We start from the raw sequence: 144,179 nt of genomic DNA on the forward strand, positions 1-144,179 counted from the left end.
GGTCTGACCTCGAAAATCTGGCCAAGGTTCCCAATGTTAGGAAGGTGCGCACTGGGGGACGCCGTTTCTCGGTAAATGCGGCAAAGCTGTGGAATGCCCTCCCTGGCTGGATTCGAACGGAACCCTGTCATCTCAAATTTCAAAAGTCTCTTAAAACATTTCTTTTTCCCAATGACCCCTAAGTAACAGTACCCTCTTCAGTTTGCTCTTTGTTCTTTTCTGTTAGCGCTGGGACGCTTTCGGGCAGCCATGCGCTTTACAAATTAAATTTCATTTCATTTCATTTCTATATAATACACGACAGGTATTGCTTATTCTATTGAGACCACATGAGAGTAGCCATTTGTTGCCTGTTTTGTTTATAACATTGTATTTGTGTTGTTTCAGGTCCTTTTCCCTGCTGCCCCCTTCCCTTTCCTTTCCCTCGCTTGATGATTTGAACACCCTGTGTTTACACTTCAGGGTGTTGGTGACATCAGGAGGCGGACCTCTATTAGCAACAACTGGATCCTGCGGAGCATACCTGACACAAATGGTCTGAAGTTCAGTCTTTGAATGTGTGAAATCATTTGCTGATTGAGTGGGTACACCAAATGCTTAACACTGTCCTCTGATACTGCCTTACTGCTCGTCTACACTACCACAAATAGAGAATAAGGTTCTATCTAACTTTCCCTCTGCCTACCTTTAAGGTTCCACTGGACTCTGTGCACACTATACCTCACTTTGGTATAGTATATATAGAGTCAGCATCCTACATTGGTGGATCAGCGGTGGCATATATAACTTTGCCTTTGTTGGAATACTTGGTTACCACCTGATCACACAACAGAACTCTTAAATTGTCTTTAGAATTCAGATTTTTTCAAATTGGCATCTTTTGCAAACTTACTAAAAGTCTTGTTAGGGCCTTGGTTAAACCCCTTTAGAATTTTAGAAAAATAAAATGTCACTAGGGTTAGAGGGGTTAGAAGTTTTTTAACAATGTCTCAAAATAAGAACCCAGCTGTTAGTGGAAATAGCCACAGTGACATAAAGGGCAGGGTTGAGGAGCTTGACCTCACCCCTTACCTTCACTTGTCTTTCAAGGAGGTCGGGTCCCTATGTAAACTTAAAAACATAACCATGGGTCCCCAGCCCACCAACCAAAGCTCCAGGAGCTGTTGGCTGGGTATGCGAAGGACCACTCATCTGAATATGGTGAAGACCAATTGTCGCAGGGTTTCTGTTCTCACACAGAACTGTGCACAGAGTAGTGGAACCTCGGCGAATTAGGGTGACCCAAAACTCACCTTAGTACCCACATTACCCCTTACCGAGCTAGCTACAGTGTCTCATTGGTCTTATCAACCTCCCAATGTTTAGACAAACCAGAACATGAACTTACAGTACCTCAGGATACGTGGAACTCATGTACACTCTTTCGTTATATTATCATTACAAACCAGAACATGGAGTAAAGAAGACACATGTGCATTTGAAATGTTTATTTACTAATGCCGTCTTCTCAGGCGCAGTATCTTAGATAATACAAGTATACTTATTATCAGTAGCAAAATTACCAGCATAGTTACTAAGACATAAAAAGCGAATGGTGACAGCATGTTAACATACTGCAATGAATAAGACTTAACAACACTTATATCTCACCCTCCCTAACACATATATTATATTATTAGCTAAGAAGGTCTCTTTGGGTTGGTTTAGGGCGGGCCCATACCTTAGTGTCCTAGCATGAAGGAATCACATCAGCATACACCAGCTCTCTCTGCATGTGCACCGCATCAAGTGTGTTCTATGTGTCTCATGCAAAGCAATATCAATCCCGCCTGAAACCAGAGTTGGCAAAGGCTGCACTTGTGTTATGACTATGAAGGCGTGGAGATCAGACCTCATAACAATTCCATATCGTGTTGTTCCTGAAACTTCAGCACTCTTCGTGCAGACATAGTTTATTAAACAAAGCTGATATCAGAGCAATAACATATTATTCTCACATAATCCACGGCAAACTACTAGGTTGAAAGCTAAGCCAACAATTAAGTGTCGTGTGCAGAAGTTGCAAGAATGGAAAATGGCGTTTAAACCTCAAATGTACCTATGCTAACTTAACACGATATAAGCATATACAGGAGCTACATGACACCCCCCATGATCCGAGAACGGACTAAATATGATAACAGAAGTGCCATCTCATGAGAGCAGAACCCAACAGTAAACGAGCATGAATCGAAACTAAATATCAAAAGGTAATGCTAAAAAATAGTCCAAAAATATAACGTGGCTCAAGCCAATAGGCAAGGAAAATAAAAATTTTTGACAAATAAGTCAATGAAATCAATGAAATGCTATTAATCAGCACGTCAATCCGAGGCAGTGTCTATGACAAAACTGTATATGAAAAGTAAGTAGCAACAGCCTCCATTAGGAGGTCACTGTCCTCATCCGAAAACAGTTCAGCCATCCAATTTAAAAGATGAAAAGAACATACGTGTTCTCCCAGCACCGGATCCTCTATATCCATCAGAGGACAGCTCGGTGGGTTTTCAAGAAAACTTCGTTCCAAGAAATTCTGTGCTGCCGACAATACATCCCAGGGACCAATTAGTCCATGCGCCACTGCTACGGCCATAATCCTCTCGTCAGAACAAACCAACTCGTGAGCAATGATAGGACTCATCAGCTGATTAAAATCGACGTCAGGAGAAACCGGTCCGCAGAGACACAAATCAATGGCCCAATGGAAATCACAGGTCAGGCAGTGAAATACAGGCTGGACACAGGTGAAATAGGAGAATCGAAAAGATAATCCATATGCCGTGCTCAATGTCGCCAACGGCAGTGTGCCATAATATTCAAGCATGCGGTTGCGAAACTGCGTCAGTAGCTGTTGCGCGGGGTCTTGCACAGGAAGGGCATCCATATTTAAAAAGACAGAAAACCACTAGAGCGCCAGCCGCTAATGCAAGTAAAAACGGGAACCCTCCAAACAAGGATGAAAAAATAGAATGGAAGAAAGCAGGGATGACTCCAAAAATCTTTTCAAAGGAAGTCACGAGACCACTGCTAACAACTTTAAAAAAATGCGCTAGGCCTTTTGTGGAGGATGCGTTAAAGATAGTACGAACCATCGCTCCGAAATGCAAAGGCAAATCAGTATTCAAAAGAGCCTGAACCTCTGTACGGGTGTTTGCAATGTGAAGCACGAAAGTTTCACGGGCCGAGCTCAAGGCCACCTCTTTCTGGGACAAAAGAGCCCTTATTCTTGCCATGCCGCTGAATTCTGCTCCCAAGGTTGGTATCTGTGGCCAGATGGAAGACTCCCTATGTTCATGTGTGGGAGGATAAAGCACATTTCTGCAGCAAATAACCCGCTCACTTACTGTTACTATGAAAGCTATACCTTTAATTAACCCACAACAGTCTTCATTATTTAGCATTAAATAACTACCATTCTCTAATAATTTAAACGTGGGGATGATAGCAGGAACAGGCGTGCCATATTTGGTCGGTCCTTGTTGCATGAACCGTGTAACTGTATGTGTCTACACATTAATGAATGATCTGGCGTCTCAGTACACTCCTCCCCATTCAGATAAACTTCTTGGTCATCCTTAAAACATCTGTATGTGTATGGAAGCGACCAAACTTCATGAAGGAAACCGCTACCTAAAGGTTCATAACGACCTATGGGTACATATTTCATACAATTCGAAAACTTATATAAAGCAAAAGGCAGCGTTATTAAACCGTGGATAAGCCACGTTGCAGCAGTGGCTTCTGCCACGGAAAAAGGTAAAGATTCTAACCTTTCAATATGTAACATAGAAAAGGAAGCATCACGCATTGAAAGCAGGCGTTGTTTGTCAGTCAAATTAAACGGTGCAAATAAAGATGAAACGTTCATGTACCCCCAGGGAACTTTACCCATCTTTAGAGTTTGAAGGGTCCATGCAAACTGCATTATTGATCGTAATTGATTCTGACCATGGTATAACACTGACACTTCATCATGCACAATATCGACAACTGATGACACAATATTATCCAATGTGTAAATTCTGGAGGAAAGCACGTTAATGCTATTGTCAACAACTGCAAGCACTTTCTCAAGATTCGCCTGATCAATAGCCCTAAGGCGCGTAGCAGCCTCAATTTGTGATAGTTTCCAAATTTCATTATAAACCCCATATAACCACCTTTTCGACCTGCCACTAGCCGGGCCTTTAATGAAATCATTCAAGTCCACGTCTGCATTTAGTTTAGATAGGTGATTCTTAACCGCAGGTAAAGTTGAATGTTTCAGCCAATTTTGACACAACTTGCCTACAGAATAAGAGGTGACAGTATGACCCAATTCAAACCGGGGATCAGATCTAACAGTTTTAAAACCGTCAGTTAAATTTAAAAATCTATTCTGGCAAGAATCAGCACTACGGTGCCAAAGCAGCCAACCTTTAGGATTCATACTGGAAATGTTAAAAGAGGAATTAAGAAGTAGAGCCTGTAATTCTCTAATGGACAACTGAGTAAAATTACTCCAACCATCATATTCCTCCAACTCCGGGAATGAAGGAGTGTTCAATCTTTTAGAAGTAGCCAATCCAAAGCATGTGGTCTGGGAAATTGTTTCATTTAAAAACAACATATGATTCGGGATGAGGCATGCACGGTGCAAAGCCTCAGTGCCTCGTACCTGCCAGGCCCTTGAACCCCAAACTGATTTAAGGTCTATTGTTTCCTTCCATAGCTCATAGCCCCCAGTAACTAATTGATCAAGGAAGGCCTTCGAATACAACAATTTAGTATCAGTAAGTCTAACCTTGGACATTGGCTTTTTATGAAATTTAAAATAAAAGGACTCTGGATTGGACTGGTTAAAGTCAGTGAAATAAGTATACTTTTTCAGAAATGTATCAGAACTCCCTTGTTCAGGTACTGGGCAATGTTCCCACTGAGTAAAATTAACAGTATCCCTTCGGGATGATGTTTTGTGTAAGAAGTGATTGCCATAATGTTGGTAGCAGAATAATTCCCCATAATTAGGAGATTCTAAATATAAATCCTCAGCATCAAACGCAGCATAGTACTGCAAATCAGAAAATAAACTTTCTACAGCATTAACATCCCAGTCATCAGAGCGAATGTTCTGTTTCACTACATCCCCCATATTCACTCTAAGTACATTAGGAACATTAACGACTTCCGTCGGGCCATGAATTTGAAACCGAACTGCATCCCACACTATTCCATCAAGGACAGGCCATGCTGTGATGTTAACCAAAGTCAAGTCTCTTTTAAATCTGTGTGTAGAATGTGACGAGGAAAGCGGGGCTAAAGTTCCATTTAGATGAGTAATGCATGTTCTTTCCTCGACATAGTGTCCATTGATGATTCGAAAAAAATAAAACACAAAACCAATTGACATAAAAAGATAAACTGAAAAAAGGACCAGCCAAATGTAAGTCCAAGGGGGAATCAAAAAATGTTTTTTAAACAGGCTAGCATAAACTGCAAATCGATAGGGTTTCTTCGAGGCAATGGATGCAGAGTCAAATGAAAACCTGGATTCCGTGGCTAAACGTGCTTGCAGGTCAGGCATGGACAAATCAGTGGGGTAGGCATAGTCTATCTCATCAATGTTAGTTCCGGGTAAATTATTTAATAAAGGACAGGAAAGAGCAGGTAATTCGATGGCCACCTCAGATTCAATATTAGAAGCAGCGGGCATAACTGAATTTCTCACAATGGAAGGACAGGAAACAGCCGGTGTCATGCTAAGAAGAATCGCCCACTCTGTGTATCTTGACATTGTCAATTGAAATAAACCTGTTTTCCTTACGACCAGGAAGTGGTGGTAAAATGACTGTTCTTGTGCCCTTCACTCCAAGAACTGGAACCGGAGCTCGATAGGAAGGACCAAATTCTTTCTTGTTATCGATCTTCTCTCAAACCAGCTCGCCAACTTGGGGTAGCCAGCCAACTACCGGGATCTGCAACGCATCATCCGACGTGGAGGGCAAATGTTCCTTTGCAAGACTGTCTCTGGTCTTTTGTAGATTCTGTAAAACATTGCAATGTTCATCTGCGTCAAAGGAAGTGGCGCGAACCACACAGTCTAGACCGTCAAGGTCAGGGACGTACATCTTGATGCCAAAGAGCATTTCGTATGGGGTCCGCCCACCCAGAGACCTTCTAGGGAGATTATTAAGAGCACGCTGCACGCCATAGAGGTGAGCCAGCCAGCTTCTGCCAGTGCCTATAACTCGGGCTGTCAAAGATTGCTTTAAATCACGGTTCATTCGCTCAACTACACTGTTACCCTCAGGTCTGTAGGGAGACGAAAACTTGACTTTGACCCCCATCGAAGTCATGGCATCCTTATACGCCTTAGAGGCGAAAGCTGGACCCTGATCCGAATGGAAGGTACCACAGGCAAAAATCCCTATAAAGATACGCAAATCTCTAATGACAGTCCGTGAATCAGCGCTGCGATGTGGCCAAACCCACACAAAGCGTGTGCATGAGTCAACTGCTACTGAGATGTACTTATACGTAGTATCAGATGAAAAAGGACCGCAGTGATCTAAATAAACACAACCTAACGGTTTATTAGAAATATACAACTGAGTCTGTGGCGGACGCGTAGCAGTCGAAGGTTTAATCTGTTGACATATGTCACAAAGAAGGACATAATCACGCATCTGTTTGTACAGTCCCCGCCACCAGAAACGTTGCTGTAATTGAGTTACAGTGGCCGAGACGCCAGCATGCGCAGACGCCACACCTTCATGTGCCGCTGTAATCAAGTCTGCTCTGCGATCCGAGTTGGGAATCAGCCGTTCCCCAACATCAGGAATGGTCACAAAAGGAACCTTTTCGGGACTTAAGTGGTATTTGTACTTCGAAGGGAATCCCGCAGGATGCTTACTTCCCTTCTCAGAGGCAGCAACTGCTGCCAAGATGTCGCTATCAATTTTTGTTTTTGACCTAGTAACCGCTGCAACTAAGTATGTAGATACTGCTGATTTCGCTGCCTCATCAGCAAGCGAGTTGCCAACAGCGTTAACTCCTACGCGCTGATGACCGAGAGTATGAATTACATAAACGAGTGGCAACATAGCCTTAAGCTCTGCCACCCGAACCCAGATAATTTTATGTTTTATTGTGCTACCCTTGGAATCATGAAAATCATTTTGAATCCAAAAGAACAAGTTCTCATTGTAAGACTGGACACAGTAGTAAGAATCACTTACAATCAGAGTAGTCACACTAGGATCTGCGTACTCCAGCGCTAGTAAAAGAGCACGAAGCTCAGCCAATTGTGCAGTGCAATCGCCCAGGGGCAACGTGTGTACCTCCCTGGAAATGAACTCATCGTTCAACATAGCACCAACCACAATAGCGCATGCGGAAACGTAGGCATGTTTAGAGCCATGCGCAAACTGCGCCGAACCATCAGTGTAAATTATGCAATGGAAATCCTCCAAAGGTCGCATAGCCAGAGGAGCCGGATGAACGAATTCATACTGCAAGTACTCTTGCGACCGTAAGGAGGCGTCAAAAATAAACGTGACATCCGTGGATGTCAATGACGCAGCCCACTGAATCCACCGAGGGTGCAAAGCTTTTGAATTTGGTACACTGGCTTTCGTGACTGCCTCCAAATGAGGACAGGGTGTTACCACTAACATGCGTTTCCCCTGCGACAGTGCTCGTTCCTTAAGAATCGCCATCTGTACAGCAGTTAAAACTTTCTCCACAGTGGGAAACCGCAATTCAGCCGAAGTGTACAAGTGTGACTTGTAAGCAATAGGTACTGTGTCTCCTTCATTAAAAGTGAGGTACGTGAAACCCACCGTCCCAGGAATTATTCTTATTACCAGGTTGGTGTGGTTATCACGAGTCAGTAAATATTTAGAAGTGAGCAGATCAGCCTGCAAGGATTGCAAAATGGCTGAATGCTCAGGCAGCCAGCATGATTTTGAGAAAGTTGGTTGTATCAAAGCATACAAAGGCTTGATACGCTGGGCATATTCCGGAATGTAAGTTCTGTCGAAATTCAAGAAGCCCAGCAAAGACTGTAATTTTTTCAGTGTTGTAGGAGCGCGCAACTGTGCGCATTTCTCCAAGAAGTGAGGAGCCAAACCTCTTCCTTCATTGTTCAGCTCATAGCCGAGGAACAACACTGTGTGTTCTGCAATGTGCGATTTTGCAAAATTAAATTTGTAACCCATATCTGCAAAGACACAAATGATGGAATTCACTCGACACAGATGCATCCATATTTCGTCGTCTGTGAGATAAATGTCATCCACATAAGAACATGCATCCGGATCGATACTCTCCAATAGAGTGACTATTCTGGAGGTGAACACCCCAGGACTATTTTTGTAGCCCATCGGGAGGCGCCGGAAGCGTTTTTGCACTCCAGCGGACGTAAAACTTGTCCATTGGGAGCTAAAGCTATCCAGCCTGTGGGCATAAAAACCGTTGGAAATGTCAAGCGTTGTCTTGAAACGCTTACGCACTAGACTATCCACTAGGGCAGAGCCGTGAGTATTCTGTACAGCACAGTTACGGCAATGCGAGTTCAAATGCCGGTAATCCAATACCAAACGATATGATCCGTCAGGCTTGGTCACAGTAAAAAGGGGATTATTCATCGGTGACACACACGTTTCAATAACTCCCTGATACTCCAATTGCTCAAGGATTTCTGCGACGGCTGCTTTAGCTTCACGCCGTATGGGGTACTGAGGCTGAGGCTGCGGCTCAGACCGCAAAGGAATTTCGTGGCAAGGAGACAGTTTATCCCACCCACATTGGTTGCGGTACAGAGCCGGCGCAAGAGCCCGAGCCCACTCTTCTGCAAAATGCTGCGCATGCTCAGTTGAGACAGTGTTCGCGAAACTGGGAAGGATTACCTCCTCCCCTCGCGGCGCCGCGAGCACAAAAGGTGGGGGCCAGTCAGCCTCCGAAAGCAAAATGTCATACGTAGAAGAAAGGTTCTCCCAAAATACCCCTCTGACAGTACGCTGTATGTCACCTTCAATTAACAGGACAATTTCAAAAAGTCTTTCAGGGGGAGCTAGTCTCGTATCGGCTGTTTCTATTACAACAAACACTTCAGTCGCTGTCACCCTCAGTAGTGGACGGAGCGCCTCTCTGACTATGGTAATCTCCGCCGCGCTGTCCAGCAAGGTCAGAGCCCACGTCAGATTCCGAAGCCGCGTTCTCACTATCTGTGGCATATCTATGCGCTGTTAAGGCTGCGACTTTCTTTTTCGCAAACTGCGGTCGCTTAGGCGTAGAATCCTCCTGCTTCACTGCGACGTCCGTCTGGCGGGACTGACCACGTCCTTGTTGGCCACCAAGTCCACGTCCACCCCCTCCTCCTCCACCGGTCTTCTGGGCCGATGTTTCCTGAAAGGAACGAGGAGAGCGTTGATCAGAACCCTGAAATCGATCAGGTGATTTAATCATCGCGCGATCGCGCAAATCATAAACTTTTTTCGGTCGGCGCAGGAGCTTGTATTGCAGGAAAAGAATCCTGAGTCTGCTTATTTTGCTTCCCCTGTGTCTGTTTCTTAGGCCAATTCTGTTTCTTGGACTTGGGCTGGGCATCTGTCACTGCAGATTGTCCCTGAGGTTGTTTTTTCTCCTTCACCGAAAAATATTTCAGACCTCTACTTGTGCGGCCAATTGTCTTATAAGCGGCCACAACAATCTTTGCTAACTGACGGGGTTTGTCGGCATCGGGCAGCCAAAGCATTCGACACCTGAAAGTTCACTGCATCTCCTTTAACATTGGAGAGTATGAGATCACTTACAATCTCAAAAGAACCACACAGGCGCATACCCAATTCAACCGCTGCCTCAGGACCGTGATCATTCTGAACACGCTTAATGATGTCAGGCAGGGCATTCATTGACGGGGTGCCGAAGCACCTCGTATAAACTGCCGCAAACGTTTTTCCCCAGCTTTCACAGTCAACAAGTTCAGGAGTTAAATCCTTCGGTAAAGTGATCGTCAACATTCTATGTTTATCAGCAGGAGTAGAATTCGGAAAAACCGCCTCCAGTTGATCAAACTTCTCTGCTAGCCAGAACGGGAAGTCATCGTTGTCAACTGGACGTGCACCAAAAACCGAATTTACCATCACTGGATTGAGACGCATACCGCCTCGATCCATGGGAACGGCCGCACCCCCCTGGGGTCCACCAGGTAGATGGCGACCGATGTATTGCACTAAAGCACGAATCACGGAAATGGAAACAACATGTAGCCTACGAACTTCTGCAAGGGTACAAGCGCCGTGATTTGGGTGCGGGGTAAAACCACCCAACGCAGGCCAGTTTGCACCTGGAATCGAGAGTGGACCTAACCTCGCAGCGGACAAAGAGTGGGGGAGGGCGCCATCAAACCAAACTCTATGCTGCCAATGATCAATAGGTATTTCCAGTGCCCTGTACGGTGTATACTCAGCCGGGACAGCGGAGGCGGTGTAGGAGTGGAACAAACCAGTAGTTGCGTCCACAGCCGGAAACGTAACCCAAGAGTAAAACAACTCGAAAAGGAACGCCGGATCTGCACCCACCACTAAAATCACAGCCATTCCATCTACCGGGACTTGGTAAGTCTGGAGATGTGTGCGTACCGCAACGCGACTATGCTGCGCAATGGCCACAGCCGCCATGTCAACACTGGAAACAAGAAAATACAAATAATACTTTGTAGCACAACTGGGTAGTAATTCAAAGAAACCGTTTAAGAAAGAATCAAGCTTGAAAAGGACCTATTTCAAAAAATAGGTAGGTTTCACCGACACCCCGTTTTCCGGAAACGGAGGTGAAGGGGTTGAGGTTTGAACAATAAACTACTCGAGTGTCGTGATATAAGACCACCGAAACCGTTGGGCGCCATGTCGCAGGGTTTCTGTTCTCACACAGAACTGTGCACAGAGTAGTGGAACCTCAGCGAATTAGGGTGACCCAAAACTCACCTTAGTACCCACATTACCCCTTACCGAGCTAGCTACAGTGTCTCATTGGTCTTATCAACCTCCCAATGTTTAGACAAACCAGAACATGAACTTACAGTACCTCAGGATACGTGGAACTCATGTACACTCTTTCGTTATATTATCATTACAAACCAGAACATGGAGTAAAGAAGACACATGTGCATTTGAAATGTTTATTTACTAATGCCGTCTTCTCAGGCGCAGTATCTTAGATAATACAAGTATACTTATTATCAGTAGCAAAATTACCAGCATAGTTACTAAGACATAAAAAGCGAATGGTGACAGCATGTTAACATACTGCAATGAATAAGAGTTAACAACACTTATATCTCACCCTCCCTAACACATATATTATATTATTAGCTAAGAAGGTCTCTTTGGGTTGGTTTAGGGCGGGCCCATACCTTAGTGTCCTAGCATGAAGGAATCACATCAGCATACACCAGCTCTCTCTGCATGTGCACCGCATCAAGTGTGTTCTATGTGTCTCATGCAAAGCAATATCAATCCCGCCTGAAACCAGAGTTGGCAAAGGCTGCACTTGTGTTATGACTATGAAGGCGTGGAGATCAGACCTCATAACAATTCCATATTGTGTTGTTCCTGAAACTTCAGCACTCTTCGTGCAGACATAGTTTATTAAACAAAGCTGATATCAGAGCAATAACATATTATTCTCACATAATCCACGGCAAACTACTAGGTTGAAAGCTAAGCCAACAATTAAGTGTCGTGTGCAGAAGTTGCAAGAATGGAAAATGGCGTTTAAACCTCAAATGTACCTATGCTAACTTAACACGATATAAGGATATACAGGAGCTACATGACACAATCAGATGAGGAACTAGAGGAAGGGAATGACCTGGTAGATCAACCCCCTCCACTTCCTAGGGAGAAAAGGGTTCAAGTATCCTTGACTCCAAGAATCAACCTCTCAGTAACTCTCAGTACCTAGATCTCACACAGGTGGATCAGATACCAATGAGGACATTGAGGACAGCCTCAATGAGGAGTACAGTCTTTTAGTAAGGCTGACCAAAATACTGGATCTAGAGACCAGGTTGCTGGCTCTAGAAAGAGAGAGAGCAGAGATGGGCCTAGCACCCATCAATGGTGACAGCAATTTACTAAATCAAGATAAAGAGCAATCTTATGAATGGGAGTGCCCCTAAATATGAAAGAGAAAAGTGAAGAAGTCACACTGGGGGGGCACTTCTTTGGGAACTGTTCTCTGGCAACTGCAGAGACAGACTCCTGACCCTTTCTGGGGTAGATGCTTGGACTTATGACCTCATAAAGAGAATTCTGATTGAGGGATTTGGACTCACAACTGAGGAATATAAAATTAGATTCAGGGGGGCCCACAAACCTGTTTTGTCTTTGTAGACTAATCAGTTAAACACTAGATGGCTGGTTAAGTGGACACAATGTGCATGATTTCAATGGACTTTACAAGCTGCTCATGAAAGAACATATTTTTAAGTAATTGCACTAATGAAAGGTTACATCAGCTTTTAGTAGACCTAGGTCTAATTTCTCCCCTAGAATTGGGAGAGAAGGCAGACTACTGGGTCAAGACAAGGGGACAAAAAACCACTGGGGGTGACCAAAAGAAAGTGGTTACAAAACCTCCCCAGGGGAAAGGTGGTGAGAATCCCTAAGACAAAAAGCCTGAGTCTTCAAAAGGACCCCAAAAACCTGCACAAGGGGATGAGTCCCAAAACTCTTCCCAATCCAATAATAGGTACAGGAGAAAGAACTTTGATCCTTTAAAGGCCTGGTGTAACAACTGTAGAACGTTGATATGCTTAACTGGAGATGCTGCTTGCCCAAACAAGAAGGCCCCTAGTCCTACTACATCTAATCCTGGAGTAGCAAGTCTCCAGATGGGATCAGCAGTGTGCCAAGAGCAAATTGGGTTGCACACTGAAGCAGTTCTAGTTTCAGAGGGGAAGTTGAGTTTTCCACTGTAGCTATGTGGCCACCCAACTTAAAAAAATACTTACAATACCCTTGGTGTAATGGAACTAGGATAGAAGCTCTGAGGGGTACAGGCGCCAGTGTCACTATGGTGAGAGACACACTGGTTTGCCCTGAGCAAAACCTGATTGTGAAAACTCACCCAGTCACCAATACTGACAGTGTTACCACTAACCATGCAATGGCTATGGTGACATTAGATTGGGGGTTACTGGCCTGAAACAGGTAGTGATCTCTCCAAAGCTACCGGCTGCATGTCTACTTGGCAATGACCTGGAAACCTCAGCATGGGCTGAGGTTGAACTGAAAACCCTTGCAGCAATGTCAGATATCCCTGAATTGGTGTGTGTATAACCAAGAGCACAGAGCAAGAGACAGGGTGAAAAAGAAGTGTTGGAGCCTGAAAGTATGACCCAACCTTCCAGGAGCAAATGTAAGAAGACTGGGGAACCAACTTCTGTACAGCAAAAAGATCAGGACCCCTCTCCTCAGGGAGAGGACTTGGACACCCCAGAGGAAACTCAGCCCATGGAGCTTGACCCTTACCAGGTTGAGCTCTTAGGCCCAGGGGGACTCTCTAGGGAAGAGCTGTGCCTTGGACAGCAGGACTGTCCAACTCTGGAAAGCCTGAGGCAGCAAGCTGCTGCACAGGAAAAGGGAGATGTTAGTGGTACCCACAGAGCTTATTGGGAAGAGCGACTACTGCACACTGAGGCCAGAGACTCCAAACCTGGAGCCACTAGGAGAGTGGCAGTACCTCAGAAGTACATGGAGTTTCGTCTAACTTTAGCTCATGACATTCCCCCAGCTGGATATATGGGCCAAACCAAGACTTGGGAAAGGCTAGTTAGCCACTTTTACTGGCCCCAGATGCACCAAAAGGAAAAGGAGTTTATCAGCTCCTGTGTCACCTGTCAGGCCAGTGGCAAGACAGGTGGCCCCTCAAAGGTCCCCCTGATACCACTACCAGTGGTGGGCGTTCACTTTGAAAGGGTAGGTGTGGACATAGTGGGTCCTCTTGGACCTCCCACAGCACCATGGACTAGTGGTAGTGGATCATGCCACTAGGTACTCAGAAGCAATCCCCCTTAGGACTACTACAGCTCCTGCAGTAGCCAAGGCCCTCATTGGTGTCTTCACCAGAGTAGTGTTTCCTAAGGAGGGGGTTTCAGACAGAGGTTCCAACTTCATGTCTGCTTAACTAAAACACATATTGAAAGAGTGTGGCGTGCAGTACACGTTTACTACACCCTATCACCCACAAACCAATGGCCTTGTTGAGAGATTAAACAAGACATTGAAAGGCATGATTCTGGGGCTCACTGAAAAACTCAAAAGGAGATGGGATGTCCTCTTACAATGCCTGCTTTTCACTTACAGAGAAGTGAAGTGCCATAGAAGGGAGTAGGGATTTCCCCCTTTGAACTTCTGTTTGGCCATCCTGTGAGGGGACCACTATGTCTTGTAAAAGAGTGTTGGGAGAAGCCTCTCCAAGAATCCAAACAAGTTATTGTGGACTATGTGCTTGGCATAAAGTCCAGAATGGTTGAGTACATGGAAAAGGCATCCAAAAATCTTGAGGCCAGCCACGAGCTTCAGAAGCACTGGTATGACCAAAAGTCTGCACTGGTTGAATTTGATCCTGGACAAAAGGTATGGGTTTTGGAGCCAATGGCACCAAGGGCTCTCCAGGACAGATGGAGTGGCCCTTACCCTAGCCTAGAAAAAAAGAGTGAGGTCACCTACTTGGTTGACCTGGGCACAAGCAGGACACCCAAAAGGGTGATCCATGTGAACCGCCTGAAGCTCTACCATGACAGGGCTGACATCACCATGCTGATGGTGACTGATGAGGATCAGGAGAAAGAGAGTGAACCTCTCCCTGACCTCCTCGCATACAGCCCAAAAGATAGGTCAGTGGATAGAGTTGTCTTTTCAGACACCCTCGCTGCCCAAAAGCAGACTGATTGCAAGCAGGTCTCACAGCAGTATGCTAAGCTCGCCTCAGCCACTGTGTCAACTGTGTCCCTGTCCAGCCACCGCACCTTTCTTTGCAGCATAGTGTGTCCCTGTTTAGCCACTGTATCCTGTCAGTAGTAGTGGTTAGCCTCTCCGGCCGTGTTTCGTATTGTGCAGCCACTGTGCTTTTAACTTTGATTTCCATATTGTTGCCCATTAAAGACAGTCAGCGTTTTTTCTGTTACCAGTGCTCCCGATTTATGTTATTTAATTTTTGCATGATTTAATTCTGTAGCGGGTTGTGGGTTTATAGGGGAATAGGGTGGGAAGTAATTTAATTGTATTACATTAAATATTAATTTTTAGAAATTATTAATTATTTTTAATTTAATTTTGCGTTTTAGTTCTGTAGCCGGTTGTGGGTTTATAGGGGAATAGAGTGGGAAGTAATTTACTTGTAATTAATTAAATATGTCAATTTATTTATTGATATTAATTTTGAATTCATTGTTAATTAATTTTTAATTGGTAATTAATTTTTAATTGGTAATTAATTGATATTAGTTGATTAATTGATACTTATGTTAATTTTATTAATTTCTTTGTCGATTTCCCTGGGGTTTTCCCCACTTTGCTGCCGTGTGATCTCCCACCATCCAGTGCTCCTCCCTCACCTAGGATCTACTTAATGGTGGCTGCAGTGCGGCCGCACCGCTGACACACCAAAGGCAAGCCTGTCTGTGCCTGTCTGTGCCTGTCCATGCCTGGACCTCACCCAGCACCAGAAACTCTGGATATCCCACCACCCGCCGGTACTCTACCACTGAGCTGAGGGCCCTGCCCTGGAAGGGTCAAAAACAACTGCTGCTGCGCCTCTCCATGTTCCGTCTCTGTTCACTTGCCTAAGCTGCTGCTTCACCTGCAACACCAAAGACCCCCCTGGCCCGCACCACCGACCCCTCCTCCAGAGATCAGCTCAAATACCTGCTGCTCAATGTCAGACCCTCAGCAAACATGCCACGGAAACCTGCACCTGATGCTCATCACATAGATCTGCCTCACAAGTGTCAGCTCCTGACATCTTGAGGCAACCCCTCAAGTCTACAAGATGATTCACAGAAACCGCCCCAACAAGCATGGAAGAGGTATTGCCATCATCCACAAGGACAACTTCCAATGCAACAACTCCGAAAACGACACATCACCCACCATGGAACACCTCGATTTCAAAAGCCGAATTGATGCCAAATCTACCATCAGTGCAGCCCCTCACCTACAGACCCATTCCCCGGCTTCTGCAATACCATCTCCTACTTCATCTCCCCCTGGCCATCAACTCCAAACTCTATATGTTCCTAGGATACCTCAATTTCCACCTCGACGACCCCAATGACTCCAACTCTGCCAACCTCTTGGACAACATAAGCAACAACTCCAGCAACTGGTCACCAGCCCCATGCAGCCCCAAGCAAAATGCAGGACACACTCTAGAACCCACCATCACAGCCAGTGACAGAATCAATTTCTCGCACAAGATGGTGTTAACTTGGACCGACCACAGCATTGTACACTTAACCATCACAAATCACCGGAACACTCCTTTGCCCCCCTGGTCATCCACATTGCAGATGGTTGAAAAATCACCGAGACACAATGGACCACAGCCCAACTACTTTAACAGCCTTGAGCAACACGTCCACAACTTCTCTGACTGGATCCTCAACTGTGCCAACAAGGTCGCTCCTTTAAGGAAATCTAACACCAGCAAGCACGCCAGCTGCTTTACACCCAAACTCTGACAATTAAAGAGTGAATGCAAGAGACTAGAGAGATGATCACACACCAGCAAAAGCCCAACAGACCGCACCACCTTCAAATTGGCTCTCAGCAAATGACACCATCATCTCAGGGAGTAGTAAAAGGATGCCCTGATCAACCACATCGAGATGAATGCCAACCGCACAAAGGAACTGTTCAGAGAGTTCTGCCCCTCGGCAACTTAGAACATGATACAACCCTCTCAGGCCCTGTGTGACACCTTAGAAGACTACTTTCATGACAAAATATCGGACATCTACTGCAATTTCGACCCTCAAGCCAGCAACCTCAACCACCAGACCACAACCTGCTTGACGCCTCCCAATCTGGTTTTCGCACCAACTACAGTACCGATTATATCAGATCCCTCCTCCGCTGAGGAGAGAAGGCAGGCCAGATCCTCCTCTACCTCTCAGTAGTGTTCAACACTCTAAAAATGACTATTCCCACTCTAGTGAGTTTATCAGTAGGGAAAGTAAAGATTTAATATATTAATAAAAATAAATTAAATATCAATACCAATAAAAAATTATGTAAACGTAATTAAAAATGTAATATCATGCAATAATTAATCAATAAAAAATGCAAATAAATATTAGTTATTAAAATTAATTACCTAGTAATACAAATTAATTACCAATTAACAATTAATTAACAATACATTAAAAATCAATACCAATAAATAAATAAAAATGATTTACTTAATTACAATTAAATTACTTCCCACCCTATTCCAGTATAAGACCACAACCCGCTACGACAAAGAAATTAATAAAATTAACATAATTATCAATTGATCAATTAATATCAATTAATTACCAATTAAAAATTAATTACCAATTAAAAATTAATTAACAATGAATTCAAAATTAATATCAATAAATACATTAACATATTTAATTAATTACAAGTACATTACTTCCCACTCTATTCCCCTATAAACCCACAACCGGCTACAGAACTAAAACGCAAAATTAAATTAAAAATAATTAATAATTTCTAAAAATTAATATTTAATGTAATATAATTAAATTACTTCCCACCCTATTCCCCTATAAACCCACAACCCGCTACTGAATTAAATCATGCAAAAATTAAATAACATAAAATTCATTACTTAAAATAAATTACAAAAAAATATACACTTTTCACAAATGTACTAACATACAAAACACTTTATAAAATTCAATATTATAAAAAATTCTATACATTTTCATACCTATATTATATACTTTGATATTTTGACTTTCTATATTTTAAAAAATCGATATTATATTACTTACCTTCAATTCAATATTTTTCACCACTATATTCTGTCCATTCGATATTTTTTCGATTCAATATTTTGACTTTGATATTATGGCTATTCTATATTTTGAATTCGATCTTTTGTCTTGTTACCGGCTGAGCGTGTGCAACTACACCAGACTGATCATCATAATGTAATAAATAAATTATATATTAGTAAAGTTGGTTGTTTTAGAATTGTTCATATAGTTTGTTAATGTAGTTGTTGTCATTTTGTAAGGTTGTCAAATTATTTTTCTGTAATAAAAAAAGTTTAACAGGTACATGCATCAATGTTGCCGTTTGAGATTCCTTAATTGCGAAAATTAAGGAATCACAATTAAGGAATCGCAAACGGCAATGCATCAAAAAATCGCAATTGTTTTAGCGATTCCTTATTTTTCTTAATTGCGATTCACAATTTGCGAATCGCAATTAAGGAATCCCTTCCCATTGATTCCTATGGGCCAAAAGGCCCATAGGAATCAATGGGAAGACAATCTCAATTTGCAATTCGCAATTAGCTCATCGCAAATTGAGATTGCGATTTCAAGGGTGCAGGGGTGTCCAAGGGACACCCTGTTGCACCCCTGAAATCAATCTATGCACATATGTTGTGGCATGTGTGTGCACAACATGACAGTTTGAAAAATGCACAAAATTGCATTTTTCAGATTTTTCGCAAATTACCATGAGGTCCAACCTCATGGTAATTTTTTCCTCCTAATTGCGAATTCGCAATTTTGTTAGGTGTCATGCATTGCATTTAAGGAATCGCAATTTGCGATTCCTTAAATGCAATCGCATTTTCAGAAATCGCAAAAAATAGCGATTTCTTGTAGTTTTTGATTGATGCATCCCAAATAGTGATTTAGGAATCGCAAACGGCCGATTTTTGCGAATCGCACCGTTTGCGATTCCTAAATCACTTGATGCATGTCGCTGTAAGTTCCCACTGATTTGTTTCCTTAATAGTTGTTATTAGATTTCGATTTAATAACAGTATTGTAATGTTGACTAAAACTTGCAGTTCCATCTCCAGGGAGTGCAGAAGTGCTCTTCTGTAAAGTCTATATCTATATGGTACCAGGCACATCTTTTACGCTACAGAGACTTTTTAATGGAGAAGCCAGACATTTTGAATACCCATCTATGGTGACTTGCCATGCAATAGTGAGGTCTCAGCAGAGAGATCAGCGCATGTTTATTTTGTAGTATACAGCCCCCTCATATGAGTGAGAGATTTTGGCTCAGAGGCCAATGCATCCTCATACTCTACTGTGTACTGCTATCTGCTGGCAGAGATGTGCTAGTGAAGAGGGCAGTTCTTTGGCACATGTTACTATATATGCCTGTTGCTCTGCAGAGCAGTTCAGCAGAGAGTTTGTCCCTGAGCACACCCTACTATGTATGCCTGTCTCCATGAGGAAAGGTCTGTGAGAGAGATGAGTGTGTCACCACATTCCACACCAATCAACCAAGACACCGTTCTCAGCAGAGAGTATACTCCATTTGTATACGCTGCTATGCACATTCATCACCAAAAAAGCAGGAGGAAAGAACGCAGTCTCTATCCACAGTCTCCTACATATATGTGCTACTCTGGGGGGAGGTCTGGACTAACAAAGCAGTCCCTTTCCATACCCTAGATGTACATATGTCACCCTTGGGAAAGGTGTGAGCAGACAATTAATCCCTCCGCACACCCTACAATGCACATCCATCATCCAAGAGAGAGGTCTCAGCAAAGGGGCCAGTTCTTCCACTCACCCTACTACACATACCCATCATCAAAGACAGGGGTGTCAGCAGAATCCAGTTCATCCTATATGCATAACTGCCACTGTGGGGAGAGGTCTGAGCACAGATGTCAGTGTAGAGGCCAGTCACACTACACTCTATTGTAAACCTCAGTCATTCAAGAGATGGGTCTCAACAGAGACTCCAGTCCCACCATAAACAATACTATGCTCACCCATCATCCAAGACAGATATCTCAGATGAGCGGCCAGTCTCTCCACACACTCTTCTAAACACACCCATCATCCCACATAGAGGTCTCACTTGAGAGAGTAGTCTCTCTCCTCACCCAAATATGCACGCCCCTCATTACAGAGAGAAGTCTTAACAGAGAACCAGTCCCTTCACACATCCTCGTATGCACAGTTGTTGATTGAACTGGGAAACACGCTAACTCTACATGTCCTGCTATGGCCAGACACTGCCCCAGATGCATGCCATAAAATAGTTGCTTATAGAGTTTGGATAACTGAATGGAGCCAAAGTACACAAGTTTTACAATGGATTAAGATTTGGACAAGGATTTTAAGGTTAAGCGGCACACTACATAGGAGAAGATGCCTGTTGCTTCCATGATTTCGCCAGTCCTATCACGCCCTGAAGAAGCCCGAATTGTGGGCGAAACACGTTGGCTGTGCAGAAATGTTCATATCTGTAGACAGGAAAATGAATAAAAGAAATACGAGATAAAAAGAACAAAGACCTCTCAAATCGTCTTTATGCTATCAATTACAGCAATGACTGTGTTAATTGTTTGATGTCTTTTGAAAGTTGCTTCTCTGTTTTTGTATATTTATTGATTAATGAAAGGCTAAGGATGGCAGCTAGCCTTTAGAGGTGGGGAATTCTCGAAGATTTAGTGGCCAAACTGGTTGTCTAAAATAGGAAACACACGTAGTGATGCAGCATAAGTGTCCCTTCCTGCCATTGCCTGTTCAGTTATGCACATTTGACATGCAACAGAGAGGTCTCAAAGAAAAGGCAATTCCCTCCCCACATGCATCTATACAGACCTGTCGTCCAAGAGAGAGGTCTCAGAGGAGAAGGCAACCCCTTCACATAACCTACTATAGTCATTGATCATCTGAGAGAGAAGTCTCAAAACAGAAGCCAGTCCTTCCACACCCTAATATTCACAATGGTCACCCTGAGGAGTTGGAGCCAGCAGAGAGGCCAGTCTCTCCTTACACCCTACTCTGCACATTGGTCTATTTGGGGATATATTTTAGAGGAGAGGCCAGTCACTCTCCACACCCTGCTATACACAGTTGTTGCAAGGGGAGTGGTGTCTGTGAAAAGCCCAGTCTCTCCTCACACCCTACTATGCACACCTGTCATACAGTGAAAAGTTGTCAGTAGAGAGGTAGAGAGGCTATTTTCTCCCCACACCCTACTAGTGGGCAATATAAGGTGTATGAACTGTAATGAAGGAAAGTGTAAAATACACTGTCAAAAATCAAAAAAATTACGATCTCACTAGACTCTCACAGGATTGTAAATAAAAAAAGTAAAGAAAAGGTAGGGGGTTAGAGAAACTCTTTCTCAAGAAAGAAGTTTCGGTACAAAGGCTTGTATTTGTACAGTCTATTACACACATTCTATGATACAGTGCTATTATTCATGAAATATAGGTTAACTGTTCGGGCTCTGGAGCATCTCACAAGAGTCAGACAAATACAGGGGTGGAGAGAGGCGTTTGGGTGATTGCTTGCGTGAGTCAGTACGCAAACAAAAAAGGGTTATAACATGAAAGATTCACAAAATGTTGCAATAGGGTGGCTCCTTTAAGAGCCTTTGTGTTTATAGTGTGTAATGTTCAGTTACACATAGAACTGGATGCAGTCATTGATGTTATTAAGGAATACCCAGTTCCCTTCTGTAGTAAAGTGCACTCCATCTCTCTGATAGACACCTGGCATATCAAACCGGATGTTGTTATGATATATAGCGCATTTGCCATTGTCATGAAGAAAAGCAGAAATTGTTTTATTAACATGCTTCCAGGACTTGTCAATCTTAGGACAAACGTTTTTGGACCACTGCCATTTTTGCTTTTGACATATATTAGAATATACAAAGGCAATGTGAGGAAGAAGAGACATCTGTTGTGAAAAGGTCTCCTTCATTTGGATTTCAAGTGCAACCCCTGCGATTATGCATAAGTCATTGCCAACACAGTGCACAATCATCAGATGTGGGTGCTCACAATCCAAAATGCTGTCAACCATTGGTAACTATTGATACCACTTCATACTTCTATGGACAATCCAAGTGATGTCCAAGTTTGGAAATACAAGATTCTTGTCAATACCACAATTGATGGCATATTCTATAGCTCAGTGGATAAATCTGTGTCCCAAAATCCAGAGGCCAACTATGGTGCAGAATAGAAATGTCAGTCACAAGAGGAGTGCTCAGCAGAATGAGAATGCTTCAAAAGGGATATGGACTTACAGGAGGAGAGAGAAAAAGGGATGAAGGCAACAATTTAAATATAACTGGTAGATATTTGGCAGTTAGAAAAGTAGGTTAGGTTGTGACCAAGCGCTCTTTGTGTGGTACATAGTTGTTACTCTTTAACACGCTTCTGTAGGGTCAGGAGAGCCGCTGATTATGATGGGCTTTAGTGGCTCTCGCGAGAGTCTCACAAGAGATTTTGTGAAACAGTACAAAACAACAAAGATCATGAAACTATAGGGTAGCCCTGAAAAGAGCATTTTTGGTAACAGTTTTTACCAACTACACATTTGTTCTGTTTTTTTAAATACTTTTTTGTATTTTAAAGCTTTTTTAATAAGGTTGGACAAAAACATACAACTTGAAGTGTGAAACAAACACCAACAACATACCCTTACAAAAAAGGAGAAAAAGTAGGAATTATTTTATTTTTTTTAAACGGCATAAGGGGCCACTTGTGATCTTGGAAAAGGTTCTCCTGGGTAGACCTGCTTGTCTGTGATGTAAAAATGATATGCTTGCCCAAGCAACAAAATAGTGCTTCATTCAGGTAAGCAGGGTTATTGCCTGCTACTTCACTTACAACCTGTGTAGGCACAGTCCCGTAGAAAATTATGCTGAAGCCCCTGAAGAGTTGTCTAACTCTGCAGCATAAGACAACTCTGCCTGAGAAAGCCTTTGCAGATACATAGATCTGAGGTGCCTTCACATGCTTGTGATACTCATACTATACCGTTTATTTCTGCTTCCCTGGATGAACAACTTCTTGCAAAGTTTACACATGACGTACTGTGCAGAAAGTTTCTTGATGGCTTAGCTGGTGCAGCGTCCCCCGACTACATCTTTGTGTTGGTAGGGAATCAGGAAAAGAGAACAAGCCAGATATGTCTACCCTCACCAAAATCAAATCGGGAAATGAAGCAAAAAGGATGAAATCTTCTTTTTCTAAATAAATACACACATATGAGCCAATCACAATCATTTCTCAGACCTCTCGGGAGACTCCTCCGAGTGTCTCGCAAGATTGTAAAAATATGATTGCTTTCTAGATATCACAGAAAAATTCAAAATCTATTTTTCCAACCTAATCAGCATCTCTAATGTCTTCATTTGTTCAGAATTACAAGAAACCACTTTTATTAACCTAATCCTAAATGCACAATCTGGCAGGAAGTTTGTGAGAGCCGAACAGCCCACTCGCACTCCAAGCAGATGACTGTGTGTTTGACTCCTGCAAGCATCTCACAAACTATATATTTTTGCTTTATATATTCAATGAAACAAATCATAACAAATTTAACGGTATAATCAACTTCTCCAACCTGCTACTTTGCTCACAATTACAGGAACAAAAAATTCTTAATTTAGTTCCAAATATATGATCTCAAGAGAGGGTCGCAAGAGTTTACCAGGAAGTACAACTCCCTGGAAGCCCACGCAGGGAATTGTGTGTTAGACTCCCGTGAGCGTCTTGCAAGAGTCACCAACCTAAAAAAATAAAATTAATAGTACAATGATATTTTAGTTACTCTTTTATTACAAATTAGCATTAAGTAATAACAGAACACATGAAAAAGAACTCCAAACAGTCACACACTTACAAAATAGCTTTATAAAATGAAATACAATACAATATACGAAAAAAATGATTATTCTCTTTCTGAATTAGTTACACATGTAATATATAAGCATATACAAAATATGAGAGTCAGAAAAATTGAGCAGATAGACAATCTCAACACAAAAGTTTGTATTACTATGTTTTTCTAAAACATATTTTTGGGGGAAACATTTTGCATTTTCTGTTAAGTTACAATATAAAAGCAACTCCCTTTCACATTAATGTTCACACATAGGATGTACTATCAGTTATTCTGCCATACACATACATTAGTTTACTTATTTTTAAAACAACTAGAAATTCACTGAAAAAAACAATGGTAAAAGTAACGTTATAGTGAGGTGTGATAAAAAAGATTTTTATTTTTTATTTTTTTAAATGTAGACATTCACTGAAAAAAGCAAGGGTTAATGTAATGTTACAGATAGCTGAATTGCTCTGTGACAATATTAAAGTTTTGATCTAAAAAAACTGAAATTCAGCAGTTATAGTTAGCAGCGCTAACGATAACTTGCACCCTGCCTTATACTGCTTTTGACCTCACATATGACATCACTCATGGTATGTTCTATAACATCACTTATGGCATCATTGATGACATCTCAAATTACACCATTGATGACATCACTGATGACATCATCCATTGAGTGTGCAAGTTTCTTTTACAGTTTACATGGTGGCTGGTAACTACTGTTCTTGTTTTCTATGTAATTTTGTACAGCTTGGGGCCTGCTCATGGATGTAACTGTTTACCAAACACATGTGCTCCTAATGCAGTATAGCTGTGTACAGGTATTGAAGATGTTATAAATGTTTACATTCAAGAGTAACTTTGTTTGCAACTGACAGTTGTCTTGCATGTCTTGTATTTCTTATTCTCCACACAACTGTTTTGTTTTTGTGCTTTTTGTGCAGAAAAAGTTTCCAATAGGTAGTAGATACTAACGTTTGTAAGGAGCCTTGAGTTATTAGACAGGATATTTTCACTTGATAATTTATACTTAACAAAGAAGACTGTGTGCACTAGTGTTATACATGGGGTTTCTGGTTGGCTAAGGTGTACAAACTGGCCAGGTAAATCCCACCACTCCGGTCAGGGTAAGCTAAATACACAAATCAGACAACCAGTGCTCACCCTCTGGTAGCTCGGCACAGAGTGGGCAGGCTTATCTAAAGATGCAATGTGTACAGTATTTGTGCAACACCCCCACACACAATACCACAATGAAAAAAACACAAAAATACTCCACACAAGTTTTTAAAAATAGCTATTTTATGAGCAATTTGCCAAAACGATATAAATACGATATATGCTTTTCAAGACATGCACATTTAAGTCACAAAACAAAGATGCAATGCTCAGGGTTCTCCCTGTATTTCACGGTTCATGTGCAGTCATACTGGACCATAGAGAAACAATCAAATGCAGAAGGGGGACCCTCCACGGAGGTTGGCAGTGGCACCCGGTATCAAAATGCATGTAAACCCCCAGAGTCCGAAGGCACTGGAAGGATGTCAGATGGCCACGCAGGCTATGCTGCGGTGCCTGGTAAGCAGCCCGCGAGGAAGTGTCGGTTTGACAAAGTGCAGGAGCTTGGAACATTGTTGGAGAATGTAAGCCCGGTGCGCGTAGGTCAATCCAGGAATTGGGCTGCGGGAGTTGTCAGCAGGCCTCATGAGTGCGGCCAGCGTAGTCAGCTGATCAGGACACCTCTGCGGTGGCTGACGCATGAAATACTGTGCAGCTCTGGTGAGCCTCCCATGTCAGGACACTCCCCTCATCATCAGGGTAATGAGTCACGATGAGCAGCTGCTATGAGTGCAGCGGCGATCGGTAAGAGCTAGTTGTTGAAGCACTGATACCTTAGCAAAGGTCGAATTGAAAACAAAGTCAAACTGCTCGACTGTTGTAGAACCTCTCCTGTAGTCAGGGGAGTTTAAAGTCTTTTCTGGCCCTGAGACTTTTGGGAACAGTGGGAAAGTCAAAAAGCCCTTAGAGAACATGGGTAGAGAGCACAGCACAGAGATAGCAGGGATAGCAGGGAGCAGGTCAGTACACAAGGGAGGTTGCAGAGAAGCAGTCCCTCCTGCAGCACAGCACTCAGCAAGCAGCAGGCCGTTGTAGCAAAGCAGTTAGCAAGTGGCAGTCACCCTTTGCAGCACCGGAGTCCTCCTGGCAATATGCAGATGTAGAGCCAGCAGTGTCTGGTTTCTAGTCCCACGCAATGAATGCCTTGGTGGGATCCAGTGCCCTGGTACTTATACCCAAAAGTGCCTTTAATGTATGTGGTGACTTCAAAAGAACTTTCTGAAGTGCACAAGGATCCCTTCCAGCGCAGTCCTGTCTGCCAGGCTAACCCCGGGGGGAAAATGTGTGATTTATGTGAGGACAGCCACAGACTATTTAGATGTAAGTGTGAGTCACCTCTCCCTGTCCAGGAAGGCTATCAGAATGCAGATGAGTGCTCAGAATGCAGATGAGCCTCACCTTCCTGTGTTTGTGGCTGTCTGGAGGGAATGCATTAAGTGTATTGGAGGTAGGCTGTCAGGCACAAAGAGGAATAAGTACAGAGAAAGGTCCACGTTCTAAAAGTGTCATTTCTAAAACAGTAATGTTAAATCCAACTTTATCAGTGAGGACGATTTATTATAACCATTCCAAACATATCACATTTGAAACAAGCTACTCCTCTCTGATTACGAACTGCAGCATAAAAGTATCTATAAGAATTCCCAGTGCTGGCCTATGAGAGGCGTAGGACTTGCAATAGGGAAAAATTAAATAGGCGGTTTTTCACTACCAGGACATTCAAAACATAAAGGTACATGTCTTACCATTTACTTACATAGCACCCTAACATTAGGGTTACTTAAGGCCTACCTTAGTGGTGACATATATGTAATAAAACAGGCATCCAAGGCACTTAAAAAGAACTCTTGGGGAGCTGCTTGGTGTAGTCTGTTGTCCCTGAGACTTCAGCAGGAGGCAAGCTCTATCTCAAGCCCTTGGAGATCCTTTACAAGTTGATGTGAAAGTAGCACAAAGTCTTTCTCCTTTCTTTGGCAGTCAGGCAACCACTGCAGGCCAATCCCCCAAATAACACTCAGCTTAGGGATACTCTCCTCCTCAGTTCCTCTGGTTCCTCTCCTCAGCAAAGGTTCTTCTTGTTTCCCAAAGTGATCTAAAGTTCTGGGGGTTGGGTCCCCTCTTTTATGCTTGTGTTCCCTTTGTTCTCTGAAGGCAGAGAGGCCTTTGCCTAGTTCAAACCAGTTTGGGTCAGTCCTGGAGCACTTTGTTGACAAGACTCCCTTTTTCCTTTCACAGTGCTGGCCAGGGACATCGGGCACACCACAGGAGGTGGAGCCAGCATTGTGGAGGGAAGGCACAGCCCTATTCAGGTCCCAGGTGCAACTCCTCCCACCCATCTTCATGCAGATCTCTCTATTCAGCCCAGTGCTGACTCACCCTGTCTCCTGGAATCCCCCAGCCCCTGTCACTCAAACTCCAGACAAGGGATACAGAACCTAGCAGAGGCAGGCTTGGATAGTTAGGCAAGAAAATACCTACTTTCTAAAAGTGGTATTTTCAAACACAGAATGTTAAAATCAAATTCACTAAAAGATGTATTTTATCATTCTGAGTTCAGGTATACTAAACTTGAATTTCTACCTAGTTCCCTGAGTCAGTTAGGATTATAAGATGTTATAATCAAACGGCCCATTCTGGCCTTTGGGGAACAGGTAGCCTTGCAATAGTGAAAAACAAAAATGGCTGTAATTCACCATTAGGACATACCACACAAATCAGAGCTTGTCCTACCTTTTACATACAATGCACCCTGCCCTTGGGCCTACCACGGGGGTGACTAATATGCAGCAAGGGGAATGTTTAGGGACTGGCAAGTGGGTGCATTTGCCCAGCCAACATGGCAGTACCAGACTGCACACAGGCTCTGCAATGGCAGATCTGAGACACACTTTTACAGGCTGCTTCTGTGGATGCACAACCAGTGCTGCAAGCCCACCAGCAGCATTCGGTTTACAAACCCTGGGCACATTCTATGCACTGTACTAGGGTCTGACAAGTAAACCAAACCAACCAATCATGGAATCACTAATCCATAGATCAATTTACCATAGGGAGCACTTGCACTGTGGTACTGAATAGCAGTGGCACAGTGCCTAAAGCATCTATAACCAGCAAAAACACATGAGGCAACAGGAAAAAATGGAAGGGAGACCCACGTCAACAGTGCCAGGTCTAACAAGAGTTTTAGTGTTTGAAAGAATGAACTCTCTCCATAGAGTTAACACTGTTTACAGTACCCACTTTTCTGGTGATATCAACTTTATTTCTTAATATAGGTTTAGTGAGTTCACAGGTATTAGATAGATTAAAGATGTATGTAGTAGGCTACTGTTTGAACTGGCATTCAGTATTTTAGTTTTCTCTCAACAATTGTACAGAGACTAAAGATTGTAGTGGATGAGGGTTTGCCATATATGTGTAGATGATTATTAATGTGATTTATGCTGACTGTGAAGTATATGGTATATGCTTAGTATTGCATATAATGCTTGTTTATAACACCTAAGTGAGTTATATCTATCGTGGCCGTAGTAATGGCTGATATTCTCTTGAGCTATTTTGTAGTTACTGTCAGGCCTCAAATGCCATGGTAACTTATAGAGCAATATGCAAGAAAACAAAGGTTGGGTGGTGTCATCAGTATTACGAGGTCCTTGTTGTAAGATGATACATATAGATGACAGGATACTTAGTGGTGATTACAAATAGATTTAATCCAAGACACAGCCGAGTACAATCCTCGCCAGCTGACCAGACCACCAACTGACACTAGTGGAATACTCCAGGTAGATGTCAGAACATACATAAGCATTGTGGTAGACAGAGAACAAGAAAATACAAAGAAAGGACTAAGACAAAAGACAACCATATTACATGAAGAATCAATGTACAACACATCTCCCTCCTTTATAGAAAAGAAAAGAAATAAAGGAAAACAAAGATTACAAAACAAGAGACTGCAACGACAACTCCAAAGACAAAAGAGTATTCAGAGACACAAGATGAAGAGTGAAGAGTGAGGTGAATCAAACACTCAAACAACTAAACAACACCTACCCTGTGTTGTACAATAACAAGATACACAACACCAAATAAGTACCGCACCGGGTATCTGAAATACCATTACACTCCATCCTCCTCCCTTAGAGGAACAGGGTAGAAACCCTATTACCCAAAGGTAGGTATGAACACAAACCCTTGGGAGAAACACAACATACCCCAAGAAAGTTAAAAAACAAAAGTTTTTAATATTTACGGACACACTGACACTGTAAACATGACTCCTCAAAATAAGGAAGAACACAAAGTACTAAGCCAGGTAAATAACACAATTTTCCTAAAACAGAGTACACCTCAGGATAGACAACCTGGGAACTGACATGGGCAATGACTAATAAGAACAGCACTAACACTACCACCCATTACAACCCATTTCAGAAAAAAAACTAAACCAGACAACCTGAGAACTAATATAAGTATAGATTACTCACTAACCCCACACCCTCCAAAGTAGGCTACACAAAACGACAGCACAGGATGGTTAACTTGGAGATTAACTAACTTCCAGCACTATTTCTCCAAAGAAGGGTACAACACATAGTTGAAACCCTGAAACCAAACCTACAACATGCCCTACAAAGGGTATACCATGGGTACCAAAAGGCATAGCTGCCAAGGTTTCAGATTGCTACGTGTGACATTTTCAAAAATACAGTGTAATTATGAGTGACATTTCAGCGACTATGAGTGACACTTGCTCACAACCAAATAAAGCAATGAAGAGGAGGGAAACATTTAAATATCCATTTGAGCAACGAGAAAGTCTAAGTTAACTGCTTCAAAGCATAAGAAATAGTTGTTAAACAACTCATTTATCAGACTGTAGCAAAAATTGTGGAAAATAGATCAAGCAGTCTGGAAGAAGTTCCTAATTTATTTAATCAGATGAGTGACTCACAGACTCACTCCATTGACGTTGATCACATGAGCTGTAAGCAGGGCTGCATTCGAAAGCCGAGAGTGGGAGGCACTCATTTAGGCCACAGCTAGGCTGATAGCAAAGTCTCACTGACCTGACTTTTAGAACACTTTCTTTTGAGGAAGGCGACGAGCCAGCTCTGTGGTAAAGATGATGCTCAGTCCTGGTGGCACACACGCTGTGATGCATTTTTGGATTAGGATTTGCACATTAAGTTATTCCAAAAAAAGGTACTGCCACAGGCCTTTACTTTCACCCACCTCTGCAGTTTAGACCACAGTTGGCAAGTTTTTTCCATGTCATGTTTTACTTTTTCAGCCAGAATACCGTTAAAACCTTTTACATTTTACATTGCACTTTACATTTTTGTGCTTTTAGTTTAGTTCACTTGTAACACTGTAACACAACGATTGGCTCAAATCTATGTCTGAACATAAACTGCTGTTTTTTATGGGCTACTAGATATACGTTTGGGAGTTGAAAATCACACTCACCACAATCTTAGCAGGATGCGATAAAAACCGTCCAAGAAATGAGCTACCTATAATAGGAACACAGCGAGGGGCATACACCGGACCCGAGGTCCCATGACAAATGTACAGAACATTCTCGCAACCTTTCACGCGTCCCCCAAAGACACTGTAACATGCACATGCCCTGCCAAGTTTTAAAAAAAAAACACTTTAAATAAAAAGGCAGACTCATAGCATTTCTTAATGTTTGCATCAATGTACTTGTCATTTTGTAAATCACCATTATCACTTATTTTTGCTTGTTTGCGGTTTAGTCAAATATTCAGAATCATGTATTTTCGCTGGGTCGCATAAGCACACACGAGCTCCCATGACTGGCACTTACTTTGATTCTTTGCAGGCAGCGACTGCGAGGCAAGCAGACTGCAGTCACCGTGGTTCAGGTTCCGTTTACCGCCCAGCTCCTTGGGGTTCTGCTGTCCTGAAAGCGTCAGTGTCGGGCTGTCCTGGCAGCCGCTGCAGATGCCGGTCACTACTGACTAAATGACGGGAGGCTGAGCTCCGGTGATGAATATTTTTTATTCACCGTGGGACAGCACACAATGGCGGCCTGGGCAGGTGCAAGCACCAGGCAGTGCTGCGAGTGGCAAGATTGCTGCGGCACCCGCACAGCTGCCTCGGGCCTTGCCAGCGCAGATTTACAGTCAGACCTGTCCCGGTGCTCCGGCCTGCAAACGACAACGAACAACCGCGGCCGCCACAGTGTTCTGAGTGACTCCTCTGCCTCCAGTCCAGCCCCGCCCGGGCTGTGGTGGTCCGGCTGGGTCCCTCACGTCACTGCAGACCGTAGGATGCATTACCGCGTTGGCAGTAGAGGTAATAAACAGCATGGGCCCATATCCGAATTCAGCTATTGCGCGCTCGCGCCTCGGAAGGCAGGCTGGTGAAAGTGAAAGTATGCCGCACAGCACTTCCAGCCGGGCAGTGATTAAAACAGTGGATACTTTGTTAGCGAGCGAGCAGCTCAGAGCCCAGCTCCCAAGAAGTCTGCTGAGCAGTAGGGGTGCCTGCCTGTGCGGCTGACGCTAGTGCCAATTATCAATATTATAACTATATAGCCACCGCTCTGACCACAGCGCTTTAAAGGCACATCGCATATATGCGTGACTTCGCATTTCAGTGCGGTGATGCGGACCACCTCACTGAAATGCGTTAGTGTCACACGTAATGCGTGATGCTTGGCAGGACTGAAAAGGCCCCACACCCTCCTCAAAGAAGAGTACCCTCGTCGCCAAAATGTTGTAAGATGATACATATAGATGACAGGATACTTAGTGGTGATTACAAATAGATTTAATCCAAGACACAGCCGAGTACAATCCTCGCCAGCTGACCAGACCACCAACTGACACTAGTGGAATACTCCAGGTAGATGTCAGAACATACATAAGCATTGTGGTAGACAGAGAACAAGAAAACACAAAGAAAGGACTAAGACAAAAGACAACCATATTACATGAAGAATCAATGTACAACAGTCCTCTTACATGTGATAATAAATCTAAAAGGAGAGCAAGTGAAATAAAGCAATTGCCTAGGATCACATGATTTGGTAAAGTGGGGGCAGCTGGGAGTCATCACAGGTTTTCTGGTTGCACATAGCGCATTTCATCCAGTAGATGTATATGCTTGGCTCCACCTGGCTGCCAGCCCCCCTTCTCCCTGGAGCTCCACCTTGTTGCCTGTGCCGATGCTTGTTTGTTTACCCGATGACTCAGGAAAGAGAAAGCGAGGACGGACTGCGCGCGGCGTTCTTCCTTCCCATTGGCGGAGCGCGCTGTGTCCGGAAGTCCAGGGTGTGCCGGGTCTCCTCTTCGCGCACCCCGCTTTACCTGCAGCCATGTCTGGGGGCACCCCCGAGGGCCCCCCGCCGGCCGGGGGAGACCTGGCGCTGACCGAGCTCCCGCGGACCCCCGCCGCCCCGAGCCGGGCCGCCCGCGGCCTCACGGCCAGGCTGAAGGCGGCGCTGGGCTGCTGGCGGGGCGGCCGGGGGCCCGCGGCCCCTGTGCGGGACCAGGAGGCGCTGCTGAGGCCGGAGGAGCTGCCGGGCCTGCACCGGCCGCCGGTGGAAGGTGGGAGCCGCTGCTGGCCGTGAGCCGCTGTCTGTGGCGTCTCTGGCTCGGGGCATTCTGGGGGGTGCTTTCGTTTAGAGGCAGTCATCATGGGCTTAGAGATGACAGACTGGACAGAGCCGCTGCTGAAGGAAGGACTGTGGCCGACGGGGTGTCCAGCCGGCAGCAGTAGAGGGGTGTCCCACCTGACAGCTGTAGGGGGTGTGTTCCACCTGACACTGTAGGGGTGTGCCCCACCTTGCAGTTGTAGTTTGGTGCCCCACCTGTCACCTGTATTAGGGTGTCGCACCTGTATTAGGGTGTCCCGCCTGTCACCTGTATTAGGGCGTCGCACCTGTATTAGGGCGTCGCGCCTGTATTAGGGTGTCCCGCCTGTCACCTGTATTAGGGTGCCCCACCTGTATTAGGGTGTCCCGCCTGTCACCTGTATTAGGGTGTCGCACCTGTCACCTGTATTGGGGTGTCCCACCTGTCACCTGTATTGGGGTGTCCCACCTGGTAGCTGTATTGGGGGAACCCATCTGGCAACTGTATAGGGTGACCCACCTGGCACCTGTATTAGGGTGTCCCACCTAGTAGCTGTACATGCGTGGCCTCACCTAACAGCTATAGGAGATCTCATCTGGCTGTTGTAGGGTGTTTTCCACCTGGCAGCTGTAAAGGGGGGAGGGTGTACCACCTGTCATCTATAGATTACCGCCCTGCTGTCAGTTGTAGGGGAATGTGCTCATCTCGTTGCTGTAGGGGACTTTCCTCACCCGGCTGCTGTATGGGGCTGTCCTCATCTGGCTGCTGTAGGGAGGGGGTCCTCATCGGCCTGCTATAGGGGGCTGTCCTTATCTGGCTGCTGTTGGTGACTGTATTAATCTGGCTGCTCTAGGGGGCTGTCCTCATTTGGCTGCTGTAGGTGACTGTTCTCTTCTGGCTGCCATAGGGGGCTGTCCTCATCTTGCTGCTGTATGGGAGGTGTCCTCATCTTGCTGCTGTATGGGAGGTGTCCTCATTGTGCTGCTGTATGGGAGGTGTCCTCATCTGGCTGCTGTAGGGGGTGTTCCACCTGGCACCCGTAGGGGGCTGCCCCATCTGGCTGCTGTAGGGGTGCCCCACCTGTGTGCTGTCCCACCTGTCTGCTGAAGGAGAGTGTCCCATCTGGCTGCTGTTAGAGTTTACCCCACCTGGCAGCTGTAGGACGTGTCCTCATCTGGCTGCTGTAGGGGGTGACCCACCTGGCAGTTGTCGAAGAGTGCCCCACCTGGCACCATGAAGGGGGTGCCCCCATCTGACTGCTGTAGGGGGTGTCAAACTTGTGTGCTGTCCCACCTGTCTGCTATAGGGAAGTGTCCCATCTGGCTGATGTCTGAATTTGTCCCCACCTGGCAGCTCTAGGCGGCTGTCCTCTTCTGTCTGCTGTATGGGGTTGTCCCCACCTATCTCCGGAAGGGGGGAGGGTGTCCTACATGGCAGCTGTAGGGAGTGACCCCACCTAGCACCTGTTTAGGGTTATTCCTACCTGATACCTGTGTTGGGGTGTCTCCAATTGGCACCTGTATTGGCGTCTTTATACCTGGCTGCTTTGCTTTACTCTTCCCTGCAGCTATGTCACATAAGAACTAACTGATGTTGCTAAAGCGGTGTGATCTTTATTATTCTGAAGATAGCTGTGTTGTGAATGTTTGTTTGTTAATCCAGACTGTGCCGCTAATGCCTGTAAATTCGGTGTAGCGTGTGAAGTCCTGATGTCTGTGGCCTGGTCCCGTAAATGTAGTGAAACCTGAGGGATTCCTTTGTTCTCAAAGGCATATATGATATATTTTAACTCCAGGACCAGCTTGTGTTCTCAGATAACCTGAAGGTGTGGCCTGTGGCCTGAGCCTGTAAGGTCTCTGCAACTTGAGGGGTACCTCTCATGTTTCTGCCCTTTACGTTCTGTGTAACCAGAGGACTAGTTTTGCTGTTTGAGGCCTGTTAGTGGCTTTGTGACCAAGAGATATCACATGCATGTGCTATTCCTCCCATTTAATTTACAATATTTATGTTACTGGTGTAATTCAGAGAAGTCCGTGTGATATGATGCTGATCATTAGAAATGTAACTGCAGGGACCTTAAATATTTCTAGATGGGTAAGTTCTTGAGACTTGGCTCCTCATGGGTGCTACTCCACCCTGGTTTCCTCTAGCACGGTCAGCATTTTATAATGTGTGTCCTGTTATGGCCAGATAAGCAAGCGATGGTCCGCTCAGAAGCTTCATCTACTCATGTCTCTGCAGCGACCATCAGATATATTCCTTCATCTAATGTTATCTTTGATTTTACAAGCTATAAACATTGCCATCAATGCGTTTTGAGCAAACTGTGTTTATATGTTTTTAATGTATGAAATTAAATTAAGTTTTTTGGGTTTTCGCAGTTAGTGATTAGTATTGTTATTAATATTATCTGTGTTTTGCAACAGAAGGATACTTATGTGCCAATAGATAGCTGTGACAATTCTGGAGTGTTAGAAGGTGATGTCACTCGTAGACCTACATGAAGTGTGTATTTAGTTCGTCCTCAGCAGCGGTTGGCAAATAGTAGGGGAGGACGGGGGGCAAATGTGTGATCAGTTATGAAAAGATGGTGAATTTCTCACTTCATGAAGTTGGACAACTTGCTAGAACTTTGCATATGGGCGAATATCCTTCACAAAGTAGTGAGACCTGATGGAATCTCAAAATCTTTTGCATACCTCCAACAGTTCTCTCTTTTGGGAATAGATCCTTATGGGTATGCATGTTATTTTAATATGGTTGATTGGATCACATGACCGACTAATTCATGAAACATTCTTCTCAGAGTTTTACTCCTTCACCATTTGATTTCTTTACTGTGGCTGACTTGTCCCAACGAATGTGTGTCCTTTTTGCACAGTGGGCACTTCCCATGTCAAATTAATGCTCTTTACTACATTTTAGGTCTTTGGTTCAATATTCACTTCTGGAGGTGGGCAGCACTCGTGGTCCTCATATTGATAATGATTGCAGTGACCGTGATAAACCTTATCCACCTGACCAGTAAGTATTTGTGTGTGCACAATAGAAGCATTTGTCAAGTAAGAATGTGTTTGCAGCATTGTAAAACCGAAGGCAAACTGAATGTTTTTCACTAATGGTTGTGTGCTGTCAAACAGCCCCAATTTCTGCTGCAGAAACCCATGTTTACCATGTATGTTTGGTACAGCAGGTGGGTACTGCCCGAGTATGCTGTTGAACGTTTGTAAAATATCAAACTCCACCAGATAACATTAACCTGCAACAGTTAGTTATAGGTGTTCATACTGTATGGCCCTAATAAAATTGAGGGACCCAGGCACCAAAGGGGTGGGGTACCAACAGACAGATTGTCAAAGTGAAATGTCCCCTTTGGGTGAACTTTACATTTAGCCACGTCACATGTATCAACACCATTCAAAGACACAACTAACCCAGGAGTAACAAAAAATGTATGTAGCAATATTTATATAACAAGCATTGGAAATGCAATAGGTCTCGCATTAGGACATTTTGAGCTATTGGTATTGTAAATGGCAATTTTTCTATTTCTGTGTTGGTTTTGAAAATAGCTAAATTAATAGCTTTGTCATTTACAATGCCAATAGTTATAACTTTCGCAAATGTGACACCTATAGCATTTGTAATACAATATGTGTTGTATTTACGTGACTTAGATGTATTGATATTACAAATACCAATGGCTTGTAATTTTTTACAAATTATTAATACTTAAATAAAAGGTATTGTAATGTATAATTGCAATAGCTTAAACTTTTGTAAATAACTTTTGTGAAGATTGTGTTAAGTGTATTTTATTGTGCCGAAAATCCAAGAACAGAAGTGAAATATTAACATCTTTTTGTGACATTTGTAATGAAGTTTGAGACATTGAGAGAACATATTTGAACCAGTTGTTGTTGAATGGTTGCACATATTGATGCTGTGGTGCCCCTGAGTGGTGGTGCTGAGTGAGTGCGATAGAGTGAGTGCGATAGATAGAGTGAGTGCGATAGATAGAGTGAGTGCGATAGATAGAGTGAGTGCGATAGAGTGAGTGCGATGGATAGATAGAGTGAGTGCGATGGATAGATAGAGTGAGGGCGATAGATAGATAGAGTGAGGGCGATAGATAGATAGATAGATAGATAGATGGATAGATAGATAGATAGATAGAAAGTGTCTATAAATAAACCCATCAAAAACATAAACACCTAATAAACAAAAATGCCTGATTATTGAAAAGGAATAGACCAAGGTATTAGATTTGTGCAAATACAATAAACAGAAGCAAGACAGTGAAGGGGCAGGAGAGAGTGAGACGGAAATAGAGGAAGAGTAGAGAGACCAAGACAGTAAAGGGGCAGGAGAGAGTGGGACAGAAATAGAGGAAGAGCGGAGAGGCCAAGACAGTGAAGGGGCAGGAGAGAGTGAGACGGAAACAGAGGAAGAGTGGAGAGGCCAAGACAGGGAAGGGGCAGGAGAGAGTGAGACAGAAATAGAGGAAGAGTGGAGAGGCCAAGAGAGGGAAGGGGCAGGAGAGAGTGAGACGGAAATAGAGGAAGAGTAGAGAGACCAAGACAGTAAAGGGGCAGGAGAGAGTGGGACAGAAATAGAGGAAGAGCGGAGAGGCCAAGACAGTGAAGGGGCAGGAGAGAGTGAGACGGAAACAGAGGAAGAGTGGAGAGGCCAAGACAGGGAAGGGGCAGGAGAGAGTGAGACAGAAATAGAGGAAGAGTGGAGAGGTCAAGACAGTGAAAGGGCAGGAGAGAGTGAGACGGAAATAGAGGAAGAGTGGAGAGGCCAAGACAGTGAAGGGGCAGGAGAGAGTGAGACGGAAACAGAGGAAGAGTGGAGAGGCCAAGACAGGGAAGGGGCAGGAGAGAGTGAGACAGAAATAGAGGAAGAGTGGAGAGGCCAAGACAGTGAAGGGGCAGGAGAGAGTGAGACGGAAATAGAGGAAGAGTGGAGAGGCCAAGACAGTGAAGGGGCAGGAGAGAGTGAGACGGAAACAGAGGAAGAGTGGAGAGGCCAAGACAGGGAAGGGGCAGGAGAGAGTGAGACAGAAATAGAGGAAGAGTGGAGAGGCCAAGACAGGGAAGGGGCAGGAGAGAGTGAGACAGAAATAGAGGAAGAGTGGAGAGGTCAAGACAGTGAAGGGGCAGGAGAGAGTGAGACGGAAATAGAGGAAGAGTGGAGAGGCCAAGACAGTGAAGGGGCAGGAGAGAGTGAGACAGAAATAGAGGAAGAGTGGAGAGGTCAAGACAGTGAAGGGGCAGGAGAGAGTGAGAAGGAAAAAGAGGAAGAGTGGAGAGGCCAAGACAGTGAAGGGGCAGGAGAGAGTGAGACGGAAATAGAGGAAGAGTGGAGAGGCCAAGACAGTGAAGGGGCAGGAGAGAGTGAGATGGAAACAGAGGAAGAGTGGAGAGGCCAAGAGAGGGAAGGGGCATGAGAGAGTGAGACAGAAATAGAGGAAGAGTGGAGAGGCCAAGAGAGGGAAGGGGCAGGAGAGAGTGAGACAGAAATAGAAGAAGAGTGGAAAGGCCAAGACAGTGAAGGGGCAGGAGAGAGTGAGACAGAAATAGAGGAAGAGTGGAGAGGTCAAGACAGTGAAGGGGCAGGAGAGAGTGAGACGGAAATAGAGGAAGAGTGGAGAGGCCAAGACAGTGAAGGGGCAGGAGAGAGTGAGATGGAAACAGAGGAAGAGTGGAGAGGCCAAGAGAGGGAAGGGGCATGAGAGAGTGAGACAGAAATAGAGGAAGAGTGGAGAGGCCAAGAGAGGGAAGGGGCAGGAGAGAGTGAGACAGAAATAGAAGAAGAGTGGAGAGGCCAAGACAGTGAAGGGGCAGGAGATAATGAGACAGAAATAGAGGAAGAGTGGAGAGGTCAAGACAGTGAAGGGGCAGGAGAGAGTGAGACGGAAATAGAGGAAGAGTGGAGAGGCCAAGAGAGGGAAGGGGCAGGAGAGAGTGAGATGGAAACAGAGGAAGAGTGGAGAGGCCAAGAGAGGGAAGGGGCAGGAGAGAGTGAGACAGAAATAGAAGAAGAGTGGAGAGGCCAAGACAGTGAAGGGGCATGAGAGAGTGAGACAGAAATAGAGGAAGAGTGGAGAGGCCAAGAGAGGGAAGGGGCAGGAGATAATGAGACAGAAATAGAGGAAGAGTGGAGAGGCCAAGAGAGGGAAGGGGCAGGAGAGAGTGAGACAAAAATAGAAGAAGAGTGGAAAGGCCAAGACAGTGAAGGGGCAGGAGATAATGAGACAGAAATAGAGGAAGAGTGGACAGGCCAAGACAGTGAAGGGGCATGAGAGAGTGAGATGGAAACAGAGGAAGAGTGGAGAGGCCAAGAGAGGGAAGGGGCATGAGAGAGTGAGACAGAAATAGAGGAAGAGTGGAGAGGCCAAGAGAGGGAAGGGGCAGGAGAGAGTGAGACAGAAATAGAAGAAGAGTGGAGAGGCCAAGACAGTGAAGGGGCAGGAGAGAGTGAGACGGAAATAGAAGAAGAGTGGAGAGGCCAAGACAGTGAAGGGGCAGGAGATAATGAGACAGAAATAGAGGAAGAGTGGAGAGGCCAAGAGAGGGAAGGGGCAGGAGAGAGTGAGACAGAAATAGAAGAAGAGTGGAGAGGCCAAGAGAGGGAAGGAGCAGGAGAGAGTGAGACGGAAATAGAGGAAGAGTGGAGAGGCCAAGACAGTGAAGGGGCAGGAGAGAGTGAGATGGAAACAGAGGAAGAGTGGAGAGGCCAAGAGAGGGAAGGGGCAGGAGAGAGTGAGACAGAAATAGAAGAAGAGTGGAGAGGCCAAGACAGTGAAGGGGCAGGAGATAATGAGACAGAAATAGAGGAAGAGTGGAAAGGCCAAGACAGTGAAGGGGCAGGAGAGAGTGAGACAGAAATAGAGGAAGAGTGGAGAGGCCAAGAGAGGGAAGGAGCAGGAGAGAGTGAGACAGAAATAGAGGAAGAGTGGAGAGGCCAAGAGAGGGAAGGGGCAGGAGATAATGAGACAGAAATAGAGGAAGAGTGGAAAGGCCAAGACAGTGAAGGGGCAGGAGAGAGTGAGACAGAAATAGAGGAAGAGTGGAGAGGCCAAGAGAGGGAAGGAGCAGGAGAGAGTGAGACAGAAATAGAGGAAGAGTGGAGAGGCCAAGACAGTGAAGGGGCAGGAGAGTGTGAGACGATGCAGAAGGGTGCTCGTCTTTGGCAGTTGCGGTCTGCCAGCCAGTGCAGGTGGAAACTCATAGGTGAATACTACGGGAAGACAACTGCAACAACACTCCTTTGGGGCCTGCAGCAATACCACACAGCACTATTATATTCTGAAGGTTAGCTACCTCATGCAGCTCACAACAGGAACTGCACTGGGAGACAAGGGACCCCCAACCAATTGTGTTGACACCCGCGTCTCTGCTTGAGGACAGTTGACTATATCTGGCGTTTCACACACCAGGAACATGCTAGGCTTCTCCTCGTGGACTGAAAGACCGGTCACTCTCCTTTGCTCTCTGAGCTGGCCGGTAGTCTTGTAGGTACTAGGCAGACCCTTAGCTTTTGTAGTAAGCTGCAGACATCAGTTGATGTCCTCGTTCCTCTGGGAGACTGCCTCTCATGGAGACACTGGCCCTGATCACAGAGTCTATCAGGTACTCTGTGGACCACAGCCTTCCTTGTTCAAGAAGAGCTTGAAACTGGAACAAAGCTCAGTGGTTAGGGCCTCACCTTACACTTATTTTCTAGATGGAGTTTGTGGATATTTTCCTGGATTCACTGTCTAAAGCTGTGACCCAGGTTGGTTTGGTTCTCAAATTTCATTTTATGCTGTTTGTCAGACACAGGCTCCCACAGCAGGATGTAATAATGCTGGGTGCAAGCAGGAATATGCAACCAAGAGCAGACTGAAGTGTGAGATCTCTGCACATGGCTGTATCAGCCTTCCTGAAGCAGCAAACAGGGACAGACTAAGGGCAGGCCCTGCCCATAAATGTCCTCCCCTCAACAGACGAACCTTTTGTTTTACCCCTCGCTCTATCATCTCCCAAGTGGCAGTGCTGAAGAAGGATGAATCAGAAACCTTTTGCGAGACAGGTCTGCATGGAATTTCAAATGTATCCCTGTCTCCATTCCCCCACTCCACTTGAATCCATGAGCCATTATCTCGTGGCTTTGGCCGCCGGTGCTTCCAGTGATGAAGAAACACCCTAATAACGATTTAGCTGAAAATTAAACCATCCTTTCTGTCCGCGGCCTTAAGAACCTTCACTGCCCTTGTCCAACGGTGCAAGAAAACCCTGGAGCACAGCTGGCATTTCATCAGTGTACATCGAGGGACGTTCTCTATGATGGGTCTTGTTACGTTGAGAAAAATGGAGAAACTAAATGAATATACATTAGAATATATGCTAGCCTACATATTAAAAGATGCATTAGATAAATATACATTTAAAAAACATCTGAAGATTAACGAGTGTGAAAGACTTTCAGAACTCTTCCCAAACTTATGTTCAACCTGAACCTTAAATATGTTAAGAAATACAGACAGGAGGGGCAGCACTGACGTTATTGAAGGGTAATGAATCCATCTGTGGCTTTATAGCTCAGTTTATAAACTCCTGTCTTTACAATCTTTAATTTTAAGAAAGATTTCAATGTGAGATGGGATTACCAGAGCCAGGCCTTAAGGTGTGTTGTCGATCGGATCAGCCTGATCCAACGGCATCGAGTGTAATCTTCTTCCAGCGCACAGATGGTTGAAGCTTCCCTGACAGTGCAAATGAATGGACGTCACAGAGCAGAACAAAGGAGGCGCAGCCAGTGCAATCATTGCAGATGGGAACAATACCACGACTAAGTGGGCAATTTGTGGGGAAAAATACAATAAGATTCCCAAAGTGTGTGTTATGTTGTGTAATAATGTCATGTTGCTTTAACTATGTTCATTCTACATTCTGCTCAGAGCGTTCCTATGTGCTGTATTCTAAGATAGTCAGTTACTCCTGACTGCTAACCTGTCTGGCTGTGTACCTGCTCTGCTGTATACATTAAATCCACTTTCCACCTATTTCATGTGTGATTCATCAATCTAACAATTGGCGACGATCGGGATGATTTTCTTAACCTATGAACCGCTTTCAAGATAATTCCGACCTCCCTAATGGTCGAGACGACAAGTGGAGCAGAGACGACGTTACCATATTTCAACAACGCATGGAGGACAATAATTGATTTTGCGCACAACAAAACCTGGTGAGCGACGCCTTAATTTTTACTAAAACTGAAATTTCTATCCTCATTTTGGATACCTTGGATGCGCTGCTACACCACGCTCGAGCGCTTACAGTTGTTCTTCATTACACGCTTCTAACGCGCGTGTCCTCAAACTTGGAGGTTCTCGCTCCTACTCGCGTTGCATCTCTGTAACGTCATACGTTCACTGAGAACGTGACGCATCACACAGTGCGTGGCGGCCATTTTGGATTGGACAGGCCTACTCGTCAAACGAAGGAAAAAACGGAAAACGTTTTCTTTGTTTATTTACCTATTTCGACACCCACAAGTCGGATTTTCATCGCGGTCACAGGTAATCGCTGCTTTATGCCTTGAACAAAACCTCTTGCCTAATTTGTGACATTTTCAAGAATTTCTGCAATTCTTCACTTTATGGTGGTGAAGACTGGACAGTGTGTAGAAGGATCCTGTATTCACTGAACAATTCCACCAAACTGTACACCTTACGGATAACTTTCCTTTGCAATCTTCTCTCATATCATTTAACTCATTTTTGCCTTTCTTCACACCAACATGAGTCAACAAACATTTTCTCTAAGTAATCCTCAAGAATTCTGGTGTAAAGGTTCTGAACCAACGTTAAAATGGCTAGAATGGAAAGACTATTTTCTCAATTATATTGACACAGTAGATTCTGATGGAAAAATGTCTGCTGATCAAAAGAAACGTATTCTTTTACACTCATTGGGTCCAAAAGGCCTTAAATGCTATAACCAAATGAACAAGCCTATTGTAGGGGGAGGTGATAGTAATGTCTTCACAGTGGCTCTATCCAATTTAGACAAATATTTCTCTCCGAAAGTTTGTATGGGTATTACGCGTTACAAATTTTACCAAAGGAAACAATCTAAAAATGAGTCTGTGGATGACTATGTTGGTGAGTTGAGAAAAATGGGTGATGATTGCGCCTTTGACGGTTTACTTGAAGATTTAATTCGTGACCAGGTGGTAATGCACGCTAATAATCCTGCAATTCAGGAACGTCTTTGGATGAATGGGGATGCCTGTTTAGAAGATATACTAGCCTTAGTTCGTAAAGCTGAGTCATCCAGTAGATGTGCGAGTGCTCTAAAATCTGAAAATGTCAGCAAAGATGTTGTGGCTAAAGTAGATGCTAGTTCAAAAAGAAACGGTAATTTTAAACAAAAAAGCGAAACATGGGCAAAGCCTAAGTACAGTAATGAATCTCCCAAATGTTATAGGTGTGGGAGTTTTGAACATTTGGCATTTGCGAAGTCTTGTCCTGCAAAAAAGAGTAAATGCGGTGCGTGTGGACTGTATGGTCACTACACCAAAGCATGTAGAAGGAAAACAAAGACTGTCAAATGTATTCAAGAAGACATAGTTTCTGATGAGAACACTTCTAGTGATGATGATCAAGCATCTGACTGCGCTGTAGTTTTAAAAAAAAAATTACTCCTCAACATTAGGGATGGTTGTTTACTTGTCGATAACAAACCTGAATGTTGGATACATATAGGGGGTGTGCGCATCAAGGTCTATGCTGACTCTGGTTCGCCTTATACGATCATAAACGAAGATATATGGCGTAACACTTTCATTGACAGAGTTGGTCCAAAACTATCTCCTTCGGATATTGACCCTGAAGGTTATGATGGTGGCAAGATTGATATAGTTGGTTTTCGTTGGCTGAAATTTGAGTTCAAGAACCGTAGATCTTATGGCAAGTTATATGTATCAAAAAAAGGTCCATCTGTTTTAGGGTGGAAGGACCAAGGGGATTTACACATTATTCTTGACCCCAACTCTGTGGAAAAAGTTTTGGTTATGGATGAGGGCACCAAAACCGGTGAGGAACTGTTAAAAAGATTCCCTGCAGTTTTTTCAAAGACAATTGGCAAGTTGAAAGACTTCGAACACAAAATAATTTTGAAGGACTCTGCCACACCTAAGATCCATAAAGTTAGAAGTGTGCCAATTGCTCTAAGAAAAGACGTGGCTACAGAACTTGAGAAATTGGTTTCATCCAACATAATTGAACCGATTGAAGCGTCTGCTTGGGTTTCCCCTTTGGTGGTCGTGAAACGATCCAACGGTAAACTAAGACTATGTGTGGATCTTCGCCACTTAAACGATAATATAGTGGTAGACCAATTTCCCCTGCCAAAGATCAATGAAATGTTAGCTTTGCTTGACGGGGCTAAATGGTTCACTACAGTCGACTTATCGTCTGCGTACCATCAGATCCCTTTGTTTAAAGACAGCAGGAAATACACTGCTTTCATAACCCCACAAGGTTGTTACCAATTTAAAAGAATGCCTTTTGGTTTGGCTTCGGCCGCAGCTGTTTTTCAGCGTTTAATGCACAGGTTGTTTTCCACTGTTAAAAACACAAAGTTTTTTCAGGATGACATCCTCATCTTTGGAAAGGAAAAGGCAGATCATGACAATACCTTAAATGAAGTTTTGAGCATTCTCAATGACAAAGGGTTAACTGTTGAATACACCAAATGCACCTTTGCCAGTGATCATGTAACTTACTTAGGGCATATCATTGACTGTAATGGTATTAAACCTAAACCCAATTTAGTTGATGCTATCAAGTGTGCTCCTTCCCCCAAGGGAAAAGATGATGTCAGATCCTTTATTGGCTTAGCTGAATTTTGTTCGAAATACATTCCCAACTTTGCGACCAGAACATATAATATAAGACAGCTGTTAAAGAACAAGACAAAGTTTGCTTGGTCAGTAGAATGTGAACAGGATTTTGATGACATCAAAAGCTGCATTGCCAATATTGCTTCCTTAAAGAGTTTTAATCCTGATGCTCATTCTATTATCACCACCGATGCCAGCATTAAAGGTTTGGGTTCCGTTTTGTCCCAAGTTGGTATGAATGGTAAGGAGCAAATTGTAGCTTATGCTTCCAGGTCACTTTCGCCCACAGAAGAAAAATACTCAACCATTGAAAAAGAAACTTTGGCATGTGTATGGGCTGTTAATCACTTTAGAGCTTTTGTATGGGGTACTAAGTTTACTTTGCGCTGTGATCACAAGCCACTACTCAGAGTCCTGACCACTGAAGGTACTGTTAACACTTCAGCGAGAGTTGCCAGACTTGCTATTAAACTGCAAGATTTTTGTTACAAAGTGGAATTCGTCCCTGGTAAAGAGAATTGTATAGCCGATTTTCTTTCCAGAATGCCTAAGCAACTAGATGAATGTGAGGATGAATTGTGGAACTCCTTTCAAGTAGCCTATGTACAAGACATGGATGGTGCAGGCATTTCGAAGCATAAGTGGGTTGATGAATATGCGAAAGATGAAGAACTATCTTTAGTAAAATCCCATCTAGCTGGATCCTGGCCTAGGAAAGTTGACTGTAAGCATCCTTTAAAGTCATTTTGGGATGTTAGATTAAATTTAAGTGTTCAAGATGGCAGCATCTGGTTTGGAGAAAGAGTCATACCTCCCAAGATTTTGCGGCCCTCCATCATGGCTTTATGCCATGAGGGGCATTTTGGCATAGTCCGTTCTAAACGAACAGTTAAAACCTCTTTTTGGTGGCCAGGCATGGATGCTGAAATCGATCAATTTGTAAGGAACTGTAAGTTATGTCAAACTGCTGACAAATCTCTAGTTGTCTGTAAGCCTCCTATGGGCAACATGACTGCACCTAGTTCTCCTTGGGAACATTTAGCCATTGATATCATGGGTCCTGTTGGCAGTGAGCAAAAATACATTTTGGTCTTGATGGACTTATTTTCCAGGTGGCCTTGTGTAAAGGTTGTGAGCAAAGCTGATACTACTTCAGTTTTAAAGTTTTTAGATACTTCTTTCACGTTGGAGGGTATCCCTTCAGTTTTACTCAGTGATAATGGTGTCCAATTTACCTCTAATAAAGCTAAAGAGTACTTTGATACACTAGGTATCAAGCACAAGACTACTGCTCTCTATAATCCAAACAGTAATGGCATGGTTGAGCGGTTTAACCGCGTCATCAAAAGTACAATTCAAATGTCTGGTAAGAGTAAGGACTGGGAAACTCAAGTTTTAAAAATGGTTTGGTCCTACAGAACCTCTATTTGCGAGGCTACTGGTTTTCCTCCTTTTGTACTTATGCGTGGCAGGAATCCGCGCACTAAGTTTACTCCTGGATGGTTGTTTAAATCCAGTGTGGTCAATTGGTCTGAAGATATCGTTAAGGAAAGAAGCCAAGCTTCTCATCTTAAAAGCAAAATGTTGTATGACTCAAAGCACAAGGTGAAAGATGTTAGCTTGGTAGTTGGTCAATGGGTAAGAGTCAAGAAACCTGGTAAGCCTTCCAAGGAGGAAAGTAGCTTTTATGAACCTTTGCAAATTGTTGAAGTCTTAAATAATGCAGTTCGCCTTTCTGATGGACGTGTTTGGAACCTCAAAAGAATAGCTAAATGTCCTCCTCCTCAGGTTATCCCTCCTTGTCTAACTTACTCTCAAGAGTCTTCTGACTTGTTTGACCTAGAGGACTTGTTTTGTCCTAAAGCTTCCAATGCTTTCCAGACGTCAAACACTTCCAGCTGTCCTGCCTCAGACAATTCTAGCCAGGTTTCACCTGAATTAGGTGCTTCTACTTCTTCAAATTCTGCATGTGAAGTTGAGGTTCATGCTTTCAGAAACCCTAGGCGTGAGAAAAAGCCTCCCGTGTGGTTAGCAGATTACATTTCTGAGAATTTTCCCTTGTAATGTTTTTTTTTTTTCTTCTCTCTTTCTTTCTGTTTGATGGGGGGTGGTGTTGGGCACAAGTTATACTTTATATTCTTTATTGTTCAAAGAGGGATGTGTTATGTTGTGTAATAATGTCATGTTGCTTTAACTATGTTCATTCTACATTCTGCTCAGAGCGTTCCTATGTGCTGTATTCTAAGATAGTCAGTTACTCCTGACTGCTAACCTGTCTGGCTGTGTACCTGCTCTGCTGTATACATTAAATCCACTTTCCACCTATTTCATGTGTGATTCATCAATCTAACAGTGTGACAGACCGTTGACAAAAGCGGGCGAAATTTTCCATAGAGTCTATTCATTAGAGAGCTGTTGCGGTCAGAAGAACAAAATTGTGAAACACGCCTACATTTGTTTGTTACCATCAGTGACGGGGGATTCAAGTCTAATTTAGGATGGGTGCACAGCCTTTTGTTGAAAATTAATATAGGTTGGGTTCACCTTGGGTGGCGTTAATACCCCTAAAAACGCCAATAACAAGAACATAGAATGTGATACCAGTGGGTCACTGGGACCATCCCCTTGGGAACACCTTGTTTTCCTCTTGTCGACAGAGGATTCCACAAATATTTAACGTATCAGGTTTCTTTTTATTTGTTAATGTTCATCGAATATTTATTCAAAGCATATTCGTTGGTCGATGGTTTCACACATTATTGAGCATGAGTAACATATTTCTCCATAAGGCATCATTATAATTCAGAGTATCCAATGCATTTCGGGCTATAGAATAAGCCCTTCATCAGGGAATAATGCTGTAACAAGAAATCATAATTTGTCACCTCCTTCCATGTACCCTTACATTGTGCATTCATAGAACAATCCAACATATTCCAGAATAACTTAAAAGATGTGCAAAATACATTCACATTGATAGTCATGAGGTAAAATCAAAATACAAATGGGAATGAGAAAAGGTGACTTACATGTCTATTTGGTGTTTCTGGTAAGTGTTCAACCAATGTGAATGAGCTAAGAAGAAAAAGAAAAGCGCGGGTTGTTTTTACCATGTTTGACGCGGTGTGGGAGATGCAGCATGGCGGTATGGGTTTTAATCACTAAACTGACCTGATGTTCGACGGAACGAATTTCAACGTGGGCGAGGGTGCCGGCTCTCCGAAAAGTCAGCGCTCTCGACAAGCTCAAGGTTTCTCGTTGCAACAGTGTTGCTGTTCAGTTAGTTTGTTAAAACGCTATCCTGGTCACGTGATTACTAACGTCTGAAGAAAGACTATCGGGAATCGGTAAACGGGGGTAGTGGCATGAACTATGTGGTTTGTCAATAACAGAAACGGGTGGGGGCCTAAGATAAAGGTTATTTAAAATTCAGAATGTGAATAAGAGCGAGTGAGGAGTTAAATGTAAAACGAGTAAATTCAAAGATGGGGAACAGTCGGGGGGCGTGGCCAAGCAGCATGGCCGACAGGACGTGAGCTCCACCAGCTCCGTCCCGAAGACCGTTAATATCCTGTCATTTCCCCTGCCCGGACCCTCTCGTCCCGGGGAAAGCGTGTCGGAGAGGCGATAAGAGTCCCGCCGAGCCCCTGTAACTGGAGGAACGGACCCGTGGTCGGTGTTCCGCCGCATCCTGCGGCCTGGCTGCTACTGTGGGCGGCGCCGGCGTGCCCTTTCACGCGGCACCGCGGCTTTGGCCTTCTCGCTGGACCGGACGGCGGTGGAAGGGAGCAGCGACCCCAGCCTGTGTGCGTAGCTGCTGCCCGCCGGCTGTCTGCTGTGGGATCCCCGGCCCGGGACCGGACAACTGCGGTGCCGGAGGACTGAGGCTCTACTGTGAGGCGGTGAGGAGGGGAGCGGGACGGGGGTGCCGGCCATCTTCCGTGGCCTCGCGGGGCTGGAGTGCGGAGGGGGCCCCCCATCTTTAACTGCTAGCGCTGCACGTCGGACGACGGAGCGCCTTCATTTGGGAGTGGGGGCTGAGGAACCACTCTGCACTGGCCCCCCTCTTCTGGCGCAGAGGTGCGTGTGGGGGCCCTGGTCTGCTGTAACCCTGCCGGGGTCCGACCATACTAAATTGGCACTCCTGTACCCCCTCCCGCTGGCCGGTATCCTGTGCCCTGAGGCAGATCGGGATCCCTGTCATCTGTGAGACGCCGGGGGAGCTCCCGGAGAGCTGTTGCTGGACCCGGCTGTCCGCCATTTTGGAGTTGGTCTTGGGCGGCATCCTTGGATTGGGGGCGGCCGATAGTGGAGTCCGTCTGTGCCTGCTCTGCCCTGCTCTCTGGTGGGGGTGGCCCCGTGCTGCTGCGCTCTGGTAGCACCTGACTTGTGACCTGCGTTGCCTCCTGTGATCTTGGTCTTGTGGACCCGGGCACTGCTTGCCTGTTTCCCTTCGGCGCTGTGGTGACGCCTACTCTACCCTGCTTGGGCGGCTTCGGGGAAGGCCCCATTGAGGACGTCGCTTTCTGGTGCAGCAGATATGACGGGCCGGACTGGTCGTGGCCCTAAGGCCACCCAACCCAACACGATCACTCAGTACACTACCCCTCGTCTGCCGCCGCAGAGAATTACGCGCCAAACGGGCGCTGGAGATGGCGATGGGGTTGGGGAGTCGCCGGAGCCGTCCAGAGCGGAGCTTCTTAAAGCTATACAGGGTTCACACACTGCCCTAGAACGCCAGATCGAGACGGTGTCCGTGGATGTGAACCTTTTAAGGACTGACCTTCGCAAGGTGGCGGATAAAGTCTCGGACGCGGAGGGCAACATCACTCAACTGCAGGGGGAGGTGGCGTCCCTACAGAAGTCACTCTCTCAGCTTGCCTCTACTACCCGAGCATTGGAGAGACGCGCCGAGGATGCAGAAGGTAGGGCGCGTCGGAGTAACATACGTGTCCTGGGGGTCCCGGAGCGACTGGAGGCAGGGAACCCTGAACGATTCCTGGAGACCTGGATTCGGGAGCATCTCTGTCCGACTGGATTGTCCAGTGTCTTCATTGTGGAGCGGGCCCACAGGGCCCTGGTGCCCCCTCCGCGTCCTGGAGAGGCCCCTAGAGCCCTCATCGCAAAAATCCTCAACTACAAAGACCGAGACTGTATCCTTAAGGCGGCGAGAGAGTCGGGGCCCCACACGATTGAGAACAGCCGAATCTCCGTTTATCCCGACTATACCCAGCAGGTGCAGGAGCAAAGGAAATCCTACTTGGGGGTCAAACAGAAGTTGCGCGACATGCAGCTGCAATATATGCTTTTATACCCCGCTAAACTCAAGGTGCTCTCCCAGGGCCGGGCGCACTTCTTTGAGACGCCAGCAGAGGTATGGGAGTGGCTCGAGATCAGAGGAGATGATCTGCCCCCGGGTGAGAGAGGGGGATCGCGAGATGTGTGGGGGACCAGGCCGCAGAGAGGACGGCGTGGCAGGAGGAATCGCCGTTCTGGATCCCGTGGTCCTCCTGAGACTCGGCCCACGGTGGGTCCGGACGGGGCCATCCAGATGGAGGCCTCGCCTGAAGGGGCTGAGACAAGTTTCCACGGTGCGGCTGCACCTGATGACATTTTGGTACCGGATACCCTACAGGAGACGTCGGTGGACGTAGACTCTGTGGCCCCGGTGGTCCCGGAAACTGCCTTGCAGACCCTGGACTTGGGATGATCCTTGGCCTGCCTGCATTGCCTCTGCTGTGCGACTGCTGTTATTGTATGGTTCCTTATGGCCCGGCAGCTCTTGGACCTCTGCTCGTTCGGAGTGGATGTTGCGAGTGTTTGTTCACTGATCAGGTACCCTGTACTTGGCGAATGGGTTGCATGTGCACCTAGTGATGGGGGTGGTGAGTGTGAGCTGCTCCTCCCGCGTTGCTGACTTGGGGGGGGGAGAGGTGTCCGGGTTGTATACCGGATTCGTTGGGTCTTTCGGGGAGCTGGGAGGGGGGGTAGGTTGGGTTGTTCTGTTGTGTGTGTGTGTGAGTAGAGAGTGTTGAATGGGGTGGCTGTGCACGTCCTGGCACTGGCGGGGGAAGGGCGGGGTGGCGTTACTGGTTGTTGCTATCCTATTGCTCGTGGGTGGTGGGGTTTCGGGGGTTCCAGTCGAATTTTCGTGTGTTGGGGTTGTTGGGGGGCGGGGTCTGGGGTGTGCTAATGATGGCACTGGCATTTGGCGCATGTTGCTTCTGCTTGGCGGGGCGCTTGCTTTGAGCGATGCATTTTTGAACTTCTTTGTAGCATGGGCCTACTGGCGACAGCCTAGGCTGTGTGTATACTGCTGCCCGGCTGGGCGTGAATGGTGGTCATGGGGTTTAAATTCTTGACGTGGAATGTGCGTGGCCTGGGTACGTGCACTAAGAGACACAGGGTCCTCACCTTCCTAAAACGCCATGGGATTTCAGTTGCTTGTTTACAGGAGACCCACTTGGATGATGATGGTGCGCAGCGACTGGCCAAAAAATGGAGAGGCCAGCTATTCCACTCCTCCTACTCTACGTACGCTAGGGGAGTCCTAATCTGGGTGGCCCCTGGGGTTCCATGCGCTGTCCAATATATTGATGCGGATGTGGAAGGCAGGTACATATTGGCGAAACTCAGATTGGACGATCAGGTCCTTCTGGTCTTTAATACGTACGCGCCGAACGTTGATGACCCGGCATTTTTCTCCCAGATGCAGGACCTAGTGGCTCCTAGCCTGGACGCGCCCCTTCTTTGGTGCGGGGACTTTAACTGTGTGCTACATCATGAACTGGACCGTGATCCACCTCGGGCGGGAACTAAGCCCCGTATGACGGCGTGTCTGCGGGACGTGATGCATAATATAGGGGCGATCGATGTTTGGCGCGCGTGTCACCCCACGCAGAAACTTTACACTTGTTATTCCCCAACCCATGGCACTCATAGTAGGCTGGATAGAGTGTTGGCGGCCAATCTCCCTTCCTCTCTCACGTTGACGGTCACGCACCAGGCCCGATACCTGTCGGATCATGCTCCGGTCACGTGCGTGGCGCAATGGCCTGACCGGATGGAACGTCCCCGCTTGTGGAGACTGCCTCCTGATCTGCTCCAAGATCAGGTGGCCCGGGATCATGTGGCAGCGACCCTCTCCGATTACCTGGAACTTAACTGGGCGGGGAGTGACTTGTCTTGCTCCACTAAGTGGGAGGCACTGAAGGCGGTCGTCCGTGGTGCGTGCATGGGCCTGACGTACGGGGTCAGGAAACAACTACTATCGGACTTACAGACTGCGGAGGCTGAGCTCTTGCGCGTCCAGGCCCGCCCTGACCCGGACGTCTCGGGTCAACGTGTGGAGGGCCTGGCCCTTGAGTCGATCCATGATATTCTCACGAGGCTCGATCGCTTTACGCTGGGCCAATATAGACAGAGACTGCATCGAGAGGGGGATAAATCTGGCCGCTTGTTGGCCTGGATACTTCGCCGGGAGTTCACAGCTGAGCGTATAGTAGCCCTGCGGGCGCCCAATGGTGATATGGTCCACTCGGAGGCTGCTGTACTCACAGTTCTGCGGGACCACCTGCGGGCTGTGTATGAGCCCGACCCAACTATATCTGAGGAGGTCTGCCACCCCTACCTCGAGGACATTGGATTGCCGACCCTCCCAGAAGCGGCGGCAAAGGACCTTGATGTCAAACTGACGCTCGGTGAAATCTCTGCGGCGATTGCCGCCCTCCCACGAGCCAAAACCCCTGGCGGGGATGGATTCCCTGCAGAGTTTTATCATACATTCGGGCCCATCCTGGCCCCCCTCCTTTTGCAGGTTTACAATGAAGCCTTACGCACGGGTGACCTCCCGCCCACCTTGAATCAGGGTGAAGTTTGTATGATACTGAAGCCGGGGGGTGACAGCACAGACCCCGCTTCGTATCGTCCTATCACTTTGATTAACTCGGACGCGAAAATACTGACCAAGCTGTTGGCTAATCGCCTTGCCCCACATGTGGCTCAGCTCGTCCATCCAGACCAATGTGGCTTTGTCCCTGGTCGTAATACGGCAATGAACCTACGCCGCCTGAACCACGTATTGCACGAAGTCCGGGGGCGAGACACTCCCCATGTGCTGGTCTCCGTTGACCTGGCTAAGGCCTTTGATACAGTGCATTGGGGTTACCTCATGCATGTCCTTCTCAAGATGGGATTTGGACCCGGCTTTCGAGAATGGATACGGATCTTATATAGAACTCCCCGGGCCAAGGTGCGTCTGGGTTCGGCCCGCTCTGATGAGTGGACGTTGGGGAGGGGTACCCGACAGGGCTGCCCATTGTCCCCCCTTCTATTTGCCCTCGCAATTGAGCCCCTGGCCATATCAGCCCGTAAGGAGTTACATGAATGGGGTATTGTGGTGGGAGATACTACTAATGTCATCTCCCTTTACGCCGATGATGCGCTTTTCTACCTGACCTCTCCGGTGGAGGCCCTCCCCACTCTGTTGCGCCTCCTGGACCGCTTTGGTGCGGCCTCGGGCCTGCGCATAAATGTTACTAAGTCCCTGGTGTTCCCACTGACTCCTGATGATCTCGTCCCGATGACGGATTCTCACTGTGCGGGCCTTCGGTGTGAACGTTTGGCGTTCCGGTACCTGGGTATACAGGTGGCCGCTTCTGATGAGGCTCTCTTGACCCATAACATGGACAGGATTCTTGTGGCCCTCCGCAAGTCCGTTGTATTCTGGAACACGCTCCCTCTCTCCCTTATGGGCCGTCTAGCAGTTGCTAAGATGGTGATGCTCCCTAGAGTTCTGTATGTGCTGCAGAATACCCTCTGCCCGTTGCCCCCCCGGGTGTTTCGCACACTAAATTCGCTCCTTACATCTCTTCTCTGGGCGGGTGGTCGCAGCAGAGTTGCGTTGCGCACGGTGACGCAGTGTTGGGATGCGGGAGGCCTTGAGGCCCCGAGATTTGACTTATACTACTATGCTGCACAACTTCTCCCAGCGGCCAGATGGTTTGCTGACACTGAGAACTGGGAGTTGGCCTTGTTGGCGGGAGTGGCTTCGGACAGGGTGCTACAGCAAGCTCTCATGCAGGGCCGGGGCGCCGACGGTGCGCTGCCCTATGTCGTCAGGCATACGGCCCGCATTTGGCAGCGCTTCGTTGAACGCGTTTTGCGCCGTGCGCCATTCCATAGGGATCTCTCCCTTTGGATCCTGGCCCCAATACTCAAGATGGAGGCGAATATGTCTTTCCGAGAGTGGCGCGTGGGCGGTTGCGAGACACTTGCGGATCTCTATCCGGACGACTCGTTTGTGTCATTTGAGAGAGCAGCGGACTCATTTGGACTGCGTGAGGGCCAATACCTGCATTATGGATGTCTCCGGGATGTAGCCAGGACGACGTGGCCCCAATTCCCAGAGGCGCCCGAGCTCACTAATACCCTGGACATCATCTTGTCCTGTGGCAGAGGTAGGAGACTGATTTCCCTTCTTTACTCAGCGATGCGCAGGGACTCGACTCCCCCATTGATGCCTGCTTGGAGGGCTTGGGAGGCGGACCTGGGGATTGAGTTGGATCCGGCCCAGAGGAAGCGGATAGGGATGTTGACTCGTAAGGTCTCTTGTAATGCGCGTTTCAAATTGATACATTTTAACTTTCTCCATCGCACCTATATGACACCTGCCTCCCTCCACCGTATCTCCTCGGACAGGAGCCATACTTGCCCGAGGTGTAATGCTGAACGGGCGGGTTTCCTTCACCTGGCCTGGGAATGCCCCTTAGTACATGACTTTTGGGTCGAGGTGGTGGCGCACATTACCCGGATTACGCACCTTGCGATCCATCTGGAACCGATTCACTGTTTGCTGGCGCTAGTGCCAAAACCCAGGAAGAGGGGTCTGTCCTACAAATTACTGCAACTCCTGTTGGTTCTGGCGAGAAGGCGGGTGGCCATTACTTGGATGGGACAGAGGGCGCCTGAAATCTCCAGTTGGTTACGGGACGCTAGGGAATGGGCCTTAGCGGAGGAGTCACATATGCAGAGCTCACGAAGGGATGGGAAGCTCCAGGATGACTTACTCGCTTGGAGGGCCATGTGTATCGAGGGGATGGAGGAGGTGGACTCTGACGCTACCAGCGCGGAGCTGTTTTCCTCCGCTTCCTCGGAGTCTGATGTTGCTGGGGAGGGTTCTGGGGTGTAGTGTCTTGAGGTGATGTAGCAGTACCCTGAGTCATGCCGATATTCCTTGTTGCGTACACTTGTTTGTCATTGTGATTACCATCGACCACGTTCTATTGTGAGGTTCGCTCTGAAATGGGCCCTTGCCTATATCTCCTTATGTGATTGCATCAATGCCACAAATGCCGTTCATGGGGTTCTTGTTCTTGTTCTGTTTTTGTTTGGACTGGTAGAGCATCATCTACGAAAATTGGCGAAGAAATTGATATTGCCCAGGGGATTCTGGGAGCACAAGAGCAAATCCCTTTTATTGTTTCGCAGGTTTCACGAGTTGCCGCCCTGCCTCCGGGATGTGGGCCGTATCTGGCTGTGTACCTCCTTTTGGATCTGACCTTCCTGGTCCGTATGTGTTAACTGCCTTGTTGCTTGTATGATTTGTGCCTCTTTATTTTACTCGCCGCCAAGAAATAAAGTTTAAAAAAAAAAAAAAAAAATGTAAAACGAGTAAATAAGAGAGTAACAATGATCAACAGTATGTGGACTCGAACCGATGTTGGTGAAAAGATGGTCTCGTTGAGACATGCTTGAAAGTGTTGAGCTGTTGGAGAATGCTGGTATAATGAACGCTATCCTGGGTATGGTAAAGGCTAAACAGGTAGAACCAAACTACAAAACACAAGGGCAAATTTACAATTGAAACTAAGATTCATAAATAACATGAAAATTCACTTCTCTCATTGAGACCATGTGGCTTATGCGTGCACAATTTGAAAATCCAATAGTTCTCTCTTTGAAGTATGTACTTGGTATTGTCTCTTCCTTCTGTTCTGTTGATAGTTTCAAGAATCAAGAACTTGAGTTGGGCAATGCTGTGTTTGGCTTCCATGAAGTGCATTGCAACAGTGGATTTTGCATTTGTAAGACCAGACTCACAGAACACAAATCTAATGTACGGTTGAAAAATGCAAAATCCACTGTTGCAATGCACTTCATGGAAGCCAAACACAGCATTGCCCAACTCAAGTTCTTGATTCTTGAAACTATCAACAGAACAGAAGGAAGAGACAATACCAAGTACATACTTCAAAGAGAGAACTATTGGATTTTCAAATTGTGCACGCATAAGCCACATGGTCTCAATGAGAGAAGTGAATTTTCATGTTATTTATGAATCTTAGTTTCAATTGTAAATTTGCCCTTGTGTTTTTTAGTTTGGTTCTCCTGTTTAGCCTTTACCATACCCAGGATAGCGTTCATTATACCAGCATTCTCCAACAGCTCAACACTTTCAAGCATGTCTCAACGAGACCATCTTTTCACCAACATCGGTTCGAGTCCACATACTGTTGATCATTGTTACTCTCTTACTTACTCGTTTTACATTTAACTCCTCACTCGCTCTTATTCACATTCTGAATTTTAAATAACCTTTATCTTAGGCCCCCACCCGTTTCTGTTATTGACAAACCACATAGTTCATGCCACTACCCCCGTTTACCGATTCCCGATAGTCTTTCTTCAGACGTTAGTAATCACGTGACCAGGATAGCGTTTTAACAAACTAACTGAACAGCAACACTGTTGCAACGAGAAACCTCGAGCTTGTCGAGAGCGCTGACTTTTCGGAGAGCCGGCACCCTCGCCCACGTTGAAATTCGTTCCGTCGAACATCAGGTCAGTTTAGTGATTAAAACCCATACCGCCATGCTGCATCTCCCACACCGCGTCAAACATGGTAAAAACAACCCGCGCTTTTCTTTTTCTTCTTAGCTCATTCACATTGGTTGAACACTTACCAGAAACACCAAATAGACATGTAAGTCACCTTTTCTCATTCCCATTTGTATTTTGATTTTACCTCATGACTATCAATGTGAATGTATTTTGCACATCTTTTAAGTTATTCTGGAATATGTTGGATTGTTCTATGAATGCACAATGTAAGGGTACATGGAAGGAGGTGACAAATTATGATTTCTTGTTACAGCATTATTCCCTGATGAAGGGCTTATTCTATAGCCCGAAATGCATTGGATACTCTGAATTATAATGATGCCTTATGGAGAAATATGTTACTCATGCTCAATAATGTGTGAAACCATCGACCAACGAATATGCTTTGAATAAATATTCGATGAACATTAACAAATAAAAAGAAACCTGATACGTTAAATATTTGTGGAATCCTCTGTCGACAAGAGGAAAACAAGGTGTTCCCAAGGGGATGGTCCCAGTGACCCACTGGTATCACATTCTATGTTCGGGGGATTCAAGTCTCTCAGTGAAGCCTGCCAATGCCATTTGCTAAAGTGCTTGGGTGCTCAAGCTGACCGTTCCTGTGATGGCGGTGTCGTGCTATTTATTTATCTTGTGCTTTGAGAAGGTATGGCTAATAGAGGGCGTAAAAAAATTCTAAGAGCCTGCCGATCTCCTTTTGTGATTATGGGCAGTTGGGCATTAGTCATTATTTTATTATTTACCAAACCTTTTCCTTCCCAACATGGTCTTACTCTGGTTTTTTCAATGGTCCTAAAACTGCAAGCTTTGATATGATTTTTGAAACTAGCCGAGAAATGCATACTAAGAGAGCACTTTAAGGCGTACAGTGCTTGATAGTTCAATAAAAGGCTTAAAACGTGCTTTGGATGATTTTCGGATTAGACTAACAGTGTCAAGCCGCAAATTTTTGAAAAATGTTCTTAGAGTTACAGAAAGATGACTCAAGGTCTTTGTGCTTTTCATGCTCCAGTGAAGTGGGTTAGTAGTCAACAGACCATTCTGTGCGTCGCAATCTCGTCGGAGATGTTTTGATGATGTTTTGATTTGTGCTGTTGCTTTGAGTACGAACCAGTCCTTTTCCGGATGTCTTAAACAATCCAGCTCCTAGCGCCTGGTACTCGAATGTGTGTTAGAGGGAAACATTTCCAAAATACAACAAGCTCTTTTAAAAAATGCCCACCCCCTTTAGCAAAAACGAAACCGTGAGCAAAAACGAAACCTGCTGTGGGGCGGGACTTCTGTCTTCGGAAGCCCGCGCCCACGGAGTGCCTGGACAGAAAAGCAGTGCTGGTGACGCGGGGCTCCCATGCCCGAGGGAGAGCCCCGCGGAGGCTGCAGAGTCCGGCGATGCGGTGAGTGGGGTTGTTGGGGGGGGGTCGTCTGTATGTGTGCGTGTGTGGGCTGCGGGGGGGATTGTCTGTGTGTGGGCTCTCGTGTGGGTGTGGGCTGGGGAGGTGTGGTGTGGTGAGTGTCTGTATGTGTGCGCTCGTGTGTGTGTTGTGTGTGCCTGCCTGCGTGTGCATGTGTTGTGAATAGCCTGCCGGAATCGGAGCGCGCGACCTGATCCGATTTCCGGCAGGCTGCGTGCGCGTGCCAGTCTCTTGTCCTTTTACTCCTTGAAAGCTGACACGATCGCAATAGGCTCGCTTTGCGACCAGGGGCTTCGCCACCTGCAGCAGGGGCTTCGCCCCTGCAGTCGCTGCGAGACCTAAAAAGGGTACAGTTTATTTCAATTAAAAAACAGTATACGTTACACAGATACAATAATATAAGTGAAAATTAAAATATACAGTGGGAAAAAAACTATAAGGAAAAATAGTTCCTATTAGAATGAATCAAGGACACTAGTCTAAAGTACAATCAAACTCCAGAGACATATGTGAGTATTATACATGGAGTCGCTGTTTTACAGACTGTAAAGGTGTCCTGATTCATGATTAGCATCGACGCGTTTCGGTTTGGCGTATATTTGGAGAGCCAACACCTTCTTCAGGATTAAAAATCTAGGGCCCGATGTAGGTAAATCCCATTTACCGATTTTGAAATACCGAATTATACCGATTCGGTATTTTAAAATCGGTAAATGGGATGTAGGTCCCAACATCTGGATTCTTTACCGAATCCTTAACAATTCTTTAATTACCGATTCGGTAAATACCGAATCGGTAATGCCCATTCATTCCTATGGGCTTTGAAGCCCATAGGAATGATTAGGCATTACCGATTCGGTATTTACCGAATCGGTATTTAAAGAATTCACAAGGGTGCAGGGGGTGTCACTTTGACACCCTCTAGCACCCCCAAAACGGGCATGTGTGCAATGTGGCACACAGACATGCCCTAAGGGCACGTCTGTCTGTCACATGGCACATGTGTACATGCACAGATGTGCATGTACACAGGAATCGTTTTTTTACCATGGATTTGTATTCCATGGTAAAATACCGATTCTGTAAGCCATGTGCTGATAGAACATAGGCTACCTACATTGCATTTTCGGTAATTTTACCGAATCGTTATCATTACCGAATCGGTAAATATTACCGAATCGGTAAATTTACCGATTCGGTAATGATAACGAATCGGTAAAATTACCGAAAATGTGCCCCTACATCTCGATAGCCCTTTACCGATCGGAAACGGCCGAAAATCGGTATTTTCGGCCGATTCCGATCGGTAAAGGGCTACCTACATCGGGCCCTTAAATCCCACGGGTCAGGAACCTCGGGAAGTGATACTTCCCGAGGTTCCTGACCCGTGACCCGTGTTGTCGCTTAGAAGCTTACAGCAGACTACGGGCGGTCTTGCTGCATATCAGCATTGAGGTTTTTTAAAAAAAAACAATACATCTTTGACGGGCGAATCTATTAAGGCAATTCTCGCCTGAAGTCACGTCTTTGACGTGGATTAAGACAGCAAGAAGATAACCATAAATTGGTACCAAAGAGGGGATACTGAAGCTTTAAGACCCCTGTTTGTCCTAACATGAGATTTATGTATTATTAGTGGGATTTAGATTTTTAATCCTGAAGAAGGTGTTGGCTCTCCAAATATACGCCAAACCGAAACGCGTCGATGCTAATCATGAGTCAGGACACCTTAAGTCTGTAAAACAGCGACTCCAAGTATAATACTCACATATGTCTCTGGAGTTTGATTGTGCTTTAGACTAGTGTCCTTGATTCATTCTAATAGGAACTATTTTTCCTTATAGTTTTTTCCCACTGTATATTTTAATTGTCATTTATATTATTGTATCTGTGTAACGTATACTGTTTTTTAATTGAAATAAACTGTACCCTTTTTATATAAATATTGCTACATACATTTTTTGTTACTCCTGGGTTAGTTGTGTCTTTGAATGGTGTTGATACATGTGACGTGGCTAAATGTAAAGTTCACCCAAAGGGGACATTTCACTTTGACAATCTGTATGGCCACCTGGTAGAAACAGGTTCTGCGATATGTAGAGAGTAAGAGATTCCTGTGCAGAGTCGTACAATGAATCATATCTGTATGTGTTTTAGTGTGATCTCCTCTAAAGCCAGTAGTCGAGGCTTATTTATTAGAAATATATATTTTATCAATGATTGTAATATTTTTCTGATAATCACATATCCTGGTTATATAAATATAACGTGGTGATTTGAAATGCCCACGATAAAGATGTTTACTGTAGTCTGTTAAAAATAGATCCGGGTAAAGATATGTGGAGCACTAATAATGATAAAAGCTCATTTTTGTATTAACTGTTTTCGAACATATTGCTTTATTAAAAACGTGCTTTTTCTACGCAATGTAAATTGGAGATGCTTCTAATACCCTCTTAGACTATAGTAGGTACGGAGGTGGTCCGTTTTGAGTCACTATTCTGAATGAACTAATGCGTCATTTTGACCATATATTGATCTTGATCTGTTTCGGTTCTCATCTATTATTAGGCAAAACTTCCTCACAGCAAATAGATAAACGAAACAGAAATGGCTTCATTCTTAAATGAAGGGTAGATCTGCACCCAGGAAATAACAACCTTGCATAGAAGTAGATTTACTACTTTCATTAATTCACAATTCTCTTCACGGTAATGCTTGAAAAAATGCCAAAACATGAAGTTATGGCTTTCCATGTGTAATAAAGGAAAAGTCTATCAATTTGAATTTTCACATGCAGAAATGTGCATGCATGTTCTTTCATGCAAAAAGTAGAGCGTATGCACTTTGAAACTTTTTTGTTTTGCATTTCAACATGATGGAAATGTTTTAACTTTCCCAAACACTTGTCTCCCACACCTCGCAAATTTTGGATGGGTGTTCGTTTCCCTGTCTAGAAATGGATTTACTTCTACACATTCTAGGGTCGAAAGGGGTTGGAAAACGCTTTGTGGTTGTCCACATGTGTGACAGTCCACATGTGTGGCAGCGCGGAGATGCCCCTGGGTGATTCATGCGCTTGACAAAAACCCAATAACAATAACAGTAACAACAGTTAGGAGGTATGGACACATTTCCAGCCAACCATGCCCTGGAATAGCTACTTCTCGCCAACTGGAGAAATTTTATGTACACAAATGCGTCTGTTCGAGTTAACCGAATTACAAGTGTGAAGCCAACGTTCTTGAGCTGAAAAGGTGGTTTTCCACTTGTAAATTAATCTTATCAAAACACACAAATTTCCATATGCAGTAGCGCAGGTGCTTTAATGTGCTTGGAGTGTTTTGTTACTGCAGAGTCAACTATGAGAAGTAGAATGCCTGGCGGTAGGAAGTGAAGTGTGAGTAGTTGGCCAAAGTAGATGAAGAGGACAGCTGTTGTTTTATTCTTAAATCATCCTGATTGTAATCTTCTACGGTCTCTATAAATATTAAGATTTGTAATTGCCACTAAGCCGTCCTTTGTTTTGCTCTTCCTCTGTTCTGGCTAGTTGTGCGACGGATAGCTGCAAAAGAGCCCCCCAAGCTTGAGCCATGTCCCTATGACTGGATGTACTACAGGAGAACATGCTACTACTTCTCAGACTTTGAGAGCGACTGGAACTCCAGCCAGGCCTTCTGCTCTGCCTTGGGCGCCTCCCTCGCTTTGATACGAAACCATGAGCAACTGGTAAGACCATGGTAGGAGAGATCTTAGTGGGGGAAATAACAAAAGTGCTGACTTTAGGATGTTGTTACTACACCGCAACGTGTGGAAATGGGTCCTACATTGTCGCGTTTAATTCATTTCAAGTGGATCTCTGTCATGTTTGAAGTCTAATCCCACAAAAGGTTGAAGAAAGGTTTACAATTCACCAGTGTCATATGCACACCAAGGCAGCTACACCTTTCGGGCTGTTTCTTAAACAGGAATGTGGGCCAGAGGTTCTGTTATACCTCTTATGTTTGTTACTGTAAACTCTTGTTTATGTAGTTTTAGACATGCAGTCACACCTCATCTCAGGCCCAGTGGAGCAACATGTATTTACCCAAACTAATATACAGATACTGACAAACAAACATGCTAACACATTAACTGACCTAAATCAACAGTTTAATCTGTTACCACACACACATGCACAAACTTTGGTATAGGACAGTGAGAGACATGGAAGTGTATGTAAGAATAGATGCAGGTTTTATGCCTAGTGAGTCTATCGATCCTTTTCTGACGAAAACAAGTTTGAGGTGGAGGAAAGATTGGTTTTATTGCTTTCAGGTAAATGTATTAAAGTATAAAAAATATTGTCACAATGAAAAAACATTCAGCGATTAAAACCTGTTGTATCGGATATATTGTAAGACAGTCAAAGTCAAGTGAGGCCCTTAAAATACCAAAAGTAAGCTGATTCTTTCAAAAATTCCAAGATTCATGTTCAGAGATTTACCTGTAAAAGCTGATACCCGCACCATTAGACGCAAATAAACCTCCAGCATTGCAGCAGTGGACTCCTTATCCGAGGAACAAGTGCCTACGGTGGGATCTCCTCTCATACACGAGTCAGATAACATGATGAAGCAGTCATTTTACTGTAGATTCCATTGTGAGTACAGAGGTTTGTTTGTACTGACAACTTTACGTTGTTGCTGAAAGCAAGCATTTATGCACCTCTAGCAAAAAGCTAGAGGTGTATAAAAGCTTGCATTCAGCAAAAATATAATGTTTTTCACTATTTTAAAAAGAAGTACTGTTGTGAGGAAATCAGCGACCCAGTTACAAAGTAAAAATATGTTCCTGGCTTCTGTTTACCACATCTTATCTATGTTATTCCTGCATCTATTTCTTCACAGATATTGGTATAGTAAGTCCTTCCATGGTGTCCTTGGATGCTTAGCCAAATTCTGGGTTTAATGTATAAGAGGTGTTATAAGAAACAGAATAAATAATTCACAATAGGTAAAACAGTTAAATAACATAACCAGAGAATGGGATTTCAAAAAATCTTTATTTTTCTTTCATTTGAATAATCTAAAATAAGTAACACTGCAGAGGCAGGGGTAAAACAGTGATAACCGTATCTAGGTTTTTATGGATACAGTCCAAGAATAGATGAAGACCTGTTAAAGTCTGTGGTATTTGCAAGGAATCCACCTGACAAACTGAGAGGCAGGTGGTAAAATACTTTTGTAAATTATGACAAAGCTGCTACACAACTTTTGTTACAAATGCCACACAGCTGCAAAGCAGGACAAGCATTTGCATGGCAATTCATCTCGCATTTACGCGAGTTTGAGCTATTGACATTGCAAATAACAATGCCTTTTATTTTGTTATGGTTTTTAAAACATAAATAAAAAGCATTGTCATTTACAATCCCTATAGCTTCAACTTGCGAAAATGCGAGACCTATTCCATTGCAAAAGCTTGTTATATTTTGGTATTCTGTTCATTTGACAAAGCCAGTGTGTCTGCCTTATTTAAAATGATACAGTTTAAACTGTTTCAATGCATCTGCTGTCATAATGTCAGCTGTGCACGACAGGGGTGGGCACACAGACTGGGCACTCAACCTCCTGCCGCACACTGTCGAAGGCGAACACAGGGTTAATAAACCCATCAGTCACGGTCTGCACCAAACTCCATGCATCGCACAGGGATGGACTTCTTTGTGTTCACTGGAAAAAAAAGGTTAAAGTGAGGTTATAATTAAATGAAAAAGTCTGTTAAAACACACCATTTTAAAGTTGGCCTAACGGCTAGGGCGGTCGACCTCGAACCTGGGGAACTGGGTTTGAGACTCGGCAATGACCCTGAACATCCTGTGATTCTGGGCAAATCACTTGATCTCCCCGTGCCTAACAAACATTAATGTGTCCTAATGTAATGCAACTGGTGCTATGTTAAAGCGCTCTGATACCCGATTCGGGTCAAGGTCGTGCTATATAAAACTCAGTATATATATATATATTTTTTTAATAACTGAAACATAACTGTTATAGGTACTGCAATTATTGACAACAACATTTAGCATAGGTGCATGACAGGGGCATGAGTTACAGTTAATTACAGTACCTATAACTGGTGAACTTCAATAAATTTATTAGTTCAAAATGGTACATTTTAACTGAGATTCTGACATTTTCTCCTAACTATAGCATCCCTCTAACCTTCAGCGAAAAATAAAAATATATATATATATACACACACTTTTTTTTACACTATACCTCACCCATCCCTACAACCAAAAGCCCCTTTACTACCCCAATAACCCACCATCCCTGAAATCTAAAAGCCTCTTAGTTTTACTTTAGTGAATCCATCCCTGAAAATCCGATCATCCTTACTACATGTATAACTTTCTGAAATCTAAAAACCCCTTGCTGCCTTATAGCCCACCATCCCTGAAATCCAAAAAACCCTTACTACCCTATAATGTATCCATCTCGGAAACCTAAAAACCCCTTGCTGTCCCTTTATCCCTGATTTAGGGTGTGAGTCTTTGAAGTTTTATGTTGGGGTTCTGCTTCTTTTGAAGTGAATACTCCTCTGCCTCCTCTTCCTCTTGAAAAAGCTGTTTGTCACAGCAGTGATGTCTCCGTCGCTGTTGATCTCACATCACAAGTCATGCGAGTGACTGAAGTTTACACCTGGATGTCGTACACAGTGATATGTGCATCATAAGGTTAGCCCAGGGCTCCAAGCCTACTCTTTATGATTCTCTTTCTATCCTCTCATCAGCCCCATCTCCTTTCTGAGATGTGTCTAGGCCACTTCCTTGTGACCTCTCACTGAATCAAACAGCACCCTTTGAAGATTACAGGAATGCAGCAATCCACAAATCTGTGCGTGTGGGGGGGGGGGGTCTCTCTAATTCCACTCCATCTTTCACCATGCATGTATTGCCCCAGCCACAGACACACCTACACTCAGTGCGTGTATACAGCATATACTCACTGCGCAGTACACCATATACTGAACCTTTCAGAGGCACACATGAATCCAGCAGTTGCATTCAGTATCCTTTATGTACTGTCCAACTCCTAGTTGGACACACACCCTCCACATGCACCTATCATGCAGGTGCTGCATCCTTATTGTAGTGTACCACTCACATGTACCCTTACAACCAACACATGCACTTCTCCTGCATGCACTGCACAGGAGAGCACTACATGCTTCACATGATGTACCACTCAGAGGCACATGGCCCTCCAGCACCTGCATACACCATGCATGCACTACCCAGCACTACATTGTCCAAGTATGCCACCCTCCCCATGCACACATATACCCACTGCATAAACACCGCTTCTGTGCTCTGCATCACCTCACACCATTCTGATGTAGCCAAGGGGGAGTTAAGCACATACAGCACAGAACTTTAAAAAGAGAGTGAGCCCGAAGGCTTCACTCCAGTGACTCAGGTTAAAACAGACCGGTTCACTCCTACTGATCAATACACGGTATGCTGCCAACACAGCGCTTGTGCTGCTTAACTCCTGTCGAATAATATCAAGTTACAGAATCAACCCTGAAACCCTGAGAACCAGGGTAATTGTATATCATCAAATAACTGCGGTTCACTGGGGATGACCTTAGCCGACAAGTAATGAGGCTATAAACATAAATGAGAACACACATTGATTAGAAAGGTAAGTAAGCCTAACACACAGGTCACCCTATCCAACATACATCTATGAACACCAAACAAAAGAGGGGCAAACTGATACCTAGTTGCTCCCTTAGTAAAAACCTATGACCACTAGAAAAACATTTTTTAAATAAAATTTTTATTTTGTTTTTCCAGGAAAGACAGAGAAGAGAAAAAAAACCAATACAAATATGCGACAACCCCGCAATGCAGCCTACATAAGGGGTACGGTGGAGAGGCACAAAACAGTGATAGAGTCTCTTAGGAGGCAAGCACAATGCAGGTCAGATCAGTCTCGGAGGGAAGTATAGCGGATATCCAAAGTCAATAGTAGAAGCCGTGGTATGTAGGGTAGCCGAATCAAAGCAAACAGTCTCGTGCATAAAGTGATGAGGCCTCTAAACGTGCCAGGGGTGTCGCAACAACAAGTCACAACAACATTACCCCACCCAACCCCCCTCCCAACCCACCCCCCCCGTGGTGGTGACAGCCATACATTCATTCTTACATACATTTTGCGCAATCAAAGCTGAAAGAGGTGGAGCGCGCGCACTGAGGAAGGGCAAACCGCCGAGGGTAAGCCCCGGGAGAGAAAGCGGACCAGGGGGCCCCACTGGAAGATGAAATTCTTGAAGTGGCCTAGAAAGATGTCTGCCACTCTTTCCATACTCAGTAATCTCCACAGTCTAGCGTGCCATAGGGAAATCACCGGTTTCTTCCAGGCCGCTGCAAGGGTGAGTTTGGCTGCCCCAAGACAGAGCCAAAGAATCTGCTTGTCAGCTCTCGTCTGATGTTCAAGAGCAGGGTCCCGAAGCCCGAGCAGGACGTGTTCAAGTGAATCAGAGATCAGGTAGCCAAGTATATCCTTGAGGTGGGATAATATCTCTTCCCAGTAAGGGCAAATGACCGGGCAGTCCCACCAGATGTGGCGGAAGTCCCCCAATAGACCACAGCCCCTCCAACATTGGTCCGAGGATGTTGGGAAAATGCGGTGTAATTTGGACGGGTACAAGTACCAGTCCATCAGAGTTTTGATATGGGCCTCCCGTAGGGCCACAGAGCGGTTGTGCGCTGTAATGTCTCGCCAGAGGCTCGACCAGTCCGCATCAGCGATGTCTCTCCCGAGTAGTTCCTCCCATTGACCCATGTAACGTGGACGAGGCGACACAGCCGTTGTGAGGAGCAATTTATAGAGGAAGGAGATAGCCCCTTTCATGGTGTTAGTGCGCAGGAGGAAGGCCTCGAAAGTGGACGGCGGCCTTGTGGCCGCGTCGCCAACCCCGGTGGAGGTAGCCCAGTGGAGGAGCTGGAGGTGGTGGAATCGCTCAGACGGTGGAACCCCATAGTCTCTCATGCAGTTGGCGAAGGTAAGCGGGGCGGTACTGTGAAACAGGTGCGTAAGGGCTCTACAGCCCCCTTCCCTCCACAGTCGAAAGGGACCCTCCTGCATCGCTGCGGGGAAGTCCGGGTTGAAGTGGATAGGAGTGAAGGGCGACGGGAACGTCGTCCAGCGGTCATCGCCAGAGACTGTGTCCCACACTTTCAGCACGTACTAGTGGGGGTACTGAGATAGGCGTTCCTGGGCCTATCCACTTTAGGCTTCCAAGCCAGGTCCCATATGGACCAACCCTCGATACTTCTATCCATATGGAGCCAGTGTTTTTCTGAGAGTTGCTGGGACCATTCCACGAGGACTCGTAGTTGTGCAGCCTTATAATATAGGTGCATGTCGGGAAGACCCACTCCCCCATCCGTCCGCAGTCGGCGCAATGTAAAGAAGGAAAAACGGGCTCGTCCGTTCTGCCAGATGAAGCGGAGCATCAAAGTCTTAAGGCGTCGAAAAAAATCTAGATCTAGTGGAATGGGAAGGGCCTGGAAAAGGTAAAGAAATTTAGGGAGGAGGACCATTTTGAGAGCGTGGATTCTACCCAGCCACGAGATGTACTTGGGCTTCCAGCGGTCCAAGTCCGCTCGTATGGATGTCAGCAGTGGGGGGTAGTTCGCAGAGAACAAGCCCTCTATGGTAGGCGTCAGCCGGACCCCCAGATATAAGAGAGAGGTGGTCGCCCAGGATAAAGGGGTCAAGAGACGTACTCGCTCCTTTTCAGCAGGCGGAAGTGTGAGGTTAAGGATATACGATTTTTCAAAATTAACCTTGAACCCGGCTACCTCCTCAAATTCGGACAAGACCGTCTGGACATATGGTAGCGAGCGAGCCGGCTCACCAAAGGACTGCAGAATGTCATCTGCGAAGAGGGAGATCTTGTGTTGTTCCCCAGTGAAGGGAAGACCCTGGATCCCTTCGTGCTCCCTCACCGCCAGCGCCAGCGGCTCCATGCTCAGCGCAAAGAGTAGGGGGGAAAGGGGACAGCCCTGCCTGGTACCGCGGGAGTGGGAGAAAAAGGGGGACAAGTGACCGTTAATTGTCACTCTGGAGCGGGGAGCACTATAGTTTGCCCGGATCATCGTGACAAATTTGTCTGAAAATCCAAAGGCAACCAGGGTGCGGAACAAAAACCCCCAGTCCACGCGATCGAAAGCCTTTTCCGCATCTAGACCCACCAGCACCGCCGGGATGCGGAATCTACTGGCCTTTTCAATCAAATGGATCACCCGTCTCAAATTATCGTGAGTCTGTCTTCACGTGATAAAGCCAGATTGGTCCGGGTGAATAAGGACCGGCATTAGATCTTGGAGGCGGCGTGCAATGATAGCCGAGTATAGTTTAGCATCGATGTTTAGAAGAGCGATCGGTCTGTAGGAGGAGCAGCTAGAGGGGTCTTTCCCGGGTTTAGGAATGACGGAGATCACCGCCTCGGCCATAGAGCCAGAGGTGCTCCCCGTCTCAGCCATCGCGTTGAAGAGGTTGACCAGGTAGTCACAGATCTCAGTCGAGAAAGTCTGGTAAAAAAGAGCGGTGTACCCATCAGACCCCGGCGCCTTGTGGAGCTTCAAGGCTTTGATGGCATCTAGCACCTCCTCCCTGGAAATGGGGGCCGCTAAGAGATCGTTCCGTTCTGCAGAGACTTGAGGCAAAGGCAAGTCCGCTAGGTATCTCTTCTGCGCTTCAGGATCGAGGTCATCGCTCCTATAAAGGGCAGCATAAAAGCGGCCAAAAAGGGCCGCCTTATCCTCATCCCGATGGAGTGGGTCACCCGACCCGTCCTTGATGCCCCCAATATATTCTCCTTCTCGTTTGTCTCGGAGCTGGCGGGCCAGATGTTTCCCCACCTTGTCCCCCTGCGAATACGAAACGTGCCTCAGCCGCAAAAGAGTGAATTCCGCCCTGTTGTTGTAATGGGCCTTCAGTTTCCCCCTAACCGCCGTGAGAGGGCGAAGGGTGATTCGGGAGGGGTTCAATTTATGCGCTAGTTCCAGAGAGGCAAGCTCCGCTTCCACGCTCTCCCGCTCCTTCCTCCTTAATTTGTTAAGATTAGCGTTAAGGGCGAGGCATGTACCCCGTAGAGAAGTCTTGCAGGCATCCCAGGTATTGAAGATGGACGTGTCCGAGACAGGGTTAAGAGTCAGGAAGTCCCGGATGGCCTTCCGCAACGCCTTACAAGAAGTATCATCCCGAACTAGGGCAGCTGGAAAATACCATTTGCGCAGACCATCCCCCTTCGCAGACCAGCGCATCCCAAGGACCAGTAGACTGTGATCGGAGACAGAAAGCGGAAAGATGCTGGAGTTGCGGACATCGCCCCGGAGGGCCTGGCTTAAAAAGATGTGGTCTAGGCGGGAATAAGAGCGATGGACACAAGAGAAGAAAGTGTAATCTCGGGATTGAGGGTGCAGCGATCGCCAGCTATCAATCAGACCCAAGTCACACACCCTGCGCTGTGTTTCAGTAGAGAACAAGCCAGCATCAGATCTTAGAGTATTGGAGCTATCTAGGTCCTTGTCCCAAATCAAGTTAAAATCGCCCAGTAAAATCAAGTGTCCCTCAACAAAGGCCTCAACTCTACGCAGCAATTCCTGGAGAAAGCTATTTTGCCCTGAATTAGGAGCGTATACTACCACAAACGTACAGAGCCTATCATGCAGCAACCCCTTAACCATCAGCCAGCGGCCATCCTTATCGCAGTTCATCCCCATTGGTTGAAAGTGGAGGGTCGCACGGAACATAAGGGCCACCCCTCTATGTTTGGTGGGGGCAGAGGACCTGTAAATGAGGGGGAAGTGCCTATGCCGGAGGCGGAGCTCATCTTTACGCGCCAAGTGGGTTTCCTGAAGGCCCACCACATCTAGTTGATGATCGCTCAGGTATTTCCAAACCTTCTGGCGCTTCTGTGGAGAGTTCAGACCTTTCACATTCCAAGTAGCAATATTAAGTGTCATTACAACAGAATGGGTTCACACTCTCTGCATTCATCCCGTCCACGCGCCCCCCCCACACCATCCAGGATCCCAGCCGGAGTCCTCCTCCCCCTCCAAGCCGCACTGTCCCTCCCGCCAAAACGTTCCACTCCCTCCTTGCGCAGCTCCCAGTTCCACTTCCTAAGCACCCTCCCGGGCCTCGCCAATAGCCTCTCTAGACTGGTACTAATAGAGCTAAGGACCGAACCAGATCCTCTGTAGGGGCCTAACTCCCTGGGGCCGATATGAAGCTCCCAGGCAAACTAAGCATTCACGTCAATCCACGCATTCCTGTCACCACCACCCCCCAGAACAACCCTGCGAACCATCCCAACCCCCATCCGCCCCCCCTCAACAGACCCTCCCGGATCCAACCCCCCCCAACCCCAAGAAAAATCCCCACATGCGGACAAACAAACCATCAAGGTTCCACGCAAGGCAAACGTATTCGCCCCTCGTGGTGAGGGAAGGGCCCAATGTACGTGCCCTCCAAGGGCCGGTCTGTGGTGCCTTCCCAAAAGTACAAGTTACCCACAGTACCTGAAGGCGATGGGCCCCTCCGGCGCCGTAAGACTGAGCTACGAGGCTCTAGCCGCCCCAGAGCTACCCTGCGTCGAAGGCACCGTTACCGATGTAACGGAGGCAACCGCTGCTCCCCGCTCCTGCATGCTGGTCGTGCGGTCAGGTCGTCCCGGGTTTCTGTCCCGTCCCACTCTCTGCCAAGACGAGGATCGGTGTCTCTGCCCCGAAGGGGAGTCTCCGTCAACGGAGTCAGGGGTCGCTTCGTCAAGGCCCAAGATGTCCCTGGCCGCCTGAAGAGACCGTACCTGCACCAGTCTGTTCTGCCACCTAAAGATGAGGCGGAAGGGGTGGCCCCAGGAATACGATATAGATTGTTCCCTGAGGTAGGAGGTGATAGGACAAAACTCCCGTCGCTTCTGGAGAGTCGAAGCCGCCAAATCTTGAAACAATTGGGGTCGATGTTCACGGAACTGTATAGAAGAGGTTTCCCGGGCCTTCCGGAGAATGCGCTCCTTCAGCTGAAAGTCGTGGACTCAAATCAGAATGTCGGGGGGTGGCCCCCCTCCTTGTCTGGGCAAGCAAACCCTGTGGACCCTGTCCATCCTGACGGCCGTGACGTCTGCATCATCAAGAACCTGTAGGAAGAGCGCTTCCACATATCCCCGCAGGTCACCAGCTTCTCCGTCCCAGGGCACCGCCTGGATACGGATGTTATTCCGGCGGAAACGATTTTCTAAGTCCTCTGTGTGTGCTTGGAGATCCAGGTTTTTTTCCGTGAGCCGAATAACATCCTGCTGCAGTTGGTGCACTTCATTCGCCATATTGAGGTCGTGATCCTCCAGGGTGGCCACCCGTTCCCCAATGCCGTCGACATCCCGCCGCACCTCGCGGAGGTCCGAGGCTAGTTGAGAGCGGAGTTCTGAGATATCGTCTTTGATGGCGGCAAAAAGTTCCTTCATAAAGGCCTTGGTGGCAGGAGCCTCGTCGTCGGTCGGCCCGGGAGACGCGCTGGGCCCAGGAGACGCCGGCTGCTGAGCCCCTTTCTGTGGCGCATCCTTGCCGGGTTTCTCCTTGCGCTGCGACGTGGACATCGTGGCTCCGGTGGACTGCCCACCCACCCGCGGCGGTGGAGGGCCCCGGACTGACGCGGGGCTCGTCACAGGGCGCCTTGTAGATAGCGTCAGGGTCTGGAGGACAGCCGGCCAAATCCAGGGAACAGACGGAGCACTATCTCTGGGGGGTTCCCAGGTTGCGCCAGAGCCGAGCACCGTTTCTTCTCCAGACCACCTCAGGCATCAAGGCCGGCCACCAGCGCTCCGGGGATCGTCCAGCCCATGCGGCGTTGGCCGTGCACCACCTCTCCTTCAGTCCGTGAGCCTGCGCTGTCCCTTTCCACACCTGCTCCGCTATTGTGCCAGGTCTCAGTTGGTGCAACCGGTCCTCGCCGCCGAGTGACGCCGGCCAAGGCCCCTCTCTGCAACTCCAGCGCTAATAGGGCATGCGGACCAGGCTTGCAAATGGCGGCGCCCTCTGCCGCAACGTGGCTTCACAGGCGAGGCACAACCAGGCGGCGTGACAGCACCTCCGGGTGTACTCCGCAGATGAGCAGTGTCCCCAAAGGAGCTCCACTGCAGGGCAGCCCCCCCGCTAGATCAGATCAGGGGACGCAGGGGGGGGGAGAGGTAGAGCCGTCGCTGTTTTCGCCGTCCCTCGCCGCCGGTACCCTCCTCCCGGTCGCAGCAAAGGTTCTGGGTGAAGCAGCCCCCCCTCGGGGCTCGAGGCAGCGCCCCCGGTCGGGGGGATCCGCAAGCCGATGGTGCCGATGGTTCGTCTGTGCGCTGCTCTCCGCCAGTCGTTGCTCACCTCTGCCGCGGTGCAGGAAGCCCGGCCCCTCTCGCCACTCGAGGCCGTGGATCACAGGGCCGCAGATCGCTAAAGAGTCAGAGGTCGCTTCTGAGCCCCCGCCGGGCGAGTGCGCGTCACCGGACCCAGCTCCTTCGTTTGGGGGGTCACAGCAGGCAGTGGGGGCACCGATAGTTCGGTGCTCCAGGTGCTAGACAAAGCTAAGCGGAGTTCGGCGCCGGAGGGACTCTAAAAGACGTCTTACTCCGTCGACGTCTTACTCCGTCGCCATCTTGGCCACGCCCTCCCACTAGAACATTTTTAATAACAATTATGCTTTGAAATGTTTTAAATTGGTCACAAGAATTTTAATCAAAGCAATAATTTGACAGCAACACAAATTATGTTGAGAGGAACTATACAAAGCAATAGGTTGCCATTAATTTAAACAAAAGGACACCATTCATTGAATCTGATAATAAAATGAAATTAGAATACACAAATCTACCAAATCAATCAGCAGTCCATATTACATGGGTACAGTTCGATGTTTCAGCCCAAATGTAAATTTGACTAGGACAATCATACGGACAATGTGTTGCAAAAATAAAAACATATTAATGCAGTTTTGAACTTGGTCAGGACAAAGCCGAATAGAATCAAACAGAATTATGTCCGGTCAGCCAGAAAACAAATGTAGTTTGAGGGTGTACCGGGGAATGAATCCTTGCACAATGGTAATTTGAAAACCAAGTAAATTTCAAGAAGGATATTGGTCCACCAGCCGGGGGCAGCAAAAGTATTCAAAGAATGGTAATGCAATAATGTCTGTCAATCAGATAAGAAATGAGGAGCCTCCAAAGCGAGGAAATTAAAACCCTCATATATCTTGCAGAACATCAGCAGAGCAGAATCGTGTAATCTGAGATCACGTCAAACAACGAAGCAAGGAGGATTTCGGGAAAGCCACTCAACTACAGACCATTGCTTTGCACTCTCGGCCATTATTCAGAAGGCCCTGGAAGTGAATCAAAGGATGTGTTGTTGTTGTATTGACTTCAGACAGCTTTCGACTCGGTAGACAGGGATCTCCTATGGCGGAAACTTGTTGCCTGGAAGCTCCCAACTGCCCTCCTTCATGTACTACATGCTTTAAGCACATATAATTGGGCTCAAGTTGAGCTTGATAAAACATGTAGGCTATCTCAAAGAATCTCTATAAACGAGATGTGTTTTAGCTCCCTTGCTTTTTAGGTTATTTTAGAAGACTTTCTGTCATATACAAGGCCATCAAAGTCATTCTCCCCTAAAGTTGGGAATCAGCACATCTCTTGTCTGCTATAAGCAGACTATTTAGTTCTGATGAACTACACTCCTATCGGCCTGCAGAGAAAGCTAATGCCCTCGAAGCATACAGCAAACAGAACCTGTTGAAAATTAATCTAGTGAATACCAAGGTGTTGGTCTTTGGGGAAAAAGGTACAAAGCTTTAAGTGGTTTCTATATGCTCAGGAGGTGGACCTAGTGAATACTTACAAATATCTTGGCCTGTCCTTTAATAGGAACTTAAAATGGGACACTCACCGGTTGTATTAACCCCTTCCATGCTCATGACGAGCTGAGCTCGTCATGAGTTGCGCCGCTCGCATGCTCATGACGAGCTCAGCTCGTCATGTAATGCGGCTTTTTGTAAATTGCCGCACAGCGCGAAAATCGCGGCCGCACGCATGCTGTTAAGCAAAGGTTATTGTTGCAAGCTAGCTTGCATGATCAGGTTCAATTGGAAATATGGAGGTCCGGACCTTTCTGCCTTGATGAAGACATGCGAAGGGAAAATACCCCCTATGGCGCTGTATGGTGCTGAGGTACTTGCCCCTGACCCTTCCTGTGAATAGGATAAGTTGGAGTGAGAAGTTCTTAGAAGGCTCCTGTTGCTGCACCATGGTACAGAGTATAAGGAGGGAATTGAATCTGACCCCCTGGAACCTGTTGGCATATTCCTGGTCTCTAAGATTTTTCAATAAGCTCTCTGTGGACAGTGAAAACTCAATGGTCTCTAAACTGTAACTGTATTGGGTTGAGATCCAAGCCAGTGAAAGGAGGTGGGCTAGGGAAAAACGGAAAAGGTTTTTGGCTCTCGAAAACAAGCATTCTGAGTAGGGCTCCATTGTAGCTCGGTGCCCTTTCCCCAGCAAATAAGCGCTTACACAATCTGCGGGAGAGGTTGTTGGGTCCCCCGACTTGGCATGCCTGAAGATGAAGCCTCTATCAGGTTCTCTTTAAATACTCTGAGCCTCAAAATGCTTTCCCATTCTTTGCTCAGTCGTCCAACCCCCGAGTGCGCAACAAAATTTTAAGGGTGAGAATTGAATGCAACCCAATTTACTCATCCTGCATCCAGTATCCAGTATAACATGACTCGGGACAGTAATGATCCCTGCCCCTGCCCTCTGAATTTAAAATGTTCCTTGTTGCATGTTCTTATGGATTTTATTTTTTATGTTGTGATTCACATCAAGTATTTGAGGCATTTGTTTTTAAAATGCAGAACATTTCGAAGACTGGAGGCAATTGAGTTGCTGTCAGAAATGCCTTATCTTGATGTGGCAGTAGGAATTGCTTGTTTTATGCTTACTGTTAAACAGAGTCTCAAGGATGGGTTTTAGTAGGATGCAATGTTGGAGGGAGGGGTACATTTTATACTGCACAGGTGTTTTTACGATTTTAGCATGTTATATGGATAATTGTCCAAATAAACGTGTTTTCTACCTCTTGTACAGGATTTTCTCTCTCATCGAATGTGGTTTAATCCACCCTGGATTGGACTACATAGGAGTGAAGGAGAAATGCAGTGGGTGAATCGTATTCCTTTAAACACCAACAAGTAAGTTGTTCTTAGCTGCGTGGGATCGCCAGCCAGCCAGTTGATTTCTCAAAAGTATTGACTACTGTCCAACACTGAGCTTCTAAGGATGCATTGCTCTCTTAGAATGATGCTCATAAGTGGAGCACTGCCTTTGCATTTCACAACGGTGGATGGCTGATTTCCTTTAGTGCAGTTAGTTACAATTCTCATAACTCCTGGGAAAGAAATCCCAGCTTTTGGCGCAGACGGACCCATGACCTGACGAGAATTGTAACTAACTGCACTAAAGGAAATCAGCCATCCACTGTCGTGAAATGCAAAGACAGTGCTCCACTAATAAAGAGAATACGCCAGGATATAGCAATTTCTGATCCTTTCGTACATTAGGAGCCTTCTCCATACCATTGCATCGCAATGATTTCTGTCTACAAATCACTTAGGCCCGTTATTGCAATCACCCTCAATAAAGAGATCACCCACCATTTGGAATCACCCTTAACCTTCATGTTTATTTCATAATACATGGCTTCCTGATGAAGGCTGCATGGCCGAAACACGCATAGGAGGAGATGAGAAATTGATTCATTCAAACCTCATATTTGCTAATCAATGATAAAGCATATTTGTGAGTGAATAATGCTGTCGTTTAATGAATAACAGAAGATACACTCTCCATGTAGGAGCGAAACTGTAAAATATTTATGAATATGAAGATGCGATATTGAAACATTGTATAAAAAACAAAGAAGGAGGAAGTATGAATGTATGACAGGGTCATTTTGTTCTATAACAATGAACAATCATCTTTTAACTGAATTGTATATAGAGTGAAGTATGTATATTTATACAATTTTCTTCTTTTTTTGATATAATAAAGTCATCAATTCCTATTTGATAGTTGGGCTTGGTATTTGATTTTGAGATGCCCCATCATAAACAAGACATTTTAAGATATAGTTACCTAGACATTTTTTGTACAATACAGATATTACTTTCTTGTTCCAACCTTTGGCACCTCGATGGGTGCTAATGGAGCGCTCACTATAATTGGATTGCCTGTTCGTAAAAGACATTTCTGTGGTAGCTGTGCAGTATTTGTCATGGCCAGCTTCTTTGATGCCATTTGAGAAAGCATAGTAGGCTCATCAATAGTTTCCATTGACTGCTTGCCTATTGCCGTCATCAGTTGTTTTTTGTAATGTTGAGAGAACATTTTGCAGAAAAAAAGCAAGCACATTGGCTCATAAGTCCCTCAAAGTGAAATCGACTACTTAATATGTCCTTCCGTTGAATGCCATCACTTTCTCAGAAAGGATCCAGTGTCTGAAGTGGCGTGACCCACTGCCCACACCGTGCTTTGTGGTTGGCTGGAGCAAAATGGAAATACTTACTGCAGACCATTAGATAAAGAAGGCTGGCTAGAAGCCTCTATAAGTATAGTACATGTATACATTTTGGAAAATCAGTAGCAAATGCTAGATCTATAAAAGTATTAAGTAACAAAAAAAATGGAGTCAAGCAAGCATCTTTTAGAATTTCAGAAAGCGAAGAGTGGGCAGTTTTTAGTGCTAACTCTTACCACCTTGATGATGACGACATTGAGTAGTTTCGACCAGTTTCCTGGGATTAGAGTCAAGGAGGAGTCGCTGATAAATAAGACATGTACATTTTTGAAGGGAGTCTGAGGATTCTAAGTTTACTTGAAAGGAGTGCCCTGGTGATCACATATAACTGTAGGACATCCTAAACAAGGGAGCACCGGAATTTGAGACCTGCTGCATAGATCTGAACCGTAGGATTTTTTTTAAGTGATACTGGCTGTGGATTTATCATCAACGCTTTTGCGGGGATGATGAAGATGGATCACAAAAACTCCGTCTTTTTGATACCTTCATCCATTCAGGCAGTGCCGACATGCAAGGAAAGGAAAGGGAAAACCTTCCAGTTCAATCTATTAATTCATACGTCATTTTGGTATCTGTTTTTGGGATAAGATGCATCTAAATACAGTGCTGCTAAGTCTCTTGATAAGGAAATCAGAAAAATATACATCAAAGAATAGTTGTTACGTACTACAGACTTTGTTACCTTGAATGAATATGGCACTAAACTTACTCAATCTTCACAGATGTCAGTAGGATACACTTCTGGGGATTTTCTTACAGCTGACCAATAAATACAACCAGGTAATTGGCTGTTTAAGGGCCAACCTTTTTTTCAATCTGATCAATCGAGCTTTTGAGGACATAGCAGATTTGAGGCATCTGTAGTTACTGAGGGTATTATCTGAGTATAAACCTGAGGCCCATAAAGGTAGTCTGAATTGTTTTCACACAAGAGGAGATGGCTTAATCCTGCTTTGGGAAATGTGTGTCAGAAATCTCTCTGATTCAAGCAACTGCAATAAACTACTTTTTCTGGGTGTGCTTGTATTCTGTTTATTAAAGAATTTCCTGAAAAATGAAAAACAATACAAGAAATGCAGTCAAACTGACATCCATTGTGCAGAAATGATGTGACATATGAGTGTTGGCACAGATGAGAATGTACAGCTGTTGTAGCGCATTGGTAGGCAATAGAGATGGAGGGTACCCTACGCGTGGAAGACCCGTGCACGAAAACATGCCACAAAACCATGAACAAGGAAACAAACATTTCAAACTCTCTAAGATCAGGATGCGTCCCAGGTAGTCCCTAGTCCTTCGTAATGTTACAGAGTGGCGCATGAGGGGGTCCCAAAGGTGATGGTGGTGGGGGGGGGGCAAGGTCAGAGAAGGAGGGTCACCAGATAAGGGTTGAGCGTCACTTTTGCTTTCAAAGCAGCTGACAAGACGGCTAGTCAAAAAGCTGCAGTGCTTTAAGTTTGGATGGGGTGAAGCATGTGTATTCCAGGGGAGAGAGATATTTGCACAGTGGTCATCAAATCCATGTGAATTTGGCATCTGTGTGTGCCAGTTCATGTTATAGCTTCTCCATTGCCATAATGTGCCCGAGGCGCGTGAGCCATAGGGCAATGAGGGGGCTGTGGGCTTTTTCCAGACATGCGCTATCAGTTGATTGGCAGCGCCCAATATGTGGCTAATTCTCCAATCAGTATGTGTCATCGCTTCAATGTAAGAGGTTGGATGCCCAGTGTAACAGTGGTGTTTGAGGCCAGAAGTGGAACTCCTGCTGTGCCCTTGATGTGTCCCGAAATCTCTTTCCATTATGTAGTGATGAGGGTGCAAGACCACCAGCAGAGGGCAAAAGATGTATGACAAATAGTGTGGAGGCGTGTTGGGGTATAGTACCACTGAACCATGAGCTTTTAGGCTGTCTCTCATTGGGGTATGCTTCTGTACGTCTAGGGATGTCACGTCAAAAAGTTTCCCACTGCTTTTGAGAGATGCCCTCAAAAGTGCCTGTTTGCGAATGTGTTTCGTATAGGTGTGTGCGGGGAGGCGTAGAATGCTGAAGCACATGGTAGGTTCTAGATATCAGTTCCCTGGAGCCATCATATGCCCCGACCAGCTTCTCAAAGTGGGTTTGAGCCCTCGTGACCCACTGAACATGGGGGGGTGGTGAAGTTCCCAGTGACTCAACTGGCAATATTACAATCACGTCAGTTCGGGGAGTTTGAAGTCAGGTTTGAAATGGTACTAAAGGGCTTAGTGCCTCCCACGAAGAGATTGCGTAGGGTTCTACACTCTCCGGCCTTCCAGCTAGTGAATATGTGAGGGTAGAGGGCGGGGTAAAATCCGGTTTGCAGGCAAATGGTGTGTTGGGAGAAGAAAAGGTGGTAAGGCCTCTCTTAAGGACTAGTTTGTCCCATCTTGCTAGGACTGTCTTTGTGGGGGTAGCCATGCAAGCACTCCTCGGCCTAGCATGCTTAGGGAGCCAAGCTAGATCCCATAAGGGGCGACACACCACTGCTCTGTCCATGTGGAGCCTGTGTTTGTCGCTCTCGGGGACAACCCACTCAGAGATATGGCATAAATGGGCCTCCCAGTAGTATTTGAGAAGGTTTGGGCAAGTTAAGCCACCTCTGTCTCTGAGAAGCTTCTTCAAGGAGTTAGAGAGCCTGGGTTGTTTACCACTCCAGATGTAGGAGGGGATGTTGCGTTGTAGGTGCAGCATATTGTGGGTGGGATGGGCATGGGTACGGATAGGAAAAGGCCTGGGAAGGACTTTCATTTTCTGACATTGATGTGGCCCAGCCATGAGATGTACATTGGTTACCAGTGCCGGAGGTCCTCCACTATGGACCGGTGACATTCTGGCCAGCTAGCTTGTGTCCAGGAGGCCAATGTGGAAGTTAAATTAAAACCCAGATATCGAATTGTGCGAGTGGCCCAGCACAACAGGGCTATCCTTCTAAGACCTGGGGTATCTATAAACTACTTTCTGTGTGTGTTCTATACTACTGCAAAATATATTCAGGGTTGATAAATCAGGGGAGGACCTTTTGCTGTTGAATAAATAGTTACTCAACTATAGCTTTTCAGGAATGTTGTTCTCTCTGGATTCCACCCTTTTATTTTTTCTCAGTGGATACTTGGTTGTTTAATTGAGCATAAAGGATAGGAACTGCACTCCTTCAGTGTCAAACATCCTGGAATTGTGTATTTCCAACTGAGTTCCCTTCTGATGTAAATCTGATACAAGAAAAGTTTTCAGTTTTCACTGATTATTTTGAAAAGCATCCTTGTCAACATGAAATTATAGAGTTGAAACATGTCCATAGATACTTGAGCATATATATTGGACATATAAGAGCTATAAACGATTGCATAGTGATTAGAAGGTAAGTTTGATGGGGATATACCCTCTATAAAGATAAGACAGAAATTTGCCTACTCTACTGCCATTGCAGCAGCTCAACAATTAGCGATACAGGATTCAAAGTCAAAGTCAAAAAGTTTTATTTGTTTCGGTACTCCACTGAGGACCACAAATATTAAATAACAATTTACAAAGGAAAATTCCTTACAAATTAATACAGTGTTAAAAAAGATTTTAAAAATTTATAAAAATTATAACATACAAGTTCATTTGGTGGGTGTTTACATACCAATAATAGTTCCTTTACTGTTGAGATTCTACATTTGCGGTATATGAGCTCTAGATATCTTGACCGAGCTGTTACTACGTTAGGGCTAGGACATGCAAATAGGAGATGCTCAATGTTCTGTTCACCCCCTTGACAAAGGGTACATAGTGAGGATCCACCAGGTGACCATCTTGATGTAAACGTTAACACTGGTAGGATTCCTAATCGCAACATTGTAATTGCCCTCCTTGCACCGTGTGTGAGGGAAAACCCTATATAGGGCTGTCCCTGCTTGTACTCCAATGATTCAACGAAGCGTTTGTAAGTAGATAGTTTGTTACAATGTGCGAAGTCAAGTTCGAAACTCAGTTTAGGAGTAAAACATTTTAAAAAATGTTTCAGTTGTAAGTTTGACCAGGTGAGCAAAATATCCTTACTGATTTTGGCAATTTGGAATACCACAGTCATATTCCTAAAGAAGGTTTGCTTTGAAGCATCTAATTCAAAAGTCTCGATTTTTAGCAGAGAACGTAATGTTTCATTTTTTGCGTGAAGCAGATTGTGAGCCCACCTAATACCTTTAGCAACGGCTACAGCATAGGAACTTGTAAGTGAGAATTCTAGTCTTAGCGCTTGGACCGGTGTGGATTCTGAGACCTTCAAGATTTTTTTCAGGATTTTCCCTTCTTTTTGGTCCATGTAAGCCCATTGTTTTATAGGGATGTGCTCTGTAGCGTAAGATAAAACAGGGGGGATTTTTGCTCTATATATTTTTAACAGTGAAGAGAAATGCCTATTCCCTGTAGCAGAGTAGAGTCTTGAGAGGGCACCAGCATGTAGATCAGATTTCCTTATTAAATTATTTATCTGCTTTGTATTTTTTAGATTCTTTGAAAAAATCCTTCCGAGATAGGTGTATTCATCAACTTCTTCTACTTTTTCTCCGCCGAGCCTCCAACAATACTTAGCACTTTGATTCCTACCAGAAAATGTGACAACTTTTGTTTTCGTTAAATTAGGAATTAGGAAATTGTCTTTTGAGTATTTATGTAAAATATGTAGTAGCTTTTGTAAACCAAAGGGTGTAAGATCCAGCATCACAATGTCGTCAGCGTAAAGTAGGGCGTGTATACTTTGTGCAGCGATCTTTGGAGGCAGACTTGAACCTTGTTGTAATTGATATGGTAAGTCGCTGAGATATAATGAGAATAATATCGGAGCTAAAAGGCACCCTTGTTTAAGTCCATTAGCAGTTTTAATTGTTTTAGTCAAACCTTTTTCACACCCCATTTGCACTTTGCACCATGTATTAGTATGGAGATTAATTATGATCTGCAACAGTTGTTCTGGTATTCCCAATCTCCTTAGTTTGTTCCATAGAGTTGGTCTGTCGACACGATCGAAGGCAGTAGAATAATCAATGAATACTGCGTACACAGACTGAGTTTTCCGCACTACATATTTGTCAAGAATTGTCTGGAGAGTTGAGATATTGTCAATAACAGAATGGTTAGGTCTAAAACCAGCTTGGAACTTGGGTATTAGACCTGACGAAAAAGCCCAGTCTTTTAGTCGATCTAGTACCTCAGCGGCAAAGATTTTCCCTGTAGCATCCATCAATGCTATTTGGCGGTAGTTGCCTGCGATGTTTTTGTTTCCCTTTTTATAAATAGGGATAATGATGCTCCCTTGCCATGACTTTGGTATTCTCCTAGTTTTAAAGATATCATTGAAGAGGGGTGATAGCATCTGACTCCACTCCTTGGGGTCTGCTTGCAGGACCTTGATGGGTATTTGGTCAGGGCCAGAGGCACCAGTGCTTTTTGCTTTCCGAATATGCATTGCTATAGAGAATGCTGTGGTGTGTGTAATCTGGGAATTATTCTTTTCCATGGTGTTGTCGGCGTCCTTTTCGTCATGGTTGGTTGGATTTGCCTTATAGAGTTCATTCAAATAAATTTCCCAGTCATTAGGAGAGACCGGAATCGTTTGAAGTTTCTTTTTTGTTCCAGTTATTTTAGCAATTAGAGACCAATATTCTCTCTGATTGTATTTTTTAGCGGCTATTTGGATATCAACCCAATTACGGTCTTGCAGCGTTCTTTTGTGGCTGTGCTTCTCTCTTCTTAATTGGTTTTTTAGTTTGTTAATTTCTGCCTGAATTGATGGAGAATAATTCAAGTATTGTGCTCTTATTGAGTGTTTTAGCAGTAGGTGTATTCCGGTTTTTATTTTTATTGTTCTTATTATTATTTACTGACGAGACCTGTTGTAACTTATCTAGAAGAGCACATTTAAGTTTGTTGACTATGTGTTCAAAGTTTATTATTGGGTCATCTGAATATGTTTTTATTAGAAGTTGGGTGTTTGTAATCAGAGTGGTTATATTGACCAGGGTTGATGAAGTCCAAAATATCCGCCTTTGTTCTGCCTTTATCAGGATAGTGCTATTATAAAATATAATCTGGCTTGTAGAGGAATGATTGGCCATCCATTGAGTGGATAGATGTAATAGTGCGTGATCGCTCTCATCGATGAAGTTGGAATGCAGATACGTAACTGTCTCCAGTAGTTCCATGCCACAGATTATGTAGTCGATAATTGAGAAGGTGCCATTTCCTCGTCTGGTATACTGTGCCGGTGTATCTCCTTCTACATTGCCGTTCAAGATTGTCCCATTTAGATTTGGAAGAAATGATAATAGCATTTTACCTCTTTTATCCGAGTTAATTCCCTTGGGAAATTTTGGAGAGGATATTTCTAGTGATTCTTCTTTATATATGTTTATCCACTTCCTAATTTCACAGTTGGAGATTTTTCCTTTAAGATCGCCCATGATTATATATGACAAGTGCGATCGATCTTCTATTAACTGAGAGATTCTTTCCATAATATCCGCAAATAGTGCGTCTTGGTTTGTGCCAGGTGGGGCATATACATTAAAGAGCAGGATTGCCTTTCGCGGGGCCGAGATGTGTGTTTTTAATGATACCTTAATGCATTGAACATTCTCAGAATTGGTCACAACGATCTTTTGGTCCCACAAGTATTCCTCCCTGAGTAGAATTGCCAGACCACCCTTTGCGTGGCCCCGATTAGTTGCTTTAGCAGGAATATCGTAAACGTAGTAGCCTTTATGGAAGAAAGATTTTGTTGCCCAGGTTTCCTGAAGAATCAAGATATCAGGTTGATTTATGGTAGCTTCAATCATTTTATTGTTAGTTTTTCCAGCCATATTCCACGAGGTAATCTTCAAGCCTTTGTTAAACAGTAGGTTTTTGGCCGTTAATGATTTTGTTACTGTTTAATGTCTCCGAAACCCAAGCCCAAGACTTTATAGTTTTTTTGTCCTCTTTTACTTCTGAGTCTTTGCACCAGACTACCCTTTCACCATTGTTCATGAGGATTTTCAGGGTATCCTTCCCTGAATAAATCGATCTTGAATCTTCTGCGACAAGAGTATTTTTGTGATAATTCTTAGATTGCATGCTCAGATTTGGCCCAAGAGGGCCATTGAACCTTTTATTAGGTTTGTTTTCTTCCGGTTCAGATATTTCAATTACATCATAGCCGCATTTATGAAGTATCTCCTTTTCGCTGAGAATAATCCCGGGTAGAACTGTTGACCAAAATGATACCATTGCTATTTTGTTATTTTCTTTTTTGGGGAAAATTACCAGATCTATTTCTTTGCTGGTCAAAGATTGTAAAGGTAGTATTTGTTGGAGAAGATTGATTATCCTTCCTCGATTGAGTGGTACGTTATCGATTGGAAAAAGTTCTTCAAATTGTAAAAGTTTGGACGATTTCACATCCTCACATAAGAATTTCTTATCGTCATCTTCTCCTGTTCTTCTATTTCTATGCCCTATTTCTGAGAATAGTATGGACGGTAAGTATTCATCGGCTCTTGGATTCAATAATTGAACTTTCTGTGTAGTTTTTCTGTCGCTGGTTGCCTCTTTTTTGTCTGTATTAAGGTTTGGAATTTTTTCTTGCCTCTCGCAGATTTTTCGAGGTGAAATAGATTTTTGAAATTTGAGCTTACGCGTTTTCGTTTTATTAATTCTTCTTATCGGCTTTCTTCTCCTTTTTTTTCTTCCTACTTCTTGGATTTCTATATTCTTAGATATTGTTTCTCCTTGGTCAGTATCAGGTTTGTGTTTAGTGCTGCTTTCTTGGTCATCCTTATCACGAACAATTTTTTGCGAGTCCGTCTTTTTGGTGGAGTTTTCAAAAATAGAATACTGTTTAACAGTTTTTAGGGGATCTTCTCTGAAGAGTTTTTTTAGGGAGAATATGGCAGTATCCTTATGGCTTTCCAGATTTTGCTTTATTTGTTTTCCTATTTTTTCTATTTTTGATGTTTGAGTACTAGCGTCACATTTTGTTTGTATCTGTATACTTTTGTTGATTTTAATTGGGTTACTTTTTTGCAATTGCGTTATTTCAGATATTTGTTGTTTTTTCATTACTTCAGCGGATTCTTTTTTCTTTTTCTCCTCCACTAAAAACGTTAGTATACCAATTTGTACGTCTAAGGTTTGATCCGAATTTTCCAGGATATGTCCTAGAAAAGAAAGGACTGATTCCAAGATTTCCTGTAGGGAGAAAAGAGCCTTTGATATTGGATTGGATTTTCAGAGTTTGTTTCATTGATGTTTTTAGGAAAGAAAGGGTCCAATGAGGAGTCGAGTACAAGTTCTTGTTCTGGTGTTTTTTTCACAGAATTGTTTGGTAATTTGTCTAGGTTTAACTGTACTTCTGAATTATTGTCCACTAACTTCATGTTGAATCCGTGAGAGTATTCAATACAATCTGGACTCCTTAACCTTTTTAGTGGAGTTGAAGATGTTAAGTGAATCGCGTCATGCTCCAGGGATTGTAATTCCTGTGATGAGCAAATTATCTTTTGGTTAGGTTCAAGATCAAGCTCGCTTAAATTATCAATGGATTGTTGGTTCAATGAATAAAGCATTTTTCCCTCCTTATTTTCAGTAGGATCCAGATTTTTTTCCGTTTCCGTGATATAGGCAGATGATTTCCTTTTTGATGATAAGGCAGAAAAATTATTACTAATTGCCGGGGTCCCTATTATCCGGCCTTGTTTTACTGCTTTAGTAGAAGATTTCCTGACTGCTTCCTCAGTGCCCATTCGCTTCATAAATATTGTACGAGATCTTAATTTTTTAAATCCCATTACGCTTTCCTGGAATAGGTCTGATAGTTATAGACAATAGTGCTTTCTCCAGTGGATTTTATGCGTTTATTATTGAGACTTCAACGCGATTCTCCGTGTCCCTTTGCCTTAGTCACAGAGTCCTTCTTATTCCACTTACCACACTGGTAATCGGATATATTACTTGTCACACAGTTCCCCAGTACATAAAATGTATAGATATAAATGTTAATGGGGTGGCCCGTCCCGTCCTTGTACGTCCCCGGATGGCCACAGACGGCCCGCCCTTTGCCCGGGCTTCGCCCGGCGTCCCGCTAGACGGTCTTTAGATTGTATTTATACTTGTGAGGGCGGCCGTGGGTGGGGCAGGCAGGGGGCGCAGACCGGGTGTCGTCAGGTCTCGCAGGGACTCCTGGAACAGTGAGTCCCTGCAGCGCTCCACCCCTGCAGCCTCTCAGCACCGCGGCAGCTGGACGATGTTTGTTTCCAGTTAGGTAGGGGCAAGGCAGCACGCAGCGGCTCCCGCGCAGCGGGAGCGGCAAGTTGTAATGTAGTTGCCGGCAATGCTCCAACAGAGCGAGCAGGTGAGAAGAAGTGTTTAGATCAGGCTCCAAGCGTTCTACTAATTGATCCAGCGATACAGGATTGAAATGGGAGGGGGAAAAAATTAAATACTTGGGTATTAAGGCTCAAAACTTATTTGATCCCATCCATAAGATATAATGAAAATAAAACACTCCTACACATCAATGATCTGTTAGACTGATGGTTCCCCGAACACATCACATGGTGGGAACGCTTAGAGACCACCAAAATCATGATCTCTCCTTTGATCGACTTCCTCATAAGCATGTCTCCCATGCCTCTCTTTGCTGAGTTTTTTAAAAAGCTGGACAACATTATAAGTGACTTTTTAATGTCCTCTAAAAGTCATAGGATAGCACTTAAGAAGTTTCGACTACCGAAACGCCTCTCGACCTGGACTTTTACACATTTTTACTGATCAAAGCCCTAATATCTAAACTCAGATCTCATCGCGAATTGGACATATGATCTACTCTATATAAACTTCTCTCTAGCAGAAATGTAGCATGCAAAATGTACTCATTGCTCACACCTAAAACCTTGAGGCCATTAACACTCCCCGGGTACAAGAGAAATTTAACCGGTTATTCCACACAATTGGGCCTCTCCCCCAACTGGGCCGAAACATGATCAACCTGACAAAAAACAAGGTAGCCCTCCTCACTGGTACAATGTAGATTCTGGACAGCTCATATGTCACACTTTACTCCTGCAAAACTCCATTAGCTAGGCTTAACTCACTCCGATCTATGCTGGATGTTTAAAGACAGTGTAGGTGACCTTTAACATATGATTCTGGAATAGCATATGATCAAATATTTCAGGACTGACATCAGCTAACCTATTCACAAAATACTAAACATTAAGTGGGCACCTGATGTCCCATACAACCCCCACTGTTCACGCACACCCTTCAACAGAGTGACATTTCGCTTTTTGACATCCTTATCACAATCTGCCTCAAATCCTTCCTATCCAAGTGAAAAAACCTTAATCAATTATCAATACACACCAGATGGACTTCGACACAACTCATCAGAAATGCCAACAATCCCCTTAACACATTTCTCTGCCTAAAGACCCCCTCAAACAGAAAAATTTGGAGAAAGCTAGATGATTGTAATCCCACAGCCCCATAAACACCTCAACTACACTGGCACTTGGCCATATCCCTCACAACAATGCTCATCTTTCTACATTAAGTCGATAGACTGACACAATACTAACTCCAAGTCTAACTACGCTCATACTAAGTAACGTCTGGTGATATCCTGCCTGTTCCTTATTGTCCTTCCCCTCCTTTCTATATCTTTACAATCTTCTTTCTGACTTTTTACATTCCCATCTCAATATCAATTTGGCTATCGCATGCGCAAATGTAGTGGATACCATATTACCCCATACTCACCCAGAGAATATGCTACTGTAAATATGGGACTAACCAGGTGGGCAACTAGAGCCAAATTTCGGGGGGGGGGGGCTAAAAAATATTTCGGGGGGGAGCTAATTCTTCCAACCACCGACAGAGTGGCTGTAAGAATGGGTGAACACAACAAAAGCCTAATTTACAATTAATGGTCTTTTAAAGACCTGTTAAGTACTCTGGTGTGGCTGCAATTAGATGCTCGCCAGCCCGCGAAGACGTGTCAGCCCGGGCTGACACACGACGGGGGGGGGGTGAAGCCCCGTGAGCCCAATGGGTGTTGCGCGCCTTGGACTAACCCCCAGACATGCTTGTGCGCTATATTCGTGATACCATGTGCCACTCTCCTAATGCAGTGGTTGGAAATTTAATGAAACTCATTTGGAAAAAAATTATTCTTGTAGAGTCAAGGAGGCATTCATTAATAATTATATGTTCAAGAATCTTGCAATGATGCTGCCTCTGGAATACCAGAATAATAGGTGAATACCTTCATTGTGGCATCCCCATCTTACATTGAACAGACAGATGTGATATGTTTAACGTGAATGCCTTGGGTAAGTACAGGTTTGAGTCAACTCACCAGCCTGACTGCGAGGTACAGGCAGGCTGTGACCCAAGCTTCTCGCATCCCTTACCTAGAGATCATATGTAACAGGTAGTGATGAATCCTGCTAGAGATAGTGAGGAATACATTTTATTCAGATGTGAATTACTGAGTGGTGCTTCCCTGAAAGATTCAAACACTGAAGAAAGGTTCCACTTTATTCAAGAAGGTGGTAGCTCTATTCTAAAGCTCAGATCTAGTGCACCCTATATTAAAAAAGTGTCAAGATAAGATCTCTTCCCACGGAAAAGGTAGGCAACTTCTAACAGTATGCTGGAATGCTTGTTTTTTATTATATAGTTGTGTAAAGCAGATGCTTTGGTCTTAGAACTTGTGTGGCATTTCCTATTCATGCCTCAGTACCTTTCTTTGCACTTTGTAGGCATTATTGGATAGCTTTTTTTCCAATGTAATCTATTTGGTCTTTATGATCAAATTCTAAATGTTGTAATAAACATTGCACGTTGAAAATAAAGTTAATATACAATAGTTATGCTATATTGTACTACTAAACATGCAGCCACAAATGCGCTTACCTTGCAGACAAGTGTCATGATTTGAATGATGCAGTAGGTGCAGTAGCACCAGGCCCAACAGTTGTCAGAATTCCTCTAAACACATCATTTTGCTGTATTTGACTATTTAAGAGGAAGACGCAATTGCAGTCACCTTGCAGTTAAAAGGGACTAGATTTGAATGGTGCCTCGGGTATAGTGGCACCGGGGCGAAAAGTTCTAGGACCCCACTGAACCTAGATTATTGCTATCATGTTAAACTAAACTAGCAGGCGCAAGTGCAGTTACCTTGCAGACAACGTGGTCATGATTTCATTAGTGTAGCAGGTGCCGTGACACCAGGAACAAAAGCTCTAGGCACCCCTCTAAACGCCTAAAATTGCTATATTTTACTAAACAGGCAGTCGCAAGTGCAGTTACCTTCCAGAGAACAGGGTCATGATTTGAATGGTGCAGAAGGTGCAGTGGCACAGGGCCGAAAAGTTGCCAGAACTCCTCTAAACACATAATATTGCTATTTCTTCAATTAATTCTACTATTTCCCTCATTCATTTCCTTTTTCAAAATGTTGCTATTTTCTACTCGCACTATACCAGTAGTAACAGCATAATATATTGCCTTTTTGTACATGAACAAGTCATAACACTTTAACAGACTTTCTGTAACTTATATTGTGCTACTAAGCAAGCTCCAATTTACAACACACAACAGGTTATTAATCACATAGGTGGCACCTAATGCATTTACTAATGCTTGTTTGTTTGAGCGACTTGTGACGCTTGCTTTGTAGGGTTCCTAGTATTTTTTCAGTGTTCAGTTTTTTCAGTTTTGGTTTGTAATATATATGTGGGCCGAGGAAGGCACGACTAGGATTATGGTCTTCACCGAAACGTGCTTTGGCGCATACTAAGAACTGAAACGCCAGGACCAGAATATTCGATCAATGTAATCCCATTCAAATAAATTGATTAGAATACTTTCTAAGAATTTAATTATATAGTAAGGATTAGGACACACACTAATGCTATTTAAGATGTACTCATTTTGAAAAGTATTCCCAGGGCAAGTGGAGGCAGCTCTACTCTGGTCCTTACTATACTTTAATTGTTATTGTTTTCTTGTATTTTAGTTTTATTGATATCTGTATGCTGGTGGAGGAAGGATGTATATGGTGTAAAGGATATGTATGCAGTTTTGACTATGAGTATGAGTGGTTGTGGAGGGGGTGACATTTCTTGGAGGTTCTCAGAGCAAAAATGTTAATTTGTTGTATTTATGAAAATGTTTTTTTTTTTAGACACCATGTTTATATTTCTTTTTTCTATTTGATAATTATTTATATTAAACATTAAAGATTTTGTAACTAAACCAGTCTATTGCTTCATGATTGAAATATTTTTTTTGTGTTTCAATTTTTTATTGAAATTTATAAGAACAAATACATATATTATAATAACTGTATGCATCGTCATACAATAAATACATAAAAAATGTGTTAAGCATATAGTAAAATTTTCTGATTAAATAATCATATTATACAATTTAATAAAAACATAAATATATAAATGTGAAGACACATATTTTTTGGGGGATATAATTACAGCAAGATATTTTGCTAATGTATTATATCAGGCAGGTTACACTCACGCCTGGACTCCATAAGCAGCAAACACTGGCTGGTTATAAAATGCCCATCCCTATGGGTTGTTTCTCTGCCACTTTAGCATAGACCTCACTGCCCATATAGTGTGGGGCTGTATAATGTCTATCCAATGGGTTGCTCCTTGATCCCTCGGTATACATTACCGACTACATACTCTGGCTGGTTGTACAGAGCTCATCTCTGTAGGTTGCTGGCTGGTTGTACAGAGCTCATCTCTGTAGGTTGCTCCTGTGCGTCTATATATTGAACATTACTATGAGTTCATCCCTTGTTACTTCTGGGTGGAATTCTCAAAACATACAATATATAATGCTCAATCACTGCTGCTCCCTGACCATTCAGACCATGCACCATGGCTACTTCCATTTTGCCCATTGTCTTGGCTTTCTACTGCACCACACTTGTTTACACACTTCAAACCATGTACCACAGATCTCTATATAATGCCCATTCATATGAATGGCCCCCTACCCTTCCTTTGCCACTACGCCCTGATATCCTCCAACATAACCTGTGGCTGGGTCTATTATGCCAGGTCCTGTGGTGTGCTCCCCTGTGGGTCTTGAGTGGATTCAGCACATGTATACATTTGAAGCAAGAATGTGCTTCTCAAGGGAACGCCATCTTCATATCCCGATTCAGTATAGATTAAACTGTAAGATACAAACCATCCCATAGTTGATAAGTATCCACTTGTCTCCATGACTGCATCTTGTCACACTTTCCTCGTACACCATGCATAGGCGCAGCTGTACTCGCGCACAAAATGCTAAGCTTTTTATTCTTTTCAGTTCAAATTCCTGCGTACGCACTTCTTTAAAACGCAATTGGAGCACAACACTGGTTCTCAACCATAACATCAAAAATTAACCATACATGCGACTTAACCGACATATACTCTTCCATAGCGCTGCCATTAAGCAGCCTTCTGCCTATCTGCAGTGTCCTTCAGAACCTCATCAGTGGTATGAATTGCTATATATATATTTTAAAAACACAGAAACTGTTGCTTTTAATTTGGTCTGGGTCTGAATTTCTGATGGGTAGATCTAGTGAATGATGCTGGATCTTGGTGGAGGGAGAGGTTGTGGCGCAGCGGCCAGAGCTGCTGACTCAGGAGCTGGGGACCCGGGTTCAAGTCTCTGCGTCGGTGCAACATTCTGGGATTCTGGGAAAAACCACTTAATCTTCCCGTGCCCATAGACAGCGCCTGGATACCCTCATGGGTGATGAACTGTGCTATATAAATCTACAAACTTAAGCTTATGATGTTCTGATAGAATTTCACAGAAACCCCAAATGCATTTCCCTTTCTTCTCCCTCTGCTATTTTGGTATTATAAGTCTAAAGACGCCAAGGTTTTACATAAGACCAGCATAGCAGTATTGCTTATTGCTACATAACCTTCTTAGTTACAAACTAGTAAAATATTCAACTAAAGAATTTAAAATAAGTTCTATATATTTTTATTATTAGATTGATGGAGATACAATTTTCCAAATGGCATGTTGCTGTGTTTTCTCCTACACATTGTGGATTGAAATGGGAAAAGCATGTATGTGGTCAATGGTGTTGTCACTTGGTTTGGGTTTTCCCAATGCTCTTCATCCTTCGCTTTAGTGACTGTATCAAATTCTGTTATTCCTCAATTCACGAGGCCCTTGTTTTTTCTTCCTTCAGATTCACCCTGCAGGATTCTGGGGACTGCGCCTATGTAAACGCGAGCACTATCTACCTGTCCGAGTGTGGTTCCTCTCGAAGCTTTGTGTGTACCATGGGACGCTCTCACCTTGGAAGCAATTTTGAGCGTTGACGCAATTGCTGAAACCTCGACCTGTTTTGCAATTAATGATGGAAGCCTGTATACCTTCAGGGTATTGATAGCGGAGGGAAAAGAACGCTAACATGGCAGAATTATATGTGCGGGTTAAGATGGTCTTTTAGCAGGAAACGATTCAATTTAGCATGCTGGTGACACAATTATTCACCCAAGCCCTTCTTGCACGACCTTTCAAGTAAAAACTGATGTAAGTCAATGCATCCCTTTATAGCAGTGTCTTTATCCTGCAGTTTTTCAGTTGACATTACTTTGAAAGATCTATTCCACATGGTAGAATTTCATTTGTCCACCCCAGGGATTGTAGGCTCCTGACTAGCTTTGACCATGCACTAAATCTTGGATTTCTTACATGTCTAGAGCGTTAGCTGCAGGTCTGTCAGGATGCATATGAGTGACATATTCACATTGCCTGCAGATCTTTCCCTTGTGAGTTCTTGCTGTGAGTCTACCTGGTCTCATTGGCACTTAAAATGTTCTGTGCCTTCTCCACTGGGGAGTTTATGGCTCGACGCCTTCATGCTGGAAGATTAAATTACTTTTTTATTGTCCTCTTAGTTACATTAATCCTGCCATTGCACTTTGTGGGTCCCTTGCTTACATTGGCAGAGAAGTGGTTCTTCCTTGTCTGTATTCACTTCTTTGGAAGCTTGTCCCATCACTTTGGCTGAGTAAACATTTTATGTTAATGCTTGAGAGGCTCAGACATGGCTTCATAATCTTACGCCTTCGCTGCTCTTGTCCACAGTTCAGCGTCTTGCGCTACCTGAGCTCTGTGAATATTACACATAAAATAGAATGTAATGATAGCACGGAAATAAAAAAATGTAATGCGAAAACGTGAGCGTGAATCTACCTGCATGCCTTACCCTTGAATGTTACCCAGGGTCCTCATGTTCTTGGCAGTGCTTAACAATGACAATCTCCCTATACCATGTGCACTACTGTGGAATAAACATGATTCTTCCATGAATATGATCTTTTTTTTCTTGTTTGTGTTTATTCCACTCTCCTGTCCTCCTCCAGCCTTTTGTGAGTAGTGCAGGTGCTTCAGTTGCAGCCATTCCAAGTATCAATATATTTCTAAGCTGGGTCGGTCCTCTAAAGTCCAAGCACGGATTCAATGATCTCTTCTGCTTAAAGCTGTGAATACAAATACCGGATTCGAACTTCTCCTACTAGTAAGATGTTTTTGGTTTATTGGATGAGGTTTCTACATTGTTTTTGTTGACATGCTTTACAACAATACATAACGTTGTACACTAGTACTGATCACATGAAAGGCTAGATTTAAAAAGACCGAAATCGATGGTGGAAACCATGGTAAGCAGGGTGAACCCACATCCATCAAATAACAGGAATCAGTTAGAATGTGCACTGAATAAATGAGTCGACAAGTTCCACATATCTCTAAAGACCACGTCAGAAGATGGAGGATCAATGGAAACATAAACCAATCCCAGTTCACGTGACACACTATCCCAATATTCAGTGGTGCCAAAAGACCGCCACCAGGAAACCTGTAATCTCAACTGGTATTGCTCCAGAAGCCACCTCTAGGTGAACCAGACCAGTGACGCTAGAAATGCCTGAAGGAGTGCAAAAAATACTGTTGTGAAGGCGATACCATTTAAACACCGGTTGGGTAGGCACTTACACAAACCATCTAGTATTAAAGGACTTGCTCAATGGTTGTAAACAACGGCAACACACCAAGACTGATTCTATTTTTCCAATTCAGTGAAAGTTGAGCATTGTTGCATAATTGTTTACTTTTATGTTCATAATGTGAACACTTGCCGCATTTGTTATACTCTACAGAGTTGCTGTTTCTTCTTGCATAATGTAGTGGCCGTGTAAAAAACATTTAGAATACCTACGCTGGTAAATTGTTAGCAAAATTAGCCTTTTATTTCTCATATCTAAAGAACTGATGAGGAAGTGCAACATTGGCCTTTGGAGTGTCCTGTAAAAGTATTGCATGACATTTTGACTGAACTAAACCTTTACTCTGAATTTAAACCATAGTTCTAGTGCATACCTCATAAACGTGCATCACACATACTTTGCACACTTTAGGCACTATCGCACTGCATGCCTTGTAAACTTGCACCACACATACTTTGCACGCTTTGGGCAGTCACAGTGCAGACCTTGTAAACTTACACCACACATACTTTGCACGCTTTGGGCACTCTCGCAGTGCATACCTTGTAAACATGCACCACACATACTTTGCACGCATTGGGCACTGTCAAAGTGCAGACCTTGTAAACTTACACCACACATACTTTGCACGCTTTGGGCACTCGCAGTACAGACCTTGTAAAGTTGCACCACACATACTTTGCACGCTTTGGGCACTCTCGCAGTGCATACCTTGTACACTTGCACCACACATGCTTTGCACCCTTTGGGCACTGGCAGTGCAGACCTTGTTAACTGGCACCACACATACTTTACACCCTTTGGGCACTCGCAGTGCAGTCAAAAACAAGAAGGAGCTTCGAGGGTAAAGCCAGTCAATAGGTCGCCCTCCACTCAATATGCAATTTTCCACACATACTTTGCACACTTTAGGCACTCTCGCAGTGCCAACCTTGTAAACTTGCACCACACATACTTTGCATGCTTTGGGCACTCACAGTGCATACCTTTGTTAACTTGCACCACACATACTTTGCACTCTTTGGGCACTCTCACAGTGCAGACCTTGTACATTTGCACCACTTATACTTTGCATGCTTTGGGCACTCTCGCAGTGCATACCATGTACACTTGCACCACACATACTTTGCATGCTTTGGGCACTCTCGCAGTGCATACCATGTACACTTGCACCACACATACTTTGCATGCTTTGGGCACTCTCGCAGTGCATACCTTGTATACTTGCACCACACATACATTGCACGCTTTGGGCACTCTCGCAGTGCATACCTTGTTTACTTGCCCCACACATACTCTGCACGCTTTGGGCACTCACAGTGCAGACCTATGTTAACTTGCTCACACATACATTGCTCTCTTTGGGCACTCTCACAGTGCAGACCGTGTAAACTTGCACTCCACATACATTGCACACTTTAGGCACTCTCGCAATGCCGACCTTGTAAACTTGCACCGTGCATACTTTGCACGCTTTGGGCACTCTTGCAGTACAGACCTTGTAAAGTTGCACCACACATTGCACGCTTTGGGCACTTTCGCAGGGCAGAGCTTATAAACTTGCACCACACATACTATGCAGGCTTTGGGCACTCGCAGTGCAGACCTTGTAAACTTGCACCACGCATACTTTGCAGGGTTTGGGCACTCTCACAGTGCAGACCTTGTAAACTTGCACCACACATACTTTGCACACTTTAGGCACTCTCGCAGTGCCAACCTTGTAAACTTGCACCCCACATACTTTGCAGGCTTTGGGCCCTCTCGCAGTACAGACCTTGTAAAGTTGCACCACACATACTTTGCACGCTTCGGGCACTCTCGCAGGTCAAAGCTTGTAAACTTGCACCACACATATTATGCACGCTTTGGGCACTCGCAGTGCAGACCTTGTAAACTTGCACCACACATACTTTGCACGCTTTGGGCACTCTCACAGTGCAGACCTTGAGCACACTTGATATTTGGACTTGTTTTGAGGTTGCATGTCTGCAGGACACCATATCTGTTCGATTTTGAGAAGAGGTTACAAGACGCCATTTGATCCATTGAATAACGTATATTGATTTTTAACCCAAAACCACTGTCTATGATCTGGTGCCTAAGTGGTTTGGAAATGGCCTTGTGGGTGATTTTTTCATTTCATAGTGTAAAATAGTTATAGTTTACGCTGTGAAGAGCAGAGTACTATGATGGTAATTTGGAACTCTTTTCATAAGGATGCTAAAAAAAAAGGCAGCTGCACTCCATTAAGCCTTATTAAAGTGGTAGATCTGTAGAAAAGGTGTTGAGGCCTCTACTCTAGCAATGATGAAAGTATCGTTTTTGAAGATTTGTAGAAGTCTCTTTGGATCAGCACCCATCGTGTTGCTTTCTAGCTGCTCATTTGAAGCAAGTTTGATTTTAGCTGTCGTGCTAGTGTGTATGAGAAATATTGTTAAAGTAGTTTTGGCTTTTGTTTGTCACAACCATCATCTTCATTAATGTAAACAAAATGGTCACTCAATGATTCTAGCATCTGCTGTCTGCATATGTAATGGCATGGAACCAAAAACTAACTTGTGGAAGGAGGGCAGGTCCTTCCTACAAGTATCTGGAAACAGTTTGGTTGGTCATTCTTCTGTGGTAATATGTGCCATATACTCCTCCTTGGCATTGCATGATTAGTACATTTCTGTGTAAGTTGACATGTGTTGTTTGTTTATTGTAGTTTTTATTTTTGTGTTGCGCTTAATGTTTAGTGCTGCATGATAAGTTGTAAAGTTTAAATAATCCACCGGTAAGTTGTTTTGGGAGTTCTTTGTGAGCCTTTACTTTTGACTCCATATGGACTTTATATATAGCAGTTTGGTGAACAGAGTGCAGTACCCATTTGTGTTATGTTGTGTAGATATGTGCTGGCGGTGTAAGTTTAAGTGTCTTGGACCTGGGAAAGTGTAGTGCCCCGTTGCAAGGCATATGAGAGTAGCGCACATTTATGGTGTAAACTGGGGAAGAGCAGTACCCTCCACCTCGAGGTTGTATAAAGGATTATCCCATGGTATGCTAAGTTGTGGTAGTGCAACACTGTTGTGAGACATTCCATGGGGGTGTAGCGGGGTGTGTGGTAAGTTATCGAAGAGTAGTACCCTGCCATGATAAGTTATATGGGGAAGTACCCTGTGGTGTTTTAAGATGGGAAGATGTAGTTCCTTCTCGTGAGACATAGTATGGGGTAGTACCCCATGGCGGCAACCCTTGAGAAGAGAAGTACCATGTCAAAAGAGGTGACAAGGGGAAGAGGTAAGGAAATAGTACCCTGTCGAGTATCAATGTGGGGAAGTGTAGTACCTGTGATTGTTTTGTTCAATTAGTATATAATTGAGTTGGTCAGTGTTGTGTTCTGAATGTAATGTTTGTAGCTCTCATGTTGCAGGTGAGCGCTTCTTTATCTGCTGATGTTGTGGTTATATTGTTAATTTGTATGTTTGGTTGAAGATAACCTCAGCTCTCTAGGAGCAAAGGTTTTACTGAGGGCTTTGAGTTGTTAAAGAAAGTGATATAAATCCATTGTTTGTGATGTTGTTTTTCTGGACAGGCACCATGTACTTATTAGATTATTAGCGCGTCAAGCAACGTCGCATCAGCACGTCACTATACTAGGACACGTCCAGGATAGACAAGCTCCTTGGAAGGATGCGCATGCAGACTTCAACCGAGCACGGGATTAAAAAATGGCACAGTGGCGTGCAAGCTCCAACTGCTACGATGGTAAGCACTACAGCTGCGCTCCATTCCTTCCAACTAGTACCTTAAACAAACTGCCAGAGGGCATCCCTGAGATCTGTAGGAGCTTCTGTGACAAGCACAACCTTCAACGGTCTTCTACTCCTTCCCCGTAGTTTCTGCCACTTGCTCGCCCCACGATCTCCTCACTTTAAAGTCGATTTGAAAACAACTCCTACACAGTGGGCCAGCACAAGTAACTCATCACCATTGTAATGAAGCAGTGGAGTTTATTTTAGTGCAAAATACAGGACCCACTGGTGTGGAGGAGAAACACGTCCAACCATCACCAGTTCCAACGGCTTCAACCCCACATTCTACATGACATCCAAGATGACAGAATCATTCCACTCCAATAATGACATAATGTGTGCATACCCATAACAACATCAGGCAACCAGTACCCATACCACATTAGGATGCAGTGAAACACTGAAAAACAGTGACAAAAGGGTAGGCAGGATAATGTGTGCATACCCATAACAACATCAGGCAACCAGTACCCATACCACATTAGGATGCAGTGAAACACTGAAAAACAGTGACAAAAGGGTAGGCAGGATAATGTGTGCATACCCGTAACAACATCAGGCAACCAGTACCCATACCACATTAGGATGCAGTGAAACACTGAAAAACAGTGACAAAAGGGTAGGCAGGATAATGTGTGCATACCCGTAACAACATCAGGCAACCAGTACCCATACCACATTAGGATGCAGTGAAACACTGAAAAACAGTGACAAAAGGGTAGGCAGGATAATGTGTGCATACCCATAACAACATCAGGCAACCAGTACCCATACCACATTAGGATGCAGTGAAACACTGAAAAACAGTGACAAAAGGGTAGGCAGGATAATGTGTGCATACCCATAACAACATCAGGCAACCAGTACCCATACCACATTAGGATGCAGTGAAACACTGAAAAACAGTGACAAAAGGGTAGGCAGGATAATGTGTGCATACCCATAACAACATCAGGCAACCAGTACCCATACCACATTAGGATGCAGTGAAACACTGAAAAACAGTGACAAAGGGGTAGGCAGGATAATGTGTGCATACCCATAACAACATCAAGCAACCAGTACCCATGCCACATTAGGATGCAGTGAAACACTGAAAAACAGTGACAAAAGGGTAGGCAGGATAATGTGTGCATACCCATAACAACATCAGGCAACCAGTACCCATGCCACATTAGGATGCAGTGAAACACTGAAAAACAGTGACAAAAGGGTAGGCAGGATAATGTGTGCATACCCATAACAACATCAGGCAACCAGTACCCATACCACATTAGGATGCAGTGAAACACTGAAAAACAGTGACAAAAGGGTAGGCAGGATAATGTGTGCATACCCATAACAACATCAAGCAACCAGTACCCATACCACATTAGGATGCAGTGAAACACTGAAAAACAGTGACAAAAGGGTAGGCAGGATAATGTGTGCATACCCATAACAACATCAGGCAACCAGTACCCATACCACATTAGGATGCAGTGAAACACTGAAAAACTGTGACAAAAGGGTAGGCAGGATAATGTGTGCATACCCATAACAACATCAAGCAACCAGTACCCATACCACATTAGGATGCAGTGAAACACTGAAAAACAGTGACAAAAGGGTAGGCAGGATAATGTGTGCATACCCATAACAACATCAGGCAACCAGTACCCATACCACATTAGGATGCAGTGAAACACTGAAAAACAGTGACAAAAGGGTAGGCAGGATAATGTGTGCATACCCATAACAACATCAGGCAACCAGTACCCATACCACATTAGGATGCAGTGAAACACTGAAAAACAGTGACAAAAGGGTAGGCAGGATAATGTGTGCATACCCGTAACAACATCAGGCAACCAGTACCCATACCACATTAGGATGCAGTGAAACACTGAAAAACAGTGACAAAAGGGTAGGCAGGATAATGTGTGCATACCCGTAACAACATCAGGCAACCAGTACCCATACCACATTAGGATGCAGTGAAACACTGAAAAACAGTGACAAAAGGGTAGGCAGGATAATGTGTGCATACCCATAACAACATCAGGCAACCAGTACCCATACCACATTAGGATGCAGTGAAACACTGAAAAACAGTGACAAAAGGGTAGGCAGGATAATGTGTGCATACCCATAACAACATCAGGCAACCAGTACCCATACCACATTAGGATGCAGTGAAACACTGAAAAACAGTGACAAAAGGGTAGGCAGGATAATGTGTGCATACCCATAACAACATCAGGCAACCAGTACCCATACCACATTAGGATGCAGTGAAACACTGAAAAACAGTGACAAAAGGGTAGGCAGGATAATGTGTGCATACCCATAACAACATCAGGCAACCAGTACCCATACCACATTAGGATGCAGTGAAACACTGAAAAACAGTGACAAAAGGGTAGGCAGGATAATGTGTGCATACCCGTAACAACATCAGGCAACCAGTACCCATACCACATTAGGATGCAGTGAAACACTGAAAAACAGTGACAAAAGGGTAGGCAGGATAATGTGTGCATACCCGTAACAACATCAGGCAACCAGTACCCATACCACATTAGGATGCAGTGAAACACTGAAAAACAGTGACAAAAGGGTAGGCAGGATAATGTGTGCATACCCATAACAACATCAGGCAACCAGTACCCATACCACATTAGGATGCAGTGAAACACTGAAAAACAGTGACAAAAGGGTAGGCAGGATAATGTGTGCATACCCATAACAACATCAGGCAACCAGTACCCATACCACATTAGGATGCAGTGAAACACTGAAAAACAGTGACAAAGGGGTAGGCAGGATAATGTGTGCATACCCATAACAACATCAGGCAACCAGTACCCATACCACATTAGGATGCAGTGAAACACTGAAAAACAGTGACAAAGGGGTAGGCAGGATAATGTGTGCATACCCATAACAACATCAAGCAACCAGTACCCATACCACATTAGGATGCAGTGAAACACTGAAAAACAGTGACAAAAGGGTAGGCAGGATAATGTGTGCATACCCATAACAACATCAGGCAACCAGTACCCATACCACATTAGGATGCAGTGAAACACTGAAAAACAGTGACAAAAGGGTAGGCAGGATAATGTGTGCATACCCATAACAACATCAGGCAACCAGTACCCATACCACATTAGGATGCAGTGAAACACTGAAAAACAGTGACAAAAGGGTAGGCAGGATAATGTGTGCATACCCATAACAACATCAGGCAACCAGTACCCATACCACATTAGGATGCAGTGAAACACTGAAAAACAGTGACAAAAGGGTAGGCAGGATAATGTGTGCATACCCATAACAACATCAGGCAACCAGTACCCATACCACATTAGGATGCAGTGAAACACTGAAAAACTGTGACAAAAGGGTAGGCAGGATAATGTGTGCATACCCATAACAACATCAAGCAACCAGTACCCATACCACATTAGGATGCAGTGAAACACTGAAAAACAGTGACAAAAGGGTAGGCAGGATAATGTGTGCATACCCATAACAACATCAGGCAACCAGTACCCATACCACATTAGGATGCAGTGAAACACTGAAAAACTGTGACAAAAGGGTAGGCAGGATAATGTGTGCATACCCATAACAACATCAGGCAACCAGTACCCATACCACATTAGGATGCAGTGAAACACTGAAAAACAGTGACAAAAGGGTAGGCAGGATAATGTGTGCATACCCATAACAACATCAGGCAACCAGTACCCATACCACATTAGGATGCAGTGAAACACTGAAAAACAGTGACAAAAGGGTAGGCAGGATAATGTGTGCATACCCATAACAACATCAAGCAACCAGTACCCATACCACATTAGGATGCAGTGAAACACTGAAAAACAGTGACAAAAGGGTAGGCAGGATAATGTGTGCATACCCATAACAACATCAGGCAACCAGTACCCATACCACATTAGGATGCAGTGAAACACTGAAAAACAGTGACAAAAGGGTAGGCAGGATAATGTGTGCATACCCATAACAACATCAGGCAACCAGTACCCATACCACATTAGGATGCAGTGAAACACTGAAAAACAGTGACAAAAGGGTAGGCAGGATAATGTGTGCATACCCATAACAACATCAGGCAACCAGTACCCATACCACATTAGGATGCAGTGAAACACTGAAAAACAGTGACAAAAGGGTAGGCAGGATAATGTGTGCATACCCATAACAACATCAGGCAACCAGTACCCATACCACATTAGGATGCAGTGAAACACTGAAAAACAGTGACAAAAGGGTAGGCAGGATAATGTGTGCATACCCATAACAACATCAAGCAACCAGTACCCATACCATATTAGGATGCAGTGAAACACTGAAAAACAGTGACAAAAGGGTAGGCAGGATAATGTGTGCATACCCATAACAACATCAAGCAACCAGTACCCATACCACATTAGGATGCAGTGAAACACTGAAAAACAGTGACAAAAGGGAAGGCTGTGTGAGATAAAGAGGCAGGGAGGGTCTGGTGATGCATTAAAGTGGCAGCATATGGAATCAAGACTATGCAGCCTTTGTATTTGGCACTCCAACTTTCCAGAGCACTGGCTGCAGGCTTTTAAACAAAAATTTGGAACCTGACACTTATTCTTTTACAAAATCAACCCTGAGTAAGTCTGACAATGCTCCTCAGTCCTGACCTGCAGCACCATATAAACACGAGCTCCTAAGAGCAAATCTGTCTACACATATCAACCTTGATCCACAGCACTATTACCTCGCTGTTTACGGTTGGATTGGGGCCACAATTCTGGCACAATCGGACAAAAAAAGTGGCCCACATTCGCAGATCGCAACCTTCCGCAATACACTGCTTAGTTAGGATCATGGAGCTAAATGTTGTCATAAATTTGCAGTAATGAAAGTATGTTTGGGCTTATAGACCCAGTACTTAAATTGAAACTTAACATTCCATTGAAAAAATATATACGTTGGAAGCTCAGAAATTATGAAAAATACTAGGAACTAGTTTTAAACTGCTTTTTGATCCCTACATTTGCTGTGGATGGTGTAATTAATGTCCACTGGGAAACCGGAAATGCCAGTGACCGAGACTGCCTCTTACATTCAGCCTGGGTATTTTAGATATTCACTTTATTTTTTAAGGAACTTAAGAGAGGCCCTTCAATGCTCAGAAACTGGTTAAAGGGGCATCTGTTTTTTTGTTTTACTTCTGCTAGCATCAATTGTAAGTTCCAATAAAGGGAATGATGTTCGTGTGTAAATGCAAAAATAAAAATAATGGTGGCATTTTCCTCACTTACATGGAATTTCATATAGCATGAAATTGGCCCAGAGGCAATAGAGCGCTTTACAGGAGCACCATACAATAGTACAGAAGGTCAGATTAATTTTTTGGGGGCCTGTGTAGATGAAGTGATTTGCCCATGATCACAGGATTGTGAGCTGATGCTTAGACTCAGACCTGGTTTCCCAGTTTCTAAGTGGGGTAAGCCCACAGCCTCTCCCTATTGATTACAGTAATTGGTTTCTGGCAGGCAAAGGGGAAGAGCAGATTCTAATGTATCTCTGCCTGTGTCAAGAGAGATGAAATACCTGAAGAGCCCCCTTGCTGGCCTTCACCAACTCCCCACCACCTGCTCCTGTCCTCGCTCCTGCTCAAGTCCCCTGCAGAGCAAGTGCTAATGGCTTCCCATCATCAGCTCCTTGAACCCTCTGTCACACTTGGAGGGAGCCTGGGGTCGGGCGCACCTCATGCTGTAACAGTCGGAGCACCCCATTGTCATTCTGCCTCTGACAATGAGGCGACCTGACTTAATGTGCATCAGTTCATGCTCATTGTATGTATGCAAAGGCTATCGCAAACGCCTGTGATGTTCTCTTCTTGCGGAGGAGTCTGAGATGGCCACAAAAAAACGGCCCACCACCGGGCCTCAACCACAGGCCCATCGGCCACTGGTTGATTGCCTGCCTTGCCAATCCGAGGCTGTTGCTGTTCCAAAACCAGGGCCTTTGGAAGCAATCCTGCCAAAGCACCTCAACCCAAATCTGCCGCCATCACTCTGTTTTCTATGAACTAGTGTCCTTATGAGCAGGTCTGAAAGTGCCCGGAATTCCTGACTTCAGTCCCTTTGTCCTACTGTTCCAGAACCAGGACCCTTACAAGTCGGCCAATGTTCCTCAAGACTGAGCTGCAGCATAATCAGCCTTCTGTTCCTTGAACACGGCACGTGCAAGCTTCTCTGCCGATGTACATCAGTAATGATCTGTCTGCCCTGCCATGTCACTAGCACCTTTACAAACAGCTCTGCTAATCTACATCATGATCTTCATCTCTGGCTGATGCAACTCAACCCAGCTCTGGCTAAGGTAAGTTCGCCGCTGTCCCTGCAAGTCTGGTAACCTGGAGGCTGGTAATGTGCAGCCTCTCCTAACAAAGAAGCACCCCACAACCTTCCTGAAAGCACCAACAGCATACAAACCAACATTTTGGAGAAGACAAGTGGGAGATTTCTAAAAAATAGTCGGGAGAATGTACTTTCCCCACTGACTTTTATTGGAGCCGAGGCAATCTGCCTGAATTGAGTCTAATAGTGGGTACGGTGACAGACAATCAGCATTTCATTTTCATCAGTTTAATAACATAGCACAAACAAAATAGGAGTTCTGATTTTGTTTTTGTTTGCGCTATGTAAAACTGCCAAAAATAAAATGTTGAGGGCTGAAACATGCTCTAATCTCCCCCTCCAAGTACTAAGGACAAAGCACGAACCGTGGATGTCAGAGGTAACTCTTGAAGGGGGATTGGAACGTGGCTAACAGGAATCAGTATTTTATTTTTGGCAGTGTTACAAAAATCCAAATGGAGTTTCACATGCAGGAATCGCAAGACTAGCCTTGAAATGGGTTGCCTCCCGTCTGCATCGGGAGGGTTGGCATGCATGCAACAGTACAAGGCACCTGATCCAGCGGGACACCAACCTGCAGACAAGTATCACTAAATCACACACATTCGGGCTCCACACTCACTTACAATTTCCAGTTGATGAAACCCAGCCAGAAATCAATTTAGGGTTTCTTTATATTTCTGTTTGCCTAGAGAATTTGAACCTATTTATTTATTTACTAAGCCCTTCCTTTACTCATGGATCTATTAGTTGAGTTAGAGATGGTAATTGAAGACATTAATACATTTACCTTATTTATTCATTGAATAACAACAGAGTCAGTTTCTAATTTAAAGTTATATCTAAAAAATATTTTAGTGAGTCAAATACAAATTACAGTGTTAACGCCATCATTCTGGAAAGGTAAAATTAAGTGGCCTAAATTAGTCTATAAATTTAATGAAGAGTACCTCAGGAAGAGAAGACAGAGAGAAAAGGCACATTGACACAATACAGTTATATTTACCCAGGATGGTGTGAGATCAGACCCCTCTGGCCAAGAGTTTTGACCCCACGAATTACCTGGTATCGGTTCAGGACAGGATAAAGACAGGAAAGTTCATCTCTTCTGGATTCAACGCCAACGTCAAACCCCTCTCGGATACTAGTTCCCTCCTCGACTACCTTCAACACCTCATTCCTAGTCCCTCGCCTCCTCGGTCCTCTTCTTCACTCTCGTTCCTAAATTTTATTTGAAAGTTCTAAGTCCGCTTTCAGGTAATCAATCAGCAATCGGACAGCATGTCTATCTCTCAGCGTTCTTGCAACGATCCGCTCATTTTATTTTGCTAACTATCCCAATTATACCTTCTGGTGGCATGTTCCACCCCCAAATGTTTCAAAATTGTGTAAATTGTGTATTCTGATTGGACAAGCCAAGGGAAATGATCGTCACACCATACTAAATGTATTACTTTTCTAAAGAGTATTGTCTTACGTTCCCGCCCATTTAATTTGTTTTCTCCCAAGCTTTATTTCCACCCATTTCCCATATTAAAATTAAACATTGTATTACATTTATACATTTGTTCATTGAGTCTTAAGGATGTTCCATCATTTCTCACTATGAGAAAAGATCAACCTTGACCATGTTACAAGGCTTGAGAACACGACTCCAGGGTTGCTGTTTACTGAGTCTGCGCACATTACCCATGTGGGTTTAAGATAATTCTTTCTGCACTAAATATGCAGAAGCATATCAGCGCTGCAACTAAAGGAGCAAATATTCAGATAAATACCCTGAGAAAACTGAAACCCTTCATTCCCGCAAATGACTTTAAACAGGCAGTCCAAACTCTAGTAATTCTCAGAACTGATTATGGAAGTGCCGCTCTCTGCGGTCTTCCTAAATCAACGACCGCTCCGCTAAGAGCCGCAGTCAATAGAGCTGCTAGACGAGTTACTGGCAACAAAAGAAACTGACCTGCAGGCCCTCAATTGGTTACCTTTGGAGGCCAGAATCTAACTTAAAAATCGCCTGTATGACTCATAAGGCATTGCATAAAAAAAACGAGGTACCTAGCGAGGAAACTAGTATTATCGGGTGGTAACAGATCTACCAGGAATTCAGATAATCTTCTACTTAAACCACAGTGTTTTTCCAAGAAAAAAACATATAATCGTACCTTCTCAGGATTGGCTCCCAGGATCTGGAACGCTTTACCCCCAGAAACAAGACTAATTCCGTCCACAGCCTTTTTAGGTCGAAGCACGACCTGCATTCAATGCGTAAGCATTGATTGCAGTCGGCTTCGACAACTATTGTGACCCGTTTTTGGGAATGTGGACACGAGAGGGTGCACGAGCGCAGAGCGCAGATTTCACCTCGTGTGCGCGCACGACGCCGTGCCCCCTCTCGTGCCTCATTCCCATGCGCAAACACACTCACACAGCCACACTCACGCATGCGCGCACACACACATACATTCCGGCAGGCTGTTCACAACACATGCACACGCAGGCAGGCACACACAACACACACACAAGCGCACACATACAGACACACACTACACCTCCCCAGGGCGCCCCGCCCCCCCCTCCGCCGCCGCCACCACCGCCGCCGCCCACACACCAGAGGACACACACAGACAATCCCCTCCCAACATAAAGACGACCCCCGATCAACCCCACTCACCGCATCGCCGGACTCTGCAGCCTCCGCGGGGCTCTCCCTCGGGCATGGGAGCCCCGCGTCACCAGCACTGCTTTTCTGGCACTCCGTGGGCGCGGGCTCCCGAAGACGGAAGTCCCGCCCCAAGGCAGGTTTCGTTTTTCATCAGGTTTCGTTATTGCTAAAGGGGGCGGGCATTTTTTAAAAGAGCTTGTTTTCCGATCGCGATTGCTTGTTTGTTTTTGGATCCATTTCACGGCGAAGCAGCTGAGCCGCGATCTCATAACCCGAACTCGTTTTAGGACTTGTCTTTGAATCCATGCCATCAGACGTCTCAGTTTCCTATATGTGGTTTTCCTCTCTTTGCAGTCGAAGAAGGTATAGGAAGCGGGACACAGTGTTGAAACAGGCACCTTCAGCTAAGCAGCGTAAGGGTAAGTGCTCCCAATGGTCTATGAGTGATTCAGTCTGCAGCATTTATGGTACAAGAAAGTGAGTCACTCCCTCTATCCGCTGTTGCACGGCATGTGCCTATTTTCGGAGGGAAGATATTGCTTTTCTTTTTTTTTCTTGTAGTTTCCTGCTATTTTTAAGGCAAGGTATTAACAACTGTGCTTTAGCGTGCTGCAGCAGTTTTCTGAAGTGTAGCCGAGTTTGAATAATTAAGACGCCTGGGCTGTCGAGATTCGGTGTGCCTGGCAGATCATGTGCTGGTGGCTAGCTCCGAGTACACTGCTCTTTATCTGCCTTTTGCTTGCTGCCCTTATTAGCTCTGTTTTAAGAATTGATCGCCTCCATCCCATCATCTGCCAATTTATAAGATTCACAGGTAGCTGCCGAAGGCGTCTGGACGGGTCGAGTTAGCAGCCCTTGGCTATCAATCCCTCTCAAACCAGCAGTGCTGTCAGTTTAGCTTTTTAATTCTGGTGATTTAGGTGACAGTTAAATGGAGCACCGACACCCGCTCCTGCCCTCTTCCCTTGCGGGTTCATATTTAATACTGAATAAGAGTATAATATTAATGAAGGCGTCTCTTTCGTTTAATAATCATGTCGTCTGAGTCTGCCTCCACGCAGTACTGATGCAGGAAATGAACACGTAGGAAATGTATTCTGCAAGAATACCTCTGCGTGGGAACGAAGAATCATTTAAGACAACACACGCATAACCTGCTCATAGCATCTGGGAAGCTGAAATTACGTGCACAATTATGCAGATGCACACGTACTGCTAACATCAATCCGTCGTTTAATGTAAACGTGAAGGAGTACAGCCTGGGGCTTAGGCGTGATGCAAAAAAATTATTTGCTCCAAAGCAGCAAGCCACGCCCAGAATTTGCTTTGTTTTTTTTTGTGGGCAGGTGCTTGTCCTGTTTAGGGGTTGACATATTTTCTCTTCTCTATGTTTATGCTTTTATGTATGTGTTTGTTGTAAAACAGATATAAACCCAACCGTGGTACACTCCGGAGCACATATCACAGTTATTTCTAGAAAACGACCCACCACTTGTGTAACTTTTGAGTGATCAAACATTGCCGGGAAAGAGATTGACAGGAGTAAATCAAAGTGAGTACAGGGGAGTAAATCAAAGGGAGTACAGGCCTGTGCAGAGCCTCATTTCAGAATCAAATTGTCAGCTGTGTGTTGATCATTAAATGTGGTGCCCTTACATTGGCATGGCGGTGAAAGCTCAGTTTGTGTATCTAAGCCAGTCTCTTCGCTTTGCCAAAGGCCATGCAAAAGGGGCACGCCCTGCAACCTGAAATGCAGTTTCTTTTTTGTCAATCCCCAGGAGGCTCGTGGTCTCTCCAGCCCCTTGTATATATCTACGGTCTGGTTAATAATAAACAAGGGAAGTGGCCTGTCCATTGAACCACTAACTGCAAACAGCTGTATGCGGCCTACCCCTGCAAAACATCGGCTAACACACTGTACGGAAATCTGTGGCCCCCACGGCCAGCCTCACGCAGCCTTTAGAAAGGAAATGCAATTTCGACAGTCGCTGCTGTGCTATTATAGAGTTATATATGAATCCAAATGGTCGGATCAAGTGCTGGCAAAATGGTGCGTTTTATTTTTTACAAGACTCGGCGGCAGAGTGGGAGATCACAGACCCTCCGGCTCAGAACTGCTCTGTGAGCCAAATGCGAGCGTGTTAACCAACTAAGAACAGCTCTTAGTTGGAGTTTACGAAATCTAGATTAAATTAAAATGTTGGCAAAGTAGCTTCAGTCAAATCTATGCCCGCTCAAAGACATGCGAGGTCACACAGCATGAAGTCCTGGCAGGGCTGATACTGCCGTTCATTCTTCTAATGTTGATAAGAGAAACTCGCCAACACGTTTGTTATACAAATGCCTAGATAGCGCGATCTCCATCGACTAATATGATTGTGAGATTGATTGTCACAAAAGAGCAGACAATTTAGCCAAAGTACAATTTAAGTTCCACGTCCTTATACGCATATATTATCGATAATATTTTGTGACAGTTAACCTATTTACAAGAAGTGGGGTTGGAAAATGAATGGAAAGTGAAGGTAAGTGAAGGCACATGCTCCTACTTCTTACATAATTATAATAGGTGGCGTCACATGTAGGCCTAGACTATCTGTAATAGTTTTGTAGTCAATTTATTCACAAAAGTCTGCTGTAAAATGATTTAAATTACATGTTTTCCAAAATTTGCTCTGGTAGAGGAACAGCCCTCTTTTAATGCCACTCTCTTGGGTGTTTCAAGTTCGCTCTCTGCACTACCACAGCATCACTCTGCACTACCACAGCATCACTCTGCACCACCACAGCATCACTGCACAACCACAGCATCACTCAGCAACACCACAGCATCACTCAGCAACACCACAGCATCACTCAGGGCCAAGAATGCATCCCTCAGCACCACCACAGGTTCACTCAGCACTACCACAGCATCACTCAGCACTACCACAGCATCACTCAGCACTACCACAGCATCACTCAGCACCACCACAGCATCACTCAGCACCACCACAGCATCACTCAGCACCACCACAGCATCACTCAGCACCACCACAGCATCACTCAGCACCACCACAGCATCACTCAGCACACTCCGCACCACCACAGCATCACTCAGCAACACCACATCATCACTCAGGGCCAAGAATGCATCACTCAACACCACCACAGGCTAACTCCGCACCACCACAAGATCACTCCGCACCACCACAAGATCACTCCGCACCACCACAGCATCACTCAGCACCACCACAGCATCACTCAGCACCACCACAGCATCACTCAGCACCACCACAGCATCACTCAGCACACTCCGCACCACCACAGCATCACTCAGCAACACCACATCATCACTCAGGGCCAAGAATGCATCACTCAACACCACCACAGGCTAGCTCCGCACCACCACAGGCTAACTCCGCACCACCACAAGATCACTCCGCACCACCACAGCATCACTCAGCACCACCACAGCATCACTCAGCACCACCACAGCATCACTGCACCACCACAGCATCACTCGGCAACACCACAGCATCACTCGGCAACACTACAGCATCACTCGGCAACACCACAGCATCACTCAGGGCCAAGAATGCATCCCTCAGCACCACCACAGGTTCACTCAGCACTACCACAGCATCACTCAGCACTACCACAGCATCACTCAGCACTACCACAGCATCACTCAGCACTACCACAGCATCACTCAGCACCACCACAGCATCACTCAGCACCACCACAGCATCACTCAGCACACCACAGCATCACATAGCACCACCACAGCATCACTCAGCACACTCCGCACCACCACAGCATCACTCAGCAACACCACATCATCACTCAGCGCCACCACAGCATCACTCAGCGCCACCACAGCATCACTCAGCGCCACCACAGCATCACTCAGCACCACCACAGCATCACTCAGCACTACCACAGCACCACCACAGCATCACTCAGCACCACCACAGCATTACTCATCACACAACAATATCACTCAGGGCCACCACACCATCACTCAGGGCCACCACACCATCACTCAGGGCCACCACAGCACCACTCAGCACAACCACAGCATCACTCAGCACCACCACAACATCACTCAGCACCACCACAGCATCACTCAGCACCACCACAGCATCACTCAGCACCACCACAGCATCACTCAGCACCACCACAGCATCATTCAGCACCACCACAGCATCACTCAGCACCACCACAGCATCACTCAGCACCACCACAGCATCACTCAGCACCACCACAGCATCACTCAGCACCACCACAGCAACACTCACCACTACCACAGCAACACTCACCACTACCACAGCAACACTCACCACTACTACAGCATCACTCAGCACTACCACAGCATCACTCAGCACCACCACAGTATCACTCAGCACCACCACAGCATCACTCAGCACCACCACAGCATCACTCAGCACACTCCGCACCACCACAGCATCACTCAGCAACACCACATCATCACTCAGGGCCAAGAATGCATCACTCAACACCACCACAGGCTAACTCCGCACCACCACAGCATCACTCAGCACCACCACAGCATCACTCAGCACCACCACAGCATCACTCAGCACCACCACAGCATCACTGCACCACCACAGTATCACTCAGCAATACCACATCATAACTAAGGGCCAAGAATGCATCACTCAGCTCCACCACAGCATCACTCAGCAGCACCACAGCAGCACCACAGCATCACTCAGCAGCACCACAGCATCACTCAGCAGCACCACAGCATCACTCAGCAGCACCACAGCATCACTCAGCAGGGCCACAGCATCACTCAGCAGCAGCACAGCATCACTCAGCAGCACCACAGCATCACTCAGCAGCACCACAGCATCACTCAGCAGCACCACAGTATCACTCAGCAGCACCGCAGTATCACTCAGCAACACCACAGCATCACTCAGCAGCACCACAGCATCCCTCAGCAGCACCACAGTATCACTCAGCAACACCACAGTATCACTCAGCAACACCACATCATCACTCAGGGCCAAGAATGCATCCCTCAGCACCACCACAGCGTCACTCAGCGCCACCACAGCGTCACCCAGCGCAACCACAGCGTCACCCAGCGCAACCACAGGATCACTCCGCGCAACGGCAGCATCACTCAGCGCAACGGCAGCATCACTCAGCGCAACCGCAGCATCACTCAGCGCAACCGCAGCATCACTCAGCGCAACCGCAGCATCACTCAGCGCAACCGCAGCATCACTCAGCGCAACCGCAGCATCACTCAGCGCAACCGCAGCATCACTCAGGGCAACCACAGCATCACTCAGCGCAACAGCAACGCTCAGCACCACCACAGCATCACTGATTCAAATTTGTTCTCTCAATGTTTCAAGCTTTATAACAAATGTCACAAAAAGATGTTAATATTTCACTTCTGTTCTTGGATTTTCGTCACAATAAAATACACTGAACATAATCTTCACAAAAGTTATTTACAAAAGCTTAAGCTATTGCCATTATAAATTACAATAACTTTTATTTAAGTATTCATTATTAAAAAAAATTAAAAGCCATTGTTATTTGTAATAGCAATACATGGAAGTCACGTAAATACAACACATATTGCATTACAAATGCTATAGGTATTACTTTTGCAAAAGTTATAACTATTGGCATTGTAAATGACAAATCTATTAATTTCGCTATTTTCAAAACCAACACAAATAAAAAAATGTGTCATTTACAATACCAATAGCTCAAACTTTCCTAATGCGAGACCTATTGCATTGCAAATGCTTGTTAAAAATAGAAGTGAAATCGATACTCATGTCTAAATTCACTTGAACTGTTACTTTTACATTCCTGTAGATATATGCTATTTTTTAATAATGATCAGTACTGTGCTCTCATAATTCTGTGTTTTATATGTATTTGTCATCCTATGTTTGCCGTGTAAAGCGCTCTGATACCCGCAACGGTCTTGTTCTCGCTATAGAAAACCGTCAAAATAAAATAAAATAAACATACATGCGCCCATTTTAGTCTTATTTAGTTGTTAGTAGACACATAGGCAAGCTTACACTGCTTCTACATTGTGTACGAAATTCGAATAAATTAGTAAACAATTATTAGTACTTTACTATGATTAAAGGAGAGGATTCATCCAGCAAGTTGCTTATTTGCGAAACCTCGCTCCATCACACCCCAAACTCAGACTCACCCTCCTTGCACAACAAAGCCCTCCTTTCCTTTCAAAGCTCTCTTCTACGCATCCTTCCTTTTAACAAGTGTCAGTTTGTGGTGCATGCTGGTGGGTGGTTCTGTGCATCAGTAAAGTAGTGTGTGATGCCTGATTTTGAAATCCCAGCATGCCCCCGCGGGCCTCCCCACACTCCTACTGGCCAAGCCCATACCCACCCCTCCCACCTACCAAGCAGCACAAGATTACAAACTCACCATTAATAGCAAAGCAATGTACTAACTATAGCCTCTGGAACCATTTAAATGTGACCATTCTTACCCTCTACCCCAACATCTGTAGTACCTAAGATTCAAATTTATTTGCTAAAGGAAAAAAATAAATGCACCAGAGGCAAGGCCTCCTTGTGTTCATTCACAAGTCTGAGGATTTCTTCGCCTGGCCCTGCAGGAATAGGAAACATTAGACATTTTACAGAACAAAAGATGACCACTGAGCTGCTTTCAGTTTGTGATTAGGGTGGTGGGTGGGGGTAGGGAAGGGGTGTGGGGCTGGGTCCTCCGGCCTAAACGAAGATTCCTTGTTTGAAAGTGCTGCAGCAAAAGCTGGAGTCCTGGTGGACATCTGGGAGCCCCACCCCTTCTTTAGAGGGGCCTTCTCAAACTCCCACACAGGCGCTGCCTGGAATAGAAAGAACTATTGGTTTCTTCATTTCTCGTCAGGCCTGGGTCAGCGGGGTCTCCTCTGAGCGAGCTGCTGCAGAAGGCATGTGAAATGGAGACACCATCACACCAGCCAAGTACACAGACCAGCTGGAGGCCCCCTCCAGGGCTGGGGGCCAGTCCCTCGCCCACACACTGTGGGGGCTGCCAAGGTTTGTTTCATGCCCTTGAGCTGCACATGACATTCCAAACTGTGGATCTCACCCGGGTCCTAGGACTATACTTAGTCCAGCCAGGAGGGTTTGTAGCACCGCCTGTGGAGCTCTGCTCCTTACATTAGCAAAACATTTCACCGGAAGAGCTTTTTTTCATTTCCTCTTGGCAGAGGCTCTGGAAGTGGGGGTGTGGGGAGGTGTTGCAGCCCCGCCCCCCAGACATAACCAAGCAGAAGTTCAGAAGGTGAATGAGCAATAAAGATGCCTTCATATTGTGTCTTGTTAGATGTGCTGTGTGTTGGAGCCAGAGATCAAATGTCAGGCTGTGTCTTCTGTCAAATTGATGTTTATTCTTCTGATATTGACATTGGTGTTTACTTTTCTTTCTCTGCTTTGACTGCAAAATGAAAGAAGTGTGAAAGGACAATCTGTAGGATGTCATCTTTGTAACACAATTTTTAAATATATGTAAATATATTGTAAATATATTTCAAAATATACGAGCAGTTGAGAAAGCAAAAAGGAAGCACTATTTTTGTAAGTGAAGTGTGATGGAAGCAAAGATTTTGAATGGATGAAAACAAATCAAGGCGCTCTACTTAGTGATATGCAAATGAAACCTGATTACTCTCCTGCTGAATGGGCGGGGCTCGTTTGCTGCACTTTTTTGTGTGATGCTTCGATTTTTTACAAATCTTGGGACTTCAATGATTTAACGGTGATGGCAGCACTCGAGCTGGGACAATTGTTCCAAACTCCTTCACGCCATTTCTCCTCCTGGTTCCTAGACTTTTCAGAGCCCTCTTCTCCACCAAAAACATCATCTTCATGGCCTCTTCTATTTGTCACCATTGTTCTGTCCACATGACTTGGATTTTTTATGTTTACAACACACTAAAGATTGTTTTCCATCAAACCTGATCTGTGCACCCTGCTTACACATCTGTTCTTTGTGCATAATGCACTGCAATGGAAACACTGTATAGTGTCCGGTGCAAACATTTTGTAATTGCACACCTTGTAGTTTTAATGTACAATATTTGTAAAGCGCAAACTAATCACCCCTAAGGTTCTCAAGGCACGGAGGGCCGTCGGGGAGATTAAGTGAGCTATTTCCCAGAGACACATGGTGCTGGGCTGGGCTGCCGCTGGTGCCGGAGATCGAACTGTAAGCCAGTGCTGCATAGTCAGCCGCCCTGGCCGCTGCACTACACCTCTCTCTGACAGTGTAATAAGTCATTTACACTGAGTGGCCTTAAGCACTACCACACAACTTAAAATTGCACAGCAAAAAGTTACAAATGTAAACAAAAAAAGATTAATAACAGTTAATGAAAGGCTTACCTATTGATCAAAGCACGAATATCGGTAAAAAATAATTTAACAGTTAACATTAGTTAGAAGGCTTTTAATATTGTCTGCATTAAAGAACCCCATCTATTGGTTACCTTGTCAACTGTAAATACACTCACCAAGAGTAGGTGGGAAAACTTTAACCAATCTTATGTATGCAGATGACATAGTGCTGCTTAGCCACACTTACATCGACCTTCAACGACTATTGACTGAAATGCAGAAATACGCCACAGAAAAAAAACTAAAAATAAATCTTAGCAAGACACAGAATATGTCAATAAATAACATAAAGAACCCACAGAAGATCTGGTTCCTCGGCAGTACAAAAATTGACCCAGCTTCTGAATACAAATATCTGGGAGTTACATTCGACAAAGAAGGGTCTTTTGTGTGTTAGAAACAGGAAATAAGAAGCAGAGGCTACTCCTACTAAAGGTAATTCAGGCCAAACTGCTCCCCTCGATCACCTATGGTAGTGAGGCAATGCAGGGAAGAGACGCTTAAGACCTGGATAGTACGCAGGTTAAAGCCTATAGAACCATGTTCTCCCTCCCACTTTACACATCACCGGCTCCGATAAGGCTGGAGTTTGGCCTGCAAAAACAAATTTTAGCGAGGTACGGGGCATACATCATCTGCTGGCTCAAGATAAGAAGCTCCACTACAAACACGCTAAACTATCTGCTGTGGCGCGACATAGAACACAGGGATTTCTCTGAGGCGAGAAATCATCTTCGGCTAGCCTTGTAAGTCACTAAACGCTCTGATCTTTGGGATGCACAATTTGGTCACCCCAACTTCAAAAAATGAGTTTGGAAAAATGTTAAATCACTCTCCTTACTGGGGGATAAGGAGGTTTTCTCAAAAAGATCTCACGCATGGATGACTCTCAACTCCTACAAATCACTAACTCTACAAACATACTTTAATCAGGGCTATCCGAAAGCCATAAAATTGAATTTCTTAAAGCACAGACTAGGGATTCTTCCAGGCACCTACCACCATGGCTGAGGAGAAATGGACAAGATACTTGCAGGATGTGTAACTTCTACAATGGCGACATCCTTCACGTAATCTGCCTATGTGAAGAGCTGCACCAAGCTCGGCAACAGTTCCTTAAAGAACAATTCCAGCGGAAAGGCATCCGCACCAGATGGCGAGCGGTGCTTAAACCCGTCAAACACCAAACTAAATTGCAGATTTGTAAAATTTCTGATGGTGGTCGAACGGAGAATGCCAAAAACTGTGAAAAACGCTCTACAAAATACGCTAACCCAAGCGGACCAGTAAACGGGCAAAAGGACTTAGCGGAACCTTATCAAAGATGTCTATTTAGCACCAGGGGGACAATTTGTGCAACAAGCAGAGTTCATGTGGAAAACACGACAAACGGTCAAGCTGGGCGAGAGCAAGCGAAGACTGAGATAAGCACTTTCCAGCAGCCATGTATAAATGCTTGTCTTTAATCAGCTTCATTGAAATATCATTTTAAACTGTAATGAATTTCTCATTTTTTGACTTTTTATTGGTTTTAAACAAGGAAGTTTAAAGAATTTTGGAATATTTTATTGCAAAGGTTTTTAATTAACTATGCAAAATAAAAATAAACTGTAAATATAGGAACAGTTAGGCAACATGTTGGTCAATCAAGGAATTATTAGACCATAAATTGACAATAGTAATGCTAGACCCAATGCACCAGTATTAATTATGAAAAGCTAAATTTTGTTAATACAAAATGTTAAAAAGGTTAAAAATATGCATAAAATGACAAGACAATATGACACAATAATGACAAAAATAGTAAAGGACTTTATCACAAAGGAGTTGATACAGCTGTAGAAACTTTAATATTGTTTTTCACACAGTGAAATATGAATCATCACAAAGAATGAATATAACAAAAGCCTATATACAAACAGTACATATAACTATACATATAACAAGCCAATGAGAAATGTAAGGAACAAGGAAACACAAGGGGGCCGATTCTGATCCTGGATTTTTATTTTCCATACAAATAGGATTTGTATTTTTTTCCATACAAATTGTAAAAGTCCCTTCCAACCCGTGTAGTACGATTCGTACGGGAAAAATACATACAGATCGGCCCGATCCTTACAAATCGGATCGGGAAAAGCTGTACGACACGGACTTGTAAAAAAAGACCATACAATTTGTAAAAAGGCTGTCCAACCCGTCAAGTACGATTCGTACCGGGTTGTGAGCATACGATTTGTATGGAAAATGGCCTGTATACGGGGAATGACTTGTACCGGGCAACGAAGCGAACCCCTATACGCCTCTTACCCTGGTATGACTTGTTCTGGGGGTATGACTCATACCGGGGTACAGGTCGTATAGGGGTATGAGGCGTACAGGGGTCCCCCCACATGCGAGCCGTGTGCATGGTGCGTACCCCAACATCGCGCATGTACGCACCGTACGTATGCGATTTTGGGGTACATACACGATTTTGGGGTACGGTGCGTACATACGAGATTTTGGGGTACATATGCGATTTTGGGGTACGGTGCGTACGTACGCGATTTTGGGGTACGGTGCGTACATACACGATTTTGGGGTACATACCAGATTTTGGGGTACGGTGCGTACATATGCGATTTTGGGGTACATACGCGATTTTGGGGTACGGTGCGTACATACGCAATTTTGGAGTACGGTGCTTGTACAGTGTGTACACGACCAGTACCCCTTCATCGCGTATGTACGCACCGTACCCCACTTTCCGTGTCATCCGTACGCACCGTACATACGCACCGTACCCCTGTATTCATGGGGTGTACGACACGTACATGAGGGGGTCTGTCTCGTACTGTTTTCGGGGCGTACAAGGTTTTTCCAGCACTTTTTGGCTCTTGTAAAAAAAGATCCTTACCGAGTGCCGTTTGTACGAATCGTACTTGCCGGGTTGTAAACTGCTGCCGGGAATACATGGGAACGTCGCGTAAAGAGCAATCCGAATCGGAATCGCTTGTATATACGAGTTGTATGGTCTTTTTTACAATTTGTATGGAGTGCGTCTATTTGTACGGATCGTACTTCCTAGGTTGTAGGGGCCTCCTTACAAGTACGAGTTGTATGGGGAAAATGCTCCATACCACGATTTGTACAGCGTTTTTCCAGGATTGGAATCGGCCCCCTGGAGTTGTTGAAATGATACAATGTTGGTTCTTCAGAAAATCGAATCGCGTTTCGGCCTTCATCGGGAAACCAAAGTTAAAGGAAAAAGACAGACCCAAACTGCAACAGATGTCTTTGCATTTATATGTACTTCAGAGGAGAGCCACCTGGGGGCATCACAATATTCTGATGGAGTAGGTTCTTATCAAGTGACGTTAAATCAGTGGGTGTGATTTAAATAAAACCTGATCAAGTGTCGAAGAAGTCAACGCTAAATGGAACAATATCTTTAATATGTAACGATGTCTACTCAAACAAGCATTGAAAATGCAATAGATTTGCCTTTGCTTGATATAACCATTAGCAAAGCAAATGGATATAACTTAATCAAAGGCGAGACCTATTGCATTTTTAATGCTTGTTCAGACTTGCAGTGCTCAGCTATATCAGAGGGGCTTGTGGTCAGAGTTTGGCCTGTGTGTGACTGTGTAGTAAGCTGTACCCAGGGCATCAATAGCATCAATAAATCGGCATGCTATAAATAACACACTCCGACAGCAAAATAAGCGTGGCATACACCCATACACCACCATACTGGGGATACAAAAGCATCCACATGCAGAAGATCAGACTTGCATAAAAGAAACACACCTAGGCAGAAATGAGATATGGCATGAAACAAAACATGGCAGCAGAATCATATCAGAGCTAGAAAAATACATAGAATAGCATCATCACCAAAACCTATGATGACAAAGGATAAAAGTGACCAAAACCATCAAAGTCTTTCCCCTCCCCTGTTAGCGACTTCTCACCTGAATAAAATCAGTACAATATTACACAGTTATTTTGCTTAAAGGTACCACAGGTTGTACCAGGTCCAATTGTCCATAACCGGCTCGCTCCTTTGCTTGCTGTTCACTTTAAGGTAACACAAACCAGTCCTTCCCGTACGCTGCAACCACTTGAGGGTGATCCTAGTTTTCCTGTGACGTGGGCAGGCACCACTGCGCAGAAACACCTTAGCAACACACATCACAACGCGCCTACCTAAAAGCAGCCGCCAATACTCGGCATGAGACCAGGACCCTATTCCACGGGCTGCCCGTGACAAGCATGCCCCTCCCTTGGCAACGAACACCTCACAACAGCAGCACAGCCATATAAATCCTTTCCTGTACAGTGAAGACTCACCCTTCCATAGCTGCATCCTGAGAAGCACAGATGACGTGCATCACATCAATCAGAAGTTGCAGTTTAAACGTCACCATACGACGTAGTGTGATGCGAACAGGCGATGCGTGACACCAATCCGGAGTACCCTGATGTGTGACACGCACAAGATTGACACGTGTCACACAAATATCAATTCAGGAATCTCGAGGCAAGTAACTTGCAGGCTCATGAGCTCCCAGCACGAGCTGACATCGAAGCTTGCACTCACCAGCATATACACTCTGCATACTCTGTCACGTGGCCCCCGTGCAATCTTGCAGCTTGAGACGTTGAGGTGAGTACCTTTGAAGGTAAATGCATTCTCAATGTTGTACACACTCCAATTAAGTTCGAAAAGTTCATAGAAATACCTTTAGGTGTAATTCGTGTCCAAATTAGTGCACCACCAAAGTCCCTTTGGTGAATTAAGCACTGCCAGATCTGTCAGTTCACTTCATGACTTGCCACAAATTTGTAAACAGCGCTGCCGGTTAATTTCAAGTTCATTTTCATGTACCGCTACCTGTAAACTAAAATACAGCAGAGAGGGAAATCGAAAGCACGCCGCCATGCGCGCGCGAGGGAGGGCAAGCGAAAGCACGCAGCCGGGCTGTCTACAAGCGCTTGCATTTTTTGGTCCCTCCATGTGTGTTGCCATGGCAATACAAAGCTATTTGGCACAAGGTGGCGTCGGACTATCCACTGTTCGTACGTATGTGTGCATGTTAGCTTTGCTTGAATGACGAGGGCAGCCATCTTTGTCCATCGTAAGCGTGCATGGAAAGCTTCGGAAGAATCGATCGCAAAAGGCCCTCGCATGGCGAGGGCAGCGCATGTGTGCTGCTAACGCCAGGGGAGACCTAAAAAGAAGTGCTAGAAAGAAATCATTCCTATGGCGAAGGCAGAAACTCAGTTCTTAATCGTATGAGACACAAAGTCCTCAGAAGGGGCGTCACCGTTAGGAAATCGCTCCGAGCTCGGGGCCTCAACTCACATGTTGCTCTACGAAGGATATTTTGGAAGACATGAACCGCACAAGAACCCTATGTTTACTGTGTCTTCAGGAGGTTCTCTTGGGCACTGTTCAGCTACTTTGGCAGTACAGGCACCTGCATGTATTTTCAGAACCACTCTAGGTTGTAGTGATTTACCATTATTTGACCAGCAGTGCATTCTAACTTCTGCATTCACCAGTAAAATGTGCTAAACCGCCGCCTCGCTCATCTTGCTTTGTGCGCTGTTGTGTCATTAACACCTCTTTGCCACCATCAATAGGTGGTTACTGGTCACTTGCAAACGGGCTCATATGCCACTGCTGATTTAGCAAATCAGCGTTCTACTGTGTGTACTTCTTAAAGGAAGAACTCCTTATCAAGCATTTCCTCTTCATTCTTTTGATCTTTAGCTAAAAAATCATAACTTGGATTCAATTCAATAACTAAGAATTGCAAACTAACTACTAGTTGCTTTTCAGGCTCATGAGTACCTTCATTAGGAGCGCAACATAAAACACTACTCCAAAAAATAAAAAATGAAATCACAGTGAACCACGTCTCTTTTTTATGTCCTGGGCAACACGTTTTTAGGTTTTGCCTACACAGTGCTTGATAAATCTCTTGTAAATAAATTTTTTTTAAACTTAAGAGGCTCAGCGGCAATCCATTACTTACCTTTACTTATCAATAGTTGACTCCCATGTCACTCTTGTTTCCTTGCTTTCTATTGGTCAGCATTTCCTCTTTGGACCAAGTACTGCTTCCTGTGGCTAGTGACATTCCACTGGTCGCAGGTGGCTGCAGGTACTCTTTTTTCATTTTTGCAGATGCACTCTTGTAGAATGCACATGTCTACAGTCCCTCTCCCTCATCACCCCCTTCATCCTGCTGTCTGTTGTCACCCACACCCCGCCCTCCTCATTCCTGTTGCTTGCCCGCCTCCCAATCCCCCGCCGTTTTTTCTAGTTACGACCCAATGAATGCTCCTTATTAAAAACACACATAATGGTTCTTACAAATGCGGGAGATATAAAGGTCATCCTATAAACCATGGCTGTCATTTGTTTTTCTTTTATGAACGCTTTAAACGGTGCCGTTCTTTTTCATATTTCACATTTTTTTATTAACATTTTTGTTCTCAAAAGTACAAAAACACTATTCTGTCAGCAGAGAACTCTTCTACAGCCGCCTCCCAAAACGTCCTGGGACTAAATAATCAGCTACTATAGTGAAGGTGGTGATGCAGATGTGTCTAATAAGCGTTGTTCTTGAGAACGGAGAGGTATATAGTTTAGGACCTGTAAACGACTGTCTGCTCCGTTGAAGGGACACTACACGAACACTGGCAAGTTAAAAACAAAGTCCATGAAACAGTGAGTGCATAATTAAGTGACTTATTTCTCTTTGGCTTCACGCTGTCTGCAGATATTTATTTATTGATTTATTTAGGATTTGTAGTGCGCATAGCTGCCTCAGCAATGATGCGTCCAAGCGCAACCAGAAACCAGAGAAAAAAACAGAGAGACCTCCTAGCGCCTAAACATCAGATAATGGAAACAGCCAGGTTTTTATGGTCTTGCGAAACATCAAGAGATTGGGAATAACTCTAATGTGCGCTGGGAGAGAGTTCCAAAGTTTAGCCGCTAAAAGGCCAAACGAACGGCCCTTTGCCCTCGCTCTCCAAACTCGAGGGACACAGACAAGCGCACGGTCGGCAGATCTCAATGCGCACCTGAGCACATAGGGCATCAGTAGACAAGATAGCCCAGCAGGGGCTTGGTGCATCAAGATTTTATAAGAGATGCACAGTACCTTAAACTGAATGCGCTTTTCGATGGGCAACCAATGAAGCTTGGGAAGCACATGCGCCACCGAGCAGGATCTAGGTAGAGCCACTAAAAGACGCGCTGCTGCGTTCTTCTGAACCCTCTGGAGGCGTTTAATACTGGCTTTGTTGGCACCTAAGTATAAAGAATTTCCATAATCAAGCCTAGCAAGAATGGAGGCATGCACAATAGTCTGACGCACTCTGGGAGGAAAAAAGCCAAACAAGGGTCTCAGTCCTCTCAAAAGCTCAAAACAGACAGCGGCAACAGCTTTTGTCTGTTTGTCAAATGTCAATCCATAATCGAACCAAACCCCCAGGTTCTTAACATCCTCCTTGGGTGACGGGGCGGGTTTAAGATGGTCTGGCCACCACTGTTCGGACCAGAGTTCCTAATCCTTCCCAAACAGTAAAATCTCGGATTTGCTGGCATTTAACTGAAGACAGTTAGCCCTCATCCAATCCGAGATGACCGACAGATCCTCCTTAAACTTCTCCAAGTTGGCACAGCAGTTTTTAGAAAAGGCAATCACCAACTGGGTGTCGTCGGAATACGACACCAAGGACAGCCCCCTGCCTCTATCCACTCCCGCCAAGGGTCTCACATAGAGGTTGAACAAGAGCGGGCTCAGTATAGAGCCCTGTAGTACCCCATGGCACAGGGCATAATCCTAGGAATGGAAAGGTGGCACTGAAACCTGGAAGGACCGCCCTTCCAAAAAGGACAGGATCCAATCCAGGGCACCGCCCCTAATCCCAACTAGAGGCGTTCAAGAAGGATTGTATGAGACACCGTATCGATAGCGGCGCTCAGGTCTAACAGGACCAAGGCCGCAGAGTCTCCCAATCCAGCCTACTCCGGATGGATTCCGTTACTGCCAAAAGCGCTGACTCGGTGCTATGGCGTGGGCGAAACCCATGCTGAGATGAATCAAAGATGTTAAACTTATCGATAAATTTGGACAGGATGGAGTTCACATGCGCTTCCACCCACTTAGCTAGAAAAGACAGCTGGGAAATAAGGCGATAATTGCCAGGGTCTTCCGGGTCAAGAGACAACTTTTTTATCAACGGAATGACTTTAGCGTGCTTCCACACCCTGGGGACAGAGGCTAGCCTCAGAGACAGATTGGCCAGTTTCAGACCCACGGGGGCAATAGATGAATGGAACTGGCGAAAGTGGGCAGATGACATCGTGTCGGCTGGGGAGCCAGACTTAATTTTAAAGCACAGAGCCTCAAACTCCTGGGGCGTCAACAAAGAGAAGGATGACAGGCAGTTGCCCTCCATAATGTCCACCCCACCAGACACAACATTCTCAATAGGAACAGTCTCCTTAGAAAGGCCCTGATAAATCTGCTCCACTTTATTCACAAAGTGGCGCACTAATACCTCACATTGATGGTTGGAGGCTATAGGGGAGGCACTGGTAGCGCCCGCACTCTTAATATTTTTGAGCAGGGAGAAAATTGTCTTTGCTGGATTGGAGCTAGCCAGGATTTTATTAGTTCCGAAATCTGCCCGAGTTCTTCGAACACGCTTACGGTATTCCTTAACCACCGCTCGATATTCTAATTTTGCAGAAGCCTCATAGGAGCGGCGCCAGGAACGCTCCAGCTGCTTGCACCCCTTCTTTGCCTGAGTTAGCGAGTCGTTAAACCATGGGTTTGAAGGCCCAAGTCCTTTTCCACCCCGTTTGGCCGGGATGCAACTACCCAAACCAGCCAATAGCCAGTCTTGGAAACACAAGTTTGCCCCCTCAATATCTGTGGGAAGTTGGGGTCTATGCTCCGCTAACCAAGTAGCTAACACATCATGGTCTAACTTGTGCCAGGGCCGTTTTTTCACTGGAGCTGGACGGGACACATCAACTCTGCCCTGCCACTGCAGAGAGAATGTGACCAGTGAATGATCCGTCCAAGCCTGAGGAACCGGGGGTGGGGGGGAAGTTTTTAAACAACTAAGATTAGAAAACAAGCATTTGCAATGCAATAGGTCTCGCATTAGGAAAGTTTGAGCTATTGGTATTGTAAATGACAATTTTTTTATTTATGTTTTGTTTTTGAAAATAGCGAAATTAATAGCTTTTTCATTTACAATGCCAATAGTTTTAACTTTCGCCAATGTGACACCTATAGCATTTGTAATGCAATATGTGTTGTATTTACGTGACTTACCTTGGACAGCTGACGACGCGCCCGCACCAGGAGGTGCTTAAAGCCGGCGCAGAGGCCGGCGGAGAGGGGTGTAACTTACCTTGGACAGCTTTTGGGACGCCGCCACCGCCAAGAGTCACTGGGGGCCATACGGAGACGCAGAACCCACGCCGCCACCGGCCGAGAGTCAGCTGAACCAATCTTCGCGCCGCCGCCCCGGGACCACAACTCCCGGCAGGCTCAGCGGCTGCGCGCACCGCTGACAACGCGCCCGCACCAGGAGGTGCTTAAAGCCGGCGCAGAGGCCGGCGGAGGGGGGTGTAACTTACCTTGGACAGCTTTTGGGACGCCGCCACCGACAAGAGTCACTGGGGGCCATACGGAGACGCAGAACCCATGCCGCCACCGGCCGAGAGTCAGCTGAACCAATCTTCGCACCGCGACACGCCCGCACCAGGAGGTGCTTAAATCCGGCGCAGAGGCCCGCTTCACGGGACGCCGGCCGAAGCCCGGGCAAAGGGCGGGCCCATTTAAGCCCGTTCAAGACCGGCAGAGGCCGGGACGGGCCACCCCACTAACATCCCAAAAAAACTTTGTTTCGTGAGTACTTTGGATTTAATTTCTTTTAACTTATTTTAAATTCCCATTTCTGACTGGCTCATGAACAATGCCAACAAAGGAGGTTAAAGGGAAAACTGACACTGTTGCATTCACTGGAGCAATGGACCAATTCATTAAAAAGATGAACTCTGTTGTTGATGAAAGTATTGTCATCATGGAGAGATGGGTCTCCCAGGAACTGGCCATTGCAAGACGATCTTCACTAGGCCAAATAGCCAACACACAAACTCCTGTTTCCTTGGGCAAAGTTCTACCTAATGGGGGAGTTAATGTTTCACCCATCTTAGAAATAATCCCATTGCAGGAAATTAATAGTGATGCACTACATGTTACAGATGGGAGCTCTTCTACTGTTTCAGAATCACTCTTACTTTCACCAAACAAATTACCCACTGTCCCCAATGTTGCCAAGGTGTATAATACCAGACAACAGAAAGGAGCTAATACAGGGACTATTCCCAAGGTGAAACCGGGCCCACCGATTAAACATGGTGGAAGGAAAAAAAATAAGGGTTCTAAAAATATCACAACAAGCCCTGGCATCATGGAAATACCTATTATCAGTGATAGTATAAACACGGAGCATGATGCATTAGACCATGGGGACACGATACAACCGACAGGGGGCCACTTAACTAAAGGGGTTACGGAAGGGATTGTGAACATTGAGTCAAACATTATTTTTGACACACTAAAACTCTTATTACGTCCACTTGAGGAGAGGTTGAGCAAAGTAGAGACCTATCTAAAACGGATTGAGAGGGACATCAAGGGAATCGCTGAATCCTCCCTAAAAAATGTCAACCCCAGTGCACCTCATACACTACCGAAGGCCAAGGTCACTAAAACTGCAGAGGCATCAGCGGCACCGAAGGACCCACCGGTACCGAAAATTACTGAGGGGATTCCTGAGGCAACCAAAGACAAGGATGTAATGGAACCCAAAATAAGCAAGCCAAAAAAAAATAGTGTACCACAGGATAGTAATGGTAAAAATTATAGCGCAGAAAACACTACAAAGACCATTAATCTCCCCCCAGAGGTTTGCCCATTTGTGGTTATTCTGGCTGGAGTGCCGGAATTGGGCAAACATGAGGTAGAAACCTCTGCAAACCTATGGAACAGGGTTGTTCAATGGTTGGATGTAAATAGACCACTACCCCCGCATATGATGGGCAGAATCCTTACCATCAGGCGAGCACCTTGGGTGGGGTATTTGGCAAAAAATATAAACGGGATGGTATATTAATCAATTTTGACAATCCTAGAGTAGTGAAACATATCTGCAACTGGAGGTACCCTAGTTTAGGCACCACTATTCGTCCTTTTCAACTGACCTATTTCTACCCACCAGGCCACTTCTCATCTAGGGCAGATGGTTGGACAATGGTGCAACGAAATGGGAGGGGGCCACGAGGTGGCGGCTGGTTAATGCCGCCTCTACATTTAGATTATATTTCCACCAACAATCGCTTCAATTGCTTAGATGCAGTTGATTGACTGCAAGACACCCTTCCCCCTCTTCCCTCACTGTCACCACGTCAAGAGACTGTAGAACAGGTACTCGAATATCATAGAGTACCCAATTTAAAAGTGGTAGGAATCAGGGACACTAATGGAGTAGTACGTCCTAGTACTATCCAGGCAGTTGATCAAATGTGGATCACTGACACTACAGATCAGCCCCAAAGTGACGGTACAGTAGATGAGGCCATAGTCTTAAAGACAGGAACAGTCTGTACAGACCCACTAGTAGTGGGTAGGTATGACAGTACTCGAATAGGTGCAATTAGAAGTATAACTACACCTCCACCATCGAGTAGTAGTGGCACAAACGAAGGGTTGATTTTAGTCAAAGTAGTCTCATGGAATGTAGCAGGAGTGAGTAGGTGACCCTGAATGGAACAATTATATGAATACCTTTAATATCTGCGTTTTGCAGGAAACTTGGGCTACAAATCAAATACACAGAGTTGAATATAAAACATATCAGATAGACGCGGTTCCATCAACCAGAGGACGGGCCTCAGGGGGTTTATTAATATGGGTCAGTGTATCTATTAATATCGGCATAAAAAATTTAAATATTGACTCTCTTGATTTACTTGGCCTGGAAATTACTACTGATGATAAAAGGGTGATTTATCTTATTAATGTCTACAATAGACCATGTCCATCCTACAAGGAGTCACCATGCATTGATAAATTAGAGACTCTTATGGACACTTTGGGCCCAGAAGCAAGTGTAATTATATGTGGGGACATGAATTGTAATTTATTTTGAACCTATTATAGGCATGTATAAATTGTATGAAGAAGAGGATGCTGCTAATGGAATACCTTCTTTAGTTAGTAATGGGGCGGCTGCCGGAACCACCCTAGCTCTTCAGATTACAAGGTTACTCACAAGTCAAGGACTGAGGGCATGTAATGGGCGCCTGCCATCTGATAGCCCGAAAGCACCCACTTTCAAGAGGCGTACATGTGAAAGTAAAATAGATTATTTAATGTACACATGGACGAATGGCTACAAATTATTACGAAAATATATGTTTTATTATAAGTTCTATGAGAACACGACATTTAACATGATTAAAATGAAAAGCAGTGAACACAGGTAAAATTATATATCACACAATGTCAATAGAGAATTCATACATTTGTAACATTTATTATAAACACATATTAAGCAAGTTAAAAGACTAAAAGTGGCAAAATTGGGTCTCTACGCGCGTTTCGGCGAACCAGCGCCTTCTTCTGGAGTAGCCACACAAGCTCTAAAAAAGAGATACATGTAAAAAGGTGCATTAATTGTACATCCTTTAAAATACAAAGAAACAATATAACATCCTATATCCTAACATTGTAGCCAGTTTGTCCTATCTTTGGTTCATAATTATTTACATATCCATTTCTTTTCATTTCCTTGCATTTATCTAAAAAATCATTATGACGGTGAGATATTTAGATAGGATATCACTCTTCACGTGAGTCTGTTGCTTAATTTCGAATCTTTTGAAGGAACAGAGTGGTAATTGCCAGAGAATGATTTTCTAACGCATGATATTATAGTCGTGCGTAGGCTTCTTTGCATGAATTATTATTCTGATAATGGGGGACACACATTTCATCCTATTTTTGTACACTATTTCTAGCTTAATGTTTCTAAACTTGGAATAGATATCATGTAGATATGTGGTACTCACAAGTAATGTTGAAAGTTTACAAAAACAAATCGATCGGAAGTATAATTGATGTCCAAATAGATTCTAGGTAGAAGATGTATTCTAGATGCTTAAGGGGAAAAAAGGGGTGAAAAAAATGGTATTCCTTTCAATTAATCTATTCATTCACAGCTGCTTAAAACAGATTGATACAGGTGGGTAGCTTTTTTGGATTACCTTATTTGATGTATCATATCATGGTACATCCCGCCAACCGGATGGGTATCTTGGATGAATCTAGTTTAGTTTTGATGATCTGAGATTTCTGTTTTTGAGAATGAAGAGAGACATGATAATCTTTATTTGATTGTTTTATTTATTTAAATTGAGTTATTTATGTCGTATGCCGACTTTATTCTCTAAATATCTAAAAAGAGGTATTTTATCATCGGTTTAAGGTTTATACATCAGGTAGTTTGGCATAATTTATCTATTGCAACAAAGAGGTTAGCTACTTTCTCTGTCATAATTCTCTCGATTTGTCCATTTTGAAATTGATAACCATTATAGATAATACGCTTACCTCAGAGGTTTCAAGATTCGTTGGTATACGATAAATTGTTTAAAAGATCTCCCTGCCTATTGGATATAGTGGGAAAAATTAAAACCAATATAAGGATCACGTGATGGGTTTCAATTCTCCGTTACTTTTTAAGTCTCGAAGGAAATGAGATATCTTACCCGAGATATTCGGCAGAGCTCTATGTAGAAGGGTTAAAAGATCTCCCTGTCAAAACATAACGGTGACTAATATAAGTACATTTATTATGTCTAACGATAATTAATACGGTTAATATTTATGGGTCGTATTTTCCCGTCTTTTCTATATGTCAGTGGAGGGCTTACCTTAAAATTTTGAGGAGATGTCCCAAAGGTATATGGTAATTCGTTTAAAAGATCTCCCTGCCTATTTAAGAAAAGCGGAGATAATGAGGGAGAGTATAAAATTGGTGTGTTCAGCTTTCTATTATCTCAAAAGTTAAAGGAAGCGGGATCTCTTACCCGAGTAGTTCGGCAGAGCTCTTTGTATAGAGAGTAAATGATAGCCCAGTCTGTAAGACATAACAATGATTGATACATGTAAATGTAGCGTATTTAAAACCCTTATGAAGGCTCATACTGAGCGATCGATTGCTTTTCTATTTTTGCGCTAACGGGAACATTTCTCACCTGAACGTAAACAGCAGGGCTCTAAAAAATCCGGTGGCGGGAAGAAAACGAAGGATGGCGGCCCGACAGCGACGAGTGGTGTTTCAAATGCGGGTTTGCTGGGTGAAACTGATTGGTTTCCGCTTAGCTTATATAGCGGGATTTGATAGGATAGAAATACTTTCACCTGTGAGAGTGGTCTGGGTTCAGAAATAGAGATAGGACTATTTCTCAAATAGATATAGAAGACAGATCTTCTTGTTATGTGTCTTCACCTGTAAAATATACAGGAATATAAACAAGTTTTATTTTTTAAAAATAAAAAGACAACAAAGGTGGTCCAATTGCGGGTTTGCTGGGTGAAACTGATTAGTTTCCGCTTAGCTTATATAGCGGGATTTAATAAGATAAAAATACTTTTACCTGTGAGAGTGGTCTAGGTTCAGAAATAGAGAAAGGACTATTTCTCAAATAGATATAGAAGACAGATCTTCTTATTATATGTCTTCACCTGAGAAATATGCATTCTCAAAAACAGAAATCTCAGATCATCAAAACTAAACTAGATTCATCCAAGATACCCATCCGGTTGGCGGGATGTACCATGATATGATACATCAAATAAGGTAATCCAAAAAAGCTACCCACCTGTATCAATCTGTTTTAAGCAGCTGTGAATGAATAGATTAATTGAAAGGAATACCATTTTTTACCCCCTTTTTTCCCCTTAAGCATCTAGAATACATCTTCTACCTAGAATCTATTTGGACATCAATTATACTTCCGATCGATTTGTTTTTGTAAACTTTCAACATTACTTGTGAGTACCACATATCTACATGATATCTATTCCAAGTTTAGAAACATTAAGCTAGAAATAGTGTACAAAAATAGGATGAAATGTGTGTCCCCCATTATCAGAATAATAATTCATGCAAAGAAGCCTATGCACGACTATAATATCATGCGTTAGAAAATCATTCTCTGGCAATTACCACTCTGTTCCTTCAAAAGATTCGAAATTAAGCAACAGACTCACGTGAAGAGTGATATCCTATCTAAATATCTCACCCTCATAATGATTTTTTAGATAAATGCAAGGAAATGAAAAGAAATGGATATGTAAATAATTATGAACCAAAGATAGGACAAACTGGCTACAATGTTAGGATATAGGATGTTATATTGTTTCTTTGTATTTTAAAGGATGTACAATTAATGCACCTTTTTACATGTATCTCTTTTTTAGAGCTTGTGTGGCTACTCCAGAAGAAGGCGCTGGTTCGCCGAAACGCGCGTAGAGACCCAATTTTGCCACTTTTAGTCTTTTAACTTGCTTAATATGTGTTTATAATAAATGTTACAAATGTATGAATTCTCTATTGACATTGTGTGATATATAATTTTACCTGTGCTCACTGCTTTTCATTTTAATCATGTTATATGTCGTGTTCTCATAGAACTTATAATAAAACATATATTTTCTTAATAATTTGTAGCCATTCGTCCATGTGTACATTACACTGCTTAAGTATAGTTGCCTAGGTTGTTTTTTGTCATAAACCTTAATTCCCTGGCCTTGGAACTATTGTATCCGTACCTTCAGGGGGTCCTTGTTAAATACACGCGATTTTCCCACAGCTTGTCTGTGTAGGGCTGTTCTCAGTTTTTGAAAAATTTGTTATTGGAATCGTTTACTTGTCATTTCCTTGCTTTACTAGATTATCATTTAGTTCACCCTTCTAACTCCGTATATCTTACTTCTACTATGGCTCTCCAAAAAACGTTTGGATTTACAGATGAGGAATTCGAAATACTTGTTGGAACATCAACCTCTTTTGGTGCCACTACCTTAGATTCTAATCGTCATAACGACGATACAAAAAAACTATTAGAACTGAAAAAGAAATTAAAAAGAATTGAAGCCCATGGGGAATTCATGCTGGCCTATTTAAGACTCTGCATCATTCCAATGGGCTTGAGAGTTAGAAATATCCCAGGTCTTTTTGTCCACTCTAAAGCATTCTTGGACAAATGGAGCAGAATCGCTAGCAGATGCTCAAGGGACCTAATGATGCTAATAGTCGAAACAGCTAAAGAAATAGCAGCCGAAGTAAGATCTGAAGTTGAGGACCTAGAGGACAAAATTAAAAAAATGGGGAATACAGAAGAAGCCATAAAAAAGATCGAAGAGTGTAACAAAGAACTTGAATCCTTTAAAAATTATCTAGAGAAAAGAAAAAACGATAAATTACTTAAAGACAAACGATTCGCCATGATTGAAAATACTTATCCCTACCTCAAACCTGATTTTTATCAATAAAATCACTATAACACAGAAACAAAGGATCAACAACAACAACAACAACGTGTTAATACATTCTCAGAAACATCTGACCCAGAGAATGAAAGTGTTGATGGTTACTATGACCCAGATTCCAATTATAATCAAACCCAGAATAGAGGCAATCGAAGACAGCCCCCTTTTTTAGGGAACCGAGGGGGGAACCGGGGACGCCCCAGAGTCCACTTCCAGGGCCAACCGAGAGGCAATTATCAGCCTCAACATCATCAACACCAGGAAGAACCACAATTCATCCGCGAAACGCGGAACAGACAGTATTGGAAACCCGGAATGTGATTCCAATTTTCAATCTCACTAAAAACAATCTAGATAATCATAGGATTAAACTACTCTCTAAAGGTTTATCATACGTCCCCCATTCCACTGCTAACCTATTCGAATTATACTGTGACTTAATTTCATTTTTCCGTAAAGTGCGGCTTAAAAAATTCTTTAGTAATGCCACAACAGATGAGGAACAACCCCTGATTAAACCCCTTAGTCTACCATCAACCTTTAGTCCATCCCTCGAACAAGTAGGGCCTGAAGTAGCCACTTTTGAATTGGTGGTTCTAAAGAAACTACACCAAGCCCTCAAATTCATCCCTAAACCCATATATAACTTGGAAAAAGAAGAACATAAAGCACTACTGTCCCTTTCATCTAACAAAGATCTCACATTCAAAGGATGTGACAAAGGTGGGGGCATAGTAATCATTGACACATCACAATACGAAAAGAATATGCTTAACATGTTAGATGATCCAACCTTCTATATACCTATTAAATCATACTCTACTCAAAACTTATCCAAAAGAATCTCTTCTCTTACCACCATCGCCCTAGAAAATGGTTTCATCAATAATAAAGAATTTGACTTTTTGAATCATAACGAAGGAAAAACTGCTTGCATATACGGTCTCCCCAAGATACATAAAAACTCAAATAACCCTCCATACCGTCCTATTGTCTCGACAATTGGCACCGCAACGGAACCATTATCTAAATTTGTTGACAACTACCTACGTCCCTATGTTCCAAAAATCATATCATACATACGGGACACAGGCGATATGATAAGGAAAACAGAAGGATTAACCTTCAATTCCAATACAGATTTACTAGTCACTATGGACGTAGAGTCCCTATACAGTAACATCCCCTTAATAGACGCAATACGAACAACAGAATGGTTCATTGACTTACATAATATCCCCTGTCCCAAAACGTTTCTATTGGAATGCCTAGAGATTGTCTTAACCGAAAATATTTTTGAATTCGGTAACCATCTGTATCGCCAAATCAAAGGCGTCAGTATGGGTGCTTCAGTAGCCCCATCAATAGCCAATATCTTCATGGCGGCCTTTGAAAATGAATTCATCCATAATGAAATCGCTCCTTTTTTCGAATCAATCTCCCATTGGTCCAGATATATTGACGACATCTTCTTTATCTGGACCGATGGGAGACAATCTCTGGATGAATTTATCCTATGGATAAATGGAGCAAATACCAACCTACACTTTACTTCCAAAATTAGTAATGACAGAGTAGAATTCCTTGATATCGAAATAATCAATAACACAGGCACCTTGAAAGTAGATCTTCATATAAAACCCACAGCAAGGAACACGCTCTTACATTACCATAGTTTCCACCCAACCACACAAAAAGACAGTATCCCCTTTTCCCAGTTCCTAAGAGTAAGAAGGAACTGTACAGATTTAGCTGACTTTGACAGACAGGCCTTGATAATGAGAACAAAATTCATCGAGAGAGGTTATCCTCACAGATTAGTCAGGAGCTCCTATAAACGTGCACGATACTATGATCGAGATTGCTTACTAAAAACGAAACCTCCTAAAACTAATGACCAACTAGTATGCATTACAAAACATTCAACATTGAATGCAAAAGTAAAACAAATCATTAACTCGAACTGGCACATCTTGAATAGTAGCTGCCCCACAGAGCAGAAACTTACAAAACCTCTTTTCGCTCATAAAAGAAACAAAAACATCAAAGATTACATTGTTCATTCCAGATTCAGTAACAATGCAAATATGGAACAACTGTCCCAGAGATCTATCCTGACAAATAACCCAATAAAAGGGACATTTCCCTGTTCATCATGCACTTCTTGTAATAATATTATAAGAGGTGAAGAATTCACTCACAATGGTCACAAAACAACAGCTAAAGAAATGTGGAATTGTCGAACAGCCAATGTTGTCTATTTTTTACAATGCCCTTGCTTGTTGGGCTATGTGGGTGAAACATCACGCATGATCCAGACGCGTCTCAGTGAACATCGCTCAGCAATAAGGACGAAGAAGTTAGCCTCCCCAATGGTGAAGCACTTCATAGAGAAAGGACACACCCCAGATGAATTCAAATGGAAAATCTTAGAAAGAATCCATATCCCTGAATCCAAAGGAGGAACAGCAATACGTAAGAAAAGAGAAGTCTTTTGGATTTTTGTTTTTAACACTTTCAGCCAAGGTCTGAATAGTGAAATCCCTTGGGAACATGCAATCATTTGACAACATTTTATGTTCAAATTGATTGCACTCAACACTTTATAAGCAACACCTCTGATCATCCTGTAAAACCCCTCTCCCAATCAGATAATCTCTACCAGACACCACAGAGTACACTAGAAACCCGACCATAATTAATAAGAATATCATTCGCATTAAAAAGAACCACACGAATGAACTGTATCTTACATTATTCCTTCTCTCTACACGTCCTAAACACTCATTATGAAACCCAACAAAAATTTGAATAAGTACAAAACCTTATGAGTCTATAGACCATCCATATAGAGACATCGACTAATATAGACCTCTTTGCCTGTTATATGCCATATATTTAAATGCGATGAAAAATAGATCGTTTGTTCATCTGAAACAGTACTACCCCATGTTCATGTACATTTTGCAGACGAAGATCTATGACAAGTAGGTCTGCTCTCTACATCTATTTTCCTCTTAAAAAATAGTCCTATTGTCAAGAAAACGAAAATATTTCTAAAACGAATTACACGAATGAACTAAATGGCAATTTATTCCCTATTCCACCTTTCAGGATCATCTGTCAAATAAATCTAATAAAAAGCTGATGATATTTCCAACCTAATCATATCATATGTCGCTTATATAAAGACATTGACCAACATAAACCCCCTTTTTTTGTTCGTTAAAGATTTATTACATAAATATATAATTTAATCACTTTTCAGTCATATATATAGACATCGACTTAAATGGATCACCTTTGTTGTTTCTTTTTTATATAAAAAAAATAATAATAATTGTTTACATTTCTGCATATTTCTCAGGTGAAGACATATAATAAGAAGATCTGTCTTCTATATCTATTTGAGAAATAGTCCTTTCTCTATTTCTGAACCTAGACCACTCTCACAGGTAAAAGTATTTTTATCTTATTAAATCCCGCTATATAAGCTAAGCGGAAACTAATCAGTTTCACCCAGCAAACCCGCAATTGGACCACCTTTGTTGTCTTTTTATTTTTAAAAAATAAAACTTGTTTATATTCCTGTATATTTTACAGGTGAAGACACATAACAAGAAGATCTGTCTTCTATATCTATTTGAGAAATAGTCCTATCTCTATTTCTGAACCCAGACCACTCTCACAGGTGAAAGTATTTCTATCCTATCAAATCCCGCTATATAAGCTAAGCGGAAACCAATCAGTTTCACCCAGCAAACCCGCATTTGAAACACCACTCGTCGCTGTCGGGCCGCCATCCTTCGTTTTCATCCCGCCACCGGATTTTTTAGAGCCCTGCTGTTTACGTTCAGGTGAGAAATGTTCCCGTTAGCGCAAAAATAGAAAAGCAATCGATCGCTCAGTATGAGCCTTCATAAGGGTTTTAAATACGCTACATTTACATGTATCAATCATTGTTATGTCTTACAGACTGGGCTATCATTTACTCTCTATACAAAGAGCTCTGCCGAACTACTCGGGTAAGAGATCCCGCTTCCTTTAACTTTTGAGATAATAGAAAGCTGAACACACCAATTTTATACTCTCCCTCATTATCTCCGCTTTTCTTAAATAGGCAGGGAGATCTTTTAAACGAATTACCATATACCTTTGGGACATCTCCTCAAAATTTTAAGGTAAGCCCTCCACTGACATATAGAAAAGACGGGAAAATACGACCCATAAATATTAACCGTATTAATTATCGTTAGACATAATAAATGTACTTATATTAGTCACCGTTATGTTTTGACAGGGAGATCTTTTAACCCTTCTACATAGAGCTCTGCCGAATATCTCGGGTAAGATATCTCATTTCCTTCGAGACTTAAAAAGTAACGGAGAATTGAAACCCATCACGTGATCCTTATATTGGTTTTAATTTTTCCCACTATATCCAATAGGCAGGGAGATCTTTTAAACAATTTATCGTATACCAACGAATCTTGAAACCTCTGAGGTAAGCGTATTATCTATAATGGTTATCAATTTCAAAATGGACAAATCGAGAGAATTATGACAGAGAAAGTAGCTAACCTCTTTGTTGCAATAGATAAATTATGCCAAACTACCTGATGTATAAACCTTAAACCGATGATAAAATACCTCTTTTTAGATATTTAGAGAATAAAGTCGGCATACGACATAAATAACTCAATTTAAATAAATAAAACAATCAAATAAAGATTATCATGTCTCTCTTCATTCTCAAAAACAGAAATCTCAGATCATCAAAACTAAACTAGATTCATCCAAGATACCCATCCGGTTGGCGGGATGTACCATGATATGATACATCAAATAAGGTAATCCAAAAAAGCTACCCACCTGTATCAATCTGTTTTAAGCAGCTGTGAATGAATAGATTAATTGAAAGGAATACCATTTTTTTCACCCCTTTTTTCCCCTTAAGCATCTAGAATACATCTTCTACCTAGAATCTATTTGGACATCAATTATACTTCCGATCGATTTGTTTTTGTAAACTTTCAACATTACTTGTGAGTACCACATATCTACATGATATCTATTCCAAGTTTAGAAAAATTAAGCTAGAAATAGTGTACAAAAATAGGATGAAATGTGTGTCCCCCATTATCAGAATAATAATTCATGCAAAGAAGCCTACGCACGACTATAATATCATGCGTTAGAAAATCATTCTCTGGCAATTACCACTCTGTTCCTTCAAAAGATTCGAAATTAAGCAACAGACTCACGTGAAGAGTGATATCCTATCTAAATATCTCACCCTCATAATGATTTTTTAGATAAATGCAAGGAAATGAAAAGAAATGGATATGTAAATAATTATGAACCAAAGATAGGACAAACTGGCTACAATGTTAGGATATAGGATGTTATATTGTTTCTTTGTATTTTAAAGGATGTACAATTAATGCACCTTTTTACATGTATCTCTTTTTTAGAGCCTGTGTGGCTACTCCAGAAGAAGGCGCTGGTTCGCCGAAACGCGCGTAGAGACCCAATTTTGCCACTTTTAGTCTTTTAACTTGCTTAATATGTGTTTATAATAAATGTTACAAATGTATGAATTCTCTATTGACATTGTGTGATATATAATTTTACCTGTGTTCACTGCTTTTCATTTTAATCATGTTATATGTCGTGTTCTCATAGAACTTATAATAAAACATATATTTTCTTAATAATTTGTAGCCATTCGTCCATGTGTACATTACACTGCTTAAGTATAGTTGCCTAGGTTGTTTTTTGTCATAAACCTTAATTCCCTGGCCTTGGAACTATTGTATCCGTACCTTCAGGGGGTCCTTGTTAAATACACGCGAGTAAAATAGATTATGTCATTGTTGATCTATGGCCATATACAAAAGAGCTGAGGGTTAAGGAAAGATTTGATAGCGATCACCGCCCCCTTGAAACTAGCTTTTTACAGAGTTTACTAAAGGGGCCGGAAGTTAGCGAGGGAGGTCAAAGCCAAATACAACCACCCGCAATAGACAACATTATTCTTAGTAATAATCGACGGTCTGTGAAATGGGCATATATCTTGGGAAAAGTAGAGTTATTGGTCAATATTTATTGTTCTCTTGCAAATACATTTGATTCATATAACCCTGTTGAATGCGAATCAGGTGAATTTATTAAACTGCATAAAGCCTTTTTTACCAAACTATTAGAACTTATGACAAAAAAGCCAAAAAAAGGGATTGGTGTAGTGAGTGAATGCAGTGCCTGCTGGCAAACCCTGGTTTAGTAAAGAATGCCGTGTCGCAAAATCCATACTGATTGATGCACTTAAAGCAAAGGGTGCTCTAGAAGTAAAAGAAAAAAGGAAATTGTATAATAAAGTATTAGCAAAAGCAAAGTCTTCCTGGGACGAAGAACTCTGGTCCAGTATGTTGTCAGCGGCTAAGACAAAGGACCAGAAGTTATTCTGGGAAATAGTAGCTAAGGGAAATAAAAGAGAGAAAGGCTCCAGAGAGGTCTTCCTAGATGAGGCAACGTGGATAAACCACTTTACGAACCTATATGCGGCGCAAGGGCCTGGGGGAGTAGTGCAGGAAGAGAGAGCTCTACCTGTTGTAGATGATGCATACCCACAGATAGTTTTTAACTTACAGGAGACAGAGCTAGCTATTAACTCGGTCAAACAGGGGAAGGCCCCTGGTCTTGACAAATTCCCAGGTGACCTCTTCAAGCATGACTTGGCTGTATGGGCACCATATTTAAATCATCTGTGCAATACAGTTGCGGCTGGCGAACCAATCCCGGATACATGGAATGGCGCAGAAATTATCACAATTTTTAAAAAGGGGGACAGAAGCGATCCAGCTAACTATCGCCCCATAAGCCTTTTAGATATAACCCAAAAAATATAACCCAAACAATATATGCCAGGCACATATTAAACCGTATTAATGCATGGTTGGAACAAGAATCAGTTTTAACAAAATACCAAGCGGGCTTCAGAGAAAAAACAGGAACCATAGACCAGGTACTAAGGCTATGCTGCTTGTATTGGAAATATGTCATCATTCGCAAAGGCCACTTGTATGTGGCATTTGTTGACCTACGAGCAGCATTTGATCTTATCCCCCGAGATCTACTATGGCAATCCTTGAAATGGCAGGGACTCCCAGGGGATTTGTTATATTTGGTGATGGGTCTCCACAAGGAGAATTACGCTAAGGTCAGGTGGGGCCCAATCGGGGAACTTTCACAATCTATCCCTATAAAAAGGGGAGTACGCCAAGGGTGCGTGCTGGCTCCTACACTCTTCTCCCTCTTTGTTAATGACATCCCGTCCTACATGGAGAAGTGTGATAATGATTCACCTAGATTGGGGGGTGAACGGGTTCCGTCCCTCCTTTTTGCGGACGATACCATCCTTATTTCACAAACACCGCGGGGTCTCCAGAATTTATTAGAAAGGTTCCAGTCATATTGCAATCTTAAAGGGTTAGAAATTAATATAAAAAAACAAAATACATGGCACTGAGCCCGCACAAAAGTTTTAGAAAAAACCTAATGTTAAATGGTCACAAATTAGATCACGAGCAGAACTTTACATATTTAGGTGTATTAATTGATTCACTACTAGCATGGAGACCGCAGCTAGAAAAAACGAAAATAATGTTCAAACAAAACTGCCTTCCAATTCTAAAAAGACACAACAAATGCTTGAACAAGGCAGTTACCCCAGTTTTAGAGATCTTTAGGTACAAGGTTCAATCAGCGGTACTATATGGAGCAGAATTATGGGGACCAGTATGCAGGAAGACTTTTGAAACCCTTGAGAATAAGTTTTTTAGGGGATTACTAAAAGTGCCCACTAACACCCCACTGACACCACTATTTTTGGATCTGAATATTAAACGTACTGTATATATATCAACAAAAGAAGAGTGTCCGTCAGTAAGGCGTAAGTCTGATCGAGATAGCACGTATAGATATGAGGCCAGCTATGGTTGGTCAGAAGACTGGACCAACTTTCAAGAATTTTTTTTTGATTTTTTCAGGAAACCCTCACTCACCCTAGTGGTGACATGCTTCATCATCGGGTCCACTCGGGAGATCGAGTACCTCCCGAGTGTGCTACGACGCCAGGAGACTGCGGAGCAGGTTTTTGTGAGAGTGAAGAGTGAAAAAAGTGTAGTTAAAAATGTCAGCGGTTGTCCCAAAAAATCATTTATTCGCTGGTCAACTTGACATATTAAAATTAAGAGCTATCTGCAGGGAAACTATCCAAAAGAAATATAGGTGTTTCCCTGTTAGGGGAAGGTCAACATGTTTCTGCCCTTTAAGTGTATGAGTTTACAGGGCTTTCGTCAGGACCAGTAAGCGGGTGTTCCCTCAACAGGTATAGGCGCGCTAAGGCCTACCCTGCTGTAGGTAGTGAAAGTTAAAACAGTGGCACTATGTGTAAAAATAGGTGCGTGAAAATACAAACCAAAAGGCTTGGGGATTTACCTCTTTTGCGAGGAGCCCAGAAGTTTGTATTCAGTATGAACCACGCCCCATAGATTCAGAGGGGGGGTGGGAGCGACAATGGCACACCGCCCGCAACGCTCAGCACCCTCTCGGCACCTAGCTGTCCCCGCTGGATCTCGTACTGACCAACATGCAATGTTGAGACCATTAATGCTGTGGGTCAGATTATGGACAACTCCCGAACTGAACGAATATAAAAACGGGTTGAAAGAAGTCATGGATCTAGATAGCGTCAGCAAAATTTACTAGTTAAAGCATGTAAGATCCTGGTTAGTTAAACTAGGACTAGCCCATTTTTGGAGCGAGCCAGAATCTATGAGTGTGGGTTCAAGAAAAATTGTTAAATTGTCATTCTGGTCCTATATAAGTTATGATTCTGTATACATAAAAATCCATGGCCCCTTAACTGAAAATGTTTTAATGGTTAAAGATGTGGCACATTTTGAAACATTTTTGGATGAGGTACAGCCGCCACTAGCAAAAACCTTGTATATAAAATACAGATATGGAATATTGAGAACTAAAGCCCTTGAGAAAAGTTGGGTGAAGACAAACAGTGATCTCTGCACTTTATGCTCTAACAATGCAAGGGAAGATGTCTTACATATATTATTTTTCTGTTCCAGTTATGCGAAGTCAAGGAAAAAGTGGATAGTGCCGCTATGTCGCATTACTGGTTCGAACTCCTATAAGGAGGCTGGTAGAATCTTAAAAACAGACACCAGTCAAGTAATTGTGTTTGGCATCAGTAGATTTCTTCTCGCTGCTAATTTTATTAGATTGAAAAAGGGTCTTCATTTTTAACCATATAACTTGTTGAAACCTTCATAAACTAATATCATGATCGTTACATATACCATAAGTAAAGGATGACCGAGTACCCAACTTTACGGTTGGGCATACCAACCATGTAATATTTTCGTATTATTTTATTGCAATTTTTAATTATTATGCCATGGTGGCTACAAATTTAATTGTTTTTTAGCTTGTAAAAATGTTGATTATTTTTAACTCTATATTTATTCAAAATGTGTGATGATTTTTCTGACCGTAATACCATGACACAAATAAGATGACGTAGACCGGGATGAACTGAACTTATAATGTAATGTAATCCTAAGTAGACCTTCCATACCCCATTTGTGTTTTTTGAATATTATATAATCGTATTTTAATGAATTTTAACTGTATATCTTTTATGATGCAACTACAACGAAATAAAGATTATTGAATTGACTTACATGTATTGATATTACAAATAACAATGGCTTTTAATTTTTTCAAGAATTAATACTTAAATAAAAGTTATTGTAATTTATAATGGCAATAGCTTAAAGTTTTGTAAATAACTTTTGTGAAGATTATGTTCAGTGTATTTTATTGTGATGAAAATCCAAGAACAGAAGTGAAATATTAACATCTTTTTGTTACATTTGTAATAAAGCTTGAAACATTGATAGAACATATTTGAACCAGGTGTTGTTGAATGGTTGCACAGATTGAAGCTGTGGTGGCGCTGAGCGATGTTGTGATGGCGAACGAGTGGCGCTGTGGCATTCAGTGATGCTGTGGTAGAGCATAGTAAATGTAAATGTAAATGTGGGTTTACTTGTAAAGCGCACTGCCACCCTACTCAGGGTATCCTGGCGCTGTATACCGATGTGGAACCCTTCCTGGTTTTCCCTGTGAGATGCCCCATACTGGGCACCCCCAAGGTGGAACCAGGCATCCCAGCGCCACCGGGGCCGTTGTGGAGATTAAGCAAGCTATTGCCCAGAGTTGCAGAGTGGGACCCATGATTAGAGTAGGCACCAATGCGAGAATTGTCGAGTCATAGTGATAATGTGTTGCCCCTGAGTGATGCTGTGGTGGTGCGGAGTGAGCTGTATGCTATGCTATGTTTTGTTCTGTTATGCTATGCTATGTTTTATTATCCTTTGATTTGATTTGTTATGCTATGCTATGCTGTGTTTTGTTATGCTATGCTATGTTTTGTTATGCTATGCTATGTTTTTCTATGCTATGCTTTGTTATGCTATGCTGTTTTATTATGCTATGCTATATTTTTTTGTGTTGTATTATACTATGCTTTGTATTGCTATGCTATGTTTTGTTATGCTATGTTTTGTTATACTATGCTTTGTTATGCTATGTTTTGTTATGCTATGCTAAACTTTGTTTTATTATGCTATGCTATGTTGTGTTTTGTTATGCTATGCTACGTTTTGTTGTATTTTGTTATGCTATGCTATGTTTTTCCATGCTTTGCAATGCTATGTTTTGTTATGTATGCTATGTTTTGTTGTGTTTTGTTATGTTATGCTATGTTTTGTTGTGTTTTGCTATGTTTTGATATGCTATGTTTTGTTTTGCTATGCTTTGTTTTATGTTATGGTATGCTATGTTTTGTTATGTTATGCTATGTTTTGTTCTGCTATGTTTTGTTGTGTTTTGTTATACTATGCTATGTTTTTTTATACTATGCTTTGTTTTGTTATGCTATGTTTTTAATATGCTATGTTTTGTTGTGTTGTGTTTTGTTATGCTATGCTATGCGTTATTGTGATTTGCTATGCTATGTTTTGTTTTGTTATGCTATGTTTTGTTTTACTATCCTATGCTTTGTTTTGTTATGCTATGCTATGCTGGTGAAGGTTGTGAGTGTGTGTAAGGGTGAGTGAGGGTGAGGGGGTGTGAGGGCAAGGGTGTGTGAGGGTGTGTGAGGGTGAGAGGGTGAGAGGATGTGAGGGTGAGGGTGGGTGAGTGAGGGTGTGTGAGGGTGAGGGGGTGTGAGGGTGAGGGGGTGTGAGGGTGAGGGTGTGAGGGTGAGTGAGGGTGTGTGAATGTGAGAGGGGGTGAGAGGGTGAGGGGGTGAGTGTGTGTGAGGGTGAGGGGGTGTGAGGGTGAGGGTGAGTGAGGGTATGTGAGGGTGTGTGAGGGTGTGAAGGTGTGTGAGGGGGCAAGAGGGTGTGTGAGGGTGAGATGGGGTGAGAGGGTGTGTGAGGGTGAGGGGGTGTGAGGGTAAGGGGGTGTGAGGGTGAGAGGGAGTGAGGGTGTGTGAGGGTGTGAGGGTGTGTGAGGGTGAGGGTGTGTGAGGGTGAAGGGGTGTGAAGGTGAGGGGGAGTGAGGGTGAGGGTGTGTGAGGCTGAGGGGATGTGAGGGTGAGGGGAGTGAGGGTGAGGGGGTGTGAGGGTGAGGGATTGTGAGGGTGAGGGTGTGTGAGGGTGAGGGGTGCAAGGGTGTGGGGGTGTGAGGGAGGGTGAGGGTGTGAGGGTGAGGGTGTGAGGGTGAGGGTTTGAGGGTGAGGGTGTGGGAGGGTGACGGGGGTGAGGGTGGCGGGGGAGTGAGGGGTAGGGGGAATGAGGATGTGAGGGTGAGGGGGTGTGAGGGTGAGGGTGTGTGAGAGTGGGTGAGCGTATGAGAGGGTGTGAGAGGGTGTGTGAGGGTGCTGAAGGGACGTGAAATATTGTGTCCCATCTGTAATGTACTGGACGGATGGGAGAGAGGTCTTCTGTGCATGCGGTTCGAAGACCTGCTCCAAACATTGTGGCGGGTGTTGGCAAAGCGAAAGAAAACTGGTTTGGGAACAATCAGATCAGTAAATGAGGGAGGTGTGGCTCTAATGCATGCTGCTTGCTTTATCTACTTCAGAAGGATGAAAGGCAGAGCCCACTCATAATTCTGAAGCAGGACTCCCTTAAAACGCATCTGGAAACTTGTTTTTCTCACTACAGTTCCCTTACTTCTTGCTTGGTTTGACTCTGTAGATTAGTCTGTCTCGCAATAGCGCTTTGGTACCTTGGGTTTTAGTGCACTTTATAAAACAATATCATTTCACGTCATTCCTGGGAATGATTTTGAAACCTGCAGCTTTAAAAAAGATCCCTTCAGGGGATTACCTTCTGGGGGAGCTGTCTGCATGGGCATGAAGTAGAGCAGATGAGATGTGCACATCACGTGTGAGTGGGGACGAGCTATAAAAACCCCAGCTTGGCGCATAAAGTGACTAGCCCAGAATCAAGCAGTGCTGAGTCAAGAAGAGACATGAAGGGGGCGGAGTGCAGCGCAGCAGT

At 44.1% G+C, this 144,179-nt stretch overlaps 1 protein-coding gene across 1 annotated transcript; it reads left to right on the forward strand.

Moving 5' to 3' along the window:
* The first annotated feature begins 32,309 nt into the window (after window positions 1-32,309).
* LOC144770867 (C-type lectin domain family 2 member L-like) lies at window positions 32,310-92,956 on the forward strand. Its single transcript, XM_078655662.1, has 5 exons — window positions 32,310-32,625; window positions 35,578-35,676; window positions 61,417-61,595; window positions 75,057-75,160; window positions 91,824-92,956. The coding sequence occupies exons 1-5, from the start codon at window positions 32,394-32,396 to the stop codon at window positions 91,954-91,956; spliced, it is 747 nt and encodes a 248-aa protein (XP_078511788.1). The 5' UTR covers window positions 32,310-32,393; the 3' UTR covers window positions 91,957-92,956.
* Window positions 92,957-144,179: the final 51,223 nt, after the last annotated feature.

The sequence above is a fragment of the Lissotriton helveticus genome, chromosome 7 (genome assembly GCF_964261635.1).
Source record: "Lissotriton helveticus chromosome 7, aLisHel1.1, whole genome shotgun sequence".
NCBI lineage: Eukaryota > Metazoa > Chordata > Amphibia > Caudata > Salamandridae > Lissotriton > Lissotriton helveticus.

What these genes read in the sequence shown, in the direction of transcription:
- LOC144770867 (XM_078655662.1), top strand. Translation starts at nt 32,394, where the DNA reads ATGTCTGGGGGCACCCCCGAGGGCCCCCCGCCGGCCGGGGGAGACCTG. An exon ending in GCACCGGCCGCCGGTGGAAG is followed by an intron (nt 32,626 to 35,577) that starts GTGGGAGCCGCT and finishes ACTACATTTTAG; the next exon opens with GTCTTTGGTTCAATATTCAC. An exon ending in AAACCTTATCCACCTGACCA is followed by an intron (nt 35,677 to 61,416) that starts GTAAGTATTTGT and finishes TGTTCTGGCTAG; the next exon opens with TTGTGCGACGGATAGCTGCA.